Here is a 144,179-nt window from a genome sequence, read left to right on the forward strand (position 1 = left end):
TTTGTTAGATTTTTGTATGATTTTTGCATTACGATTTTTATTTGGTAGATTTTTGTTCATTCTACAGAATTCTGTAACATTTACTTTTCGGCACATGATTTTGGCTAGTTTCGGTATGTCAGGATAATTTATTAAATTTTTCAGACTTTTGTAAATTATTTAGAAAGAGGAGTCTAAACGTTTCGTTTATATAAGATGTTAGATTTATACTGAAAGCACTGTTTCAAAAAACTTATGTCAAACATTTTGTTAATTATGGAACGCCATTACTGCATTGTATTGTTATGTATAAATCTATATGGCAAGTCTAGCACCATGTATGTAATATATTATTGTAATTTGTAATTGTGTGCCAGTCTATAGCATATCTAATGTCCGTTGTAGTGTACGGCATTAGATATTATATCGATACCAACTATGATATAACGTTTGATTTATATTGAATTTTGTTATTTGTAGTTGTAAATAATAGCTGCAGTTTATCATGTCCGTATCTATAATGTTTCATCATATACTTTTCATATCTTTTTCATACTTTAACTTTAGTCTTTTAAGTAAGTAATTTTTGTAATAATGGAAGTAATTAGTGACGTATTTTAATCATTTGACGTCTGAACTTAGTAGCACATATGTTTTGTATAAGTAGCACGTATTATTTATGGGAGCCTACGGAGGTATGGTGTACCCAAAGGAGCAGTTATATGCCCTGACTTATTTGTTTTGCTATGGTGCTTACCATATGTTATATATTTTAGCTTCTTCCGCCAGACGATTTTACCTGGTGATGTCATAACCCGGAAGTACAATGCCCGAGGTTCACTTGTCTTCACTCGCCTGGATGTGATATTCCCAGCGCAGAGCTTTCGTCCCATGGTTGTGCCGTAAACCGCAAAGACGCTGATTTTTGTTATCCTCTGAAGTCAGCTCAGGGATGCAATCACCTACCACCATAGGGAGCCAATACGGAATCAACGTATTCACGGTTTAAAGGGACTTTATTTCAAGATACGTTTTGATATTGTTTGTGCTACTTAAAGTTCGCAATTAAATTAAAGAACTGTGTCACGTCACTTTAAAATGGAACTGTAAGAACTTTGTATCTGGTGATACTGAACTTTGATTTCTTTTTCTTTCTTTCTTATAATCAGTTTTTTTTTGTTTTTTTTTTCATATCATCTATGCATTGTTAATAATCATCTTATGTAAATAAATTTGTAAATATTGTAAAGGGTGTTGATTTGTTCTGATGGTTACTGTCGCCGGTACGGCCTTTCCTGTCACACATGCACACAGTTAAAACATAATATACATGAAATGTAACAGCTGTCTGAAAATTCATTAACAAAAGCAAATGCTGACAACGCAGATGTCGGATTGTCATGTTGCACTAAACTTTATGCAACTTGTACTAGGGCAGTAAATTATAAACAGTTTGTTGTCCTTTTTGTTATTGTAAGTCAGTGACTGCATTAGTTTCAGCAATTTGTTTCCTGTGTAGAGTTTACTGTACATATTTCATAGTAATTCATTTATGCTAATACGGGCAGTTTATCTATAAGGGTAACAGTCTTCTCTATATAGCAAACAGCACTGGACCTATTTGCTCACAATTTTCTCATATAACCAATTTTCTTGCATAAGGAATCAGATCATTAGAAAACAGGAAAGAACACCACCACCCTCTTTTCTGAAAATCATTCTTGTATTCAGATTAGAAATAGTATTATCACTTCATTATGGATGGTGGTTTCGAATCAGAAATAAGAAAACTGTCAAGAAGGAGAAAATAAATTACCCATGTAAGTTTCATACTTGCTTTAACTAAACCAGCACAACCCTTACTGTTTCAATGGGCAGAGTCTTTGGTGTTTGCCAAGTTTAAAAGTTCCTCCTGAAAGCATATTGCCTTCATTTCCATCACCATGCTTAAAGGACTTCGGACACTATCATATGCTTCTAGCCTACATTTTAAATGCAAATTTCTCATTAAGTATTTAAACAATACCCAAATCGTTTCGAGTCAATGATAAACCAATGTATTAGTTAACTTAGTACAGCAGAAAGTGATTTGTATCTGTTCCTATCAAGATGTTTTTCTTATTTTTTCTGGGCCAGGGTATGTTTTCTTGAAAAAATAAAATGTTTAATTTCCGTAAAAATATAATGTCATCACTTTACGGAAGTTTTAAATATATGAATTCCAGTCGAAGAAAATGACAAAATCTGTTTATTTAAGGAAAAAATAACATTTTAAGATGAAAATCCTATAAATAAATAAAAATGAGAACGATATTTTTGCAAACAACCTGTACTTGATTTATCTATACACTGTTCGTAATGTAAAGTTATTGATGCATTACATGTGTGAATAGGTATACATGTATAAGTGACCGGTCAGTTTTATTACAGTGGTTCAGGTAGTTATTTAAGTACATGTACATGTCTCTATAGCTCTGTTATAAGTGATGGCAGATATTTGTGTGCTGTATAACATTAATACTAAGAAAAGGCCGTAATCTTATCAAGGCCGTAGGGTGGGTTCTTGCTTGGGATAAGTACCAGTGGCACAGATAATATTTTAGCCGCGCCATGAGAAAACCAACATAGTGCAATTGCGACCAGCATGGATCCAGACCAGCCTGCGCATCTGTGCAGTCTGGTCAGGATCCATGCTGTTCGCTAACGGTTTGTCTAATTCCAATTGGCTTTGAAAGTGAACAGCATGGATCCTGACCAGACTGCGCAGATGCTCAGGCTGGTCTGGATCAATGCTGGTCGCAAAGCCACTATGTTGGTTTTCTCATGGCACGGCTCATTTCGCTTAAACATGTAATAAAAATGTATCCGAAATGACAGTTTTTTCTGAGGCTTGCCTAAGAAAGCTGGATCGGAAAAGGTTAAATCGGAATAAGTCTGACAACAACCCATCTATAGATAATGTTGTCTATTCAGGGCTGAAGTTGTGGGCAAAACATATTCGAAATGTGTCATTTGTAGGGCTAAAGTAGAAGCAGGTCGCTGCATAAAAATTCCACCCGAAACTCGGCTAGACCGTTTAGTTCGTTTTCACGTCTAGCCGTATTTGTATATGCCATCTGCAGGGAAAGCGACTTGACACATCACGTTCGTGGCATCACACTGAATGTGAAACCGTCACTGATATGACCTGCCAAGAAGCTACTGTTCTAGACCTATGCATCACAGGCATATCAATGCCAAGCGTTATTTCTGTTGGATAGACTATAGTCAGGATCAGATTTACTGCTGTGCACATACTGCCTCTTTTTGGTTCTGTTTAGGCCTAGTCCGCCGCAAAGAACAATCTTCAATTCAGTTTTCACAGAAGGAAGAACATGAAGTAATGAATGCGTGTGACATTTAGTATGTGTCTAAAAGAAATAAATATAAACGCACAGAAAAAGATGAAAAAAATAAAGAAATGAAAAATATATAAAAAATACATAAAATAATAAAAACAAAATGGAAAACAAATTACATCCTCATCGCTAGTGGCGTGCGCGTCGCGAGTAGGGCATGCAGAAGATTACCTGGCGTGTAGCTAGTATTTTACAGCACACATTTGCCAATCTACTGCAACAAACAACCAGGATAAGCCAATGAAAATTTAACCCAACGAATAATAATGAATTCACAGTATTTGCGTCTCTCACTACTATACATGTATAACATGCATATATGTGCCCTTTTAAACATTTGTATAGTATTTGAGTTACAAACAGATGTAAAAATATGTGACTATCAAATTAATAAAAATGAATATAAAAAGTATTGGCTACTTTACATTTGGGAACACCCTGTAGTTATATTTTTTGTTTAAAAGTACTGCTTCACCACTTGCATCAACACAATATTCACAGAAATTGTCTATAATTAATATCTACATATGCTGGCCAAATATGGTTTTGATGCACGGGGGGGGGGGGGGGGGGGAACAATGTTGTATAAAGCAAAATACCTTTTATATGTATATAACAGGGTACGTAATTCCATTTAGAGCAAAAATTACCATTTTATGAAACAGATATTGAAAAAATTGTCTTTAAGAAATAATCTCAAATATGTATTTTGATGGTATATGTAATTAAATATTTATTTCTTAGTGGTTTATTTTTCACTCTTGGAGTAGGCAAATTCATATAGAAAGTGTCCGAAGTCCTTTAGCATCATCATTGCTGCTGGATATTTCATTAAAATCTTCATAAAATGTTTCCTCTTCTTCACTGAAACTTGGGCGTTTTAAAACTCGAAAAATAAAGGCCTTCATAAAAATACAAGCATTGTAATTTGTAAAAAAGTATATGAACAAATCCACTTACTCATCTGGGCCAGAAATGTCCGACACTGTTGGATCTACTTTAAATATGGAGGCACATGGACAAGACAGGACTGGGATGCAATTCTGTCTTTGTTGCTGCTGCTGTTTTGATTTGGGTGTGTAACATACCAATGCCTTCATGTTTATTGTCTGTCTGTAAATTGTTCCTACAAAAACACAAACATCAGTTTTTCCATTGAAAATAAAGTTAGTGGGGTAATTAATATGTAAATATGCAAAAATGAAAGAAATTTGTTAGTGGCATTTATGCTTACATAATACTGACCTCACCTTGTATTCATATCAACATGCAGGACCATTTTTCATTTTTTTTTTTTTTCAAAATTTCAGAAATGCTTAAACAGTGGGTCAAGAAAATGTCCTATAAAATTAAAACGAGTTCTGTGACCTGTGTTTTTTATTCACTTGTTTGTCTTGGAAACTAATGTTCTTCAAGCCCACAGAGTTTGAAACAAAATTCTTAACGTTAGAAAATATTCGTTCCTACATCCTTAAGTGCGACAATAACACAAATAATTGCGATTAATATAACGACAGAACGAGACAAATAACATTTGATATCACGGATTAAGACCAATTCTCTGTAATAACCAAAAAATTAAAGAAGGGTCGGAAACTCATAGTCTAAGAAGTACTTCATATTTGCAACCATTTTAGTATTCAAGCAATGTATGAAGAATTTAGGTTAAAAAGAGATGTATCGGCCCTGGTTAACATGGAAACGGGAACATTATACACTTCGCGAAAAATGTCAATATCTGAGAGTCAAATTTTCTAATATTCTATGGATTCTATGTCTGAAAAAGACCACTGATTTTCATATTTGTCTGAAATACATACCTTAAAACATGTATTATCTTTCAACATTTTCACAGTTTTAGAAGCAACAATTTTATATAAGAAAAATAACTTCAAGATTTTAAATTATCTTATAAAAGAATATTTTACATGTATATTTTTAACGTCTAATGGAGAAATAGTGCACGCATCTGAATAAAAAAAAAACTTGTATGGATTCAGCAGAGCAATGATACCCTTTTCAACTTAAGGAGGAATTTTAGCGGGTCATTCATATTTGAGCTTTTTAGACAATTTTGAAAATTGACAAAAATGAATTTTCAGCAATCTTATGTATGCATAAATTACAGAATAACTTGTAATAATATCACCTTGCCAGATACAGACCTACAGCAAAACATAAGTTATTCTATCCAAAACTTTGTCTAGAATGTAAAGAAAATGGTCCGATACCATGGCAAGGTACAACAAAATTATAATTCAAACATTTTTTAAACCTTTTCTGTATCAATTTCGTATTCTATGAAACAAGAAACGTTCACCTAAAAGCTGTCAATACATCTAAAGCAAATGCCCAGAATTAAGAAAAATACAAGACAAATATTGATGAAACTATAAGTATTGTCACAAGGTCAGTTCTAAACAGCCTTGTAAGCACTTTTCTTTGGTTTTAGTAAAGTAATTATGAGTTTAAAAGCAGTTGGAAATACTTATGACAACTGTTACTGGCTCGAAAGGTATTGTATGGTTACTAACCACGACTGTCCTTTTTTTTTCAAGTTGCCATAGTTACAACTTTCTTTTTGAATTAGAAAGAACATTTTATTTTCATTTGTGAAAAGGCAAACTTATATCTAAAAGATAAAAATAATCTTAACCGTATTAATTTAATTTGAATAGTCCGTCAATTTAAAAACGCATGATTAAAAATGGTAATGTTAATTTGATTTTGAGTTATTATGAATACATCTATATGATATTTGTTAAAAACTGTTATGTTACCAAATGTGACATATGTAATGGCTGCGTCAGTAAAAGACTGTTACCAGACGAATCTGTCTTATAACGGCAAGTTGTAACTGTGACATTTCTATCTGATATTATGTATTTTCCAAACAATATTACATTAATTTAAGTGAAATGAGCTCTTTTACCTTTAAATGCAAAGTAGACAACGTTTGATGTTAGTACGTGTTTCGGAGCTACAAATGAAATAATAAAGATACTCTTCATAAATGATAAACTTGACCCATCCGGTCTCTTGCATTATTTTTTTAACATTCTAGCTACGAGTGGTTTCTAATATTTTACCTTTAGAAATTTTTCATCTTAATGACTATCTTTCTATACTTCTGTTGTAATCACAAACTTTATTACATGTTTATCTTTTTTCTGTAAATTGTTGAAATATAATTGTGAAATATGTCTAGTTTTCTTTTTACTCATTGAAAATATTAAATATATGTTTCACTATAGAGGAACAATAAAGTGGGTACATTTACACAAAACATAACATTTCCTTGCTTTACAAGTAAATTAAAATTACGTTCATCATGAATACCATATCTTAAATGATTATGCCACCCGTGAAATTGTTTTCATCCTTACATTGAAACAAAAGAATATCATCTACGTCTGCAATATTTTTGCACTTATCTTACGGTAGCCCTGTATTACTTTTTTCAACATGAAGTGTTACTGTAAACACAATAACATATGCTTTAAAAGTAATCACAAGTTTCTCTTTATTGGATAACATATTTGAAACCGATCTTGATATGGTCAAAAACAATAGTCGTAAGCAGCATTTCCCTCCGACAGTGTTCCATACTTATAGGAAACACATGTTTCGATTTGTTTCGTTTCATATATTAATTTGATTATAAATATTATCGTTCATATGTATGCTTACATCACAGCATGTTTAGATAGTTTAAATATATTGATTAAAGCTATATATATAAATAAACACTTGCACTGTTTCATTACTCTTTTACTGAATTTTGTACGATATCTTTTTTACTATTCAGTTAAAGTTATCAAGTCAAATCAGCATTTGAGTTTGTTACAAATAATCACTACGACACTACAAAAGTATAGATTCCATTACTAATCGGCACTTTCCGGTTATCAAAAGACGATAAATCCTAATTAGGTTGATTTTTAAGACGTCGGTCACAACTCGGACATATTGTCTTCTCCGTGAACTCAATCGAATTGGCCATATTTATCATTATTTTAAGGTTAACGATAAAGGCTTGATGGCTTCGGCAAACTTATTGAAACGAAATTTCGAATGTGATTTTTATTTTGATTAAACATATTAACTATTCTCTCTTTCCTTTGATATGACTCGTTTATATGATCAATAAGTCAGATAAATTATTTGAAACCGTCTCTTAACGAGGTTAACAAAAGTTTATCAGATACACGTGTATGGTACTAGATGCTACATATTTTCTTCGTTTCTGAAGATTTAATTTTGTTGATATACTTATGAAAATATTGCAGTAAAAATTAGGAACGTTAAAACCAAGTCCTTTGATTGACATCATTCAAATACCACTCATAAGCAATTTCGAAAAGAATATTTAAATATAAACATTTTAATTTTTATTTTACGAATTCCTGTTTTTTTTTTTTTTTTTTTTTTTTTTTTTTTTTTGTTTTGTTTTTTCCCAAAAGTTAAGAAATATGTATAAAACATATCAGGAATCGTAGAACATTATGTTTATCCATTTTCCGGTCTATAGTTGCCCGTTTCCCATAATTGTTTTCGTATTATAGTGTAGTGACTTTGCATTCATATGACCAAAGAAAAAGAAAATGTGTCACATTGATGACACAACTCATTCCTGCTACAATTCAAAGTAATTGAAATCAAAATGTTACCGCTACTGAAACCACATAATGTATCGGCAACCAAGTATTCTTAACACCGTTAATTAATTTTGTTAAATTTCTTTTTTGTATCCATTTTTTATATTTTATTTTTTTGATGAAAACAACCATAGCATTTTATATATTCACATACACTTGTCTACGTCATCAGCTCACAAAGACGTCGGAAGATGTCATGCGGTGTTAATTAAACATGTATGAAGAGCACAGCTATATCTGGTTCTCAGTTAAGATATTAAGTGATTCTTTGAATGAGCGTAGTTGCGGATGAAGATAACCGACCTATAATATCCAGTAACGAGGTTCTTCCAAACTGCATCTTCAACCATTACCAGTGAAAATAGCAAACAAACAGAAGCTGAAACACGGTACGCAAGCAAATATTTTCTGAATTCCATTTTACATAAAAAAGCTTAGATAAATACAAATGTGATGATAAATAAACAAGTCGTTTTGCTGCTGGAAATAGGGCTAAATTTGTGTTAGGCATAATAGCTATTGTTACTCCATAGTTTTTGACATTATACGAATATTGCTTTTTTGGTGAGGTGTATATGTTGATTGTGAAATGTTCAGGCCTTCTGTTGCACTGGTTCAACATTTCATAATTATTATTCACAAATTGTCAGTGACAGTTCAGTCTTTCTCAACGATTTGGACCAGATAAGCTGTATTTTCTCTTTCTGAAAGCTGTGAAAGTGTTTCATTCCCTTACGTGATATCTGCGAGAAATAACTGTCTTTTCCAAAATAATATTTACAGTACAACGAGCCTTCACATTCTACATCAGATCTTTAGGGCACTGATAAAGAAATATTTATTACAGTGTCAAGAGTATTTTAACTTTTGTTTGTGACTTTAACTGCTCAGCACACGCTCTTTTTGTGAAAAAAATGCTAGCTTTATCAATATAGGTAGAAACATACTTTCTTGTATTAAATTCATTTCCATTCGAGAAAGTCTTGTAAGCATTTACTGAATGAACTCTATAGAATATTGCTTTAAAATACACACAAAATTCTACTGATTATCTCGAATTAAGCTAGAGCTGTATATCTTTGTGATGACATTATAATTTTAAATTCATTTTGACTATTTAGGAGCTCTGTTTTATTCATTCATTTGTTATATATAGCTGTAAATGTTTCTATGATGCCCTAAAGTTATACAAACGTGCAGTAATTTAAGTTGTCTTTCATTCTAAATAGACCTTTTTGCATTATTATATACACGATTACCTCCTCACCTTTAATACACTTAGATAAAAAAATTAATCATGGATATTATCTTCTACAGTGAAACTGTCCAAAATAAGAGACGACTACACTATGACTGCCGAAAATAAAAGCTATTAAAATGTGTCTTGTTCCACAAGAATAAATGTCATAAATGGGGCTTTACAAAACATGTAGATGAAAAGCTAAAGGATAGCGTAGATATTTCATCGCAGTGATTTTAGTTATACGAATGAAATGTTTATAAACTTACCAACTATGGCGGGAAGAAGGTTTTTGTTCAACAGCTTTTTATACATTTTCATGAGTTTTAATCTTTACGAAGAGTTTGAAACATGCCGGTGAAAAAAAAAAAAAAAAAAAAAAAAAAAAAAAAAAAAAAAAAAAATCGGAGAAATATGCTACTTTAGAAAGTATATTTTGATACAATATTATGAGTTACTCTTGATTAGAAAAGTATCTCCATATGCCAACTCAATTTTTTGTTTCTTTTCGAAGTGTTTTTCATCAATTATCATCAAAAATACGACTACGATGGGTGTTAAAGTATGAAAGCAATTAGGTCAATTTTCAGAAGTGCTTAACAAACATTGCCAAAATAATTATATATATCCTAATCCTTCAAAGTAGTCACAACCATGTGATATACAATGTCTCAGTCTTATAAACCGATCTTTAAAGGCGTTTAATATAATCTTTTCGAGGTATTCCTTTCAGACACTGTAAAATAGCCGAACCGAGATTTTTGCGCGTTTGATATTTTCTTCCAGCAAAGTTTCTTTTTTTTTTTTCTTGAAGAGGATGCAAAATTAAGAAAATCCTGTTTTTCATGTTCTTTTCAATATATGTCCCGGTTACCATGGAAACGAGAATGCAAATCCTAAACCCGTCTAATTTAAGAAAAAGCAAGTGCGAATGCATATTTTGTTATCTGGAAAGTACTAGAAAGTGTCATTTATTTACGTACTTGCAAATTTTAAAGGCAAGTGAACAAGGTTTCATACCAAACCAATATTTCTAAATATTTATTTGATTCTTGTATGATATAGACTTTCATCTGAAGAAATATATTTATGGAGCAAAACATATGTTGATATTATGATCTACATCTTGAAAAGTGCACACGTCTCAGCAGAAAAGTATATTTGTTTGTATGAAGGGAAGATGAGATTTCAAAAAGAAACATAAATTGTAGGCGGTCATTCAGACACATTCTCGCAGATTTTGGACAAAGTTGATGCTTTTGGGTACTTTTCCTATTTTTGTTACCTCCCCTTGATGCTCTTCATTTAGGAAGCCACAATGAGCTTAACTAAGTTTACTTCCTATATTATGCTGAAATCAGATTTCTACTCGAATTTTACAAATGTTTAATATATTAATACAATGACAGTCAGAGATTTTATGCTATATTGGCATGTGATGTTTGGATGTGTCCCTTCAAATTAAGTTCACGTTTGATATCTGCTGAATACCGACATTGTTTGGAAAAAATTCTCTGGCAGAAAAGAGTCTAAACTGTGGATAGAAATGTATCTGTTTATCTCCATAAGTGAAGTTTATATCAACAGATTGAAGGATCAATATTAAAGGATAACACTACAATGAAAACAGGTGACTGTCAGAATAGTTTATGTATTAATCTGACATATAAAAATTTCAAGCTATGCACGATATTTGCTCACTTTCTTCAACAGGTTCAAAGACAGTTCAGAGGTTATTTTCTTAAACATTGGACAGACATTTCTTATCATTTTACCAAGATAACACTTTCGGGCGTTTTTTCATCATTTTGGGATACCATGCACCAACACCTGTGGAGTTGGGAAAATGCATTCAGAAATTGTGTAATGTGGAAATTTTCAAAATTACCAAAAGCTATATTGAGCTATTTTTTTTATGTAAAATAATAATGGATGGATAACATTTCAGTAATTGATCAATACTATAAATATTGTTTTAATAACATTAATATACATACAAATTTGCAAAACCATTTTGAAACATTAAACACCTATATAAGGTAACACATGTAGGAAATTAAAATTCAGAATTTGGAAAGACTATTAGGTCATATAAAAGTAGTTCAGAAGTGATAGATACATGATTACTATACAAAATGTATGTTGTAAATTCAGATATTCAGATTTAAAATATTCATGCATGCAACTGAAATATACCAGACCACTTTTATGTGACTTTAGTAGAGAGAAAAATATATTATATCAACAGTAATCACCAGCTATTTGAACAATTACCTGTTAAAATAAGAATGAATTTCAAATTTCTAAAGTCACTTATTTTCATTGGGGATAACTATTCAAGACAAGCAAAGTTAACCATAATTGCCTCGTTTATATTCATAAATACAATTTATGAAAGAATGCAATAACGAGGCACAATAAAAGACATATGGTCAAGTAGATAAAGATCACCGTAACCTGCTGTGAGTGAAAGCTTGACAATAAAATAGTTGACTTGTCATATAACAAAGGATGAACGCCAATTGGTCTACTTTTATCTAAGATGACAATCAGCAAAATAATCATAAATGGATGCTGGTGGGGTGAAATTGAGGGTGTGTTAATGATGCGGACAAAATAAGATGAATGAGTAATAGATGTTTAGATATGTTCACTTTGCAAACAATCTCTGCAAACATATGTCGGAGTATACATATCTGACATTACTAGTGTTGTAAATATTGTAAAAATTTCAAAAGTAAAGGAATATTTCATAAATGTATACCTTATAAACGGTTAAATAAATAATGTCTATATACATATAGATATCAATGCATGTCTATGCCATCGCATTCTGATTGAAAAGTTATTTGAAACCAAAGAGTAAGAGTAAAGAACATACGAGGTACGCTGTTTTAATCTTTTAAATATAATCGATTTATTTGTAGTGTCGGTGTTACAATAAACCATAAGAGTAAGAAAATCAATGTTTAAAATTAACGAAATTAATCAAGATTTCTTGTTAAAAACCTGCTAATACATTTGTGCTTGAGACAAAATTAACATTCATAACTACATACATACGTCAGCCCGCAAGCTAAGCTCAGTAGGTAAAGTGTGTGTCTACGGATCGCACGCTCCTGAGTTCGGTCCTCGTGCTGGGCGTATGTTCTCCATGACATTTTTTAAACATCATTGTGTCTGAAATCATTAATCCTCTACCACTTATTCACGTTGGGAAGTTGGCGGTTACTTGCGTAGGACAATTTTGTTCTGGTACATTATCCAGGAACACTGGTTAGGTTAACTGCTTGCTGTAACATGACTGAGATACTGTTCAAAAACGGCGTGAAACCCACAAACAAACAATCAAACATGCATACGACAGTCTTCGATCAAATTATTAACGTAATATAAAGCCACTTAATCAAGTGAGATACACTTGCATTGTAATCAAAGATAAGTTCAATCATTACTGCAATCGACCTACTGACTTTTTAATATATTTTTGATTATACGCTTGAACATATTATTTGATTTTAGTGACACAGATATTTTTATACTCAGTAAACTAGTAAAAGCATGAAGCAAATGCATCGACATAATGTACAATGCCTGAATTTGGTGATTTTAGAAAATGATATTTTCACAAAGAAGAAAAGACGTAGAGCTAGACAGCGCCCGTATGCTATAAAGCTATGGAAAAAGGTTATGTTTTTAAGATTAGATTGAATTGCAGTGTTTCATTTTACTCTACCTTGAACAGGCGTACATGAAACTATAGGTGTAATGTTCCAATCATGATATGCGGAGTGTCAAATGGGTACGGAAACTAAGCAGACGCGATGTTTTTGGTATAGAACATGTTAGAATAAATTCATTTAAATTCATGTTTATTTTTTTTTTTAATAAATATCTTTTGATGACTGATCAATCGATTTTATTAGCAGTATTTACTTTAGACATCGTGGAGTAAAAGGTCGTTGAAAACATTTGCTTGCTTAAAGATTATTTTACTCACTGGAACAGCGATGTTAAGCAAGAGAGCGATTATCATACATGGGGAAAAAGGTCGATAATGTTGAAGCAAGGAAACAAGGAGAGTTATAACAGAAGTGCCGGAGTACAAAATGCATATGACAGAGTCAAACATCATGACAGGAACATTTCTTATTCCGTTCGAAAACAATGAAGTATTTTAGCGTGATTTTTGCATAAAGTAAGCTTTCCTCCGGCAAATAGCCACACTACATATTAGAAAATTACATTATCGTATAGCTTCCAAAGGCCCTGTTTTATTAAATAAAAGCAACCTTCTTGAATCAAATCAAAACCCCTCAACTGAATTTATCGCCGTATCAACGGTAACATTTGCTCAACGCCATTGGGACATTTGACGAATTTTCAAAGTCCGTGCTTTCCTGCGAGTGGGCCTTTGAGCGAAGAATTTTATGAGCCGTGGGGATGCACGTTTTTATTTTTTGTTTGTTCTTTTTTCCTGCATTACCTTAACCTTTATTAACCTTTAGCCTGCTTATATACAAACGTTACAAAGAATGGTTAAGTGACGTTATTAAAAGCAGGCACTTACTTCTATTGCAATATAACATAACATGGTAAAAGTCAGATTATTGAGTTTCACCTGTTCAAGAAATGTCAACACTGTTGGTAAATATGAATGAATAGTAAGGAAAACATATCTATCAAAGTGCCTCAGTTAGAACTAAGTAGAAACTACTTGATGAACTGATATCTATTTCGTTACATAGTACAACTAAACGAGCTTCCTATGCGCAATGCGTATGAATATGCATATATAAGTCAATATGTTTAATGAAAGTTATAGCGTATGCGAGCATATATACTATAAGAAATATAATAATATTTTGGTAATAAATATAACTTTTATCAACCAAATAATTATTTCAAATCAATATTTAATCTATTATATAAACATCACGAGCTGAAACAAACTTGAAAGTTTAAAAAGCAAGGAATGTTTTAAAATATATCCTATGGCTAACTTTAACTTTAGATATTTCCTTCAAGTATATAAAACTTCATCAAATGTATTGAATTTGACTAAATATATTACTTAGTTGACATATAAGGTTACAATCCTAAACAAATGTAGTGCAGCAACAGTTGATTGTTTACAAAAATACCAAGCAAGTACTGTGGTAGTACAAAGTTGGGCTTTGTCCATTTATACATGAACAATGTAAGCGGCTGACTTCTCATACAACAGAACGAAAACATAGAAATAGTGGGTATGCTTGCTTTTTTCATAAGTTATTTGGAGAAAATACATGAATCTAGACAGATGACTACAAAAGACAACTAAATTCAAGATGAAATATTTCAGTAAATAATTTCAATTTGCTTATTTCTCAAAAACCTTTTATATTTACTGATCGTCACATGTATTAACATGATACATATAAAGTATCATTGAACATACAGAAATATTGTTAAATTTTAACAGTAATAAACTGTATATCGCATATTCATCACTTTACCGTCTTCTTAATTGTAACCGGGCACATCTGTTTTTCATTTGGCTTTCCATTAGATAAAAACCAGCTATTTGAGTCGCACGATGGGAAAGCCAACATAGTCCATTTGCGACCAGCATTGATTAAGACCAGTCTGGTCTAGTGAGGATACACGCTGTTCGTTAACGTTTCCTGTAATTTTAATAGGTTTTGAAAGTGAAGATTTTGAAAAATGAGCCAGGAACTGTACAAAAAATTGCATTTTTGATATCATGTTTAAATATAAGCAAAAGCTGATCTTCACCCAATGTACAATTAATCCAATCCTCAAATGCAGAAAATGGCGTCGAAAAGAAACAGGTTTAAGTTTAGCCCCTTATAGCTGGGAGATATAAAACGCATATAAATATGAGCATGTGTACATTGATATTGAATATGTATGCAGTGAGATGTTGAAATGTTTATGGCAGTTTGGAGTTTCCTGAAGCGCACTTCGTCAAATTGTTAAGCAAAATATATCATTGAATAATTAATCTTTTGGTTTACCATCGATAAGAGCAGAGCTATATATGTATTTGTAGTCTTAAAGCTAAGGAAATGTCAACTTGCACATTCGCAAGCGATACACGTGAAAATACTAAGGAAGCTCAGAGTGGACATGTGATATAATAAAAAAGAAAATCACGATACAACTAGGAGAAGATGTTTACACCCGACCACGAGATATAACAAGGAAAAAGGAACTATCTCATGGCCACGAAGTATAAAACGAACAAAAAGAACTTGTTTCCATTTAAATAAAGAAAAACAGAATGATGCCCTGTGGCCATGAGATAAAAAAGAAAAGAAAATGAAGAAAGAACTCGTGGCAACAAGATAAAAAAAAATAGTTTATTCCTGGTCAAGCGAAGGCAACGTTTTGTGTTTCTATTCAAAATAAATCGAAAAAATTCAAATTATTAATAGAACTGTGAGCTTTTGTGTAACGGATTACTACTAAGTTATCTACAAATCGATGTCTCCTATGAGATTATTAAAAATGTTTGGATATAACACGGATAACAATGAAAATGTGGGTAACAATAACTTGGTAACAAACCAAACTGGCGGTTATCAACACGCCAGTATTACACTTAAACGTGATCTTATATCAGTGGTTATCTTGCGAGACTCTAGCGTGTTGTGAAGCCTAAACGGGACTCAAGTGAGTAGATCAAGAATTAGGAATTGTATAATGAGCTAGGATCATTGATTAATGCTAAGCATATCACATGAATACTGCACGTGAATTGTATGAGGAATATTTACCTTGATGATTTAGACGACAAGGCCACATTTATTACCTGTGTGGTCACTTAAATGGGTAAAACATTATCAATTTTAAAGGCCAATCCCATGCGATTTGACTCCTAACAGCTCACCAGGATAAGAATTTAAGATACACCGTTATCGGTCGACGTATGTTTTCAATCCATATGATATAGTTGCGAACTATGCCTGTATTGTACAAGGAGAAATATTCTTTCAAGTTTTCAGTTTGTTTGTTTGTTTTGGGTTTAAGGCCGTTTTCAAGCTTTCGTGTCTGATAATATGTCTTTTATATGGGATTACGCAGTGGGCTGGCTTCCTCACATAGATAAACCAGTTTCATAGGTTTGATAAAAGTCATTCCTACCATTTGGCCATGACTTCGTGTTATTTTTATGCAGCATAGTGGCCTCATCTGTACGATAGAATGATACAGTATCTATTTCTCTGTAACTTAGATTTTTGATAAAATTATTTTGATAAAGTGTCATCAAAGCTATGGGCAAAATTTGTGACATCCAGGGTTTTACGGTGCAGGCTGATCTTGGCCAGCACTGGTCGCAAAGGCAGAATAACTTGCCGCCAGCAGGCTAAAGGTTGAATAACATAATAGTATATTGGTGCAAGTTTATCTATTAATCAATAAGTTCTTAATGCTATGTTTGCCCTAGAATGTTTTTATGACACAGCATTTACTTTTATTTTATTCACATTAGTTACAACCTATGTATAAGGGTAGAGTATAAGGGTGTCCTTATACTTCCTTGCTACTGAGCTAGCTTTAAAAGCGGCGTGGTAGAGTATCAACTTAGGTGTACATGAGAAGTGTTAGTAAAAAAAGTTATATATGTACATATTATCACGGGTTACATTGTTAAAACCTTTAATCCGACAAAGAAATTTTGGGTTGATCTTTTTTTCTGGCAATCGAAACAATGAAAAGCAAACATAAAAAAACAACAACATTTTTTTTTCACACAGCGGGGACCGGCCAACACGTGAAGTTCCGTATAACGTACACCGGCTTTTAGACGTGATATAGAAAAATGTCGCGCGGAATGAACACAGCAATACTAAATGCAAATTTCGGTAGGTATAAGCTAATTTTATCTTAGTATTTCAGATTCAGGTAATTCCATTTCATATCATTCAACAGATGACAAGTTCCTGGATGCTGTTTTCATATTTATAAACGTATTGACTATTATGAGTGCAGGCGTCTTCGGATGAGAACAAGTAATTCGGACTGGTGTCAGTGGTCTAACGCAGTCAGCTTTTGGGCTATTCCAGATAATATCTGAACCCCCCCCCCCCCCCATGGAAGGCACTTTTTTTTGTCCAAGGTGGGTATTTCCTGGCAGTTGTCCAGGGGGGTCTGTCCAGGGGGGTGTTCTGGAAACGGTTTGTCCAAGGGGGTCTTTTTGGGCAAAAATGCCTCCCATAGTCCTGTCCAGGGGGGTCTGTCCAAGGGGTGTTCTCGAAAGAGTTTGTCCAAGGGGGTCTTTTTGGGCAAAAATGCCTTCCATAGGCTTGTCCAGGGGGGTCTGTCCAAGGGGGGTTCTCGAAAAAGTTTGTCCAAGGGGGTCTTTTTGGGCAAAAATGCCTTCCATATGCTTGTCCAGGGGGGTCTGTCAAAGGGGGTTCTCGAAAGAGTTTGTCCAAGGGGGTCTTTTTGGGCAAAAATGCCTTCCATAGGCTTGTCCAGCGGGGTTTGTCCAAGGGGGGTTCTCGAATGAGTTTGTTCAATGGGGTCTTTTTGGGCAAAAATGGCTTCCGTAGGCTTGTCCGGGGGGGGGGGGGGATGGGGGTGCGGATCTGTCCAAGGGGGGTTCTGGAAACAGTTTGTCAGAGTTTACATGTCAAGTTCGTCCAAGGATCTGTCCAAGGGGGGTTCTGGAAACAGTTTGTCAGAGAGGGTATTTTCAGGCAAAAAAGCCTTCCAACGTCTTGTCCAGGGGTTTCTCTAAAGAGTTTGTCCAATTTAGATTGTCTCAAAGGTCAAGGTCACATTTAGAGGTAAAAGGTTAACATATCTTTTTTCCTGTTGTGTCCATCTCTCTGCTATCCACTAAGGGATTTTTATATTATTCTCGATATCACTCATCTCGCGTCATCTCTAATTTCGCAGTATTTGAGTTGCACTGCCTACGTGGTGTGTCAGAGAGGGTATTTTCAGGCAAAAAAGCCTTCCAACGTCTTGTCCAGGGGTTTCTCTAAAGAGTTTGTCCAATTTAGATTGTCTCAAAGGTCAAGGTCACATTTAGAGGTAAAAGGTTAACATATCTTTTTTCCTGTTGTGTCCATCTCTCTGCTATCCACTAAGGGATTTTTATATTATTCTCGATATCACTCATCTCGCGTCATCTCTAATTTCGCAGTATTTGAGTTGCACTGCCTACGTGGTGTTTACATGTCAAGTTCGTGACCTATTTTACACATGCTAGCAAAAAAATATTCTTTTCAGATGCTAGCAAAAAAATATTCTTTTCAGCAGTTACATTGCTAAATATTTTTATGCATCCGAAGGGAGGTATATTAGTTTTCAACTGTCTGTTCGTTAGTTCGTTTGTTCGTCACAATGGTAACTTTTTGCATGAAGGCACTTTACTCGCGAACCACTGCACCCAGGACCTTCAAACTTCACATGCTGATAGTACTTATTGAGTACACGACCCATACTCACTTTGGGGTCACCAGGTCATAGGTCAAGTTCACCAAATCAAAGGTCAAGGTGCTTCAGGGGCATTTGTCACCATTAGTGACAGCTCTTGTTTTACATATCTATCGCAAAAGCCCCCAAAAAAATCCATGAATTAAGCATTCATTTGCAATGTTTACAAGTTTGTCTGCCAGCTGATCAGCATTTGTCCTCATTATTTATGCAAATTAGGTCCCACCTATAGGTTAGAGAACACCAAATTTTATGTAACATCCCCCAGCTACACAGAAATGAATGAAATATCGGTATAAGGCGAAACATCATAACGTCTAAACTCAACAGATATTGGGGGGGGGGGGGGGATTGGGGCCCCGGGACCATCTCCTAAAAATACACTCATGATACAGAGCAGCGAATTGAAACATGTTAGATTAGTATCAGATAGAAAATATTCAGTAATAGTACAATTGTTAGGCTCCGATACATAATGACCACGCCCACGACTTTGTGGTGTAAATTACTTGCAAAATATCTTGTGTGTCCACTACCCAGAGGAAAATATTTTCAATAGAGCCAATGTAAACTGATAATATAGAACATTTAAATTGGCGCTTAACGACTTTTGAGTGTCCTGTTAGTTTGACTTAAGTCGCTTTTCAATGTTTTGTATATATTTAGTGTTTTTAACCTATGATGGTTTGGATTGCCACCATTGTTGAGCTATATTGCAAAATATCTTGTGTGTCCACTGCCCAGAGGAGAATATTTTCAATAGAGCCAATGTAAACTGATAATATAGAACATTTAAATTGGCGCTTAACGACTTTTGAGTGTCCTGTTAGTTTGACTTAAGTAGCTTTTCAATGTTTTGTATATATTTAGTGTTTTTAACCTATGATAGTTTGGATTGCCACCATTGTTGAGCTATACCGCGAAATTAGTGATGCTGACCTCACATGATGACAATGGCTGACTGTTGTTGTTTGAAGTACACATGGATGTTTCTTGAAAGATATTGGATTCATTTTCACACAGTAATTGATGCATATGACATGAAATATTGTGTTATAGACTAGAAATACTCTGTTGTGTTATTTCTTGTTTAATGTCGTTATGTCAAATGTCAAGTGCCGCGACAATACAGATGGATGGTATAATTGGCACAAATGTTCCCAGTGACGAGGCGACATGTCGTGCGCAAATCCTAGAGCCCTGGCTCAAAGGTCAAGGTCACAATTTGAGGTCAAAGGTCAACATGTCTTTTTTCCAGTCTGGTTCATAACTCTGCCATCCATTAAGGGATTTTTATATTGCTTGGCAGAAATGTTCCACATGATGAGACGATGTGTCACGCACAAAACCCAGACCCCTAGCTCAAAGGTCAAGGTCACAATTGGAAGTCAAATGTCAATAGGTTTTTTTTCTGTCTGGTTCAGAACTCTGTCATCCATCAAAGGATTACAGTATCACTCGGCATAAGTGTTCCCAATGATGAGAGAATATGTCATGCACAACACCCAGAACCCTAGCTTAAAGGTCAAGGTCACACTTGAAGGTAAAAGGTTATTAAGATTGTTTTCCTGTCTGGTCTGTAACTGTGTCATGCAAAACAGGATTTAAATCTCAGTTTGCACAAATATTCCGTTGGCTTTTTTCCTGTCCAGTCTGTAAGTCAACAATTCTTAAAGGGATTTTAATATTACTTGGCACAAATGTTCACCACCATGAGAGGTAGTGTCATGCACAAGAACCAGGGCCAGGTCAAGGTCACATTTGGAAGTCGAAGGTCAGATACAAGAATGACTTTGTCCATAGCATTTCTTCTCTATGCATGGAGGGATTTTGATGTAACTTGGCACAATTTTTCACCACCATGAGACGGATGTCATGTGCAAGAACCAGGTCCCTAGGTCTAAAGTCAAGTTCACACTTACAGGTCAAAAGTCAAATTTAAGAATGACTTTGTCCAGCATTTCTTCTTCTTGCAGAGAGGGATTTTGATGTAACTTGGCTCAAATGTTCACAACCATTAGGCACCCTTGTTAGCTCCCCAAAGCACAAAGTACTCAAAGTAAGCTATTGTGACCAGTCATTGTTGTTGTATGTTGTCCGTTGTGAGACGTGCGTCAGCCGTCAACATTGCCTTGTTAACACTCTAGAGGCCACGCATGTGACTCAATCTTTATGAAACTTAGTCAGAATGTTTGTCTTGATGATCTCTAGATCAAGTTCCAAACTTGGTCATGGTTTGAATGTGGGTAATCTGAGTTAAAAAACTAGGTCTCTAGGTCAAATCAAAGAAAAACCTTGTGTATGCAATAGGGACTGCATTTTACATTGGATTTTCATGAAATTTAATCACAATGTTTGTCTGGATAAAATCTAGATCAAGTTCAAATATGGGTCATCTGTGATCAAAAACTAGGTCACCTGCTCAAATCAAAGAATAACATTGTGTATGCAATAAGGGCTGCATTTTTCACTGGATCTTCATGAAATTTGATGAATCTAGGTTGAGTTCAAATAGGAGTCATCTGAGGTCAAGAACTAGGTCACACTGTAAATTCAAAGAAAATCTTCGTGAATGCAATAGGATTACATTTTAGGCAGGATGTTCAGGAACTTTAATGAAAATGTTTGCAATGATAAAAGTTAGGTCTGGACAGTTAAGATATGGGTCATGTTTGGTTAAAAATTAGCTCACCCGATCAAATCAAAGAATAACCTTGTGTATGCAGTAGGGGCTGCATTTTTCAGTGGATCTTCATGAAATTTGATCACAATGTTTGTCTTGATGAAAGCTAGGTCGAGTTTAAATATGGGTCATGTTGGGTCAAAAACTAGGTCACCTAGTCAAATCAAAGAAATACCTTGCCAATGCAAAAGAGGTCGCATTTTACAGGATATTCATTAAATTTGATCAAGCTGTTCTCAGGTGGGTGACCCAGGAATATTTGGTCCTCTTGTTTTTAGAATTACGTCCCTTTGTTATTACTATAAGTAGATTATATTGTAACTTTTCTATTACTGGCCATAGGGAAAAACCGAGACCACTTTTCTGTGACCAGTACAACATGCATGTTACACCCAATGTTTAGGTATTTGACCCAGACCTATCTATATTATAAAGATTTTTTGTTTGTTTAAGGATTAGTTTCCCTTTGTCGTTACTATATGTAACATATATGGTAACTTTTTTATAATCTGCCAAAATAATTCCATATGAAAACAACTGAAGGGTTTTATATATGCGAGATTTGTTATAACATATTGTATATACATGTATAGTCAATGTTGGGTGGTTAAAACCACCCCCGGTTTTAACCAGCGGTTTTAACCAGTTAACCAGTTAAAACCGCCCCGGTCAATACTCCCTGAAGTGGTCAATACCGGTCAATACTGGTCGATTGGTCAATACTGGTTAATTAGTCAATACTGACTGTTAAGATATTTTGCAGAGTTTATGAACAATTTAAATAATGACTGTTAACAGCATTTGGGGCTTGATGAAGGTATTTGCATGCATTATATTTAGTTCAAGCAACCAAATTAATACTCCCAAATTAGTCAGAAGTGGTCAATTTGTCAGCACTGGTTGATACTGGTCATTAAACTGCTAATTTAACTGAACTTCATTAAATTTTGTAGAAAGTATTTCATTAACTGTAGCAGTTAAGTGTTTGATTCACAAGTGATAAATCTAATTATTTTTACTGGTATTTAATTTGATGAAAAATTGCTGCCTACAACTGGACCCTTTCATTGAAGTGGTTTGTGTTTTGATAGCAAGTGTCACATTGCCTAACTGACACCATGTCTTACAATATACAACAGATTATATGTTGCAGGCCTATCTAGTCACTAATTAGCTGTCATGATCAATAATCCCACTGTATTAATGAGGTGCTTGAACATGGTAACTTTATCTAAAAAATATTAGTTATGCAATCAAAGTATTCAAATGACCAGTACTGACCACTGTATGTGTTGATCAGGGATACTGTGTAGGGCCAAAATTTGAATTGACCAGTACTGTCCATTTCAATTAGTGTAATTTATAGTAATAATTTTTTTAATTAATTCAAAATGAAGGCTATACTTTAAGGCGATAAAAGCATTTAATACACTAGTATTGACCACTGACCAGTCTAAGTATATTGTCCAGAACTGAGCCTGACCAGGACACATTGCCAAGGACCAAAACTGAATCGACCAGTATTGACCACTAATCCACTATACTTTTTAACAAACAAAATTTTATATTATTCAGATTGCTTTATAATTTTTACATTACTGTTACAGCTTGTTCAAATCTGTGAATGTGCATTATGTAAAAGTGTTGAATAAACCAGTATTGACCACCCAAGAGTGACCAAAGTATTGAATCGACCAGTATTGACCGGTATTGACCGGTTTTAACCAGTATTGACCGCCGGCCCGGTCAATACTCATATTGACCGGCTTTTTGCCAACATTGTGTATAGTACAATATTGTTTATACATCATTGACAGATATCAGTTTATAAAGTTGTGCTGCAGTAGAGGAATTTAGGTGCCTTCCAGTAGGGGACTTTGTATTGCATGGCAATACTTCATTCACTTGTTTCACCTGTATGACACTTTGAGATTTTGAGTAGCTAGTGACATTTAAGGGGTCCAATTTATTGTATAATGAATTAAGTTTGAGTTTAATTACCCAGCTGATTAGATAATTATGCATGCATTTGTTATTGTTGTTTGTAGCAAATTTAAAACAATGAAACGAAATATTGCTTGTGATGTGGCCGATGCAGTTAACTGGTATCTAAATAATTGAAATGAATTTTAATAACTATATATGAGCCGTGCCATGAGAAAACCAACATAGTGGGTTTGCGACCAGCATGGATCCAGACCAGACTGTCAGGATCAATGCTATTCGCTTTTAAAGCCTATTGAAGTTGGAGAAACTGTTAGCTAACAGCATGGATCCTGACGAGACTGGCGCAGGCTGGTCTGGATCCATGCTGGTCGCAAACCCACTATGTTGGTTTTCTCATGGCACGGCTCAATTATGTGTTTGTTACTGACTGCCTGTAACTATTGTTATATCTGAACAAAAGTGGTATGTTGCCTTTCACATACTATTGGCTGTAAGTTTGGAGCCACTGGGGCAAACTTTCTTTGATTGGCAAATTTATTGGTGCAAAGTGAAATTGTCCCAGAGGAAACCCTGTAATATGACAAGACAGGCGCAATAGATTTCTGTTACAGTAATTGAATGTACTTATTTATAAATAATCTTTGTTATTTGTAGGATCTTGAAGGAGATGCATAGTAACATATGATAAAGTCAACATAATGGATAATTACTTGAACTGGAACAGATATTACAGTGCTTATGGGGGTCCTGCACCAAGACTGGGTGCTGGATTAAGACCAGAAAGCGGACCTTCACCTGGAATGGGATTTGGACCTGGTTTGGGTTTTGGACAGCAGTTTGGTCCAGGAATGACTCCAGGTGTTACACCAGGTCAAGGCTTTGGACAGAATTTAGGACCAGTATTTGGACTGGGATTTGCTCCAGGAGTTGGGCAGTCTCCAAGATTTGGACAAGAACAAAGTTTTACACAGAACTTCGGGCAAGCTCCAGGATTTGGGTCAAACTTTGGACAAGGATCAGTGCAGCACCTAAGACCAGAAATGCTACAGGGACCTGCACTCTTATCAGCAGTAACAACATTGCCTGTAACTGCTAGCACTCCTGGGACTTTTGAGGGTAATACCAGTGGTATTCCCAATAAAAAACAGACTGCTTCACAGAACAACCCTTCCCTACCACAAAATACGGGTGCTGGTGGGCAGATTTCTAAGAGCGGTCAGCTTAGCTTCAACTCTGCCTCAGTGAATGTTTCAAAGTGTAGTAAGGATAAGACTTGCAGAGTGGATAAACAGTACAAGAAGGACTTGTCAGAATCTTGTACAACTAAATTGAAAACCATTGAAAAGAAATCAGAAACCAAGAAAAACATTTTGTGTGAAAGGGAAAGGATGTCATTGCAGAAAAGAACAGAAAGTACTAAAGCAGATGTAGGTGAAACATTTCAGAGTGATACGCCTGACAAAATATCTAACAAACTTGAGAACCCGCATTATATTGACAATAAACAAGAAATGGAGAATGAATTGAATATGTATCAAACTAAAGAGTGTTTAACAAAAAGTACCAGTGATGTTAGGGAAGATATAAATGGTAAAATTGTCACAGGGGATAAAGATGAAATGTCAGTAAGTGGGTCAGGAGTTGTAATGGATGAAAACAATAGTGCAAATAAAGTAGAAGAGGACAGTAATGGGCAGGATGAAAGTAGTAGTAGTAGAACTCCATCACATTTTCAGTTGGCACTGACAAAGGCTTTAGATGCATTAGCTCATGGGAAGTTTGGGTCAAGTGCGGCGGAACACACAAACTTGAACACTCTGCCTCCAAATGTGGTCAGATCTTTGTCATTTGCAGAAACATCAAATTCACAACCAACAATATGTTTGGCATCAGATCCACAGACTATGAACACACAGTTATTACAAAAGGAACTTTCAGGTGATGTCTCAGAAAAACAAGCATTGGTGTTGAAGAAAAACGATGATGTTGCTAAAGATGATTCAGAGGATAGTGGTAAATTATATGAGCCGCGCCATGAGAAAACCAACATAGTGGCTTTGCGGCCAGCATGGATCCAGACCAGCCTGCGCATCTGCGCAGTCTGATCAGGATCCCTGATTGCAATAGGCTTTGAAAGCAAACAGCATAGACCAAGAAAAGACTGCGAGGATGTGCAGTCTGGTCTGGATCCATGCTGGTCGCAAAGCCACTATGTTGGTTTTCTCATGGCGTGGTTCATATATCTGTTCATTCTTAATATATAAGGCTGTTGTTGTTAGATGTATTCAGATTAACCTGGTAACTATTAGAACTTTAGACTTGGGTATAATTAAGAATTGAAGATACGTCTGATATATACACTTGCAAAGCAGGTGAAAAAAACTGAAATTTATGTGAATTATATTTTTTGTTCACACACACAGGTTACGAGTTAAAAATATCATATATATATCTGCAGGTAAGAGACTATAAAAATACTTACATATTTTTCTTGCAAGCTGATACTTTGCATAAGCTGATTTTTAGCTCGACTATTCGAAGAATAAGTAGAGCTATCCTACTCACCACGGCGTCGGCGTCACACCCTGGTTAAGTTTTTCGTACCAGTCCACATTTTGACAAAGTCTTTTGAGATAAAGCTTTGAAACTTTCAACACTTGTTTACCATCACCATGTCCAGTTATAGGCAAGAGTACATAACTCTGTCAAGCATTTTGACTGAATTATGGCCCCTTCTGACTTAGAAATCTTGGTTAAGTTTTTCGTACCAGTTCATATTTTGACTAAGTCTTTTGAGATAAAGCTTTGAAACTTTCAACACTTGTTTACCATCACCATGTCCAGTTGTAGGCAAGAGTACATAACTCCATCAAGCATTTTGGTTGAATTATTGCCCCTTTTTGACTTAGAATTCTTGGTTAAGTTTTTCGTACCAGTCTACATTTTGACAAAGTCTTTTGAGATAAAGCTTTGAAACTTTCAACACTTGTTTACCATCACCAGGTCCAGTTGTAGGCAAGAGTACATAACTCCATCAAGAATTTTGGCTGAATTATGGCCCCTTCTGACTTAGAAATCTTGGTTAAGTTTTTCGTACCAGTTTATATTTTGTGTAAAGTGTTCGACAAATGGCTTTGAAACTTTTATATCTTGTTCAGTATTATAGTCTCTATCAATAGGCAAGAGTACATAACTCTGTCATCTTTTTTGGCTGAATTATGGCCCTTTTTGAACTTGGAAATTGGTTCTGTTTTGGTATATGTCCATGTTTTGTCAAGACTATAAAATTATTTTGACATATGGCTTTTAAACTTTAAACATTTGTTTATCATTATGATTTCCATCTGTAGGCAAGAGTACATAACTCTGACAACTATTTTGGCTGAATTATGGCCCTTTCTTCGACATCGAAATTTTTGTCAAAACTATTTGAACTGTGGCTTTGAAACTTTTAACACTAGTATATCAACATGATTTCCATCTGTAGGCAAGTGTACATAACTGTCAACTATTTTGACTGAATTATGACCCTTTTTGGACTTGGAAATTAGTTAAATTTTTCATACAAGTCCATATTTTGCCTAACATATAACTTAATAACATATTTGCCATCATGGTCACACATTGCCATTTAGTGCAAGACTAATCGAAATCCACAAATACAGGAACACTTTTTGCTGAATCCATTTTTTTCTTTTGTCTGAAAATCTATGGAAATATTTTGACCCCTTTCTTCAATCAATTCTTCGAATAGTCGAGCGCGCTGTCATCCGACAGCTCTTGTTAGAAGTGATTTTTAGCTTGACTTTTCGAAGAAAAATTAGAGCTATTGCACTTGCTCCAGCATTGACGCCGGCGTTGCTGTTGGTTAAAAGTTATTGATAAAGTCAAATATCTCTGTTACTATCAAAGCTATTTACTTGAAACTTAAAATGCTTATTTACTATCAAAGTCTGCACCAGGAGAAACAATCCCCATAACTCTGATTTGAATTTTGACAGAATTATGCCCCTTTTTAACTTAGAATTTTTTATTAAAGGTTTTGATAAAGTCAAATATCTGTTACCATTATGATCATAGCTTTTGAGTTGAGACTTGAAATAATTGGATACAGTTTTTGAAAAGTCAAATATCTCTGTTAGTATTAAAGCTTTTGACTTGAAACTTAAAACAGTTATTTACTATCAAAGTCTACACCAGAAGAAACAATCACCATAACTCTGGTTTGAATTTTGACAGAGTTATGCCCCTTTTTACATGAGAATTTTTTTGTTAAAATTTTATAAAGTTTTTACTGGCAAAACTCTAATTCAGAGTCAAACACTGACAAAAATCGAATGCACTGTCTTACGGACAGCTCTTGTTAGTATTTTAAAGTACTTGTTACCTAAATTCTGTCAAAACCTACAGGTATGATTCCATATTTCAGATGAAGACCCAGGGTATGTTCAGTCCCAACTGTATATTGGTAACCTGGCTGTCAACACTTCGCAGGTAAATTCAAGTTCTATAAAATATGTTAATATTGTGCATACTCATTGAATTTTTCAGCTAAAAGTGTACAGTGACTTAGCAGATAAGATAGCTGACTTTGAGTCATTGCCATGCTATGGCACTCATACTTGGGCTATAATAGAACCCGTTTGAGAAAAACTTCCAACTGGGTTTTGGAAGTTGGGCAGTTTTGCTCAAGTGCCTGTTCATGAAACAATATTGTGTCTGTGGGACAAAAAAGTAGATTGATATAACATTATTTTTGATAAGGATGCTTCATGTTTCGTGTCCAGAGTATAATCTAATATTGACGTTAAACTTAACCATATATGTAGCTGGTAATGAGCTGATGTTCAGAGCACATGAACCAGGTTAGTTGGCTAAAAGGCAAGATCACAAATGGAGCAATACGTCAAATTTGTCTGTGGTATTTTGTGTTGGGAGCATAACTTAATAACCATTCAAGATGTTGAATTTAGTCTTGGCATATTGGTAGTTGGCATTTAAACAGTGTGCAAGCTCATGAACTGGGTCTGTTGGGGAAAGATCAAGGCAACAGCTAGGTCAAAACTGCGTTTTCTATTTTGTGTCCAGAGCATAACATAATAAGAACTCAAGGTATTGACATCAAATTCGGCATATTGGTAGGTGGCGATGAGACCATGTGCAGATATGTCAAAGGTCAAGGTTACAAATTTAGTTCAGATGTCAAATCTGCCCCCCCCCCCACCCACCCCGCAAACACATACAAAAATAAAAATATTATTGATTGTTTTTATCTGTCGTGTTCCAGAAAGAAATACTGAACCTGCTAAAGGAGTATAAAGTACAGCAAGTTTGGATGGCTTATCATAAGAACAAGTGTGGTGATATGTAAGTTATGTATCATGTTTATATTAATTTTTCTATATGCTTGTCTAAGATTCAAGGAGACATATGGAATCACTACTGTTGTTCACTGCTTAGCTTCAGCAGTTCTCACCCAGTTATCACCAAACTATGTCAGAATGTTTGCGGGCATAATATCTCAGCCAAGTTTCGGAACCAGCCTGACCTCAGTTGCTGAGATTCTAGACTTATGCCCCTAAAATTATTCAAATTGCTTAAACTTAATTTTAAACCAAATTTATACAGAAGCTGTTTTCTATAATATCTAGACAAGGTTTGTTAACCAACCATTTCAGAAGGATGTCTCAAAAGTTTTTACCCTTAAGTTAGTCAGAATTGCAAAACTGTTGCATATCAGAATTGATTTGTTTTAACAGACCTGTGTAAATTGTGACTGTAACCCTTATTTTAAAAAACAAGAAGCTGTGTTCAATAAACACTTGATGCCCCCGGTGGCATCCTTGTTGATACAAAGCAAAGTCCAAAACGAGGTCAAGTTCAAGGTCAAGGTCAAACTGAAGTCAGGTGATGTCTGAAGATGAGGAATGGTCACAGGTTACATCTGCATTAGTATCAAGTCATTCTAAATAGGGGTATTGATGCTAGATGAAACGGTCCCATTTAGTTAACCTCGTACAAATGGACGGACAGGACGATCACTATATGCCTCCCTCATCAGTAGATGCCGGGGGCATAAAAACAGTTAACTTTATTTTGAATGGCACATACCTTTAAAAACCTTTCACAATGGTGTGATTGATATTGAAAGTACTGATATTTCATTTGTCATGCAGCTACTACTACAGCTGACATTTGAATGTTACAGATTTTTAACCACAAACTACTCACATTTTTGGTTTCATAAACGATACTGGATGATAAAATGTTTCTTTGTGTTATAGTTGTGCTTTTGTGAAGGTATCCTCACTAAAGGAGACGAGACGTATTGTGAAAGAGATGGAAGAGGCATTTCTTAGAGGAAAAATTCTTACTTTACGATTTGCAGCAGCCACTGACTTTGATGACTATGACATCAGAAAACCAAGTGGTAATTTTCCTTTATACTCTGGATATTCTTGAATTTCTTCAAATTTTAGTTAAATGGTTACTCTGTGATTAGTTTCAGTAGAAAATTGGTTTGGTTAAAAAATGTTTTAGAATTAGTTAAATTGTAAAGTCTTAACCTTTAGCCTGCTGGAGGCAAATGATTCTGCCTTTGCGACTAGCGCAAACCAAGATCAGCCTGCACAGGCTGATCATGGTCTGCACTGTTTGCTATTCAGTTAGTAAATTTTCATAGAATACCCCTTCAAATCATTAATGGTACTGTTCAAACTGAATAATGGACCAGTTCATTTTAGAAATTTAGCAGGGTAAGGGTTAAAGCTGCATGCCTTCAGATTTATGTCAAATTTTTCGAAATTTTGAAAATGCCATCTGTAGTTAGTAAATGCAATAGAAAGACATAATAAAGTGATTCAATGCATTTTAGGAACTTGTTATCTCCAATAACACCTTTTTAGTAAATAAATACATGAAAAAAATCTCAAAAGTGTAAGTCACACTATTAGAATTCAATAGAAAATGAAATAAATTTAGCAGTATTTTGCATCATACACATTAAAATATCTATTTAAACAGTACTGCTTTACCATTTTCGACAACTAATTTTAATTGCTGTCTGTTTACAAAATTATTGAAGTTTTTATGTTGATCTGGAGGCATGTCCATTTAAGGCATTTAAGCTCAGTTATTGTACAAGTTTGTAAATACAGACAGAATTTTGAAAAATACTGTTTAGCAAATCTTTCAACTAGGTAAAAAAAAAAAAATTTCTCCTTTCTACACACAAATAAAAGATGGACAAATAACTAATATTATGGTGTATATGTTAGAAGATATGAAAATAATTTGATAATCTGAGTCTCCTAGGTTACTTTTCAAAATTTGTGTGATGTCATGTAAACTTTTGACATCATTTTTAACTGTTGTAAATCATACTTTACTGGTTAATTTATAGAACTGTGGAGAAAAAAGAAATACAGGCATCTGACTGTAGGTTTTTTGAGTATTAGAAAACTGAAATGTGTATTTACAGCCAAGTCATTGAAGAACAAAGAACTTCCACAAAGTCTATCGGGCATGCAGGCATCAAGTGCACATCTTATTGTGCCTGTTCATTCATCGTCCACAGTTCAGACGCGAGCAACAGTCAACACAGTAACAACAAGTTCCACACAGATTGTACCACCTACACAGGAGACGATGGAGTACCCAACCTCTGAAGGGCTTTTACCAGAAGAAATGCATGGTACATTCCAGACGGGGACCTCAACTGCACCGCAGTTACCACCCAATCTACAGTCCCTTGTTTCATCTTTATTTAAGAAAACTTCAAATAATTCAGCAGACGTTACATGTAAAGTGACGTCTGCTCAACCATGCCATCAGGCTGCTTCCAACCTGTCATCAACAGCCCCTTCTCATCAGTCGCCTCCAAAGCAGTTTTCAGATCTGCCTTTAGCAGGAAAGAAAGAAACAGATCTAGCTATGCCTCTTCACCAGACATCAACTCCTCAGCAGTCTGGGACAGTTAGTACAAATCAGTGCTCCCCAGATATGCAGTCTTGGGCAGCACTTACACTGGAATTATCGTCAAAATTACGGTGTGCCACAGCTTTTGCGAGGGGTAAACTAAATGAACAGGTCACAAATAAGTTTCCAAATTCATGTAATGAGGAACAGCATATGCCGGAGAAGGATCTGGTTGTAGAGTCCCAGTCAACATCAATGCACCAGGAGTCGAAATTTTTACAGTATACCCAAGCATTATGTCCAAATGCTCCTTTATTAGGTAAAGTTTTATAATAAGATACTTTCTTTAGTTTATAAATTATTATTAAGTTACTGTCGTTAAATTTTAAAGACAGACAATTTAAAGTTGAACATCTTGAGTCGGTGATTTCATCTCTTGAAACAAACTTTGTAAGCTAGTTGGAATTGTTTCAGGTTTAAAATTGTGTTTAGAGATAGTAATTTACATTTTGCACTAGTCGTGGTCTTCTTAATTTATTTGAACTTAGCATGAGGCATATTATACAACAGTATTGAAACTAGTTGGGTTTTATGTGTGTTTCAGAATAGGTGTTATTTTTTTGCAGGAGTGAAATATGTTACTGAGTATTTAGGTCCATCAAAGAGTGTCCAGTATATCTGTGGACTATGTGGAAGGTTGTTTCAAGGTTCCGACATAGCTAGCCACATTGTTAGCTTTGACCATAGGATGAACTTCTTTGTAAGTACAGAGATTTTTACTAAGCACTTGTCGAGTCATACAGGGTTCCAAATCGTAAAATGTCTGTCTGAATCTTATTATAATATCTAATCATGGCATGAGCGCTGGTCAAAGAAAGCTTTGAAGCTTTCTTAAGTTCTCTATCTAGAATGTTCTTTACTGTATTAACATAAGCCATTGGATAAGCTCCCTCAGTTATTGTAGATCTGGTCCCAGAGTTTTGTAAGTTTAAATGAGCCGTGCCATGAGAAAACCAACATAGTGGGTGTGCGACCAGCATGGATCCTGACCAGACAGCGCGGATGCTGTTTGCTTTTAAAGCCTACTGCAATTAGAGAAACCATTAGCGAACAGCATGGATCCTGACCAGACTGCGCGGATGCGCAGGCTGGTCTGGATCCATGCTGGTCGCAAACCCACTATGTTGATTTTCTCATGGCACGGCTCAGATTATTAAGGTCTTTACTCCCATACCATAATTATTTTAGTCTCAAATATGATAACCTGAAACAACTGGTTAAACAGACCAGTATATTTCAAATCAGCTTAGCATATCTACTTTACGGGGCAACATGTTTTAGATTAGCAGTGCTCGAGATTTATAAGATTATTTATTATATTTATTATTTATAGATATTGAAGGCTGGGTAGTATTTGCAATGGTTTTACTAATTCTTTTAGGCAGGTCGCTACCAAATCAAATGTAAGCCGCCGCTGGTCTAGTCGTAAGTAGTCCAAATATAAATAGTGCAGATCTTTCTCCCTTTCCTTGTGCCCTTTCTCAACAGCATTGTGTTTTCTTTTACTCTACCGAGTTTCAGTATGTATAGGTAGCATTCTATTGAAATCGGCATGTTCCTATTGCATGCAGTGTAAGAATTTAATGTCTCGAAAAGAGAAATTGAAAGAAGCGAAAAGGAGTAAATTCAGCGGGTTGTATTAACCAAACTACTTTCCTTAAATAAAGGTTAACAACCCCTTTTCTTTTTGCTTCCTTAAGTAGCAGTATAGTTCTTTATGGAAAATTATGCCCCTTTTGAACTGAGAAGTATTGGTTAAAGTTTTTCAAAGAGTATAATACCGTGTTTTTAACCATTGCAGATGCTACTTTAAAACTTTACATTATTAAGTAATAACAAAAAGTTACAACATCAAGTTTAATAACTCATACTTTAATTTTAACAAAATTAAAACCATTCTTGGGCTAAAGAAAAATTAGGTTGAAGTTTCGCATACAATTTTCTCTTTCTCAAGTCAATGCATTTATTCAACAGAAACTATACAATTTATTGAGGTGGATAAAACTTGGTGAAAGGTGCATGTCACATAACTTTGAATTGTATTTTTGCAGAGTTATGACTCTTTTTGGACTTGGAAAATTGCTATCTCCATAACTAACGCAGATACTTTGTTGAAACTTCATACAGGTGTTGGATGAAATTGAACAAGATCACAGCATCAAGTCCCATAACTCTTACATGAATTTGGTCAATATGCCTATTCTCAGATAGAAAATCCATTTTACTGACAAGCCTTCGAATACCTGAGCATGCTGTCCTGAGACCACTCATTATGTCTCCCCCAGGAGACATATTGTTTTTGCCCTGTCCGTCCGTCCGTCCGTACGTCACACTTCATTTCCGAGCAATAACTGGAGAACCATTTGACCTAGAACCTTCAAACTTTATAGGGTTGTAGGGCTGCTGGAGTAGACGACCCCTATTGTTTTTGGGGTCACTCCGTCAAAGGTCAAGGTCACAGGGGCCCGAACATTGAAAACCATTTCCGATCAATAACTAGAGAACCACTTGACCCAGAATGTTGAAACTTCATAGGGTGATTGGTCATAAAGAGTTGATGACCCCTATTGATTTTAGGGTCACTCCATCAAAGGTCAAGGTCACAGGGGCCTGAACATGGAAAACCATTTCCGATCAATAACTGGAGAACCACTTGACCCAGAATGTTGAAACTTCATAGGACGATTGTACATGCAAAGTAGATGACCCCTATCGATTTTGGGGTCACTCCGTCAAAGGTCAAGGTCACAGGGGCCTGAACATTCAAAACCATTTCCGATCAATAACTAGAGAACCACTTGACCCAGAATGTTGAAACTTCATAGGATGATTGTACATGCAAAGTAGATGACCCCTATCGATTTTGGGGTCACTCCATTAAAGGTCAAGGTCACAGGGGCCCGAACATTGAAAACCATTTCCGATCATTAACTAGAGAACCACTTGACCCAGAATGTTGAAACTTCATAGGGTGATTGGTCATAAAGAGTAGATGACCCCTATTGATTTTGGGGTCACTCCATCAAAGGTCAAGGTCACAGGGGCCTGAACATGGAAAACCATTTCCGATCAATAACTAGAGAACCACTTGACCCAGAATGTTGAAACTTCATAGGATGATTGGTCATGCAGAGTAGATGACCCCTAACGATTTTGGGGTCACTCTGTGAAAGGTCAAGGTCACAGGGGCCTGAACATTGAAAACCATTTCCGGTCAGTAACTTGAGAACCACTTGACCCAGAATGTTGAAACTTCATAGGATGATTGGTCATGCAGAGTAGATGACCCCTAATGATTTTAGGGTCACTCTGTTAAAGGTCAAGGCCACAGGGGCCTGAACATGGAAAACCATTTCCAATCAATAACTTGAGAACCTCTCAACCCAGAATGTTGAAACTTCATAGGATGATTGAACATGCAGAGTACATGACCCCTATTGATTTTGGGGTCAGTCTATTAAAGGTCAAGGTCACAGTGGCTTGTTCATGTAAAATCAGTGTTGAAATTTAGCGGGATGATTGGACATGCCAAGTACATGATCCCTATTGCAGCCAACCATCAGTGTCTCTTTGACTTTCGCTCCTGACCCCTGTTGACTTCTTGCCTATAGGACTTTGCATTGGGGGAGACATGCACTTTTTTACAAAAGCATTTTCTAGTTGTTACTTGATGTAATATTTTTTTTAAAATGGACATATTTATTTGAAATAGCCATTTTAGCCACTGACCTCAAGATTCTAGACCAACATGATTTAATGATTTTACTGTATTTAGCAATTTGCTGTCTTAGTCACACCATTTTGTCTTATTAAAGTTTTTCATGTTTAAATATCTTCAGAACAAAAATTTTCAAACTCATTTATCAGGAAAATTTTGTTTTGTGTCTTTGAAAAGATTGATCAATACAAACAGCAGTCAAAGAAAATAAATGGAAGTGGGAAAAGTAAGAATACGTCATCCAGTGAGCAGCCAGTCAGGTGTGGAACCAAGAAACATTTGTCATCCAGTGATCTGCCAGTCTGGTGTGGGACTTGGTCACAGTGGAAGCCGGCTATGGCACTTGTACCGTTTTTGGGTGTTCCGGAGGTCCTCAAGGTGGCTAAACCTGTACAACTAGAGGGAGGAAAGGGTTGTGTGCTGTACTACAGATACCTCATCAGAGAAGACAAACAACATGATTGTTGTGCCGGTAATACACCAACACCTGTAATAACAATCACCTGTAAACAGAGACCACCTGCTCTCTATAAAGATCAAAAGTTGCATTTCTGCTTTAAACATTTTCAGTGTATTATAAAGTGTGAATAAAAGCTACCTGCACATATAGAACACTTTTTGACTTACCCAAGCCTGGTCTTTATATACAGGTTTGACCGTAGGCATGTTAATTACAGTTAAATCTGTCTTCAAAGACCACCTTTGTTAAGTCTAATGATAGTCTGTGTTAACAGGTGGTCTGTCTAACAAAGCAGAGGCCGTGTTCATAGTTAATTAGAAATTGACCTTATGTAGATATTATGATCTCTAGAGATTTTCATTGTGTAGAGATTTTGTAGAGGTGTCATTATGTAGAGGTCATCTTTAGTATAAGTTTGACTGCAATCTGAATTAAATGTTGCTTTTGCATTAAGAAATAAATGGTAAGGGTAGATTTCCTGGAAGCACAGAGCACCCCAAACTCATCCTAGAGCCATGCATTGCAAAGAAGGCCTGCAAAATAAAAAGAAAGTGTAATGAAAAATAAAGTAAATGGGTGGAAAACATATTTGATGTATCCTGATTCTGGCATGTTAGTACTGTAACCATTACCAGCTAGTAATGTTAAAAGTCCTAGTAACATGTGATTGGATTGATCATTTGTTCTGTAAATGCTGTTTGTGTTGTCTTCTGTCGAGAAATGGTCACTTTTTATCTTAAAAAAAGTTTTGATGTTGAATTGTGTCAAAATGAAAATGAAACACTGTTAAAAAGGAGATATCCAGTCCCAGTATACCAGATTTTACTATTACCATTAGAATTTTATTTCCAAGTCATCCTGTTAATGTAACAGATTATGATATTATTTTGTAGGTTTGAGACATGTGACAGAGATACAGAAGGCAGGACGGGGACTGTATGGATATTTCTGTGACCTATGCAAGTTTACATGCCAGGCACCATCTGTCATACATCAGCATGTATGTGGGTACCAGCATGTCATCAATTACCTGGTATGATTGTCATTTTCTTTGTATAATTTTGAGACTATACAGTAAACCAGTTAGAGCAGACTGACCAATTATTTGTGAAACATAAGAAAGTAAAAGGAAAAGAAGGCTATAGACATTGTCACAAGGGGAATACTTCTGTATGTGAAGCTACAAATGGTAAAAGAATGTTGAATACACTAATCAGCCAGATGTTACAGGTAAGAAAATTTCTCCTCTCTGTTGCCTGCAGCTGCCAGTAGGCTTATATAAGTTTTTTTAGCACCACAAAGAATTTCTATGCACATGTCTGTTGCGTTAGTCGGTATGTCTGCCTTTCGGTTGAGTGAATGGTTTTTGCTTAATAACTTGAGAACCACTTAACCCGGAACATTCAAACCTGATAGCATGATTAGGCTTGTGAAGTATATGACCCCTGTTGTTTTTAGCTCACCTGTCACATAGTGACAAGGTGAGCTTTTGTGATCACCCTTCGTCCGTCGTCCGTCGTCAGTCCGTGCGTCCGTCAACAATTTCTTGTCTGCACGATAGTGGTTACATTTATGATTTTATTTTAACCAAACTTGCACACAACTTGTATCACCATAAGAGCTTGGTTCCTTTCTTGAACTGGCCAAATCCCAATATAGGTTCCAGAGTTATGGCCCCTGAAAGGGCCAAAATCAGCTATTTTGACCTTGTCTGCACAATAGCAGCTTTATTTATAATTTAATTTTTACCAAACTGGCACACAACTTGTATCACCATAAGATCTTGGTTCCTTACTTGAACTGGTCAGATTCCATGATGGGTTCCAGAGTTAATGCCCCTGAAAGGGCCAGAATTAGCTATTTTGACCTTGTCTGCACAATAGCAGCTTCATTTATGATTTTATTTTAACTAAACTTGCACACAACTTGTATCACCATATGATCTTGGTTCCTTTCTTGAACTGGCCAGATTCCATTATGGGTTCCAGAGTGATGGCCCCTGAAAGGGCCAGAATTAGCTATTTTGACCTTGTCTGCACAATAGCAGCTTCATTTATGATTTGAATTTAATCAAACTTGCACAAAACTTGTGTCACCATAAGATCTCGGTTCCTTTCTTGAACAGGCCAGATCACTTAATGGATTCCAGAGTTATGGCCCCTGAAAGGGCCAAAATTAGCTATTTGACCTTGTCTGCACAATAGCAGCTTCATTTATGATTTGATTTTAACCAAACTTGCACAAAACTTGTATCACTACAAGATCTTGGTTCCTTTCTTGAACTGGCCAGATTCCTTCATGGGTTCCAGAGTTATGGCCCCTTAAAGGTCCAAAATTGGCTATTTTGGCTTTTGCAGCCATATAGAGACTTCATTTATGGTTTTATTTGATACAAACTTCCAAAATATCTTCAACAACAACAAATCTTGGATTCCATGACAAATCAGATCCATTCGTAGGTTCCAGAATTATTTTATATCTGATTACCTCCCCTGATTGTAATCAAAATGGATTTATATCAGTAAGTACTTACAGGACGTATTGAAATTTCATTATTGTCATTAGTTGGACTGAGCCAATGAGGGTAGATAACTATGGACTGATTTTATGTCAAATTACCTCTCTTTATTTATCCCCCCGCCAAAGGCGAAGGGGATATTAGAAATGCTCTCCATGCGTGCGTGCGTGCGTGCGTGCGTGCGTCCGCAACGATCTTTGTCCGGAGCATAACTCCAAAAGTACTGGAGGGATTTTCTTCAAACTTCGTACACTGATAGAACACATTGGGAGGAAGTGCAGTGTGCAAGAACAATAACTCTACCTTGCCTATTTTTTGAGTTATTCCCCTTTATCTTATTTTCTTAAAAAATTTTGTCCGGAGCATAACTCTAAAAGTACTGGAGGGATTTTCTTCAGACTTCATACACTGATAGAACACATTGGGAGGAAGTGCAGTGTGCAAGAACAATAACTCTACCTTGCCTATTTTTTGAGTTATTCCCCTTTATCTTATTTTCTTAAAAAATTTTGTCCGGAGCATAACTCCAAAAGTACTGGAGGGATTTTCTTCAAACTTCATACACTGATAGAACACATTGGGTGGAAGTGCAGTGTGCAAGAACAATAACTCTACCTTGCCTATTTTTTGAGTTATTCCCCTTTATCATATTTTCTTTAAAAAAATTGTCCGGAGCATTTCCTCTTCATGCATAGAGGGATTTTGATATAACTTGGCACAAATGTTCACCACCACGAGACAGAATGTCATGCGCAAGATCCAGGTCCCTAGGTCTAAGGTCAAGGTCACACTGAGAGGCCAAAGGTCAGATACAAGAATGACATTGTCTGAAGCATTTCTTCTTCATGCATGGAGGGATTTTGATGTAACTTGGCACAATTATACACCATCATGAGACGAAGTGTCATGTGCAGTTCCCTTCTTTAGAATTACCTCCCTTTGTTGTTACTTTAAATAGCTTTTATTGTAACTTTTTCATTACTAGTCGTAGGGAAAAATCGAGACAACTTTTCTGTAGTACAACATGCATGCTACATCCAATTTTGAAGTGTATTTTGACCAATCTCTACCTGGTAAAGATTTTTTTGTGGACTTGCAATTTTTTTTTTTTTTTTTTTTTTTAAGATTAACTCCCCTTAGTTGTTACTATAAATAACTTATATTGTAACTTTTTTATAATTGACCATAGGGAAAAAACAAGACCACTTTTCTGTGGTACAACATGGATGTTACTTTCCAAATTTACGTGTATTTTAAGATATCTACCTGGTAAGGAGTTTTTTGTGGACTTAGAAAAACAAAAGACTTACAATGATTACTAAACAACCACAAAATTAAAATTCCATTTGCAAATACAGCTGCTAGACTAAAGAAATTTGCTGTGACGGGCATATATTGTGACATTCTGGCACTCGTGTTCCCTGTTAGCTTTCCATTCCTTCTTTTTACAGTAGCCATATAGAAAACATCATAGCTATACTGTTCATGAAAATTAATAAAATTTAGCAGTAAACCACCTCACCACTGACTTATTCTTTCTTTCACATCTTTAAAACCCCTGATGCGGACCACAACTAAATGGTTCTTCAAAGCTTTCCCCAAAATTAATACTTTCAGACACTAACTTGCCAGGAACTTTAGCCTTCAATTATAATATGCCCGGCGGGGGGATTGGCCATGTCTAACATGGCTCTTGTTTCAAATTAAAATGGGTATATCTCCATAACTAATGAAGATACTGATCTGAAATTTCATTTATGTCAACAGATTTATTTGGCAGATGCTTCTTTTGTTAACTTACAATCATTTTTTTTTTTTTTAATTAATTCCCTTTTACGTTACTATAAATAGCTTGTTTTAGTAACTTTTTTTATTATTGGCCATAGGGAAAAACCGAGACCACTTTTCTGTGATACAACATGGATGGTACCTCCAATTTTTAGGTGTATTTTGACATATTTGTACCTTGTAAGAATTTTTTTTTTCTTTTTGGTTTAATTTCTTCCCTTAGTTGTTCCTGTCCTTTGGACTTAGATATTTTTTCTGAGGACCTTCTTGTCCTCAAGTGCAATGATAACAGGTGAGCGATATAGGGCCATCATGGCCCTCTTGTTTGGGGTTCAATAGATCAAAGGTCTAGGTCACAGGGGCTTTAACCTTGTAAACGGTTTCCACTAGGTTACTTGAGAACCACTGGTCCCAGTATCTTCCATTAATATATCTTGATTTGGCATATGAAGTAGATGACCCCTTTTGTTTTTGGGGTCAATCAGTAAAAGGTCAAGGCCATAGGGACCTAAACATTAAAAAATATTTCTGCATGGTACCTTCAGATGCATTTGACCCAAAATCTTCAAACTTGATAGGATGATTGGGCTTAAAGTGTGAATGATTAATATTAAATTACTGTGAAATCTCGTCTTCATGGGGAACTAATTTTCATGGATTTTGTCAGTGAGTTTATCCACGAAATGAAATCCCAAGAAACGAGTGAAATTCCCATTAATTAATTAATTCGCAAATTGATATCCCCTTTATGATAGTCTTTTTTGCCCAAATCACGAGATTTCAGTTCAAGAGGTGTATTTTGCAGGAACAAGATCATCCGTACATCTATGGTAAAGTTCTGCTAGAATCTGAGGAACAAGTGAAGAAAAAGATGACAGATTTCCATGTGAGGGAACTGAGGCAGACGGAGGGGCTGGAGGCCATTAATGTAGTCATGGTCAGGTTGAAGGACAAACAACAAGGTAAAAGTATAGCACTTTGGTTGTAGAATTCTTTAATGTGAGGAAGCCATCCAGCTTGCTTACTGATGGTCTGTGGTTTTACCCAGGTGCCCATCCTTGCCTGAAACAATGAACAAAGAGGCACTTGGGGTCTTCCTCTACCAACAAAATCTGGAAAGTCATCATATTACCAATCAGTGTGTCAGTGTGATGTTTAACAAACGAACAAAAAATTCCTTGAATCAAATGGGTATTAAAGAAGTTATGTAAAAAACAGTTAGACAGAGTCATGTTAAAAACAGTAACTGCAGTGTTGGAATTCAACATTGTTGCTTCTAGACAACTGTTAGTTCTTGCATAAGGTTACATTACGTTGATCAGAGGTAACAGCTCTATAGTTATGGTATAGCTCAGTTCTTTTCAAATTAAAGTATATTAGCCTTTTATTAACAAGGAGTGAAAACATTGGGAATCTTCTTCTTGCACATCTGTTTTGCATATTCAGTTGTTTCTTCAATACATTTGTTTTTGTTTGTCTGACAGGAGATAACATCAAATCAGAAACAGTTGCTAGAGAAAAGAAACAGTCCAAGTTACCTCAAAATCTGGATAAACATCGTGCTTCCTTACCCAGTTCAGAGTCATCAGAGAAACCCAAAGGATACCAAAAACATGCTGAGGCTACAAGAGGCGACCAGAAACCTGCTCAAAAATATGAAAAGTCTTCCCAGGTACTCAAAAAGCCATCACAGATGCAGCAGAAAGCACAGGTACACCAACCATCTTCGAAGGAATTCGGTAAAGCATCAGAAACCATCCAGAAACCTCATAAAAGCCAAACGTCTTCTAAAGCACTCCGAAAACCATCACAAATGCAACAAAAGCCATCGCAGGAACATCAGAAATCATCACAGATACATCAGAAATCATCACAGATACATCAGAATCAGAAAACATCACAGATGCAACAAAAACCATCACAGGTACACCAGGAACAATCACAGGTACAACAAAAACCATCACAGGGACAAGAGAAACCATCACAGGTACACCAGAAACCATCACAGGTACAACAGAAATCATCACAGGTATGCCAGAAACAATCACAGGTACAACAAAAACCATCACAGGTACAACAAAAACCATCACAGGCACAACAGAAATCATCACAGATATGCCAAAAACTGTCACAGGTACGCCAGAAACCTGAGGTTGGAAAAAAACCAGAGCAGCAACAAAAAGATGTTTTGATACACAAAAATGGACCAGTTTCTGCATCCCATGTGCGGTGGAAACCAGAATTGGACAACATCAATATTTACAAGTTGTTGAAGATAGAATGTGGTGAAAAACCTGTCATTGGTAAGCACATGTTGCTATGTTCAAAATACACAATAAAATTTTAACATTTAACAATATTTCAGTTGCTTGACTATTTGAAGAATAGGTGGACGTATTGCACTCTCCTATTTGTCGGTGTCCGAATCAGTGTCACAGTTTTATTAATTACTGTTAAATCATTAATATTCATGGGGGACTAATTTTCGTGGTTGAGTCAATCCACGAAATTTAATCCTAACGAACAAGTAAAATTCCCATTCATTTCATGTTCAAAAGTTGAAATCCACCAATTCATATCCCTACAAAATTGCTGTTTTGACCAAAACCACAAAATTTCATGCCCATGAAATTTAATGATTTTACAGTATTTGTGTGTAAGCTTTTATCTCAGTAAATCACCTTTTGGAAATGGATTGAAAGTTCACTTACTTATTTATTGTGATGAACTGACTTACAGTGCACGGGTTCCATATTTTGCTTCTTTACAAAATTATGCCCCTTTTCAATGTAGCAATTTCTGGTTAAGTTTTTCTATATAAGATCGTATTTCAGTACCTACTAATGGGAATGGATTTAAACTTTATACACTTGTTCACTTTGATGATCTGACATGCAGTGCACAGGTTCTAAAACTGTTTTGGATGTTTAAAAATCTGACTGGTATTCATTCAATTAACTTTAATGACAAGGCTGTTGAATAGTCGAGCATTGCTGTTCTCCTTCGACTTGTTTCAAACATGTTATGTAATAAAAAGTTCGTAACTTTATATACAATAAGATACTGATCATAAGGAGATATAAAGCAAAATGTTTGACCAGTGTTTCGAGTGATCCAACACTAGAAAATATAAAGAAAACTGCCAGGGAATGCAAGAATTAAGTAAGACTGGATGCTCTAGTAATCAGTGCATGTGTGAGTGCTGTTTCACTGTAGTTTAATGATGTTGCAGCAATACTGGATTATTTATAATTTCTCTTGCAGGTTTGCAGTATATACATGAAACAATAGACAAGTCCTCGGAGGATCCTATATCATATCAATGTAAACTTTGCTGTTTGACCTTCACCATAGCAACCATATGTAAACATCTGACAAGTTTTGTGCACAGATTCAAGTATTTGGTACGAATGTTTAGCTCACTTTTCCAAATATTTGTTTTTAGTGGAATATCCTTGTCAGAAACCACTGGCCCAACTGGAAACTAATTTTACTGATATTTGCCTTTGGATAACCTTCTACCAAAACGGTTAAGGGTTTTTTGCCGGTATTTAGGGTTCAATGTTATGCTTGCATGCTGGCAAAATGCGAGTACATTTTGAAAAATACCATAGACTTTTTCCCCAAGAGTGCAAAAACTGGAAATGACGAACAGTTTCCATTTCTTTAACTTTCTGTTTTAGTCTGCTGTAAATATTCATTCATTGTGATGTTTTACACTATGCATCGACTGATGATGCTTTTACATGGTGCTAGCTTGCCCCCTTAGCCCAATAGGGAGAGCGCTGATCTATTAATTGCGAGGTGGTGAGTTTGAGCCCCGGTCAGTGACTTGATAAAGGACATTGTGTCTGACATCATTCGTCCTCCAACTCTGATTTATGAATCATTCGTCCTCCGCCTCTTGATTCATGAGGGAAAGTTGGCAGTTACTTGGCTAGAACAGGTTTGTACTGGTACAGAATCAAGTAACATTGGTTAGGTTAACTGCCCGCCTTTACATAACTAAAACAATTTACACAGTGTGAGTACTACATAGACTACATTGCAGAAATTTAATTGCATGGTGATATTTTATCTTCAATTATAGATACACAGTCCTATTTCTCTTGGCTTGGTGATATGTTGGCAAAAAAGTTTGCAACGTATTTATGTATATAATTATCCATCAAAACAGTTGAAAAAAAATTTCAAGTAAAGTTGTTATTAATCCCCCGCCACAAATGGTGGGGGGTTATAGGAATGGTCACTGTCTGTCCTTCCGTCCGTAGCACTTTCGTGTTCGCTCCATATCTCCTTAACCCCTTGAAGGATTTTCATGAAACTTGGGTCAAATGATCACCTCATCCTCCTTAACCCCTTGAAGGATTTTCATGAAACTTGGGTCAAATGATCACCTTATCAAGACGAAGGGCAGAACCCATGAGTCAGCCTTGTCGACTCAAGGTCAAGGTCACTACTGAAGGTCAAATGTTTGAGCCTTCCATTTTGTGTCCGCTCTATATCTCCTTAACCCCTAGAAAGAATTTTATAAAACTTTGGTCAAATGATCACCTCATCAAGACTATATGCAGAACCCATGAGTCAGCCATGCTGGCTCAAGGTCAAGGTCACAACTTAGGGTGAAAGGTTTGAGCCTTCCATTTTGTGTCCACTGTATATCTCCTAAACCCCTTGAAGGAGTTTCATCAAACTCGGGTCAAATGGTCACCTCATGAAGGCGATGTGCAGAACTTATGAGTCAGCCATGCCGGCTCAAGGTCAAGGACACAACTGAAGGTCAAAGGTTTGAGCCTTCCATTTTGTGTCCGCTCTATATCTCCTTAACCCCTTGAAGGAATTTGATAATACTTGGGTAAAATGATCAGCTCATCAAGACGATGTGCAGAACCCATGAGTCAGCCATGTCAGCTCAAGGTCAAGGTCACAACTTAGGGTGAAAAGTTTGAGCTTTCCATTTTGTGTCCACTGTATATCTCCTAAACCCCTTGAAGGAGTTTCATCAAACTAGGGTCAAATGGTCACCTCATGAAGGCGATATGCAGAACTTATGAGTCAGCCATGCCGGCTCAAGGTCAAGGTCACAACTGAAGGTCAAAGGTTTGAGCCTTCCATTTTGTGTCTACTCTGTATCTCCTAATTCCCTTGAAGGATTCATATGAAACTTGGGTAAAATGATCACCTCATCAAGGCCATGTGCAGAACTCATGAGTGAGCCATGCCAGCTCTAGGTCAAGGTCACAACTCAAGGTCAAAATTTTTAGCCTTCCATTTTGTGTCCGCTCTATATCTCCTTAACCCCTTGAAGGAATTTAATAAAACTTGGGTCAAATGATCATCTCATCAAAACGATGTGCAGAACTTATGAGTCAGCCATACCGGCTCAAGGTCAAGGTCACAACTGAAGGTCAAATGTTTGAGCCTTTCATTTTGTGTCCACTCTGTATTCTCCTAAACCCCTTGAAGGATTTTCATCAAACTTGGGTCAAATGATCACCTCATCAAGAACTCATGAGTCAGCTATGTCAACTCAAGGTCAAGGTCACAACTCAAGGTCAAAGGTTTGAGCTCTGTATCTCCTAAACCCCTTGAAGGATTTTCATGAAACTTGGGTCAAATGATCACCTCATCAAGTCATTGTGCAGAATTCATGAGTCCGCCATGTCAGTTCAAGGTCAAGGTCACAACTAAAGGTCAAATGTTTACCCTTTCACTATCCAGAACAGTGGCGGGGGATTTAGCTGTCTTGTTAGATGAAATTTCTTTTACTCTGAAATTTGCAAGTGCAAAAAAAGTTGAATTCTTCCCCTTATATTGCTATATGGAATACGTTAACAATTTTCTCCACTAAATCTGCAAGATGAGTGAGTGAGTACACATGTATAGGTATTTAATGTATCGGATCCAATTATTTGTATATTTTAGGAGAAAAATTATACAGAATTATGTGAGCAGATAAAGCGTGCTCCGCAGTTGTTAGAGAATTACTGTTGCTGGATAGATGCAACATATGGTCGAGAAGATTGCGTGCTGCGGAAAGTTCTTATAAAAGACGGGAAAGACGGTAGACCAGTCTACATAGAAATGAAATCTGTGACAGGTAACTTACCTTGTTACCATTTCTGAATTTACTATAGCCTAGGTAAGTTCAATATGAAATGACAATCATGTTCTTGTAATATCTTCTTAATAGAGTAATCCCTTAAACCGGCAGATTGCTGGTTATCATTGAACTTACCTGTATACCCCAGCCACCACAATTCGTTCTTTTCTGTTTTGTTGTTCAAGAAGAAGATATTGGTCACTAAAGTCAAGGTCACTGTTACTTAAAATAGAAAACGTTTGAAAAGCCAGTTTTGACTTCCTTGTTAACATTACTTTCCCAAGCCTGAGTTTTTACTCAGATATGCTGACAAAATATGTTATTCAAGGTGTATTTATTCATACTTGACAGAAATGATCAATGAAGAGAAGTATGTTTCAAAACCAGAATAATTTTCTTTCTGTTTAAAGACTTAGAGTACACATCACCGTGGAAAGATGTGTATAGTCTGGAAAAATTGAAACAGATGTCACAGACAGTACAGTCCAAGCCACAAAAACCCACAGCAGCTGAAGAGAGAATCAAAGAACAGGTTAAAGACATTATGAAAGATATAGAAGACAAGACGGCAGATATCAACAAAATTAGTCATGGCTGTAGAGAGGGTCAGAACAAAATGATGACAGATGCTGGTAATTGTGTTTCTCTTCAGTTTGTGTTTTTGTTTTCATTTTGGTACAGTCATGAACAATTTTCTTCGTCAAAAATATTTCTATGTTTTTTGTGTAAACTCATTTAGTTAAGTATGATTCTGATGTATCACTATCTAGTAATTTCCTGGAAGAGTTGGTACTGGCAACTGTGATGCCTCACTTATTGCTGGACATGCATCAAAGCACTTATTTCAGCAAGAAAACCACAGTGCAGATGTCAGAGTGTAACAGTATTGTATTAGATGGTAGGAGTGTGACAGTATTGTCTTTGATGACAAATGTAACAGAAGTCTTGCTATTGATGTCACACTAACAGTATCATGTTTGATGTCAAGAGTGTAACAATATTGCCTTTGATGACACAATGTAATAGAACTCTTGCCTTAGATGTCACACTTACAGTATTGCCTTTGATGCCACAGTGTAATAAAGTCTTCTTCGATGTCACACTGTAACAGTGTCATATTTGATGTCAAGAGTGTAAGAATTTTGCCTGTGATGTCACAGTGAAAAAGTATCACCTTTGATATCAGGATTGACCATGAAAAGTAGGCGAACAATTTTACCTTGAATGTTACAGTTTAAAAATTTCAAAGTGGCCTTAAATAAAAGCATGTATTATCTCTTCAGTTTGGTTAATTTCATTATTATAAATCTTGAACAATATTATATGACATAAGGGCTTTGTAGTCTGCATTGATAAGCTAAAAAATAATATTAGTTCTTCTGTTACAGAGTCTACAGGTGTAGCTGCTAGTGTTGCAGAGAGGGCAGGTGAAACTTACATCTGGAAAAAAGAATATGGTATGTCTTGACATGGATTCTGAGATTGTGATTCAAGTTTTGTACTTTACTTTTATCATTTTGTGTATATACTATAACATGTGAAGTTAATAAAACTAGTTAAATCAAATATGAAAATGAAATACGTTTTCATGGCCTGACCTCTTTTTGGTCTTAAAGAACAAAATACAGGACTCTAAAAAGTCAGTGATTTGTTAGTATTTAAGGCCAGAATATTCTCAAATGTGACTTTGTTGTCCAATTCATTCATAATTTATGTTGTTTCAGAGAAACTTCGTGAGAGGATCAGTAACCAGGAAATTGTCAAATGTCAGAGAAGGTCCAAGTTCTTATCAACCTATGGAGACAAGGCTGGAAAAATACCACTTACAGGTAAGCAGTATAGGCAGTGCTTATTGAGAAATCATCGATATTCGTTACAGGGGACTAAATATCATGGATTTTGTGCTTGTGTCAGTCAGTCCATTGAGTTACCACCTCGGTAGCCTAGTGGTAGAGCGTCCGCTTTGAGTGCGGGAGGTCGTGGTATTCCAGTGAGGCAGCACTATAAAGTTGGGCATTGTGCTCACTGCTACAAGTAGACACCGTCGTTTATATGACTGAAAAATTGTTGAAAAAGACGTTAAACCCGAACACACACACACATACACAGAGTCCATTGAATTACATCACAGCAAACAAGCACAGATCCCATTCTTTTATCTTGGTAAATGGAAATCCACAAGGTCAAATTTGAGCAAAATAGACGTTTGGCAAAATTACAAAATTTATACCCAGGAGATTAGTTCATTTTATAGTAATCTTGTCGAGGACAATTATGGGCCTGTTTGCATCAGTGCTTATGGTCTGCAATTTATTCTGTCTACAATCTATCTGTAAGGATAAAAGGCACTGTTAGAGATCTGTTAGTCTCAATCTAAATAATACACTTCAGACATTGAAACTTCTCCTGTCTAGCATGAAGAAACTATCAGCATTACCTGAAAAACTGGGTTTACTTGTTGTTGTTTTTTACTAATGAAGCTTTCATTATTTAAAGTGCACATGATTTGCCTTTAACTGGCATATGCTGTCCTTGGTGCAACATTTTGTCAAATTTTCAACTTAGGACCAGAAAATGTTAGACCTGGAGTGGTTAAAAGTCACAAATGCACCATCATTTAACCCTTACTGCTGTATGGTTCAGAATCACGACTTGTAGAATTCTTTCATGTGAGGAGATATTTGGTTGGGTTGCATACAGTTTGTGGTTATACTATTGAAAGACCCTGCCATGCCTGCATTAGTGCCAGGGGTGGCACCATGGCTCTTCCTCTGCCATCAAAAACTTGAAGAATATTGCCTTACACTCTGATGCAGTGTTGGTGTGACTAAAAACCCCAGTGGCAAAAAATAGAAAAGAATGTTAGACATAGATATTATGAAATTTCTTTATTTTCCTGCAGGTTTAAAGGAGATTACAGAGTTCCAGCTTCCAGATGTGAATGCCCAACCCTGGTATCTGTGTTTCCTGTGTGAGAAAAGACTTTGCTCCATGAAGATATTTGATCATGTGACCTCCCATGACCACAGACTGCAGTATATGGTAATTTTCTGTGCTGTGCTGTTATCTCAAACATATGCACTCAAAAACATATATCTTTTATTTGACCACATGAAAGAAAACATATACACTTAAAAATATCAAAGTTGTATTAAAATCTATTGTATATAATTTTGACATCAAAATATGACTTTCCCATGGGACGTGATCAGTTTAGCAAAAATTAAGTGAAAAATGTTATTCAGAAATAACAAAATATTTTGTGTGATGTTATAGAAATCCAATTACCAATACTTGTATGACCTTGTGACATCTAACAACCCTGCAGCAATGTCTGTTGACGGATTTGCTAAGGAAATAGCAAGCACTGAGGGGGATGTGAGAGAGATGGAGGTGATGTTAGAATTGAATTCTGAGGTACAGAACAGAACCATGGAGGTCAGAGGTGAGTGATTGATTTAGGTACAGATTTTAATGTACAGAACAGTTATCATGGAGGTTAAAGGGGAGTGATGGATTTAAATTTGAATTCTGAGGTATGGAACAGTACCTAGAGGTCAAAGGTGAGTGATGGAGTTAAATGTTACTTCTGAGGTACAGAACAGTATCGTGGAGGTCAAAGGTGAGTGATGGAGTTAAATGTTACTTCTGAGGTACAGAACAGTATCGTGGAGGTCAAAGGTGAGTGATGGAGTTAAATGTTACTTCTGAGGTACAGAACAGTATCGTGGAGGTCAAAGGTGAGTGATGGAATCAGCTATGAATTCTAAGGTACAGAATAGTACCGTGGAGGTCAAAGGTTGAGTGAGGATTTAAATGTGAATTCTGAGGTGCTTGACAAATTCTTTAACCTTCACCCTGCTAAATTTCTAAAATGGACAGGTCTGTCATTCAGTTTGGGCAGTACCATTTATTATTTGAAGGGGGTGTTCACTGAAAATTTACTGACAGGATAGCGAACAGTGCAGGCAATGACCATCCTGCAGGGTTAACATAATTATCTTCAGGCAGTTACATTTTGCCAAGGTTTTGATGCGCTATAAAATTCTAAGAATGATTAAGTGTTGTTGTTTTTTTTCCTTACAGATAAAACATCCAGCAGCAATCAGGAGGTTGTAAGAAATAAATGTGATAGAAAAAGACTTGGAAGTAGTGATGTGTCTACAAAAACTGTAAGACCCGTGCTTAAAGATTCTGACATGCAGAATTCTGAAAATAATCGTTTTAAAGAAAATCTTAGCCTAGAAAAAGGAAACAATGAAAAGGATTGTAATGTAAAACGTATGAGAGCAGTCAGCAGCCCTGGAGGTAGTTGCAATCGTGACAAGCAAAGAAAAACTCACAGGTCTGGGCCTGTGAAAAATAGTGGGAGTAATGACCCTCTAGAAAAGAGTTGTGATCCAACTGAGAGTGCATGTCAGAGGAATGATAAGTATGTAAAGAGACAAAGTGATGACAAGTTTTCTGCCGGAAAGGAAGGAGTTCCTAGATCTGCGGAAAATGTTCAGTTGAAAAGAACTTTAGAAAGTGATAGTGGAAGTCAAGAAAATGTTGAAAAACAGAGAACTGATAGTCCAAGAAAGAAAAGAATGAGGAGCCAGGCTGTGTCTGCAGTTGACTCGAATCTTCAGAAATCTAGTGATAAAATGACTGACATAAATCAATATAAAAAAGTAAGAGATTCAGTGAAAGAGGAGAAAAAGCACAACACTTTACAACAGTTAATAGATGAATGGCCTCATACATCCATGATAGGTGAGTGATAGAAACAGTGTTGGAAAAGTGCTAGTCTTCAGAGCTGGAGATAAATGTTTTTTTAGAACTTTAACAAAATTGTGTTAATTTTTATGCCCCCAGGTCTACTGATGCGGAAAGCATATAGTGATTGTCCTGTCCATTCGTGCGTCCATACGAGGTTAACCAATTGGGACTGTTTCGTCTGGTATCAATACCTCTTACTAGAATGACTTGATACTAATGCAGATGTAACCTGTGACCATTCCTCATCTTCAGACATCACCTGACCTCAGTTTGACCTTGACCTCATTTTGGACTTGGGTTGCTTTATATGGGCCATCTCTTGGTTAACCAAATGGGGCCGTTTCGTCTAGCATCAATACCGCTTACAAGAATGAATTGATACTAATACAGATGTAGCCTGTGACCATTCCTCATCTTCAAACATCACCTGACCTCAGTTTGACCATGACCTCGTTTTGGACTTAGGTTGCTTTGTATCGACAAGGATGTCACCGGGGGCATCAAGCGTTTATTGAACGCAGCTCCTTGTTTAATTAGACACACAGTCTAACTTCATTCAGTAGAACTTTGGGTTTGCCCAAATTTTTCTCTTTGCCTAATTTGTCATCTGGCTTTTCCAAAATATCTATATAATACATATTGTTCCAGCCTGTACCAGACACAGACTGATGAAATTTTTAAACCACAGATGTGACCATGGTGAATATATTATAGTGTTTAAAACAGGCATTTTCACATAAACATCTGTATTTCCTGTTAATCAATTCAGGCATACGTGCAATGTAATTGAAATTATTAAACAGTTGTGTCATTTATAAGACCCGCTTAGCTCAATAGGGAGAGCATCGGTCTACGGATTGCGGGGTCATGAGTTAGATCCTCGGGCGGGGCGTATGTTCTCTGTGACGATTTGATAAAAGACATTGTGCTTGAAATCATTCGTCCTCCACCTCTGATTCTTGTGGGGAAGTTGGCAGTTACTTGCGGAGAACAGGTTTGTACTGGTACAGAATCCAGGAACACTGGTTAGGGTTAACTGCCTGTCATTACATGACTGAAATACTGTTGAAAAATGGCATTAAACCCAAAACAAACAAACAAACAAATCATTTATAAGAACATACATGAGCTGTGTGATAGAAGTTACTTATATAATTATGTGAAATTAAAAAACTGATAATTATTCTTTCAGGTCTTGACTACATCTGTGAAATAAAGCATTCAGTGCGGGAAGACTTCCCCCCTCTGTACAGGTGTGATATTTGTGGTAATACAGACAGTAAACACCTGGCAGCTAGAGAAATGTTGTTCCATGTTTGCAGCAGAAATCATCGTGAAAGTTTCTTTGTAAGTATAAACAAGCTGACGCGTCAAGCCTAGTTTGTTTAGCACCCTTTTTTCGAGGATACTTCAGTTATGCGGGCAGTTAACCTAACCAGTATTTCTGGTTTCAGTACCAGTTCTTACTTGTTCTCTGCAAGTAACTGCCAACATTGCCACTTGTTAAAATGAATTTCATTGAGTTCAAACTTTGTTCAAAAAATGCTTCATGAAATGGGGTCCAGAAATTTATGGCTTAATTATTTACTTTGTCAGGACAATCTCCACTTTTTATACAAAAGAAATACCCAATAAAGGTCCATCTGTGAGAACTTCTGTGCGTATGTCCGAAGTTCGCGACACGCCTAGCTCGAAAAGTATTTGATTTAAATTGATGAAACCTTGCATGAGTCTTTATCATGATATGAACTTGTGCGCCCCCTATTTTCAAAGTTATGGCCCCTGAAATAGTCAAAAATGCAAATTTTCACCTTGTGACACGCCTAGCTCAAAAAGTATTTGATATAGATTCATGAAACCTTGCATGAGTCTTAATTATGATATGAACTTGTGCACCTATTTTTCATTTAGGTCCGCCCCCTGTTTTCAGAGTTATGGCCCTTGAAATAGTCTAAAATGCACATTTTCATCTTGTGACACATCTAGCTCAAAAAGTATTTAATATAAATGGTTGAAAACTTGCATAAGTCTTTATCATGATATAAACTTGCTCAGCTCTTATATTTTGGCTGGCTCCACCCCCTATTTTTAAAGTTATGGCTCCTGAAATAGTAAAAAAAATGCACATTTTCACCTGATTATGTGCCTAAGCTCAAAAAGTATTTGATGTAAATTTATGAAACCTTGCTTGAGTCTTTATCATGATGTGACCTTGCACACTTAGCATTCTTCTTGAGAATCTTGTGCTTATTATAGAGTTATGGCCCTTGAAATAGCCAAAATAGTGGGTTTTTTGTTTGTGATGCTCATAGCTCAAAAAGTATATGGCCTAAAATAATGAATCCTTTACATAAAATGTTTGTTGAGGCTATACCCCATTAAGACTGCAAATATGTGAATTATTGCCCCTTGTTTGTGACAAATGTACCAGTGGAGGGCACACCCTGTGTCCTACAGACACATTCTAGTTCCTTGAAGTTTCCAGTTGTTTTACTTGTTGAATGCATCCTGTGCTAATTATATTAGGTGGTCATGTATTTTAAAAAGATCTTTGATATACTTCAAAGACAGGACTTAATTGGTTTATATCATTTATATCAATTATAGGTCTTACTTAAAATGATCTTAAATAACAGAGCAATGCATTCATTGGCTGGTTCATCTGCTCTATGCATTAAGTAAATTCCAGGCTGTTCCTCTGTAACCAAAAATGTCCTGTTTAAATTGGACTGTGATATTATTTGATATTGAGAAATCGATAACCAGTCTAATAAATAAGGCAGTTTAATTACCATATTTTTGTTATGACAGAAAAATATCAGAAAAGATCTGTTTATGGAGATACAGTCAAACACAACAGACCAGATATCTTACAATTCTCTACTGGATCAGTATGCCAAGCTGTATCAAGATAGGACCTCGGAATGTTTTCATACAGAATCAGTGGATGACGATTTACTCTGGCAACGCTTCCAAACTCAAGATAAGAAAGGTAAGATAACTTTAAGAGGGTTATTCTTTTATCTAGGGGAAAAGGGACAAGTACTCTCAGATATGGGAATGGTGTAATATTTTCTAGGGAAAGGGCTATTGCTTGAAATCCGGCTAAACTGTTATGTATCTCCATCTGTCCTGTTTTCATTGAATCTGAATGAAATTTCTAGCATAGTAGAACAGATGAAATAAAAATAAGCTAATGTTAACATTTTTAGTGAATTCGAGTGCAACCTCCAGCACGGTAAAACAGATGAAAAACAGTTAATCTACTGCATGTCTCTATCTGTATGTTTTAGGTTAACCTGAGTGCAATTTCTAGCAATGTATTACAAATGAAATCCAGTTAATCTACTATGTGTCTCTGTCTGTTGCATTTTCAGTGAATCCGAGTGCAATATTCAGCACAGTAGAACAGATAAAATCTAGATAAACAACTGTATCTGTGTCATATGTTTTCATTGAGTTTGAGTGCAGTCTCCAGCACAGTAGTCTAGATGAAATCTGGATACTGTGAAATCATTCAATTTTGTGGGCATGAAATTTTGTTGTTTTGGTCAAAACGGTAATTTCGTGGGGATATGAATTCGTGGATTTCAACTTTTGAACACAAAATGAATGGAAATGTTACTTGTTCATTGGGATTAAATTTCGTCAATTGACTGAACCACGAAATCCACAAAAATTAATCCCTCATGAATATTAATGCTTTCACAGTAAGCTTCTGAATATCTGACTGTTATGTTTTCACTGAATCTGCATTCAGTCTCCAGCACAGTAGTACAGATGAAAGCCAGATTCATAAGCTACTATATATCTCTGTATATTTTCAGTGGATCCCAATGCAATCACCTGCACAGTAGTACAGATGAAATTTAGATAATTTAAGCTATTCTGTATCTCTGTTTGTTGTGTTTTCAGTGAATCCGAGTACAATCTCCAGCACAGTAGTACAGATGAAAGCTGGTTCCCCTGCTGTAAAGATAAGCTACTATGTTTCACCATCTGAAATTCACCTCCAGCTTACTGACACAGATAAAACTGCAGTAAATGAGTATGTACCTTTTTCTAACAAGACTAGCCAGCCTTTTTAGCTCAATAAGGAGAGCTCAGATCACAGGGTTGTGAGTTCTATCTCTGGATGAGGCATATGTTCTCCATGACAATTTGATCAAATACATTGTGTCTGAAGTCATTAGTCCTCCAACTCTGATTAATGTGAAAAAGTTGGCAGTAACTTGCAGAGAACAGGTTAGTACTTGTACAGAATCGAGGAACACTGGTTAGGTTAACTGATCGCCGTCACATAACTGTGATAGAACGGCGCTAAGCCCAAAATAAAACTTTTAAAACTTGTTTTTCTAGCAAGCAAAAAGAGCTGAAAGTGTGACATTATGCAATAAAATCAGTGTTTGTAAGTCATAGAAAAATGAAGCGTGGAAAACAGAAAACAGGCAGGCTATGTTACAATGGAAATAATATGTCTCAGACAGTGATTTCATCAACTTATCTAAGTGTAAAACTTGATACAATTAAAGATTTGAGAGATAACTTTTGAAAGATATGTTTATATTTTGTGTGGGAATCATGAAGGACTTTGAGAAAAACATTTAATTTAAAATAATGCTTTGTAAATTACATGTATGTGTTAGTTGGTAAAGTTTATTTTGAAATTGTGTTTTCTTGAAAAGATGTTTATTTTTATCACATTAGAAAAAAATATGTGTGGATAACAGAAAGGAATTGTCCATCATTTATAAGAGGGGCAGGTTTGTATCTTGAGGGAGCACCTGTGTTGTAAAATTGCATATGTTCCTTTCTTTCAGGTTAATGAAGGACATGCAGGTTGTCTATAACAACAGTGTACATGATAGTCATGTTAAGTGGGAGGAAGGCATGTTTTGTGCAGCTTTCTTGATGTCAGAAAAACTCTGGTATAGGGGTAAAATCACGGAGATTGCTACACCTGGACAAGGTTTTGAGGTAAATTAATATACTGTGAAATAATTGCATTTTTTTTTTTGGACAAGAAATTTCATGAGTTTGGCTAAAGAGGCTATTTTAAGGGGATATGAACATTTTATTTCAACTTCCGAAGATATAGTTAATGGAATTTTATTTGTTAGCTTTGATTTAGTTTTGTGGATTAATGAATCCACTTAACCCACAAAAATTAGTGATCCCCAAATATTTATTTCACAATACCGGTTATATTAAAAGATTTGAGTGTTTTCAAATTTGGGGACTCTGTGACTGATTGGTTAAGGTTGCTGACTTGGAATCTCCTGCCCCTCTCTGAAACTTGGCTGGGTGTAGAATTCTTTCATGTGACAATGCCATTGAGCTGACTTATAGAAGGTCAGTGATCAGTTCAGTTTCCTGTCTGTAATGAAAACATGCTCAGATGAGCAACTTGGGTCTTCCTCCAACACGAAAAGCTGGAAAGTCACCATATGCCCTATAATTGTGCTGGTGTGACTTTAAACTCAACAAATACTGAAAAACGATGAAACCTCCGAGGTCTCTTTAGCTAACTCCAGGATTTGCATTAGACTTGATTGTGTCTCAAAGTTTAGAAAATATTCTCACTGGTGGATTTGACTAATGATGATACACTTCAAAGAATTTTTTCAACTTCTTTTGTTGATAAGGGAGTTTATCATTCAGTTGCAAAAACTCTAGTGAGTAGAATCCAAGATTAAAAGACTTTAGTTTGGAGACCATTCTTTAACTCCAGTGTCTGAGGACAAAGTTAAAACTGACCAATGGCAAGGTTGATTTCTTAGACTGGTCTCAAATCTCAAGTTTTATAGCTTTAGATCCTGAAGAATTGACTGATCACAAGATTTATGTGAAATGCAACTAAGTAAAGTGAGAATAAGTAAATGAGCCGTGCCATGAGAAAACCAACATAGTGGCTTTGCGACCAGCATGGATCCAGACCAGCCTGCGCATCCGCGCAGTCTGGTCAGGATCCATGCTGTACGCTAACGGTTTCTCTAATTCCAATAGGCTTTGAAAGCGAACAGCATGGAGCCTGACCAGACTGCGCGGATGCGCAGGCTGGTCTGGATCCATGCTGGTCGCAAACCCACTATGTTGGTTTTCTCATGGCGCGGCTCAAATGTATAAATGGACAAGTCACAAATAAAGGTACGGTAGCTGTCTTTTTATATGTAACAACTGTTATCTTTTCAGGTTCTTCTCATTGACTATGGAAGTAAACACAGAGTTTCAGACCACAATCTACGATGTGTTCTCAAACAGTTCAGGGGGCTACCATGTTTGTCTTTCTGCAGTAAACTGTGTGACCTGAAGCCTGCGAACAGTCTTGTTGAGTGGCCTTCATCAACAAACACACTTGTTAAAAATGTTGTACAGAGAAGGAAGTTATTTCTAGAGAAAAAGGTTAAACATATGAACATTTTTTAACGTAAATGAGACCATTTTTTCTCACCCCCTCCCCATTTGTTTTTAGGGCACTTAGATTTATCTTTGTCTTAATTTTTAGCTCGACTATACGAAAGTATAAGGAGAGCTGTCCTACTCGCCCCAGCGTCGGCGTCGGCGTCTTTCCGCGTCCCCACCTTGGTTAAAGTTTTGGTGCACTTTCTCTTTTTTCAAAATATCTCTGTAATTACTTGATGGATTTGATTCAACTTGAAATACTTATTCCTCATCATCATCCACATCATCTGACATAAGGGCCATAACTCTGGCACCAATATTTCATGAATTATCCCCCCTTTTCACTTAGATTTTCAGGTTAAAGTTTTGATGCACTTTCACTCTATCTCTGTTATTACTGAATGGATTTGATTCAAACTTAAAATAGTTATTCAACATCATCACCCACATCTTATGACACAAGGTGCATAACTCTGGCACCATTTTTTCATGAATTATTCCCCCTTTTTACTTAGAATTTCAGGTTAAAGTTTTGGTGCACTTTCACTCTACCTCTGTTATTATGTTGTATGGTATATTGTTTTGCAGATGTCGGTCGGTAGGTCGGTCGGTCGGTCTGTCGGTCGGTCGGTCGGAATGTAGACCAATCCGTTTCCGGATGATAACTCAAGAACGCTTGGGCCTAGGATCATGAAAGTTGATAGGAAGGTTGGTCATCACCAGCAGATGACCCCTATTGATTTTGAGGTCTGTATGTCAAAGGTCAAGGTCACAGTGACCCTGAATAGTAAAACTGTTTCCGGATGATAACTCAAGAACACTTGGGTCTAGGATCATGAAAGTTGATAGGGAGGTTGGTAATGACCAGCAGATGAACCCTATTGATTTTGAGGTCAGTATGTTAAAGGTCAAGGTCACAGTGACCCTGAACAGTAAAACGGTTTCTGGATGATAACTCAAGAACGTTTAGGCCTAGGGTCACGAAAGTTGATAGGGAGGTTGGTCATTACCAGCAGATGACCCCTATTGATTTTGAGGTCAGTATGTCAAAGGTCAAGGTCACAGTGACCAGGAACAGTAAAATGGTTTCCTGGCAATAACTCTAGAACGCTTGAGCCTAGTGTCAGGAAAATTGATAGTTAGGTTGGCCATGACCAGCAGATGACCCCTATTGATTTTGAGGTCATTAGGTCAAAGGTCAAGGTCACATTGGCCAGGAACAGTTAAAACGGTTTCTGATCTTCTTGTCCAAAACCATAGGGCCTAGGGCTTTGATATTTGGTATGTAGCAAAATCTAGTGGTCCTCTACCAAGATTGTTCAGATTATTTCCCTGGGGTCAAATATGGCCCCATCCCGGGGGTCACATGGTTTATATAGACTTATATAAGAAAAAACTTTGAAAAACCTCTTGTCCAAAACCACAGGGCCTAGGGCTTTGATATTTTGTATATGACATCATCTGGTGGTCCTCTACTAAGATTGTTCAAATTATTCCCCTAGAGTCAAATATGGCTCCGCCCTGGTGGTCACATGGTTTACATAGACTTATATAGGGAAAAACTTAGAACCTTCATGTCCATAACTTACATCATTCAAATTTGGACCACATGTGTAGTTTTGAGTGGCAATATGACATGAGTTGACCTTGATCTTGACCTAGTGGCCTACTTTCACATTTCTGTAGCTACAGCCTTAAAATTTGGACCACATGCATAGGTTTGTGTACCGAAAAAAACTTTGACCTTGTTATTGACCTAGTGACCTACTTTCACATTTTTGAAGGTACAGCCTTCAAATTTGAACCACAAGCATAGTTTTGTGTACTGAAATGAACTTTCACCTTTACATTGACCTAGTGACCTACTTTCACTTTTTTGAAGGTACAGGCTTCAGATTTGGACCACTTGCATAGTTTTTTGTTCCGAAATAAAATTTGACCTTGATTTTGACCTAGTGACCTACTTCCATATTTCTCAAGCTACAGCCTTCAAATTTGAACCACATGCATAGTTTTGTGTACCGAAATGAACTTTGATCTTGACATTGACATAGTGACCTACTTTCACATTTCTCAAGCTACAGGCTTCAAATTTGGACCGCATGCATATTTTTGTGTTCTGAATTGAAATTTGACATTGAATTTTACCTATTACCTACTTTCACATTTCTCAAGCTATAGCCTTCAGATTTGAAGCACATGCATAGTTCTGTCTACCGGAATGAACTTGGACCTTGAAGTTGATCTAGTGACCTGCTTTCACATTTCTAAAGCCACAACTTTCAAATTTGGACCACATACACATTGTTTTGTACCGAAATGAAATTTGACATTGATTTTGACCTTGAGCTAGTCTTGAAATTTGGAACATTCAAAAATGGCTCAGTGGATGGCGCCAAGATCACTCTGTAATCTCTTGTTAGGTTAATAGGTTAAAGGTCAAGGTCAGATTAAACCAGAATGGTAGAACTTTTGTTGACAGTGAGCATATAATTTCTGTTCCTTGTGCAATTACTGAATGCATCAAGGGGGGCATTTCGTGTTCGACGAGCTCTTGTTACTGAATGGATTTGATTCAAACTTAAAATAGTTGTTCAGCATCATCACCCACATCATATGACACAAGATGCATAACTCTGGCACCATTTTTTCATGAATTATTCCCCCTTTTTACTTAGAATTTCAGGTTAAAGTTTTGGTGCACTTTCACTCTACCTCTGTTATTACTGAATGGATTTGATTCAAACTTAAAATAGTTGTTCAGCATCATCACCCACATCATATGACACAAGATGCATAACTCTGGCACAATTTTTCATGAATTATTCCCCTTTTTACTTAGAATTTCAGGTTAAAGTTTTATGCACTTTCACTCTATCTCTGTTATTACTGAATGGATCTGATTCAGACTTAAACAATTGTTCAACATCATTACCCTTATCATATGGTGCAAGGTGCATAACTCTGGGACCAATTTTTCATGAATTTTTTCCCCTTTTTACTTAGAATTTTAGGTTAAAGTTTTGATGCACTTTCACTCTGTCTCTGTTATTACTGAATGGATTTGATTCAAACTTAAAATAGTTGTTCAACATCATCACCCACACCATATGACGCAAGGTGCATAACTCTGGCACCAATTTTTTATTAATTATTCCCCCTTTTTACTTATAATTTTAGGTTAAAGTTTTGATGCACTTTCACTCTGTCTCTGTTATTACTGAATGGATTTGATTCAAACTTAAAATAGTTGTTCAACATCATCACCCACACTATATGACACAAGCTGCACAACTCTGGCACCAATATTTAATGAATTATGCCCCTTTTTGCTTAGGATATACTTATATAGTGTTTTGATACATTTTATCTTTACCTCTCTTATTACTTTAAGTTGATATTTTTGACATAGACTCAGGCTATTGTGCAATATCTTCATCCACAATTGGAGTCATTAAACACTCCAGTGACAGCTCTAGTTTCCTCAGATGTGCCCAGTTTCACTATCCAGCATCGAAATAGTCGAGCACGCTGTCTCCTGTGACAGCTCTTGTTATCTTGCTTATGAGATATATGTATTTGACCTCAGTTTTGTTTGTCATGCGAAAAATGTTAATGAATTCTTCCATGTGTTGCATCCATTCATGTCTTTAATACAGAAGGTCAGTGGTTCTACCAGTTCTTTCAGAAGTGTCACCAAGGGTCTTCTATCTTGCCCTTTAAAGCAGGAAAGCATCAGTTGACCTAAGTTTTGTAACTTGAAATTCAACAGAAATGATAAACTGATTTGTTTTATTAAGGTAGTGGACCTGTAATGTTATTCATTAATTTCAGTGTGATTACATTCTCATATTGGGTTCTGGCATTATCTAAGCACATGACCTTCTGTTCATGCCAGAGAATTCAGAAATCGCATACGTAGAATGCAAAAATCACATAACACAAAAATGCAGAAATCGCATATGCAGAATGCAGAAATCATATACGGAGATTGCGTAAGTTGCATATGGAGAATATGTAACAGAATAGATATTTCTGAATGTCATATTGGGTTCACTACCTAAGGAAACTTCAGCCTCCTTGGTCTATTTGAGAGTTCTGTGAGATTTTAAAGTGTACACACTGACAGGTTAGTGGAGCTGAAATTTAGAATTTTGACTTGTGCAGGAGTTCAGTTTGAAATGACATAATTGTAATTATACCAGAAGGTATTACATGAAAGTTCTTGCTGAACTATTTGAAAAAGTGAATTTATTTCTTAATTCAGGGTAGAGTTAAAGATGGCAAGCTACCTGTTGATTTACTGATCGAGAGTGAAGACAAGCTGTCGGGAACGAAAAAATACAGATCACTATCACTGATACTACAGCGGGAAGGAGTGGCTGTCAAGGAAGGTTAGTGATTGACTGTCAGCTGTGCTGGTATACTATCTGCAGGGAGACTGCAGAGGTTGCGAGTTCAATTCCTGTGTGAGGTCTAAGCTTAGGATTGTTTATTAAACAGTCTCAGTAGGCTAGTGGTCAGGTGCCCACTTGGAGTGTAGGAGGTGGTGGGTTCACTCCCTGTCCACGTGATACCAAAAACATGAAAAATAATACTATTGGCGTCCTTGATTTGTGCATAGCATTAAAAGGATAGAACTAGGACTTGTCAGGCTGGTCAGCCCATTTCAGTATAATGTGACTGGATGGGGTATCATGTCATGTGTCTTTGGTGTGATATTCTAGTGATGCAGCACTACAGATATGGGCATTTTGCTCACTAGTACAAGTAGACACTCTCGTATATAGACTGAAAAATTGTTGAAAAAGATGCCATGCAAACAATTGTTTGTTTGGTGCTTGATCACTTTGACACATTTCAAGTCATATGGTGGCTTGCCATCTATTAAAGGTGGTTTGAAATTCACATAGTTGAGTCACAAAGTGATTTGAAATTTGCATCCTTAAACACACAGCTGTGAGGTAATCTCAAATACATATATTTATTATTAATAAGTTATTCATCCACTGCCTCTGTCATGTGGAGAAGTTAGTGGTTACATTTTGGGAAACAAAGGTCCTTTTATTTCAGAAAAAATCCAAGAATACTCTAGTGTAACTAACTGACAGCCACCTAATAACTCAGATACAAGATATAAGAAACTTTATTTCAAGTCAGTTTGAAGTATATCATTAATTCTAACACAACCTGATTTATTCTCCTATTAAACAAAGAAGACTGAAACTGTTACTATGAACACACACGCAGAGTTTGTACATCACATTTTTTTGCACCATCGGGTCAACTGTCATAATGGTGTGCTGCAAAAGAAAACCACACAGAAGCAGCAAATATTTGGAGAATATCTTCAAAGATGTAAACAATAATCCTTGAAAATGTGTTAGAATCAAAAATAATGTATCTCAAACAGTCATTTGCTTTTGAATGAAATTATTGTTCCTCATTCAGATGCATTTTATTATACTACTTGGGGCTATGCCCTCATGATCTTAATTCTTTTGCATCTGAACTCCAAACAATGTATTTATTCAACAATAATCACTAGATGAGATATATTATTTCTTGAACATTAGCAATGAACTATTTACAGCTACAATTTCAAGGAGACTGGTAGATCAGATGCTGCCACTCGACTTGAAAAGAGCTGTTGAAATTTGCCAGATGTAACCATGACAGTACCTCCATATGCCTTATATTGTTTTGGAGCTGTAGAATGAGAAAATGCACCAAGATAAAGAAATTAAGGCAAATGCAATGAAAACGTGCATATCTATCTAATTGTATGAGATAATAATTTTCATGCTGCAGTTTGCTTATGTACTGTATTTGTAATTGCAGGACTGGACAATTTATCAGCTGACTCAAATTTGTAAGTAACCTGTGTCTCAGTGTTGTATAATGTCTTTAGCCTTTGTCTGGATCTGTTGTAAAACAACCCTACTGGCCTTTTTGTCAATATGTGAAAAGTGAAGGAAATGCGAACCTTGAAACTGTGGATTGTTTCCATATAATACCTTGAGAAGTGTCTGCGTAAAAGCCATAGAAATTCAAACTGAGAAGTATCTGAAGATGACATTTGTTAATTACAAGGTCAGAAGTTGACAGGTCAAGTTTGTTCAAATGGTTGCAGTTTGTGAAAAATAAAAAAAAATGAGTAAAACAACCTCTTCTTTTGCATCATTATAGTAGAGGTTCTACAAGCTTGATCAGAATGATACTTGCATGAAGCCCAGAGGAAAGATTACAACTGTTAATGCTTAGATAACATTTACATAGAAATATGTTTGATATGTTCAACTTAGGGTCATGCAAATTCCTTTCACAGTCGATAAGATGGGCATCCTAAGATCACATGGATTTCTTGTCCAGTTTAACAGTATTTCTGTTATACAGTGATAGTCAGTTAACTTGGCTTGGCCAAGTTTTAGTCATTTTTCAACAGTTTTTCAGTTATAGCTTAGATGTCTGCTAATTTAACGAATGTCCCGTATTCTGTACCAATACCAATGTTCTCTTCGAGTAACTAAACAACTCCTACTCATCACTTGCATGTGGAAAAATGTCTCCAGACCCATGGTCTTCTATCAAAACAGAATAGAGGTTATAAGCCATACCAGGGACCTCTCATTTCATAGCTTTGTACTCTACCTACCCAGCTTATCAAGCGGCTTATCATAGGCTTTATGTAGCATTTTCATGGTTAGCAGCATCATTTGTGGTGTAAAGAATTCACAAAAAATGAGTGTTTTGTGTTTTGGGATTTTATGTACTTGGATAGATCAAAGGCACTGAATTCAGATGGTACAAAAAAATAGATATTGGAGAATTATGTCTCTCCCCACCCTCTAGGGGAGACATATTGTTTTTGCCCTGTCCGTCCGTCCGTACGTCACACTTCATTTCCGTGCTGGAGAACCATTTGACCTAGAACCTTCAAACTTCATAGGTTGGTAGGGCTTATGGAGGAGACGACCCCTATTGTTTTTGGGGTCACTCCATCAAAGGTCAAGGTCACAGGGGCCTGAACATGGAAAACCATTTCCGATCAATAACTTGAGAACGACTTGACCCATAATGTTGAAACTTCATAGGATGATTGGTCATGCAAAGTAGATGACCCCTATTGATTTTGGGGTCACTCCGCCAAAGGTCAGGGTCACAGGGGCCTGAACATGGAAAATCATTTCCGATCAATAACTCGAGAACGACTTGACCCAGAATGTTGAAACTTATAGGATGATTGGTCATGCAGAGTAGATTGATTTTTGATTTTGGGGTCACTCTGTTGAAGGTCAAGGTCACAGGGGCCTGAACATTGAAAACCATTTCCGGTCAGTAACTTGAGAACCACTTGACCCAGAATGTTGAAACTTAATAGGATGATTGGTCATGCAGAATAGATGACCCCTATCGATTTTGGGGTCACTCTGTTAAAGGTCAAGGTCACAGGGGCCTGAACATCGAAAACCGTTTCCAATTAGTAACTCGAGAACCTCTCGACCCAGAATGTTGAAACTTCATATGATGATTGTTCCTGCAGAGTAGATGACCCCTATTTGTTTTTGGGGTCACTCCTTTAAAGGTCAAGGTCACAGGGGCCTGAACATTGATAACCATTTCCGATCAATAACTTGAGAACCTCTCAACCCAGGATGTTGAAACTTCATAGGATGATTGAACATGCAGAGTAGATGACCCTATCGATTTTGGGGTCACTCTGTTAAAGGTCAAGGTCACAGGAGCCTGAACATGGAAAACAATTTCCGATCAATAACTTGAGAACTACTTGACCCAAAATGTTGAAACTTCATAGGATGATTGAACATGCAGAGTAGATGACCCCTATTGATTTTTGGGTCAGTCTATTAAAGGTCAAGGTCACAGGGGCCTGGTCATGTAAAATCGTTTCCGGAAAATAACTTGAGAACCACTTGACCTAGAATGTTGAAACTTAATAGGATGATTTGACATGCAGAGTAGATGACCCCTATTTATTTTTGGGTCACTTGATCAAAGGTCAAGGTCACAGGAGCCTAAACAGTGACTTGAGAACCACTAGGCCAAGAGTGTTGAAACTTAGCGGGATGACTGGACATGCCAAGTAGATGATCCCTATTGCAGCCGACCATCAGTGTCTCTTTGACTTTCGCTCCTGACCCCTATTGACTTCTTGCCTATAGGACTTTGCATTGGGGGAGACATGCGCTTTTTTACAAAAGCATTTTCTTAAGAAGGCTTTGAAATTTAGTGACTTGACAGATTATATGTTATGGAAACATGAGAATTAGTTGTTTTTACTAAGTTTTCCATTCAAAATTGAAATGTGCTTGTAACAGGGCACCAGAGCTAAACTGCTTAATTATAAATCTTCATATTTAACTGTTATTACATATTCCTCCATGGTGTAATGATTAGGACAGCAGAATTTTTTTTATTGCTAACGTGGCCCAGGTTTGATTCATGACACAGACGATTTTTGTTTTCTTGATTTGGCATTTTTGAAATTGTGTATAAGCAAAAAATCATGTTCTCATGTTCATAATATGAACAAACTTCTGTTTTAAAGAAAGATTGTTTGCAAATGTTAGTGGAAGTAAAACGATGATAAATATTACCAAATTTATGCAGGTTTGATGAGCTCAAAACAGTAAAAGCTAAAGTAAATTAAAATTACAGAACTTAATTTACGTATTGTCTGAGTTATGTTTCAAGACACTTTTTATTAAAGTTGTTAAAACATTTACAGTTCCAGCGGAATGCCAGTCAAAACAGAAGTGAAGTCTGGACCTGTTTGTGAGAATGAGAGCACCAGTGTTAGAGAAACAGAAGAAAGGTAAACAATCTCTCTTGTTAATTTTGAAAGACTGTAGTCTAAATATTAACCTGAATGAGTTTACCATAGACTGTGCATCATTGTTCGTAATTCTTTCACCATAGACTGTGCATCATTATCTCAGTGATCTTACAATAGACAAGGCATCATTGTTTCTAATGCTCACCATATTGTCAAAAATGCTTTCACAGTAGACTGTGCATCATTATCCATAATAATCCCACTGTAGACCATGTTATTGTCCATAATAATAAAGATAAATTTGTTTTGAAAAAAAAAAATGATATCATGATAGTTTGAAATTTCCAACACAAAAGAGAGAATCAGTGCTGTTTTTATTCCTCTTTATATAAAGGTTGTTGCACTTATTTATGTTAGAGAATTTTAGCAAATAGAAGTTGACAGAACTGTTTTGGAAACTTTATTTTATTTCAGATTAAAAATTAAAAGTTTTTTTACTGAAACAATTTGTTCTAATTTGCTGCAAAATATTTTTCAGAGAAAATTTTACCACATTATACAGTCACGACTCTACCACTGGTGACTTCTTAAATCAGGGCAATTTATCTGGAAATATAGATCCACCTAACGCTGAGTCAAGATTCCCAGTGACTCTAGGTGTACAGTCACAAGTATGTTTTGAATATAATCATGGTTTTACAGATTATAATTCCCCGTTAGAACCCATAGAATCATCTGCAATGGACAGTTGTTTTGGTCTAAAAGATAATTCGTCATACCGATCAGATATATTTTCTACTGAACATCTGCAAGAACCGTTTGAAGTTCATCCGGAACAGTGTATGTCGGAAGATCTTGTACCACATATCAATTCAGACTTGGACTATCCAGCATTCATGCATGATCCTTTCCAACCAAATGAAAGAGTTGAAGCATCAAGGTTCTTCGGTAACGACCAGTCACATTATTACGATGGTACAAGAGTAATGCAGGCCTCTACTGACTATGAGGATTCTATGGAAATAGATTATCCACAAAAATCACAACAAATGGTAAGGGATCCACCATATCTTAAGTGTTCATTTTCTGCAGTGCATCCAGTCCAAGCTGTTCAGCAAGATCTAGTAGTTGGGCAAGAATTCTGTGGTACAACTGAGTTGTCCTTTTCTTCACTAAAATCACTTGATTCGTTTGATTTTGGGGCGGCACATGTAGGTTCTGGGTTACATTTACCAAAAACAAGGCAGGATAAAAGGAAAAGAATGAGACGTAGAGGCAAACATGATAAGAAACATTTTAGACCTTCAGAGGAACATCTTGGACCTTCTAAGGAACATTTTAGATCTTTAAATAGATATTTTGGACCTTCAATTTCAAATAATAAAAAACTGAAAAGAAGAAGGAATAGAAACAAACAAAATCAATCAAACAAAGTGGCAGGCGGATTGCTACATGATGGAACCAGCACAAATGATAAACCTGTTGAAAAAGATGAGTCGGGTAAATCCACAAAAGAAATTGGTAGTAAGGAAAAGGCGAGTGGAATTTTGACTTCTGTTTGGGAAAGATTGAACGCTTCTGATGAGGAGGACATAAACCTGAGTGAAAGTGAACTACAAGAACTGGAAGCTACTCTAAATAGTAGTAATCAGTTTGGCAGTGATGCATCTGACCAGGAATAATTTAGATACATGTAGGTTGTGCTTTTCCGGATGTTAATTACGGCCTGGTTGTTACAGTGGAATTTGGTTCAGTGGTACAGCTCTTGCAGAAGATACAATTAAAATTTAATCATGTTGTTCATTCAGACTGGTGAAAGAGCAAATTAATTTATCGTAATTTTTATTAGCTCGACTATACGAAGTATATGGAGAGCTATCCTACTCACCACGGCGTCTGCGTCTTTGCGCCTTCCCACCCTGGTTAAATTTTTTTTTACACTTTCTTTTTTTTCTCCTTATCTCTGTAATTAACTTGATGGATTAAACTTAAAATAGTTAATCCTCATCACCACCCACATCATATGGCACAAGGGCCACAACTCTTACACCAATATTTCGTGAGTTATCCCCCCTTTTACTTAGAATTTCAGTTTAAAGTTTTGATGCATTTTCTATCTCAGTTATTCCTAAATGGATTTGATTCAGACTGAGAGTAGTTGTTCCACATCATCTCCCACATCACATGACACAAGGCCCATAACTCTGGTACCAATATTTAATGAATTAACCCCCCTTTTACTTAGAATTTCAGGTTACAGTTTTGATGCACTTCAAGTATATCTCAGTTATTACTGAATTGATTTGATTCAAACTTAAAATAGTTGTTCAACATCATTACTCGCATCATATGACACAAGGGCCATAACTCTTGCACCAATATTTCATAAATTATCTCCCCTTTTTACTTAGAATTTCAGGTTAAAAGTTTTGATACACTTTCACTCTATCTCAGTTATTACTAAATGGATTTGATTTAAACTTAAAATAGTTGTTCCACCTTATCTTCCACATCATTTGACACAAGGTGCATAACTCTGGCACCAATTTTTCATTAATTATGCCCCCTTTTACTTGGAATTTAAGGCTAATTTTGATGCATTTTCACATCTCAGTTATTAAAAATGGGTTTGATTCAAACTTAAAATAGTTGTTCCACATCATCACCTACATTATATGACACAAGATGCATAACTCTTGCACTAATATTTTATGAATTATGCCCCCTTTTTGCTTAAAAATATACTATATAGTGTTTTGATACACTTTATCTTTACCTCTCTTATTACTTAATATTTTTGGCACAGACTCAAGCTATTGTGCAATATCTTCATCCACCATTGGAGTCATTAAACACTCCAGTGACAGCTCCAGTTTCCTCAGATGGGCCCAGTTTCACTATCCAGCATCAGAATAGTCGAGCGTGCTGTCTCCTGTGACAGCTCTTGTTAGACTTCCATTACATTGTTTTTGAAATACTTTCCACCATACCTATAGACTTCTTGCAGATGTTCAAAATAAAATCTGAGAAGAGATATTTTGAAAGCAAAGTTTCGTTCATTTTTTACTATATAGGAGGATACAAGTTAGATGTTGGTATTGGACTAAAATTTGATTTTATTGCCAACATGCTTTTCAACAAAAGTATTTTCATTGTATCAGTGTATATGTCAAAGCAAATTTTTATTTTCACTATTTGGATTTGTTGTTTTGTTATAAATACATGTAAAAGAATTCAATTTTTGCAGATCATTTTTTCCTCCTCCTTCATATAATACAGGGTATAAATATTTGATAAAAGTATAAAATAAAGTTGGTATGTCTATGATCTGCAAAATATAAAGCAATTCATGTTAAGCACAAAATGAAAATCTGATGGTTTTTCTCTCTATAGTAACTTGTAACCAACTTTCAGTTGTCACAAGTTTCAGAAAATCAGTATATTTATGACTTCATTCAAAGAAAAGAGGATGATATTGGTTTTGTTCATTGTTAGCCAGTTTGTCATAATGCTGTATGGTTTTCAATAAATGAATACTTGGGCCGTTAGTTTTCAAACTTTATAAGATGATTACCTGTGATAAATATTGTGTTTGAGGTCAAGGTCACAAGGACCCTCAGTCTGAACATGGTTTCTGTTCAATAACTAAAGAATGCTTTTGCGTACAATAATCAAACTATTGGAAAATTTTGTGTGGTCAGTAGATGAACCCTATAGTCTTTGGGATCAATAGGTCAAAGCTCAAGGTCAACAGTGATCTTCAGACTGAAAATTATTTTTGATTGATTAGTGGAGATCATTTTAGCCAACATTTATCAAACTTTGTAAGAGAATAGCCTGTGGTCATAAGATGGTCCCTAGTAGTTGCTGGGTCAGTAGGCCAAAGGCCAGTGTCACCGAGGCTGTAAACCTGAAATTGGGTTTCAGACCGCCTGTATAGCTCAGTAGGGAGAGCATGGATCACGGGGTCGTGAGTTTGATCCCAGGGCAGGGTTTATGTTGACTAATAATTTTATAAATGACATTGTGTCTAAAATCATTTGTCCTTCATCTCTGATTCATGTGGGGAAGTTGATAGTTAATTGCAGAGGACAGGTTAGTACTGGTACAGAATCCAGGAACACTGGTTAGGTTAACTGCCCTCCATTACATATCTGAAATACTGTTGAAAAATGCAGGTGTTGGACCCAATACAAACGAAAGGAACACACCCTCTCAATAATGCAGAATGTTTTGGCTTAGGAGTATCAAACTATAAGATAATTGTATATGGTTAGTATTTAGGGGTCCACTGGTCAAAGTGATGTTCAGATTTAAAACTAATTCCGATTAACAACTGGAGAATATTTTGACACACAGTTGTCAAACTTCACATGATAATTGCCTGTGGTCGATAGATGCTGTATTGTTTTAGGGATTGGAGGTCAAGGCCACAGCATGCAAAAATTACATACCTTATTCCCTCCTGCAGGCCATCCTTGATGACATATGTGCATTACAAACAGCTGGTTATGTATCTTTTTCATAGGCCGATAATCTTAATATGTATTGTAAATCTTGGTGAAAATGTGTAAAGAGCATGTTGGATTTTCTGAAAAGGAAACTTGTAAATGTAATTTAATATGCAGTCTTGATACCTTTGTCTATCTGTGTCTATCAGTAACTGTTAAAGCAACCACTAAGAGTTGTAAGTCTTTGATATCCAGTTTAGCAATGGGGATTTGTAAAATGGGACATTCATTCAAATTAGATGTTTTAGAATACGATATCTATATATGTGTTTGGTTTTCAAAGTTTATAAACTCGAATAGGTTAAAATACTCTAAAAGGAAGTAAATTACTGTCCCAAGTAAAAATTTACCTGTCTGTAAACGTTTTCCTTCCAGTTTTATGCTTGCTTCAGGAGAATCCATTATTATGCCCATCAGCAAGGAAACTGGGATTTATTGTCCGGCTTGTGCGGACCACCCATCTGTAGACGTTTTGATTCTCAGAACATACTGTTCTCCAATTCTCAAACTTCATACTGTAAGTGTCTGTCTTTTATCATCTAGGCCTAGTTGAAAACTGGCTCAAAGGCATACAGACACTAAATAGCCTGAGCACCTATGAAAAAATGGTAGTCGCATAATGGCGGATTCAAATAGTTCGCAGTTTTTTTTGCTGTAAGAAGGATTTTTCCTTGAAATCATTGCTATATATGTAATAGTTATAGTATGTGTGAGAGTGTGTTACCAGGATATATCAGAGCTAGGGGTACATCGAGGGTATTTTTCTCTGCACATATCGTCGAGGCCGGTAGGCCGAGACAGATATGTGAAGAGAAAAATAACGAGATGTACCCCTAGCTCTGATATATCCTGGTAACACACGGGCACTACATATTATAACTGTTTTATCGCATAGTTTATCATTAAAATTTATATATTATTTTCATTTAAATTTGTTTATTATTATTTTTACTATTTTGATTCCCTTTCTGCGCCTCGCTGACTGAAACACTAAAACTTCTGTTTTAGAAAATGTGTTCCCCAGATAAAAGTACCCAACAAATTTCTGCATTGGTTTTAAATCTTTGCATTTCATTGGCCAGACATATTGTAAAACTTGTTGTTTTGTTTGTAAAAAAAATCAAAGAAAAAGAAACATTTGAGAAATCTCAGAATTTCATATATTTCATGTATTTCTGAATTTGGCAATAACTATCAAGTTTTTGAAATATTCTAGTTTATTTATTCTTTTACTTTATAAATGTAGGTGTTTGTGACAATTCTTTCTCTGTGAACTGTAAATTGGAGCTAAAATCATCTTTTCTTTGAAAGGAAAAAATTATACTCCCTTGATAGGACCTCAATAGAGAAAAAGTGTTCCGATATATATCGGAACAGTTTTACTGTGCTGATATATATCGGAACACTTTTTTTCTTATGAAACTCCATAGAGATTTCCGTGTTGATATATATCGCAACAGTTTTGTAAGATATCAGCACAGTTTTGTAGTAATAATGTGTGTTACTATGTATAACATGCTGCAAAGATCAAAGGAAAATTGCCGCACTATGCGATAATGGTTGAAATCATATTGCATGCCTATACTTGACATACTGGTAGCATTTGCATGTTGAAAAAAGACTCCAAACTGATTTAACATGTGAAATTTATTCATATACCCCTGCGTTAAATTGTGATTGTCATTTCAGTGTAAAAATTACAGTGTGTCCGTTTGACCAGAAATATTTTTCTTGCATCAAACATGACCCCTACTTTTCTTTGGATATTTTTACAGTATAAATGTTGCTCTACAAGAAAATGTAAGTTAAAGAAATTTAAAATTGGTCTAGGTGTGTATTGCAGCATTGTGAAAACTTGTCATTTTATATAGAATATATAGTGGTGGCTATTTAGTGTGTTATAAGGTTATAACACACTAAATAGTTGTTGTTCTTTATTCTATATAAAACTGACCTATTTCCAATGACCGCAGCACACATCAGGACCCATTTTAAATTTCTGTAACTTACATTTTCTTGAAGAATATTGTCAGGGCTAACTAAAAATCAAAAGAAAAGTGGGGGTCATGTTTGATGCAAGAAAAATAATTTCAGTCAAACACACAAGCTGCAAAATCAGCTAAAAAATGAGACCCCAAATTATACTGGTGGTGTATGATCTAAGTTTCCATGAAAAATTTTGTCATGATGTTATTTCATTATGAAAATGCTACCTACATGTCAAGCATAGATCTGTCATGTGCTTTTAGCAAAAAAAATGCAAAGAAAATAAGGAAAATAGCTCTACAGAGCAAAAAAACTAAGGACTATTTGTGTCCGCCATTATGCGATACCATTTTTTTTCGCGCCATTTTTCTATTTAGTGTCTGTATGCCTATAACCTCAAATGGGTTAGAAAAACAATGTTACTTTGTCAAATAATCGAAAAATCTTGTCAAAACTCGGAAAATATCACATTTCCAACCTGATCTTTTTGAAAATTTGTCAAGAATGTTATTAGATTACTAGAATTAAATCTATTGCAGTTTCAAAACGCGGTCACCTTGGTCATTAGATCGGTCTAATCACATTTGTACTTGATTTTCATAAAACATCAGGTGTGCGAATTAGGGTCAGTCTCGTTCTCTTGTCAACTAGCTTAGTACAGATATATGCCATAATTTGATCAAGGAGGATTGTCGCCCGGAGTCGTGTCTAAATGTGGTTGGGAGTACAAATGTATTTGGAAAAAAAACTTAGTAGATTTGTCAACGACCATACGAATATACGACCTACGTAAACCTACTTCACAAAATCTCCAGCGACATATTTGGAGATACAAGGACGCCGATTTCGGCCTGTTGAGACGGAAAATTGCAGAAGCTGATTGGAACGGTCTGAAAAACGATGATGTAAACGTGTATGCTTCCAATGTCACGTCCGCTATTGTTGACATATCTCACCAGTGTATCCCGAATAAGAAAATTTCTATCAACCCCCGAGAACCTCCCTGGATGAATATGGACATCAAACGTAAAATCAGACAGAGGAAACGCGCTTACAGAAAGGCTAAATTTTCAAACTCAAACGCCCATTGGACAAAATTTCGAGAACTCCGCAATGGTGTTGTAGGTCTCATACGTCTTCACAAAAACTTATACTACGAATCTCTTGCCTCAAAACTAAAGACTAGTAATCTTTCATCTCGTGATTGGTGGAGAATTCTTAAATCTTTTATATCTCCTTCTATGCCCTCATCAATACCACCTCTTTATGACCCAGTCTCAGGCCAGTTAGTTTTTGACGACCAGGAAAAGGCCAACGTTCTGAACCAATTCTTTGCCCAACAATCCCAAATCGATGACTCAAACAGCCAGCTGCCAGTTATACCAACTGAAGAGCCTAAACAGATTCTGGACTCAATTATAATACACCCCTCGGAAGTTATCGATGCTATCAAGTGCTTAGATGTAGCCAAAGCGTCTGGTCCTGACGGAATTAGTAACCGAGTTCTTGTCGAAGCTTGTGATCAGCTTTCCACCCCCCTTTGCGATCTCTTCAATGCCTCTTTGAGCTCTTCGACAATGCCCTCAGTGTGGAAACTGTCGAATGTGTGTGCCATATTTAAAAAAGGTGACCCATCTTTACCATCCAACTATCGCCCCATTTCACTTCTTGATACTATTGAGAAAGTCTTCGAAAAAATCATATTCAAACATCTGTTTAATTTCTTCCATGACACTAATTTCTTTACTTGTTGCCAATCTGGTTTCATGCCAGGTGACTCTACTGTGAATCAATTGGCCTATCTCTACAATACATTTTGCAGTGCTCTCGATAAAGGACTAGAAGTCAGGGTTATATTTTTTGATATTAGCAAGGCTTTTGATAAGGTTTGGCATCGCGGTCTTCTCTACAAGCTTGAGCGCGCGGGTATCCGTGGAAATCTACTGCGTTGGTTCTCCAACTATCTTTCTAACAGGTGTCAACGGGTCGTTATTCCTAGAGCGTCCTCAAGCATCGCTAAAATACAAGCCGGTGTCCCTCAAGGGTCCACTATTGGTCCCTTAGGTTTCCTTGTATATATCAATGACATTGTCACTGATATCGAATCTAATATAAACCTTTTCGCAGACGACACCAGTCTGTTTATGATCGTAGAATCCCCTCTTGCGACCGCTACTCAGCTACAATCTGACGTAAACAGGATTACGGAATGGGCCGACACATGGCTTGTCAATTTTAATCCAGCAAAATCAGAATCTCTTGTCATCTCTCGTAAAAGGATGAAACCATTTCATCCCTCCATCAGCATGACCAATTCTACAATCCCCTCCGTCGACAGTCACAAACATCTCGGGGTAGTGATTTCCAATGATTGCAAATGGCATCAACAGATTGATTTGATCAAAGCTAAGGCCTGGACCAGAATCAACATCATGAAACGATTGAGATACCTTTTAGATAGAAAATCACTCGAAGTCATTTACCTTTCGTTCATTCGCCCAATAATGGAATATGCAGATGTAGTTTGGGACAACTGTAGCCAATACGAAAAAGATGATCTGGAGAAAATTCAAAACGAGGCTGCCCGTATTGTTACTGGTTGCACCAAACTATGCTCAATTCGTAACTTACAGCAAGAAACTGGATGGAAGCCCCTGTGGGAAAGGCGACACAAACATAAACTTGTTCTTTTCTTTAAGATGGTAAATGGACTTGTTCCTGACTACCTGTCGTCCCTTGTTCCGGATACGGTAGGTCAGGCTACACAAATGAGGCTGAGAAATGATGCCGATCTTCTCAATATCCGTGGTAGAACTGTCCAATACATTAATTCCTTTCTCCCCTCTGCAATTGACAGCTGGAATGCTCTACCCAACGAGGCCAAAGAGATCAGACATTTAGACTCCTTCAAGTCCTACCTAAACACTAATAAACCCAAACCCAACTCACTGTTATATTATGGTGCCCGGCGAGCACAGGTTCTTCATACTCGTCTTAGAACTGACTGTAGCGGTCTCAACCAAGATTTATTCTCAAAAAACATTATTCATTCGCCTCTCTGCGCATGTGGTGCCATTGAAACTACATACCATTACCTATGCCTTTGTCCCAACTTCTCCGATATCAGAATAGAACTCTTTGACAGCATAAGACCTCTAGCGGACATCACGCTCAAGAATCTTCTCTACGGCGATGATAACTTAAGCTTGCAACAAAACAAGTTGATATTTGACGCTGTACATCGCTTCATTATAGCATCAAGGCGATTTGACAACAGTTGGTATGCCAAGTATGTTCGGCCTGATAAGTCACTCGAACCCTAACCATTCCCCGACTCTTCAATCTTCTCTACTTTCTTTTCAGAATTACCTCTCTTTTATACTTCGCATATGCGCCAATTTTCAATATTTATTACTATTTTCTGCTAGTTAGTTATCTGAGGTAGTTATTTCATACTTCAGTACGCAGTTGCATAGGTAAAACAACTAGTGTTACTTAACAAGACATAGTTACTTTTTTGAATTACTACTGCTCTAAAATGAAGCTATGAAAAAACTAATTTAAGATTATTACTTAAAATTCGTTACGTACTCTTCTCACTACTTTCCAAATTTTCTTGTTCACCATTTTCAAAAATTTCAATGTTTAATAAAACAGCTTAGTTCAATGTAATGTATTTAAGATCGTATATTTAATGCCTGCCATTATTGTATGTAATTTATCTGTAAGGAGAGGAACTATTTTAGTTAATTCTATCGTTCCAGTCCTTTTCCTATTGTGTGTAGTCATGTCAGTTGTCATTCTTAAATGTACATTACGAAATAAATATGTTTAAACTAATATACGACCTGCCAAGTTTCATGAAGATCGGTTTAGAAACAAGACTTGTGAAACTTATATAGGGTATTTACATTATAGAGTGTTACTTCGCAGACTGCGTATGTATGTTCCATTTCTGTTCAAAATATCAGTTAGGAATGAGATATTGTGACTGAGACTTGGTGCGTATGTAGCTGTTTTTTTAGACTGAGGTCAAGGCCAGTATTGCTGTTAATGAAATAGAAAAATGGTTTCAGATTGTAACAAAACTTAATATTTTAATAACTTTAATAGATCAAAGTTCAGTTGCGTTTTGTGTCGGTCAACGTTAATAAAAATAAAGTAAACATATTTTCCTCCAGTAACCAGTTAAGAATGAGATGTATGGACGAAACGGTACGAATGTTTCTTATAAAGAGCAGGTTGCAGTTTTGGTATTCATTGTCAAGGTCATTGTTATTGTAAAGAGAAAAGTGGTGAGGGGCAACGGTAATTTGAAGTTGGCGACATTATCGATCTACCACAGAGGCTTTGCTGCCATTTTAAGAGAATAATGTTGTTGCGAATTATTGTAGTAATATAGTCGGCATTTTGTCCCGCCTGCTTAATATTTCATGTTATGGTGCCATCGTATAATTTGGATCATCTGTCGTCTGCAGCCAGTGAGTGTCGTCTGCTGACTGTTGATTACCAACTGCACCGATCTTTAACTAAAGTTGTCCTTTTCCACCAGTCGCGAATAAATTGTAGATATCTGTAACCAATAGGCATATTTATACCTCCGAAAATTTTAGGGACTATATTGGAGTCGTCTTGCGGCAGGTAGGACGGACAAAGGTGGGGGACCTTTAACCTCCAAACCCTCCACCTTTGCGTAACATATTTTTTCCTCGGACGGACACAGCTAGGTGGAGCCTCTCGAATCCGACTGCCAAAGGTTTGTGTTGCGAACTACTTCCACATTATCAAAGGTATAGGCTCGGCCTATGTGGTAAAAAGATAATTTGTACGCATGTGCTAGAATTTAAAGACCTTATTGAATTATTTTATAAGAAATCCTCGTCAAATGTTTCATAAACGCTAGAAGAATTTTTAAAATTGGACCACAGTTGAAAAACATGGCAGTTTGAAGTTTAAGAAAATAGCTTGCCACCGTGAGACAGCTGCTTTAGTGTGGTTATGACGTAATAACACACTGATGTTAACAAATACGTTGAAATAGATTCGAGATGTAAAGGATGATAATGTGTGGTGACATTTCCAGCTTTTGGTGTTTGAGAAAGACCCCAGATGCCCCTCCGTGCATTATTTCAGGTACGGGTCGGCACTAAGGTAGAACTACGACCTTCCATAAGCCGACTGCATGGATGGTTTCTTGACATGAATAATTCTACGATCCAAGCTATATTTTGAATTCACATCTGAGAAAGGCTTCTAAGCAACCATATTTACCACTCGATCACGGTGCCCCTTGGAGCACTATTTAAGGCCACTAACTTATGTCAACAAGTCAAATGAGTGATTTTAGACTTTTTATGGATCCTGAGCTGAATAAAAACAGAATGGTTGTGAAAAGACAACTTTTTAAACGACAAGTTTCATCCTCAGGTCTCTCCTGAATATTTTTTTTGCGTTGCATTTTTTCATAGTACAAAATGTATATAATTAATTTGCATTGTCTCAATATTTCTTCCCAATTCAATGTTTCGATACAAGTTTACTGTATTTTCGTTCCACGCTGAACCTTGGAATAACTCGCTGAATCGTCCAGAAACAACTTTCAATATTTAAAATCAACGATCGAGCCCCTGGATATATGATTGAACTATCAATGAACTCTGTTGTGAATTTAATACGGAAGTGAAATTTGAAATGTAGTAGTATATACATGAAGTGTTGTTTTTAAAGTGATTATCTGTTGGTTTACAATAATAACCTGGTATGATTTAGTAATTACGCTACGATATCTTTTATGTTTTGTTTGAATGCAACCTTCTCGTTCCATATGATCGGACATGTTTTATTTCTTTGGTATATAGAGGCGTATTCATTCATTCACGTGTCTTTTCGCACTGAAATCATTGCACGAGTTGAATTAAAATGCCAGGCTTATTTTAAAAATGTTAAAATGCTCTACAGAGCTTCACATTTTATTCAACTTGTTCAGCAAATTCAGTATGGGAAGACACGGATATAAGGAGTTTATTTATCAGTCAGCTGACACATGAAATAACTCTTTTTTTTATTATTATTATTATACCTATATTAATTCTGTAAAAAGTCTGCTTATATTTCACAATTAAATATGAACAGGCAGAATCAAATTCCGTATTGTATGCTGCCGGACTACTTTCATAAATATGCATCACCTGATACGGTTCTGTAAATAGCGCAATTAGTTCCATTTCAATATCGGTAAACACTGAAGATTTCGTTCAATAACAAAACAACAAACAAAAATGTAGAGGTATAAGATAAAATGGTCATTATAACAGTAGCTAGATCTGGGATTTTGTATTCGGCTCTCGTGGACTTTGCAAGGTCGGATCGCACTCGGCGCTTGCGCGCCTCGTGAGATCCGATCTGACAAAAATCCGCTCGAGCCGAATACAGCATCCCAGATCGAGCTACTGTTATAATAACCTTATTATGTCATTGACTATACAGTATACTTTTCGCATTGTGCTTATTTGAAACATTATAATTGTGTCTCGACACATTGTATATTTTTGGTCGCAGCACAAGACACACTTCATCTAACCATTCCTTAATCTCATGTTTAGAATGCGCCGCATGTATTAAAGAAAACAGAATAAATAGTATTTACTTTAAAAACATTAGAAATACATCTTACATTACCATGTTTTCATTCTATTTTTAGAAGAAATGTTGTCTCATTTCCGGTTTGCTGGTGTCGTTTTTGTTGGCATCTTATTTCAAGTATCTGCTCAAAATGCGCTGACAAATGAAGAAATTCAAATATTGAGAGATAATGGTTACGCAATAACCATAGACAAGGAAGACGATACTGTTACATACGAACACCATGGTGTCCCCATTCATTCATCTGAAAAAGATTGGGGAAACCCGAATGACGCTGAAAAGGTAAACCACTCGTATACGATGCCACTTAAACCGACTGTTGCTGCTGTGAAAGGCTGTGCCGGAGGACTTGGGGTTATTGGACTAGCTGTGAGCGGGGGAGCGTATTATAATCCGTATACAGGATTCGGATGGAACGCTGTCGAAGGGGAATGCGCCGAAGAGCTTGACAGTTGCCGGGGACATCCGAGCCCTGACGGAACATATCACTATCACGGAGTTCCGGAATGCCTCTATACAGGTGATCTGAGGGACAAGTTTTTAGGTGTGGCCCTTGATGGCTATCCAATCTATGGTCCTATGGACAGTACAGGTAAAAACTGGACATCTGTAGACTTGGACATATGTCATGGACATACATACAACGGGCGGTATATGTACAGAGCAACGTACGACTTTCCTTATATAATCAGTTGCTTTCATGGAAAAGACGTCAAGTCTCGGAGACATACTAGGCCCCCACCGCCAGGTACCGGACAAAGACCTCCGCCTCCTCGAACGGAACGGTTACATCCAGTCAACCATGATACCGTTCATCACCCGATACCTCTTTCCCCAGGAATAGAAAATGATAAATGTTGGAATGCTAAGTTTCAAGATTGGGATACAAGGATATGTCATGTGGTTTGCAAGAACGCTGGTCAAGATCTGGAAAACTGCCAGACAAATGCGACGGGAGCAGGAACGACGGATTTTAACACTGCCTCGATTTTCAATATCTTGACACTGACTTCCGTTTTCTACATTATTCTCTAAGTCAGCTTTACAGCAAATTATAAGCAGACTAATCATCCCATAGAAACTAAACTAAGTTGTTTAAGTAACTTGTGTTTTTGTAAAAGATAGGGATTCTTTACATTTCGAAGCAAAACGCATCCGAAGGCTTGTGCATAAAAATGATAACGTCTTCAACAGAAGATATCACAAACCAACTAGAAAAGTTCAACGTATTGTCCGTTTTAGCTAGTCGACACTCCAATACGAATATAGCATTTGACATTTTACCATTTGGCGGGAGCGACATATACTAGTAACACGACACTGATTTGTCCTGTTGTTCTGCCCCCGCCACAGTACAAAGACAGAATGACATGACGACAGTTTTAGAGCGCCGTTATCGGCGTGTGATTGTGTGGCGATTCTGACTTAGTGTTGGGAAACACAGAACGAATAAATAATGAAAAAATCAGCAAAATGTCTTGGCGCGACCGACACAACTAAAATCGAAACAAAAGCATTATACTTTTACTGATGATGAGGGGATCTCAGTTCTGCCTACATACTTGAACGATAACCGGTCGTTAGCATCGTAGTGCTTTCAAGAAAAAAAAACAGTATAAATTCATCCGCAAGTAAATAAAATTTCCTTACAGTGAACCATTTTATCTGCTGTATTTTTATGCCTGGGACACAGTAATGCAGGATTAGATATTGATAGTGTACGATGCATGCTTTGTAATTTGAAAAATTTCATCAATTTAGTTTTATCAAAAATAACATGACGCTATCGTTTTTCGGAATATCGGGTGAGCGTTTCTTATCCACAACTCGTAGGTGCGGTAGATTCTCTTTGTAAGCATTTAAGAAATGACACGAGTCAAGATCATAACAACTTTGTAAATGAAAAAGAACTTACGACGGAGTATGATGAACAGGAGATTAAATTGTCATGGTAATGCAGAATATGTGTAGAACAGAGAGACCAAAAATATCATTTTCTATCCAGCAGATGAGCCATTTCATTTCTTATATATAATGACATATGCAATAACAGGCAGGCAAAGGGTTACGCCTGTTGCATTTTGCATCTTTATCGTGTACTAAAGTCACCATAGGTTTGATAGTTGTTTGTTTTTTTCGGTGAAATATCGAAGCCTCTTGCAAAGTGCACACCTGGTCCAACGAGTGTAGCTACAGCCGAAACTGCAAGATGCGGAGTTAGTTTTGTTATCTAAAATGAATCGACAGTGCCAGCATTATGCTGGATTTTATATTAACAGTGATTCTGTCAAAGCTGAGGAATGCATTTGCGTTCAACCAGTTAGACTTCCTGTAGTGAAATTCTGCGGGGTGAATAGATAATAATATGATTAAATAAAATGAAAAGCTCAATGTTCAGTTTTCTTTATTTAACGAACCAATAAATTATAATAGCACATTTTTTGGGTGATTAACAATTACATATGTACATTGTAAGCCAATACAAAGCAAAAAATATTTCATTTTATATCATTACATAAGATCGCTGCAGTCTGATTCCATTCCTTCATCACTTTCGTCATTCACAAATGTTTGCATAAAACTGCTCATCAGATCATCATCACTTAGTCTAGCGTTTATGTCGCCTTTGCTAAACATAGCTTTAATTTGGTTTAGTTTTAGTGTTGTATTCTCTTCATTTGCCTCTAGTACATTTCTTTCAAGTTCGAATAAACTCTCACAATCGCTGTCGTCTTCAAAAGCACTTTCATCATCAGTTGAAGATATATCGTCATCTTCGTATATAATACAGTCATTTAGATTTAGGACACTGTTCTCACACGCACTTTCTTCATCATTTAGTGACATATCATCATACATTGCACACTGGTTTAATTCGTCTTTATCATTACAAGGTCTACTTTCAAAATGATCAGAGATGAATCCATTGTTTAGACAGGAGCTGTCGTCAACATCACAAAAGTCAACACTTTCTTCGCCAACACCGAGACTTCTTTCTGTCCCCACAAAAGATACATTCTCGCTACCGTCGCCTAGCGTTCTAATAGGAAGACTTACGTCCGGTAATAAGTCAATGACAGTGATGTTCTTCATATAGTGTCTGTCTTTCTTATCAACTGCTGAGTCAAGGTTGTGGAGATAGGTCTGTGATTTCTTCTTAGCTTTCAATTCCTGCTTGTATATCAGAGATCTCAGGTGCTGCAGTGTCTTCTTGGCACGTGAGATAGACGCTTTCTTGGAATTCACCTTGTCTAATTTTCTTATCTCAATTGCGAAATTCTGTTTGCTGATACCCCAAGAGCGAATCTGCTTTAGGATTTTCGTGTTCCCTGGTAGTAACTTGAACACACCAAAAGCAGATTCGAAAACGGCGTAGCTTTGGTTGTCTTCAAGAGAGGACACACTTCTTCTTGCAATAGTAATGACGTCATCGCACGTTGTATATTTTGAGACAGCAAACGGATATACGTTTCCTTGGATTGTCACCATTATACGTCTTTCTGTTTCCATCTGAAATAGAAATTGCAAGAATTAAATTTAACTGAACAAACATACTTTTCTGCAAGCATGGCTATCTTTTTGTGAAATACTAAAACTGATGATAACAAAAGCAAAAAGTTTACTTTTAGAACTTTTTTTTCAGAACTTTTTTCTGTTCTTTTTTTTTTTTTTTTTTTAGTTTTCTGGTGCTTGGACTTTGGTTCGAGCTTAGACAGTTCGAAATACCCGTATGAAACTGATCATCTACGAGAGGAAATATCTGGTTCTTTTGATGTTTGAACATCTAACATTCAAATATTCAAGATTGATACCTACATGTAGTGTCATATACGTTGGTGACGCTTCAGCTTCAGTATATGTCAATTGTGACAATTAAATTTTAGTTGTAATAAAGTGTATGAAATTAATTAAGATTTAATTCATATAAACGTACCTTTATAATTCAATGCACACTTTCAAAATAATAAAGGAGAATCGTATTATGTTAGCAGAATCTGATAAATGTATTCGAATATATAGAACAATGTAAGTGTATCAAGCAAAGGTTGAAGATTTATTTTATACTTCTTTTCACGGAAGATGGTCACATGACATGGTCACGTGGTTAAGTATAATTTACACCACGTGGCGACTATATCCGCATGGCACGACAGTCGCCGACTACTAAATTGTAATTATACCAATACGACACGTGTATTATAATTCTACATACTATTTAGCAATTAGTAAATCTTTTCCCTAATTAATTACGACACATGTCCACTGAATAGAAGTACATGTTATTCATCAGAGAGGCCATTAAATTATTAAATATAATTACAAATAATGACAATCTGTCTTTATCCAATAAAAAGTATTTCAGGAGCTGAACGAATTGAATTAAAATTGAACAAAATATGTTTGCAGTAATATTTAAATGTTTTATTTTTCCGTTTTTTCCCCTTTATTTATTTTCATTGTGTAGGCCTACATACTAGCAAAGAGCTATAAAAATAAATCACGGAGACTAAAGCCAGTTGCCATTCTGTGTATTTTATACTTCTTTGATACTAGTAACAATATAGAAAAAAAAGCTATCATGCAGTAACATTCGTAAATTTTTCAATAAATTGATAACTGTTTACGCAAATTACAGTTAAAGTTCCAGATGGCTTTTAATTTTATGTTAAAATCAGATAACACAATTATCCAAATAGAGAATGGTTAGAAAAAACATTCATTTCAATATTACACGTGAACTTATACAGTCTTTGTCATAAAGGGAGGTAATCAGAACAATTGATTTCAATAATAACTTCTAATATGTTATCCAATATTCAACCTATGACAAATATTGTAGAAAAAATAATTACTGAAAATAGGAATTAACAAGAAAATAATGAATATTATGGTCATAACAAAAAATGTGGCAACCACATTTTATACAAACGCATTATGGAATTTTAACATGTTAAATATTTTACTGGAATACATTTATTTAAATGTGATAGACTTCATTCTCATCGGAACTGCATCATATTCATCTTGACATAAGTTCGAAATCAGTGTCCCTTTTTTCAAATTCCTTACTTATATCCGAAAAAAAGATATAAGTAAAGATGAACTGAGCGTAAGATACCTTAACATTAAGAAATCAAAGCCTTGAAATGTCTGATGGTTGCGGGTTTTTGGTAGATTTATTTTCTGTTTAAATGCCAGTCTATGAATATACATGAATGAGAAACAAATACAAATTTAATGTGCCTCATATCTACGATGAACTGCCTGACCCAGCTTGTGGTGTAACCATGGGCTGGAATGTCTTATCATTACCCGCTGCCAGGAGGCGGTGGGTTTATTGGTATGCTAAAATCTTTTCGCGTGTGGGACATAGAGCAAGTCACGTGACAGGTTTTCGATCCTGTACAGATTTCTTTTTTGTTCGTAGATGTGTGATACACCAATACTTTATTTAAATGATAAAATATTCTATTTATATATAAATATATATCTATATTAATTTTTTTTAAAAATAAGAAAAAAAAACTTGTGTCACGTGACACGTTTCGACCATCTTCGTAACACACCGTAAGTTACAACCATCTCGGATGACCGTGACCTAATTCACACGATCCTTTTGTTTATATTTTTATTTCTACAATTTTCGCCTTTCATGGGGTACATTTGACTTAGATACAAGAATTTTATAATTTGGTGGTGATGTAGGATTACCATTAGTGGAATCAGTATGCTTTTTCTTAATATTAAATTGTAAAAACAAGTTCTGTTTGACGTCATCAATATCCACGTATATAACATGTAAACAAATAATCAGCTGTTCAGTGAGCTGATAACCTTTGATAGAGATGAGTAAATTGAAATGTGTTTACATTACTTCTGATTCTGGTTGGGAAAGTGTGGTTAGTTTGCATAAACTATAGATATTAGATTTTTTTTAGGATGACTGATCTGAAACCATTTCTAGCGGCGGAAAAACTTTTGATTTGTTGATAGATCTTATATAATCTAAATGGTCAGTGTGAGTGGATACAGGTTGAATAGGAACTGCTTATTCATTGATAATTCATCCGCATTGTTCATGAATGGGACTATTTTGTGTAGCACATGAACATCCTTTGGATGTGATTCGGAATAAACTAAAGATGCTATGATTGTCAGAAATACACTTTAACTTTGGTAGCGGGATAAACCCGCAACCAAAAACCTGTTGAAAATCATCAAAGCCACGGTAACTGCAAGAAAATATGTATTTGTAGCTTATATAAAACTGAAACAAGCTAAGTAATTAGAAAGTACCACACCACGGAAGGACATATTTAACCGAATTACTGCTATATAACCTTAAAGTACGATGGTACGGCATTTAACAAGGGCCATTTCTACGGGTAGATACCGGTTATCTTGACTTTACGCGGCGAATTTTTACGAGTTCAATCAATATTTTATACGAATCTGATATAGACGTAAAAAATAGTCAAAATTAGCAGGTAAAAATATCTGTTATACGGTATTTGATAATTTACAACAAATGGCTTACCATTTTATTTTTATTTTCAAACGTTTACTAGAGTGAATACCGTCACCTTAGCGCAAAAAGTGAATAAGTCCTTCTTTAAGTCAATGGAATTTTCCACTTTATTGCACTGAGGTGACGATATGTATATGTTTAGTCATGTCCCAATATAATAGAAGGGCAAAACATTTTGTTATTAAACATTTCCTATACGATACCATATGCATAACTTCGGACGCCTCTGGTTATAGCCAATGATGTAGAAAATAAACCACTTGCAAATAAATGTATTGAGATGAGGAATTCTTGAAATTTCGCCACAAGTTTCTTGCGTTACTTATCTGTGTCGCAGTGTTCAGTTCTGTTAATCAAAGACATGTAAGGTCAGAGTATGCAAAATGGTCCCACTGGTATTGGTCAATAAGCCAGGCCGTTAAATAAAAGTCGCGTGCCCGATCAAAAATTGCAAAACAACTGTACATGAGTATTTATACAATCACCCATCGCTATGTATCAAATTCAGGGGAAAAAATAATAACTGCCGCACCAGCGATTGAAATGTTAGGCTGGTGTACTCTTGATTTACTGTTTACTTATTTCATAAGCGTTTACTTGATTTGCAAGTTAGAATTGCACAGTGAGTGTTCAGACCCAGAGCGATCTTTAGACTAGTCACTAGACTGATAATATTTGTATTTCTACATTTTTCCCTTTTTGTCTAATTCCATTTCATAGAGGCAAAAGCCTTTATTTTAGAGATATCAGACCATGATATTGAACATAGGATATAGACTGGCTCAGTTCACTACATTCAATCATAAAAATGTAATGGGTTTTATGTTGCCCTTTGTGCATAATAAACCTGTTTATTTTTCATGGACCCCTGTTCCAGTAAAGAGGTCGCGACGAGAACAGTATTTTAGTATTTAGTCGTGCGCTAGTTGTTTCCCTTTGTATTTTGAACGCTATTTGTAATGAAAAAAGCGTGAACTTCGTTTTTGGATTTGCCACGTTTGTATGGCCATTTCAATCCTCGTCAGCAATGGAACAACATAGACTTTCACTGAATTTATCCCACCCGCCCACGCCCATATTTGTGAATATTGTTTATAACTTTATTGTGAATCAGAAGTCTTTGCTGCTGTTGTTTATCTATTTTTCAGGTTCCTGCATAGTAGACCTGTTTAACATAGAATACGCCATAAGGGAACATGACAATAGCAGAAAGTGGTATTCCCACAAACAACACACAGCTATGCAGTGACTGGTCAATAATTTGGTCATGTAATAAAATTTACGATCATTCTTTGAGAGGATGTATCAATAAAGTGTACGATAATTCTTTGAGAGAATGTATCAATAAAGTTTTCGATCATTCTTTGAGAGGATGTATCAAAATAATGACATGGATTATGTGAGATTATTGCTACGAGAACTATTTTAGAAATGAAATGGAATACACATACGTTCAGGCACATTAGTGCTAGTGCTGTTAGTAAATGTTGTTCGTAAATGTTATGTTGAGCGTCAGAAACTCAAACTGATATATATATGTATATATATATACATGTTAAAGTGGCATTATGCGCATCTAATACTGCACCGCTAGTTTGTTTTGGGTGAGTGTTCTATAAAAGCAATTTTCGGTTGCTATGCAATTAGATGTGTTAAATTAACGATAATGCCGCACTAGTATTTGAAGTTGATGCTTTAAAAATAAAGAAATCGGACGGATAAAATAATAGATATTTTTTCAATCTTCTGCGCAATGATCTCCCTTACCTGAAAATAGAAATTTCTGAAGTAGAAGCGAAGCAACTCCTGTTTGCAGTTTGACGTTTTTTTAAAAGACTGCCCCAGTCAAAATAAGAAAAGTCATATTTGGAAACTTACTATTTTGTACTGGTAACAGGAAGAGTTTGGTATGTTGGGTTAAAAGCTATAATTTTCTCCACCCTTTTTACATAGGCCTACACATCTATTTAAGCCTGATTTTTACTTGAAAAATGCATATAATTCCACTTTAACGTTATTATTTGTCGCGGCTTTATAACGTTTGCATTGAATATTGATTCTAATTTGAAATGCACGATGGGAGTAAAAGAGTACCAAGGCCATATGCATTAATTTTAAAGTAATAGTATTACTCGGAAGTAATATTTTAATTCAGAATGGTATCAAGTAAATTGAATAAGTGTTCTGTGTAGTGAAGGAAATAGCCTATTAGCCTTGGTTAAGGGTGCGCCACTTTGAAAAGCTGTCGACCACCGACCATGGTTTATATTTGTTCGACGAAAATTCATGAGCCTAACCAGCGTTGGCAATTTAGCCCATGAAAATTCTTTTCTTAAAAGTTTGGCATTTTTTAAAACTGGTAAACATTTTTTGTACCCTCATAAGATTTGTAAGTTATCATGACATCCTCATCAAAAATCAATCAAGCCTGAATGGCCTGATCGGCTAATATTGATGTACTGACCGTAATAGTCCTACCATTGTCATTGTTTTAGTTTTTTTTTTTAAAATTTCATACACAGCTCGATAGTTACCCAAAATATTATTATTATCCGGATACGATTACAACTTTTCTCTCCAGTTTGAACAATATATTTTAACAAATTGTGATAACAAGACATTTAGCAAGCATTGCAGTATCTTAATTGAAGTTTACGGTTAAATTACCTCTTATTTAAATCTTTCATACAACAGTGTTTCGTTTCGCCAAACCTAGCGATCTACGTTCGATTTCAAAACTACAAGAAAATACAATTTAATGTTTCGCCGATTTGTTTATTTCTCGAAATAAGAATTAAAACAATTTAAACCGTAGTACTAAACAACCATTAACAGCTTCTTCTTCGATAATTTATCATTGTACTGACTGCAAAATAAACCCACGCCAAAGGTTATAGAAATCATCGATGCGTGTTTACGTTCAATGTTGGAGAATTAAAGGCTGATCGTCTATGTTACCATCAACCCCTCCCGTACGATTCATATTTTGTTTTTCAAAAGCATTGTGGGCGTTCTTGGTAATTTATATACGTTTTTTTATACCTTAGAAATTATACACATGCGTATTTGCATTATTTCTAATACGTATTTACGCTAATACGCAGCTATCTGGAGCCCTGCTGGAACTATTTTTTCGTCTTTCGCTGGATTTACCCAATCTTTGTAACCTGTGAATTCTTAAATGCCCTTATGCTAATGGTTACATTCGAGAATTGCACATTCCAGTCATACTATGACGTTTACATACATCATATATTGTCATAGCCAGGGGAATTGACCCAACTTACTTCATTCATGCAGTGAACTGTTTGAAATTGAGAAATCTATGGAACTACAATCCCTATCACGTGTTATTTGGTCCGCATTTAGAGCAGCGTTGGATAGCAAGGACCGTCAAAGGCGTTCAGGCCTTTAGCCGTCCTCCAAATGAATTACGACGTAACTTTTTGAGATTGAAAAAGCTAACACTCTCTAAAAAAAATCAATTTTGGATAGTGTAAGTAAGCGTGGCCATTAATACACAAACATAACCTTTAAACAGTTTTATATTTAACATAATATCAACAGTCTTTTTAAGATTAAAACATACATTTTTTACTAGATATTAACTCAAGTGAAAGTGACCTTATCAACTAGCATTTCTACCCATCTTTCCTCTTACTCTAAATCTCCAATCCGATAATTAGAGTTCAGCATATATATTTAATTAAGCCAATCTAGCCGGCTATGTGTTCTGGGTGTGTACTGGGTTGGTCAAGTGTGTCGCCTTGCTTTTCCATTAACATATTTACTTTGTTCCGGGAAGCAAATGGTAGTCGACACTATATACCTGTTTTAACCCTGGCCTACATTCTTTGTACAGTTTTGAATAATTCCAACTTAAAATATTAGATTCAAGTATTACAGTTTATCATTTCTCCGTAACATATTAAACAAGATTTTATAATATACATATCCGAACCTGTCAAACATTTTAACATTACAAGAGATTCTAATTGAAACTATTCAACCAACACATTAAAAGATCACAGATATTATTGTGCATTTTCACTTTAATATTAATATTTAGATAACACTTTAAATCGTATAAACTCCTTAAAGAGGCCACAAAATAAAAACGTATTCTTTTTTTTGTCTCCATTATGGTAATTATACATGATTGCATAAACAAAAGTGGGGAAATCTAGTATCTAACTACAGGCCCGTGTGCAGATTTTTGCTGGGGGGGGGGGGGAGGGGGGGGGGGGGGTGGGTGGGGGGGGCCCAACCTGGGGTGGGGTTCGGGAACGTATCCCCTCGGGAGGCGAAAGTTTTTAATATGGCACATGAAAGAGCATTTTCCCTGCTACCCTGAATCACCTATAAGGATGCGGATGTATTATATATTTAAGAAAAGTCTATTTTTTAATCTTTCCTGAAGGCCTTTTCAATGTAATGTATGATGTACAGTCCAGTCTGGGACTTTAATTTTTATGCCCCGAAGGGACTTTCGAAGGCAGATAGTTTTTTGAACCCGTCTGTCGCCTGTCCGCAGTACTTGTCGTCGGTTCCGTATCTTTGTCATCCATGATGTATTTTCCACATAACTTGGCCTGAAGTGTACCACATAAGACGACGTGTCGCGTGCCAAGACCCAGGTCCGTAACTCAAAGGTCAAGGTCACCCTTAGACGTTAAGGTCATTTTCATGATAGTGCATTGATTTCGTGTCCCGGTCATATCTTTGGCTCATCCATTGATGGATTCATTACCTATGCATAAAGGTGTGTCACAGTAAGACGACGTGTTCGCGCGCAAGACCCAGTCTGTAGCTCAAAGGGTCAGGTCACACTTATACGTAAAGGTCATATTCGATGATAGTGCTTCATGGGGGTCCGGTCCGGATCTTTGTCTTCAGGCATGGATTTTAAAATTATGGCATGAAATGTGTACCACATTAAACGACGTGTCGCGCGCAAGAACCCATGTCCTGTAGCTCAAAAGTCAAGTCACACTTAGACGTTAAAGGTCATATTTCATGATATGCAATGAGGGCGTGTCCGGGCCTATCTTGTATCATCATGGATTTTAAAATAACACGCTGAATTGTGCACAGTAAGAACGACGTGTCGCGCGCAAGACCCCGGTTCCTAGTCAAGGTCTAAACTCTAACATGGCCCATAACTATTCATTCAAAGTGCCATCGGGGGCATGTGTCATCCTATGGAGACAGCTCTTGTTCTGTATGATACCCAGTTGAAAAAAAATGTTGAAGTTTTAAGATGATTATTAGGGTACCCTAATTTTGCAAACTGGCCAAATGTTTTTAGAGTTTCCAACAAAACAAACAAAGTATTTTACATACTATTTGAATCATAGATTTCAAATGACAATGAACTCTTAATGTACAAACTATAACATCACAGCACATATTAAATATATTTTATGTATAAAAAACCCCTCATAAGTAAGCTAGTTTTTAATCTTTTGTCAAATACTGAGAACTACTTTTAACACTATGAGAGTTTTTAAGTAAGGTGTTGGAGCCAAAGAGTAAATTGATACAGTAGTTTCAAATTCATAATTGTTGTCAAATAAAGATAGGATAAGATCTACAATTTACAAATTTGGGGAATGCTTATTAACAAACAAATACAACCATCATAATGTTTCAATTTTCCAGATTCATTTTAAAGATTACTTAACAAAACACTTCAAGAGTAACCACCACACGTATCGTTTTCTCTACTCTCCAGTCAATCCCGATCATCGATCCAAAGAAGCAGGTAATGATAAACTTTTCCCTGTGACATGCCTGGGGCTAATTCCACTATCCGGAACACGGTTTTAGGCTCTTGAGCCTTGTATTGCTGCGTACAATCACGCCAGTTGCCTGGTGGATAATTTTGTTAATTGAGGGGCCCATAGTAATAAAAATCCTAACTAGCCAGCCAGCTAACTAACAAATTTGCTGAGAGATATTTAAGGCAAAGACAATGTGTTTAATGTCTAAACATTGTTTTGGATAAATGTAGGATTAAGAACAGTATTTGGTGTATTTGACTAAGTTTAGATCAATCTTTGTTTCTATTGTCCGTAAGTATTGACCTGGCACTCATTAATCTTCGCCAATATTTCCGGGCGTTTTTCCATTAATTTACCAAATATTAGTACCTGAAAGTATCTGCATACTAAAGTAACATTTAAAGTTAACGATTCACGGCAGCGTAGAGGTAAGTGTGTTGACATCCACCACGTTAACAGCAGGTTTTCGAATCAATTACTGAATAGATCTTTTTTTTTCAATTTAAATGTAGATCTATGTATGTTCTCTTTTAATTATTTTATGTATCATATTTCATAAATTTTAATTGTTTTCTCTTGTAGTATCTATTTTCTGGAACGCTGGTAACAGGTAATTTGTCTTTTTATCTATTATAAAATGCATAATTTCTTAAATAAATGTTTAACAGAATATGCGAAAACTGAAATCGTCATTGAATGTTGCTTACCATTAAGGACAGGCTAAAAGGTTTTCGCATATATGTTTATATATATAAATTATATCGAAATGAAACACCACAACTTGTATAAATATTTTAAGAAATTTTATTGCTGTGAAGAAAGGTGACAAAAAAGATCACAAAAGTTGACGCTCATGGAACTGTTGCCTGTAAAAATCACTGATGCGACTGTATTCTGGAATTAGAAAAGAAATCATAATGTATACAACTTGTGCACCTAAGTGATACTGCAGACGTCCAGATTTCCCTACACATCGCCACGTAGAGTCTGCTAAAAGTTTTTTAATGTGAATAACCCATCTTCTAATATAACCTCAGTTGGTTTTAACCCAGGTGCCGCTGGCTAAAAAACCCCCAGACTTGGGGTCTCTGTACCATGAACAACCGAAAGCGCTTTTGAATACCGGTATGTTATGTCGGTAGTGCATTTGCGCAGTCTGGTCAGGATCAATGCTGATCGCTTTCAAAGCCTTTTGCAATTCGAGAAACCGAAAACGAACAGCATGGATCCTGACCAGACTGCGCGGATGCATTCACTTATTCATATATGATCACTACACACAGATTTCAATTCTCTAGGGTAATACATACTGAGTTATTTCATTTATAGTCATTTTGCAGGCAATGAAAGTTATCAAATGTTTCATACATACAATTTTCAGCAAAATCTCAGATATTCTTTTTAATGTACTTTTCTTTACGTTTAGCAGAAACCGAATAGCGTGGCTTTAATTAGTTATTTCGTTAGAATTTTAATTTTTTAAAACAAGAGTGTAAACAAGGAACATATCCAGCTGTGACAACTTCATACTCCAAAGTGTATCTCTCTTACATACGTATTTACGACGACTCCAGATCCGCCTAAATGAAATGATATGTAACATGAAATTTGTTTATAATGCGAGATGCCTGGATGTGCATTTCACTTATTTGATATTTGTTCACTTCAGTGAATGACAAAAACAAATTGTATTATTCAAAATACTGGAACAACGATTTTACATCATTTGGTGCATGAAATGTATCTTTAACTGTTTAAGCAATACAAATGTGTCTTGAGACTAAGTGTTCATACTTCGAATCATATTTGTAAACGCAATAATGATACGTCAATCTTTACCTGGCATTTGTGTTTCATAGATGTTACTTGCCGGGCCATCTCCTGCAGCACCACCACTTTTTCCAGCCACATCGACTGCGTGCGTACTCATACGTGTAACACCGTTTGCGGCACCGACACAATCCTCCACCGAAATTGAATGCTGAAAATAACATATATGACGTGTTTTCTTTTTTTTCTAATCAGATTAAATAATCAGAGTCTATGCTGCTTGCTGCATTTGAGGAGTTGAGAACATAACAAATTAACTTAAATCGACAATTTCTAATTTCAGTAAAATAAGAAATAGCTGATGAATTGGGACAAATAATAATGAATAGAAAAATAAAGAACAAAATCATCGACTTGAAGACAATAGGTGTTTAAACAACAAAACATGAAAAAAAATGAATAAGACAAACAATAATGACAATAATAAAAATTCACATTTACTATCACATCTCATTAATGACAATTATTAATAATTTTTTAAAAAGGCTTGAATCTATATAACATAATAATGATAATATTGGTATATATTTAACGGTAAATGCTAAATGTTAATACAAACTTCGTTTTACGGTATTTTCACATAAATATAGAGGATTATCTGGAAAAAAACAGGCAAATAAAAATTTTAACCCTTTCCCTGCTAAATTTCATTAATAAAAGTGTCCATCTTTCAATTTGGACAGTACCACCAACAATGTGAGTACGTAAAACATTTCAGAACCTTTAATAATGCCATACAAACTGAAAATAGAATGTATTCAACTTTTATTTCAAGATATCTTATACCAATTTCTATCTTTACTCTTTCAAAAAGTTTCAAAGTGTCATTAAAATTTTGAGACAAGCTTATGTAATATAAACATAAATGCCGAACGAGACTTAGTAACTGTTAAACAAATAATAGGAGGGTTTATCATTTAAGGTAGAACTCTTGGCAACTTTCAGTAAGCGTCTTAAATTTTGGCCGTGTCAAGTTGACCATATTTCAAACAAAATGCCGTTATTTATACCACTAGAGCCTCAACAGTTTTTTGTACACGAGACGCAAAGTTGACCACCAACGCCCTTTTGAAACTGACTTTGCCGCGTATCCTTGCAACTGTTACTTTGTACTGGGGGCAACGGCACCATCCCACAAATTTTCTTAAATATACATTAATTCGTCGATAATAAGTATTTCCTTATGGTGATTAAAATCATTGGTTTTTACAAAACGACAATATTTGAAAACTGGAAAGAAGATCGCATGTTTGACTTCAAATTGGACGTTCAGTTTCGCAGCATTTTCGGGCTTTAAATCACATATTACAAAATCCCTGAATTAACTTTTTGAATTTTCATAAACTGTGTTTACAATGTATAACCGAATCCAATGGACAAATAAAATTGGGGAGCCACCGACTTAGTGTGTTGGCTCTAGTGTTAAAATAAACGCATCTTGTTTGCAATATGGTCAACTTTACACATGAAAAATTTCACGACGCTACTCGAAAGTTCGCAAAGTGTCGCGTTCTACCTTAACAATTAAGATTCACTTATGTACTTTGTGCTTATTATTTTAATTTGCAAGGTTTATTTGGAGATTTATTGAATCATTTAAATCATGTTTTGATCATATGAATGAAAAGCATTTTTATATATTTGAAACAAATCCACTGAGTGGCATATTTTCTGGAGTGAGTATTTCAGCTTCAAATAAAACATGTACAAAAATATTAACTTATAATTATACTGTTGTAAGCATTAATTGTATATCAAACTTAAATCGTCTTACGAAAAGATAAAAGGAATATTTACCCTCGGCATTTTCCACCATCAATGCCCCGGCCAGACAAACAAGCAGAATTAATGCCACGGTACGCGCATGCATTTTGTTTGTTTACAATCATAAAACTACAATAACGTCAACGTTAAAATGACTTGCTACATATATATATATACCGCCGTTACAGTTGGTAAGTATTTCTAGCAAATTGATTTTGACAAATCGTGTGTCAATTCGTTTTTAGCGGTAAGCAAACAGTTTTGGTAAATACATTTTTTTCATAATGAAATTTTCGTCAACCATGCGTTACATAGCAATTATTCATTAAAAAATATGTATTAATGTCAGACAAAATGTGTAAATATTGTACCATTACTAGACATTTATATTTCAAAACTTATTTCATTCTCGTAAGACCCCTCCTATGCAATAATTATTTCCACTGTGTAACATTTACGCTGCCGCTGTGTTTACCAAAGCGCAGAAACACAGATTGTGGCGGACTGCTGACGGCTTGTAAGTTGGTAATTGGCTATATACCCGTGCGGATGTTTGCTTTTGAAGTATGACAATCTCATGTAAACAAAACTATAAAGTCTACAAATTGAGCGAAATTAATTGTGCATGTTGAATAGAAAAGCTTGTTGATCGCATGGAGTAGGTGAACTATATCTCACCTTTTCCTTGATTACCCTTTACAATAGGCTGTTGCGTAAGGGGCGAATACCCTACTACCTCTCCTGGAGAACCGTATCATAAACACCGATCTTCAAAAAAGGAGATATAACGTACGGCACAAAATTATCGCGCGTACACCTTAATTAACGTTCTTGCCAAGATACCCTCATTACTTTTAAACAGTTAACAAAATGGTCCAATAAGTATGAAAACTGGTAAAGGCAATTGGGTTTCAAAAGGTAAATCCAATATAGACTGTATTTTGATTCGGCATGCAGTGATAAGCAAGGGTTCTAGGCTCGGGACAAACTATACTGGTACTTATCGATTACGATGCAGTACTTTGATAAAATAGCTAGATCATTCTTTTTCAAAAAACTATTGAAAGAAACGTCAGCGGAAAAGTAGTACAAGCCTGAAATCAATGTACAACGGTTGTAGGGTCTTGTTACGTTCAATTCCCAGACGTCCGCTTTTTAGCCTCAAATCTCGGTTTAAAAAACCAAGGTACTCAAGTTCCCCGCTCCTGTTTATGTTTTTCGTAAACGACAATTTGCTCCGCATATAACTCAAATTCTAATATTTTTTACTGTACATGAACTTTCAATATTTCTTTTTACTTTAAGCGGACGATCAAGTGCTTTTCGCAAATCACACCAGAGACCCTCCAATCGATGCTTGACGATCTGTAACATTGTCAGAGATGGGGGTTAAAAATAAATGTATCAAAACTCCGGCAATGATATCGGAAAGGCCGACACACACCTATCATAATTTTATATTTTTACACCCCTGGAGACCGTAGCATCCGTTGAATACCTTGGTACCACATTATTTAAAAATGGTAAGTGGTACCGCAGTCAAAATGTATTCACAACATGCTTCGCGGGCTTTATATAGCCTGTTTTCTCAAGTCCTAAATACAGCGAATTACCAATTAACCAGATCTTTTATTTGTTTGACAGTCTTTTAGGTTCAATCCTCCACTTCGGCTCTGAATCTGGGGAATGCCACGAAGCACAGATATTAATATTTCATACTAATTTTGCGTCGAGTATTATTGAAAAACGCTCTAGTCAAATCATCTGTCTCATAATGGGGAGCTTGGACGTATACCACATCTGTTATAGAAAATCCAACATTATAAAATATTGGATTAAATTCTAACATCACCATAATTCATTAGTTCACAACTATATTTCCTTTAAGTCAGACTTTACAATGGTATGACTACAGAGTAAAAACTGGCTAGTCAGGTAAACCAATACTAGATACCATGGATTAAATTACTTTGACTCATCAATTTTCATAGATATTTCCATTTCAAGTTATTAACCATCCCGCCGTATTTTTTATGTGATTTACAAGCGTTTTGGTACACTGCTATTAAATAACTCGGCCCGCCTGCAATCATACTGTACTTTAAACACACCTTTGGAAACTGAACATATTTCAATTGTTATCGGAAATAAATACCAAAAGTGCACTGTCGAAATTTATAACATCCTCTCACAACTTATTTATTGAAACAGGTCCCCGCTATGAATCACCCGAACGCAAATCACGTATTGTAATCTTGTAGTATGAAACATTAGAAAATGATCTCATGTCTGGCTAGTGTGTCCCACTACCCCGCGAACTAGAAACAAATACCTTAACCTATAACTGCCGATGGCCAACTTTGAACAAGTCGCATTTCGATTATGAATTGTAAATCTAAAAGTCATAAATCAATTAGCTAAATTCATCTTCATTTGCAAATAAAATCCATGCATACTTATCATTAATTTTTTGTCGTTTAAAACGAATAGAGTTAGAATTGACGATATGAATCTAAACGAATGTCCTTTTCTATCTCTTTGATATTTTCAAATCTGCTTATTTTTAAAAAATGTATTTTGCTATCAGCATTGTAATATGTTTATGCATAAATGACTATTGTATGTCTTGTATTTTATTGTATTGTAATATGCCGCTGGGGAAAATATTTCATGATGGACTTGATTTCTTTACTTATGGGTGAAACGTCTCATAAGCGTAAATACGGACTAGCTTCTACTGTTATAAAACATACCGTAACGATTTGTTGTGACTTAACTGTTGTTGTACTTGTAGTTTCAACCGCCACCTTGTTTAGAGCAACAATTTAAAAACCACGTTTTTTTCATCCCAAGTAAATAAGTAAGTAGACCATTGACCGACCCCATCTGGTACAGTAATCAGACGCTACTCTAACTCTATTACATAGACGCCTACTTCACCCGATTTACATTCGGAAATTTTTCAACGCGTTTCGGGCTTATCGTAATGTTTAACAGGGGATTTTTGAACCGGCCAAAGATGTTGGAATGTTTGTCTCATTGTTTATCTTTTTTAATAAAAATGTTACTGCTTTCATGTCTAAACCACTTTTTTCCACCCTTGCCGACAAAACAGTAATGAGTTTTGTAACACCACTGTTTCAGACATGTGCTCTGTTGAAATTTAACCAAACACAGTTACCTCATACACAGAAGCATTATATCTAAACGTATGTCACTATACCTTCCAGTCCGGGAACATTATGGAAACGCTTTCTTTCCTGCACAATGACAATTTCGCATTTCTGTCGTTTGTACAATTTCTGGCCACGATAAAAACCGTTGACTTGTTATTTATTAGCATAAATAATAGACTGTGATGATGAAACCACGTTAAACTCATTAACGCGTAGGTCCAGGTTTACAAATATTAAAATGAACAAACAACTCGTGTAAAAAGCGGTGTTGTAGTGTAGCTTTATTCGACGCCGCCCGGGGGGGGGGGGGGGGGGGGGGGGGGGGGGGGGGGAGGGGGGGGGGGGTGGGGGGGGGGGGGGGGGGGGGGGGGTGGCTGAAGGCGTGTCGAGTATATGGGATACACTTTGATTTCGGACGCCTGTAAAATGGACGGAATATTTTCGGACGGATAACTGAAACAGTGAGAAGTGATATTTGTAAAAGGATCAACGATATTGCCAATAATTTTAGTGAATAACAAAAAAAAAAATGTGCAAAAAGAAACATAAAACTGTTATTTACTGCACTTATGAGGGATTTAAAACAATCGATCTGTCGTTCTCCCTCCTTCGTTTGTAGAGCAGACCTATTTTTTTAATTTTATAATTTTTCGTACAAAAATGGTGTCTGATTTATTGATTAGGGAAGGTTCTCTTAAGTCAGTTTCTTGTCTATTCTATCTTAGCATACTCTTCCTATCTCTCTATAAAAAACCACCGATATATACCATACTGCGAACTCGTGAATTCGCCGGACAAGGGATCGTTTTCGTGTATTTTAAGCAATACTCTTGCAGTAAACTTCGCAGAGAATATTAAAACAAATCACGGAAATTACCCTTGTACCTGCACAAAAATTCCTTGAAAAAAACGTATTTACAAAATTAAATCCAAGAATCAATAAGCAAGATTATGTTGAAATGAACGACGGAGTGTCGCTGTTAACGTATTTTTACTTAACTTTGTCTTATTTTCTTTGTTGATAGTAACAGTGAGGTAATGTCAGATGCGCACACTTGCAATTCCTATTTCTAGTTGTATTTTTTTTCCTTTCTTTTTTGGCTTATGTGTCATATAGATCGACTTATTATATTTACAGATTACACTCAACTAAGGTGTGCAATAGGCTAAAAGCATTTTGGGGCTGAATTTGTCATGACAAGTTAATACTTTTCTTTAGATATGGTTAGATGAAAATATCAAAAGCCATGGACCTACTATCAATCATCAGTGACGTTACAATAGAATTCCTTGTAGAATTTATAATGTTCATTGATCGTATATGACTAGTCAGTTGTCTGTTTTATTATATCTTGTTACTTGCTTTCTTTTTTTCTTTTTCTTCTTAATTAATAGATAGGGTTTTTGTATTGTTCCATTCCTGACAAAAAAAAAATAAAACTAAATACAATAAAAAACATTTCATTGAAATATTTTCTACACTTTTGGCAATGTTTATGATGCTTGCTAATTTCTTGTATATTAATTTGGAATCTAGACACTGACATACTCCTAGTACCTTCCCAGTTCAACGACGGACTTCAAGTTTAATCGTTCGTACGGAAAAAAACGAATTCTTATCTTCAAAGTATATAGAGAAAATTCATGCTTGTGTAATAGGGCAATAAATAGAGATTATTTATGTTATATCATCATTCTTTCTTTGACAAAATTTTTTGGTTGTTTTTGGCAATCGAAACATAAAGTGCTGTGTAATCTGCATTCTGAAATCTATAATGTAGGGCCTAAGGTCCCATAAACCTTCATCGTAATAGAAAAACACTCATTTACTTACATGATAATAAAATAATGTGTCTTCTGCGACCCCACTTTCACAGGATGCTGACCTTATTTTAGTTAACTAATTACGTAAAGTTTGTATGTAAAGGGACCACACTCGCATTGTTAATTCATTGGGCAGGTAAGGATGGATTGCATGTCAAAACTTTTCTATCTGTGTTTTATTCTTCATTTTTAAACAGTTTAACAATATTGTTTTAGGTGCTAATGGTGTTACTTTTAGTCAGGTCTACTAATGAAGTAATTATTTAGGTGATTTCTCATATTGCAATAAATGTACTCCGCACAACACTTGGCGGCGTAGTTGATGCTTGCATCCATGAATTTCCTTGTAACGATTTGATCAATGCTATCATTTTACTGACGTATAGGGCCGCCAGTAGAATAACAGATCTGGTGCAGCCGTTCTGCGCATGCCCGGAAATGAATATCAATTTGAATGCACGGCAAAATTACGCATTGCTTTTTTTTTTTTTTTGCTTTCAGAATGTAGTATGACTAAAGGTTAGAATCAGTAAAAGGATCGTAGGAGGGGAGCTTCATATCCGGATAGATCTAAAACTGTGAAGCATGCACGTTAATTTTTAAGTTTTTGCAATAATGTCAGAGCTTCGAAAGAAACGATAAATAAGTTTTGTTTCTGTTGATTTAATCTTTCTTCGTTCATAATACACAGTTTTTGACAGATTTTCCATTGGTTATCCAATCCAAAGCTTAAAAGCATTGCAAAGGAATTAATAGGTAATCGCGAAGCAACAAAAAATCGGGATCGATTCCTCTACGATATCATGCAATATACATGACATACCGATTGAGATATATACTATAGAATAAAATATGTGTACTTCCGGCACATGCACAGATCGTCTGACTTCGGATTTTTTGGAATAATACGTACGCATTTCCTAGTGCCTAATAGGCGTCCACATAACTTATCGTTAAAAGCCTAAACATTTATGAAGGCAACACAAATTTTGTTTATAAGGAACAACATTCCGGTTATAAGATACGTTTTATTCTAACATGACTCGGTTTGATTTCCAGTTAAACAAGAAGGAAATCAAGCTCTGTATATTATCGATAAACAAACGGTTGACGCGCGGACCGGTAGAGAGCATATGATGTACAGTATGAGTCAATGCCGCATGACGTCCGATACTACTCGCTCGCGTAAATGAAGTCCCATAATATCTTTAAATTATCAATGAGCATGTCAGAAATGAAAACCAATCAAGGCCTCGTATTATTTATTGTCTAATTTACCACGGTTCATCGTTCAATTCTTCAGATTAACCACTCGGCTAACGCCCTCGTGGTTCAATCCCTACGCATCTACACTCCTGACCGTGGTAAATCAAACGATAAAACCACTCGAAGGCCTTGATATTTGTTAGTATACTAACGTATATACGCTATAACGCTTAGAAAGCAAAATATACTCTTCAATTCATTCTCGTTCGCACATTTATTGGAATTGCAAGAACATTTACGCTTCAAGCATCAGCTTAGGCGGAATTTTGTAATAGATTGTCCATATGTTATCATGCAGTAACAGAACATGTGCATAATCCTAATCGGTTTCATCTTTGACCCCTGAAATATTAAGGACCATCTAAACATATGTAAGAATCCTATAACGCCTGACAAATGTAAGCCTACGAAAGTGGAAGCTGTTCTTTTATATGTTTCACTTTTGTTTTGTTGAGACTTATGATTGTCATGAATTTACACTAATCTAACATTGCAAAATTGTAAATAGGACCCAAATTCTTAAAAATCATGAAAAGATACTATTTTAAACTTTTATACTGTCATTTATCTAAACCAAGATGGTGATGTTCCTTGAGCAACATCATATGGTGTCTATATATCACGACTTATTCGCTTTGCAGGAGCTTGCTCAAAGCTACAGGATTTTAATGATAGAAATCTTTATATGAGCCGTGCCATGAGAACACCAACATAGTGGGTTTTGCGACCAGCATTGAGCCAGACCAGCCTGCGCATCCACAGTCTTGGTCAGATCCATGCTGTTCGCTTTTAAATGCCTATTGAATGGAGAAACTTAGGAAAAGGTGTGAAATACTTCATCGATGTACCACATTGTTTTGTTACTTGGTGTGTCTGTAATATAGTTTTTAAAAAGTTTTGGTGGGCTTTTAGCGTTGCATGCTGGGCTGTGTCATAATACTTCTAAACTCACTATTTATGAAAGTCTTGTATTAATTTACATATCTGTGTGGGAGGGGGGCAAAGTATAAGGGAAAACTAACAGAAGATAAGTCTATTTGCAAATCAATAAGCATGCGGTATTTTAAAAAGAACCTTGTTCCGATTTTTTACAGTTTAACTTTGCAGTGATGCTAGCGATTTAACTGAAAACATATAGTTCAAATACATTTTAAGCCACGTATTAGAGAGGAAACATTTGCTAACCTTCGTAATATAATGTTGCAACATTATGACCACATCGGTGTAACGAGAAAATGACTGCTGGGAATATTAATAACATGTATGTTGGTTTTCTTAGAATTTACCATTTGCTGTGGAAAAAAGAAAATTTTTTCCGAATCGGCAGTGCTTCACCAATTATCAAATACCTGGGCAAGATTTGTCCTTAATATGGCGGAGGACGATATACCAATTCCGTCGGCTTGGATATGTGAAAATCGGTAGCATTGATTTATCACCATATGATATTGTGTGGAATTGCCACGATGATTCTGTACCTGTTTTAAGTAGTCGTGCAGCACTTAAAATTCGACTAATATGAGGGACAAGTGATTGCCAATGCAAAAAAAAATACTCAATTCCCGCTGTTTTCGTTTCCGGCCTCCTGTGTATTTAGCTCCATTCATTTCTTTTTTTTTCCCCGGTTCAGTTTTTGGTGCTTATGCGAAACAGCCATTACTAAAAATTTCCTATACGCACAACTTCCAGTCAGAATACAAGTGTGAATGAAGGCGGGATGACGGACGCTTACTGCACATTCAGCGGAACGAGACACAAAAACAAATATAAATGGTTGTCTGCTAAATCGGCGGGAGAGCCACCAAACGATCATATTTCTTAGATCGGTGATGTCAAAATTATCGTTCCGTGTATCGCGTCGTTAAGTAGCGACTTGTAGTAAAAGAAGAAAATTTGCTTTGGGCGTAAACCCAGGAATAGCTTGGTATTGCTTCATATAGAAGAGCTGAATGCATAATAATTTATCAAAGTTTTTTGTCTCATGAATACAGTTAAAAGGGACCAATAGTATCGAGGAGGCAAACGTACAAAACGCAACGAAATGCAAACAAGAAGCAACTCCTGTCGATAAACTGTGCGTATTTTATCGGGTCCAAAATCTAAAAATGGACAGAATTTGATTGTTCACACAACACAGTTTGCAAGCTATAAAATCGTGAATAACTCAAGCTAGTGCCAGCACATATTCTCTCTAGTGGGAGCAGGAGAGTCTATCTTCGCAATGGGGATCGCATTGTGCTGAATCAGACTTTAATGGCTTGTAGTTGTTTTAAAGATTCATTTTTGGCGTATCTTTGCCGATTTTTTGTCACCATTTTATATCAGAAGGAAATGGTTGCTCAATAAACATCATAAATGTCTGTTGTAATAGGGTGCATAACACTTAAAAATAACACTAGTCCTATTTGCATTAGATAAAGTATCATATGTGGAAGTTTCGCTATTTTAAATCTTGATTAGATATTTAGAAACCTATTACGGCGGATTTTTGGCATTTTGGCGCCTTACGTTGCGACGTTCGTGACGTCATCACTGAATATTTATTTTTCCAAGACGACTGAAAAACAAAAAAGGAATTTAGCGCTATAGTTGACCAAGTTTCATAAAATCGAGGAATGTCATATTTGTGATAAGGTATCGACCACCTACTTTGTAATGTTAAGCTTAATATCGTGAAAATTTTATTTACACTGCCTCATCTTACTAGTTGCAAAAAACAGGGTAACTATGAGGTAGGCAATGCGACTCACGGGTTCACCCCTATCCCCCAGTGTCCTGTCTGTAGTTTACCCAAGCGTTCAAAGACGGGTAGCCTCTATTGCCATCTTTATTTTTCGCCAGTTTCCGGCGTTCTTATAATTATGTTGCTTAGATTTTTCTTGTGTGATGAATGTTTCTTCCTTTCCACCCTATTTGTATGCCCCTTCCCCTTAATTCTGTACCTCCCCAACTCCTTAACCCCTCCACTTTTTTACAATGTCGTATATATATATAATATGCTTGTACAATCGGCCGCATTAAAAATGCAAGAAAAAATATGAGGCAGCAAGTTTAGAGGATACGCACGAACATGAGCATGAAGCGGAGTTATGGTTGCAATAATTACGGGACAGGGGGAGGTTTTCAGAAATACCAAAACGTTATACAGTGCCAATAAATACACCGGTGTCTACCTCCAATGCAGCCAGGTGAGTTTCCGCATTTTGGTTTGAAACTTAGAGTTACATTTAATTAAGTCTGTTCATTCATCGCTCCGTACTATTTGGTTGGACTGCATCATTTTGCATTTCACTACAAATAATTATTTTTAAATATATATATTTTTTAATAGCCTGCGTTACGCAATTAGTCTTTTCGCCAGATATAGAGTTTTATAAATACCTAATCATTCTGGTATAAATCGCTTGTATTTCACAATTTCAATCTGAACAGACAGACAAAAATTTCCTATTGTACCTTTATAAATTCCGTATGTCCTCCGTAGTGTATGCTGCCGGACTATTTTTTAATATGCAGTCCTGATTCGTTATATAAATACGCAACCACAACATCACTAAGTTCAATTTATATCGATAGCATTGAGATTTGTTCAAACAAACAAGAATCAAAATGGTAAAGGTATATTATAAAAGGTCGTATAACAGTACTTTATCGGACTTTGTATCCGGCTCTCGTGGATTTTGCAGGTCGATCACACTCGGCTTGCGCGCCTCTGAGATCCCATCTGCAATCCACCTAGCCGAATACTGCATCCCAGATCCAGCTCTGTTATAATAACCCTATTATATATACTACCTATGGCCAAAGCGCTTGTCAAGCCTAACTATCCATCCCCGTTAATCAAAGAAATGTCTTTTGGTGATAGCACACAACAAAATGAACTTTCTTACTCATAGATCTGAGAACCGTTAAACGCCCATATAGATTAAAAATTTATAGGTGAAAGTTTGAAGTTGTATTTTATATTTTTCAGAATGTCAAATAGCCTGAATGTCTATTTCGCGCTAGAGGCGTTCCCCCAAGATACCACTGTCAGGACTTCGTCCATTGACTGATTTGGGGTGACAGCGCACCTTACACCCCAATCATGTCAGTGAAGCCACTCTACCATTACTGCTCTGCTTTATATAAGAAGGATTACATCAAATAACGGAGGTTTGCCGTAATTGATTTGGCAGTAACAAATTAGCTCTTAACAAGACCAATTCAATAGCACGACTTACTTCCCACAACTTGACATTGATCAGATTTGTGTACGATAGAATAATAGATATATTATTACTTTTAATATATCCCAGAGATAACAATCAATCATCGGACGCTATGGGCTACATTTATCATGATTGCACGAATATATTATTCCTAAAGATAAATCAACTGAGCGACATCATAAAAACTATTGCCGCACCATGGTTAAATGTAACTAATTATTCCCAGATTAGAACTAGTCCCCTAAGCTGAAATGGAGGTAAATCCCTCTTTAAACTCGTATACAAGTGAGAACTTCAATGTATTTAAATTCTGGCACTTTGAATTATTTACATAGTAAAATAGCACTTTTAATTAACAATATGAAGTGCGTTGGGTCGGAGTTCATAATACGTTTAATTGTGTGTTCTAACAGCATTTACACGTATCTCGTAATGTGTTACCCTTTTAGCTACCATAAGTTTTAATTGGAGGTACACGCGTAATCTGTTTCCAGAGACCAAGGAAATTCTTGATGCGAGCCTCAAGACGCCTGCCAAGTATTGTATCTGAGTTACATTATTGCAATATAGAAATCATCTAATTATTAGTTTGGTTTTCTGACTGGTTACAATTATCGACATTAGCACATAATACCATAATGTTATAAACTGTTAAAGCCTGACAAATAAGCATGTTAAAAGCATTACCCATCAATACAATCCCTCTACCTGCAATGACACAGACATTGGCGAGTAGGGGTCCCTTACATCAAACTTAGATTAAATTTTTACCACTAAGGTCAGCACTTTGAAAAGTTCTTATAATGCAGGAGCATGTTATGAATTTCACAGAAATGCAGTTTGTTGGAATGAGGAACTGAATGAAAGATAATTATTTTCAAAGTGTATGGTTAACATAAACCATTTCTTCATGATCTTTCTATATACTTTTGGAATATCATAGAAGTTTTGTATTTTTTATTTTGACGAACTGTCACTTGAAGTCATCGTTGAACCGTAAGGTTACTAGGATATGTCAGTGTCTAGATTCATCTCAATTACAAAATTTAGTCAAGCATAAGTACCCGCTGCTACAGTGTAGAAAACGTTGTTTTTATGAAAATCTTCATTTATTAAGTTAGATTAAATTGACAGATACAAAACAAACTATCTATAAAGGTAAAAAAAAAAAGAAAGAAAAAAGAAACAAGTCAGTATAATACAACTTACGGTACCCTAACACATTTTTTATAATAATATACAACTGCAAAAGGAATCGTTAAAATGTGCGCATTCTGAAATTACATCACGGTTACCTATCAACAGAAGAAATAAGACAAAAGATTCAAAAAGTAACCGCGGCACTTCCTACGTTCATTTCACATATCGATATATGCTTATTGATTCCCTGTATGTAGTTTGTTTAATATGTTTTTTCAAGCAAGTGTAGGCAGGCAAAGATATCTTTCGTATTTTTTATTTTTTAATTTCTCTTCAGAAGTTGACTTATTGTAAAATACCATGACCCTTCCCTGTCTCAACAGACCTCACGCGTTGCAGTCATGGTATATCTGTGTTCTATTTTAGAAAATTGAATGGTAAGTAGGTCTGCTAGAATAGAATAGAAAACTTGACGTACAGAGTAAACCTCCCTTATCAATAATGGATCAACATTTTGACGAAATAATAATAAAACAGAGTCTGCTCTACAAATAAGAGAAAAAAACAGATAACATTGTTTTATATCACATAATAATTGCATTACTACGGTGCCCCTAAAGGACTGTTTACACACATTTTTTTCAATTAGGTAATGTGAGACTTTGTTTTATTTCGTTTAAACGTAAATAGTATCTTTCGTTTAACGAATAACTTATTTACGTTTACACGAACTGATTATTTCGTTTAAACGAAATCATTCGTTAAACGAAATAACTATTTCGTTTAACGAAATCATTTCGTTTAAAACGAAATAACTTATTGCGTTTAAACGAAATAAAAAGTCTCACATTACCTAATTGGAAAAAATGTGTAACTGTCACTTTAGGGCCCGTACAATTACATATTTCTTATGTTTTTTTGCCATTTCTTTTGTTATTCACTAAACTATTTGTGCAATATGTGGTCCTTTTACCACGATTCACTGTTTCTTTATCAGTCCGAACTATTCTTAACCTCTTACAGGGTCCGAAAAAATAAAAGTGTTTTATCCCATATACTCGACACCGCCTTCTGGCGGCGTCGAATAAAATGAGCCACGCCATGAGAAAACCAACATAGTGCGTTTGCGACCAGCTTGGATCCAGACTAGTCTGTGCATCTGCACAGTCCATGCTGTTCGCTAACGGTTACATGCTGGTCGCAAACGCACTACGTTGGTTTTCTCATGGCACACAGTTGCTGCGACTGGATGAGTACTAAAACGTGTACTTAGAGTTGAAGTAAAACTGATGATAACAGTACATTTTCGTACCTTATACAGCTGAAAAAATTAATTATTAGTTACTAAAATAATTCATTGTTATTGTTTTGTCAATTTGAGTATTCATTATTCAATAACTTTGCATATTCTTTCCGGTGACATTATATTTCCTTATTGCAACTAGAGACAAGTAAGTCGTTTTGGTGTTAACCTCAAATTGATGGTAGACTTTTATTTATTACTTTGTTTACATAAACTCCATTACATTGATAAACCGATATTGAAACGTACGGCATTGGACACTTTGAAACAAATATATTATTTTTTGTTGTGACAGCGGAAGTTAGAAAGTTGTCAATTCATTTTAGATAAAAACTTTATGTGATGGCAGGATGTGTTTCAACAGTAATCGAAATAGTTTTATCAAATTGCTAGTTTTAAGTGCAAAGGCAGAAAAATACGTTTATAATACGAAAAACAAGTTTCTGGAAAGAGTTTGTGATCGAATTGGCCAGTGTATCGGCAAAAACCTGTTCAATCTGTTAGATATAATATCGATAAGCAAAACAAAAACAAAAGAAAAAAAGAACACTATAAAACTGTAATGTAATTTGTTTTTTCTTACTGTATTCATATTCATATCAAAAACATTAAATCATGACTTAGGTACAAAAGTACAAAGTTAAACATACTAATAAACATAGAAATAAAGTTAAACCGGAAGGAACATATATATAAACAATAATGTAAACCAAGATTTAATATATACTGCGTATTTTGACTTTTTTCATGTAAGTAGTGACTCAATTATGCATCTGCATATTTCAGTCATAGATATTTCAAACACAGTTTTTTTTTCTCATTTATATGAATTGTTTTAAACCTCAACATTACGAATGTTTAGACCACATTTAATAATTTTAAAAGTTTAGAACTTACATGACTCAATAGCTGAATAGGTTTAAATTTTCGACTAAAATGTTGATGGTGGATACACAAAGGTTCTGTCCCCGAGAAGGGTATCAATGCATCATATCGCCATTCATATACATGGTAAATCTTACTTCTTCAGTAAAGAAATATGTACCGTTGTACCGGGTCCTTTTGGACTTTCGTGATAATTTTACGTACTCAATTACATTAATTTTGCGCAAAGTATTTAAAGTGTCTGATACAAATCAAAGAATTTTGGTGACTACCATCCAGAAGGTATAAAGATGTTTGCTTCCAGTCCGAACGCGTTTTTGAAATTTTAAAAAATAAAGTCACAAGGGTTAAAGCTCATTCTACTATACGATCCTGCTTGTACTATCCAACAATTGTTGTATACAAGGTACATCATTGTTATTCATATTAATGCACTATTGTTTAGTCTTTTTATCTTGTTTCCCTTTTTTATTTCATTATTTTTTTTAATGTTTGCTTTTGTGCATAATACAACTTGTGTTATTTTTCTTTACTTGTTTTTAATTGAGCTATCGGATGCGCGACATAAGTTTTTTTTTTAAATCTCTTGTAATTCATTTATGAGTTGCGATGTGCTATAGTTTTATGTACATTTTAATTCTAACACGACCAACAAATAACCTTCCGGTATATACACATAGAAGAACATCAGTCAACGGTTATTTTGCGATAACCCATGCGTGTGTAGTGATGTCATCCGATCCAGGTTCGTAGCACGGTCGTAAAAATTAATTACCATTTTTTTCTAGCACTATTGATACAAATGTGTCGTGACAAGTTCCCAGTGTGATTTATCTTAGAATAACTCGAGTTTTTCGTTCTTATGAGCAAAATATATGGGACCTATATTGGCCCCTTATTGTTTTCCATAAGGGGCCAATATGGGATTTGCAAACGAGAATGGCATGGATTCCACATCGAGAAGACATTGCATATGGATCCCATATGGATTCGATCTAAGTAAATACTTACAATATGGGTCCTATATGGGACCCGCATGGTACATTCGCCCAGATTCGCTCCATTTAGGCTTGCGTGATGGGAATATATCACTCAGGTCTATGGCCTTTGTGATATATTCTTACGCCTAAGAAATCAAAACACGGGTTGTTCTACGATAAACCACGATCAGATCTTATTGTTTCTTAAATATAACATGTTTTAACATGAAAACATGTTTTCATTCCATGTATATTGTACATTGATGACACTATAATAACATATTTAAAAGAAGACAGCGTATTGATTTCTTTTGATTTATCAAAATGTGGGGTTTTTATGTGGGTACTGTACAGTAAAAATATAGAAAGTTTTTTGTTCCATAAAATTTAGGTTTTGCTTTTAAGGTATTGGACCCAAATTAGAGTACCTCCTTTTTGAAGAGTATTTATTTCCTACTATAAACCTAATTTGACTGCAATTTTCTGGGAGGCGTAGGTTCAAGCCCTAGGGGGCCCAAATTGTTTTTTTTCTCCATTTTTCCTTTTTTTCTAGTAAGGTTGTTTTAACTTCTTTCAAGACTTACTATGATGTACACAGATGAAAATTTTCATTTTATAAGCGATTTCTTGCTTTTCAAGTGAATTTACTCTATCAGGAGGGTAGAGTGAGCTTCTTCTAAAACTACTGAGTTCCTGCGGTAAAAGTTCTCTATGTTGCCTTCATTCGTTATACATATTGTGGACGAATGCATGAAGGGTTTACTTTTGCCCAAGGTTATTTTTGAATGAATGTATTTACGTTTTTTTGTGTTTTATAATTGTTAACAATAATTTGAAGTTTCTTTTATCAAAATTAATCTGTAATGAATGCTTCCGTCAAACCTTTTAGTTTTAGTGGCCATCACATTGAAATTTGTCTTAATTGACGAGAAATACCAACACTATACAATTTACCTAACAACTAACAATCCACTTTCTTAACTCTAGTTTCATGTAACATAACATAAGAGTATACTATACAATGTGCACTTTAAATAAATTTTCACATGACATGGTGTGTCCTTTCGATAATGATTACCCGCATAATTGTTTTGTAAGTGGAGCAAGGGGGAAAGGTTAATGCCCTACTGTATCATAAATAAATTTTTTAATGGACATAGGTATACTGCATGGGGTGGATCGGTAATATCATTTACAAACGAGATGGCAACAGACCTGATTGCGTCACCGTCTGTGTAACTATTTACAATCACCCTAGCACGTGAATTCGCAAAGGGAAAATGATAGAATAGGAAAGTTACCTATGCGCAATATGCTTGCCTAAAAATAAAATCGCTGAAACATGTCCAGTATAGGAGAACATTATGTGGGGAATGGGAATTAATCTAAGGTAAATTTGATTCATAGATCTGCTGTATATTTTTTAAAAAAATAACTAATATACAGTCAGTGCTTGTAGTAAGATCGGAAAAGAAAATTTTATCACAACTTTAGTATACATAAATTCGTTAAAAACTAAAATAATAGAGACGTAATGCGTTACTTATTTTTTTAACAACTGATATTATTTGATGAGTTTCTTCAGCTGAACTTGCATTGGTACAATTTAATATTCTCTAAATTTGTCAGATTCGCCTATTTGTAATATATCTATTAATTTACGTCTGCGATCATCATCAAAAAATGGGCATTTTAGTAGATGTGCTGTCCGTCCTCCTCATCAGTCGAGCGACAGATGAAACATTTGCGCTCTCGAATCTTGATCAACCATCACCAGTTTTCAACGGGAAATGGTGGATACCTGTCCTGATTTACCATACTTAGGGTTCCTTCCGGTTAAGCTTAATCAAATAAATCTTCAAGTTGGACTGTTTTCTTTAAATATAATAATTTTGCCTTTATTGTATAGAAGTGAATAATGCCAGTTTTTAAATTTGTTCTAAAAGATTTTTCTTTACTAAATATTGAATTGATTAATTTTTGTAAATGTCTGCTGTCGCCAATTCTCATATCTTCCTACTTCCTTAAAATTTCTTTTAATCTTATTTACCATTTTATTCAAAATTAGTTTATTTCTCGATATATTGATAACTTTTAGATGACATTTTTTTTATTTCCCGTAACAAGTATTCCAATAACCAATCATCCTACTCTTCATAGTTATACCGATATGGTCTCTTCCGGTTTCAGCGTACATCATATACACGAGTACTTTTTCTTAAGTATCTTCCTGCTTAAAATTCAAGATGGATTTTTTCTAAGCATTTCTGAATTTTTCATCCCGATTTCCGATGAGTAAGTCATAATTGGCATATGGGAATGACAAAAAGTTTAAGTATCCCCCCCCCAGTCAAATGGTAAGTTAAGATTATAATTCCTCCGATAAAGTAATGAATGCCCTTTTTAGCCTGTACTGCCAAATGTTTCTAGTGGTTAACAAAAACGTCCAGATTAAAAAGAATGTCCCAGATATTGTAAGTTTAAACTATTTTCTAGCGGTGTTCACAATCCCGAAAGTAAAATTTCTATCGTTCTGAGCCAATATCAGAATCTGTTTTGCTGTGTTTACGTTAGTTTCTATAAACCCCATACGTATAAAGTCATTTAAACATTTTTGCAGCTTATCTGGATCATCTGTATTACAACGGTGCCTCAGCATATAAGAAGAAGTAATTTTAACATAGGTTTTCCTATTTGGTTCAACTGCTCTCCAGTTTAGATTCCCATTGTTCTTCTTTTCTTCTACATCGTTCAAAAATGAGAGAACACAACTGAGATACTTTCTCCGTGACAACTCCGCAATTACAGCTAAAAAGTCAAACATGACACAGTGGTATAAACCCAAGACCTTAATATTGAGTACTAAAAAAATTACCGTCCTCTTTTTTTCTAAAAGTTTTTTTTTCCACATCCCGACTCTCCAGACAGGTCAAAGTCCCAGAGACTCTATGAACAAGCATAATATTTTCTTATTTGATTTCTAAGAATTTTCTATCATCGCGTTCAGGGTAAAATGTATCTGTCGATAATGCTTTCTGAAACTGGCTTGATTTTCGTGTATTACTTTATTATCTCCACAAAAGTTTATTTACCTATTGTTAAGGATAGAAGTAAAGTTTACTACGCAGCTAGTAGAGTTCTAGGCCTATAATTCGCCAGTGATGAAGAATTCCTTGATTGTAAATATCGTAGATAGACGCTCTAGACCTTGCGTAGGATTACACATTTCAAATACACGATTAATAATGCACTAACACTGGCAAATAGTTTATCGGCAGAAGATTTAATATATTCGTTGATTATACCATCTATTCCTGCCAGCTTTACCATTTTCAGGCTTTAATGCACTTTTAATTTCATCACTATTATATCGCGTTTAGAAGGACTACATTTGTTAATCTATATTACGATCGCGTCTAGTTCAGCAGCATCATCGTGATTACGTTTCACTGCTTGGTTTTAAAATAGTCTGCAAAGCATCTAAAGATGGGTTTCTACTGATTTATTAATTAGAATTTATTTAATACCTCCAATAATCTTTGGAGCCTACTTGTAATTTTCTTATTTTTAATTCTTATGTCTATTATTATATATTAAGTATTTATTCATTATTTCTTATAATTTTTTACCTGCTTATTAAGTATTATCTATTTTCCTCATAAGATGTTTTACTATACTTTTTTACGAAGTTTATTGCAAGTGTATTTTCTCGCCTTTTGCACTCTGAACCATACCAAGGTTTCCATTGTTTAAACAGACTTACACTTTGGTCTTGTTTTGATTTAAACGACTTTTGCACTGTTCAAGTAATCTTATTAACTGCTCTGTACTGCTATCTAATTTTCCTGAATGCTTACTTATCAGACTTATTTCGATCTGCCCCATAATTCATTTATCACTAGTAAATCTGATTTATTACATACAATTATCTGCTAGCCTACTGTCCCATTGTGGGTACATCTAGTCTATTTTTCACATTTTTTACCCTTAACTTCATGCTTATATTTACTACCACCTGCAGGTACTGATGGCCGTCAGAATGTTAAAGTATCCTAGGTCAACCTCTAAATTCGTTGTAATAACTTGTATCCCTTACGAAGCGGAACATATCTATAACTGATCTATTTTGAATGTATTTTACCAACATTGCTGTCAGCGCCACATCTAAAATTACTATAACGTGAAGGTTATTTGCCTTTGCAATATCTATCAATTAACCCATGGTATTTATTTTCTATCCCTTGAACTTCTGTAAATTGGAATGTTATGGAAAAGCATTTGCGCTCTTTGGTCAATAAACTGGCTGCATCATTATCAATTCCAAAGGTCATCAAATAGTTATCAATTACTGTAAAGATCGTTGCATTTCTGTAGTCTGTGGCTTAAATCCCAATTACATAAAATATTCAAATCGGTTACACATATAGAAATTTCATTTTCAAATGCCTAAATTCATCATATATAGACACTAGACTGTATTGGTGGCAGCATAACTGTACCAAATATTAAATCGTCCTTAAGACCTGTATATTTATGTGTAATCTTAACCAAATAAGTAGTCGACTGGGAGTTTATGACCTCTATATTTGGACAATTTTCATTTCTTATAAATGTCTCCAGTCCACCAGATTACGTATTGCCTTTTGTTTCTGGAATTTACAAAAGAATAGCATCTATTAACTATTCAAAAATATCAAGCTTTGTTTCTGTTTACTAAAAGCAAATCATATTGTATAACCGTTTCAGAGAATTCTGGGCTTCAATCGCCTTTCAGGCCACAAACTTCAAACAACCGATTTTAATGTTTTTCACATCATTGTTAACACAAACTGTTCAGGATCTCCCATGGGAGCCCTAAGTATGTTTTTTTGACGTAAGGTCACGCGCACTATGACTTATATCCGCACTTACACATTTGGGTGTGCTTTACTTGCACTGTCGATGGGGACAAAGTTATTTCTTTCTTGCTTTGAGGCATACTCGCGCAAGACTGGATGTCGGGCTCTGTTTCCGACGATGAATCATAGACGCTCCTCATCTCCGATCACTCTGGTTCCGGAATTGTCGGCTGATTTGTCGATTCCGCTAATACCCTATAACGATTGCGGTTGCCGCTGTTCCGCGGTCCTTCGCTGAGCGGATGTACTCTGTTGTTATCCCGACTTTTTCTCGGCCTATAGTCAGATTCTTGCGTCCGGACGCCCTAGACCTTAAGAAATATTTATAGCAAAACCAGTGCTATCACTATTTATACACGATGGGCGGTTATACGTCGGGCCGTAATAATTTCACGAGGGCGCAGCGTTTCTTCGAGCAAGCATGGCGCCAATAGTAGAAAAGATGTCATTAATTCAACATTGGAACAAACTATCATATTTTGTTTTGCTCTGATACTAGGAGTAGCTGAGTAGTTGAAATGAATTCCATTGAAGCGCCTTACACCAAAGTTCTGGGGCCCAGAAATTGAAGGCTTAATTATTTGGTTCATCAGGATTGTTATACTTGTTGAATGCATCCCATGCTAATTATATTAGACTGTCATGTATTTAAAAAAATCTTTGGTATATTTCGAAGACTGAACTTAATTTTTTTATATCATTTCTTGGAAATCACTAATTGTTAGTAGTCTACATACATATTTGTGTACATGGATGCCTGCAAGTTATATGTCTCACTAACAGTGATTTAGATAACAGAGTAATGCATCGATTGGCTGGTTCATCTGCTCCATGCATTGTCCATTTAAAATTCCAAGTTGATTTCCTGTGTCCAAAATTGACCTGTTTAAATTAGAATGCGATATTATTTGATATTGAGAAACTGATAACCAGTCTGATAAATAAGGTAGTTTAATTACCACATTTTTGTCTTGATAGAAAAATATCAGAAAGGATCTGTTTATGGAGATACAGTCAAACACAACAGACCAGATATCTTCATTCTCCTCTGGATCAGTAATTCCTCTGTATCAATATAGGACCTCGGAATGGTTTTCATACAGAATCTGTGGATGAACGATTGACTCTGGCAACGCTTCAAACTCAAGATAAGAAAGTAAGATAACTTGAAGAGGTCAGTTCTTTATCGGGGAAAGCGGACAAGTACTCTCAATTGGGGAATGGTTTAATATTTTCTAGGGAAAGGGCTGTTACTTGAAATATGGTTAAGCTGTTATGTATCTCCATCTGTCCTGTTTTCATTGAATAAGAATGCGATTTCTAGCATAATAAACAGATGAATAAAGATAAGCTAATGTTACCATTTTGCATGAATTCAGTGCACATCCAGCACTTAAAACATTGAAAAAAACATTATCTACTGCATGTCTCTATCGTATGTTTTAGTTAACCTGGTGCAATTTCTGCCCATGATGACAAATGAAATCCAGGTAATCTCCTATTTCGCGGTCTCTGTTGCATTTCAGTGAATCCGATTTCAATATTCAGCACGGTAGAACAATAAACCTAGATACACGTATCTGTGTCCAGTTGTGTTCATTTGAGTTTTGAGTGCATCTCCAGCACAGTAAGTCTAATGAAATCTGATACTGTGAAATCATTCAATGTTGAGGGGCATGAAATTTTGGTTGTGTATTGGTAAACGTTAATTTCTTGGGAGTATGATTCGTGATTTCAACTTTTGAACACAAAATGAATAAATGTTACTTGTTCATTGGGATTAAATTTCCCGATGACTGAACCACGAATCCACAAAAATTAATCCCTCATGAGTATTATGCTTTCACAGTAAGCTTCTGAATATCGCCTGTTATTTTTCACTGAATCTGCATTCATCTTTCCCTCACAGTAGTAACAGATGGAATCCAATTCCATAGATCGACTGTGTCCTTTATATTTTCAGTGGATCCCAATGCATCACCAGCACAGTAGTACAATGAAATGTAGATAATTTAAGCTATATCTGTATCTCTTTTGTTTGTGTTTCATGAATTCCGAGTAAAATCTCATCACAGAGTACAGATGAAAGCGGTTCCCCTGCTTAAAGATAAGCTACTATTTTTCACCATCTGATTCACCTCCAGCTTACTGACAACAGATAACAACGGCAGTAAATGGTATGTACCTTTTTCTAACAAGACTAGCCCCTTTTTAGCTCAATTGAGAGCTCAGATCACGGGTGTGAGTTCGATCTCTGGATGATGCATATGTTCTCCATTACATTTGATCAAATAAATTGTGTCTGAAGTCATTAGTCCCCAACTCTGATTATGTGAAAAATTGGCAGTAAACTTGCAGAGACAGGTTAGTACTGTACAGAATCGAGGACCACTGGTTAGATTAACTGATCTCCGTCACTAACTGTGATAGAACGCGCTAACCAAATAAAACTTTTAAAACTTGTTTTTCTAGAAAAGTCCCACAAGATCTGAAAGGGTGACCTTATGCAATAAAATCGTGTTTGTAAGTCATAGAAAAATGAAGCGTTGAAACAGAAAACAGGCAGGCTATTTACAAGGGAAATAATATGTCTCAGACAGTGATTTCCATCCAACTATCTAGTTAAACTTGATACAAAAAGATTTGACGAGATACTTTGAAAGATATGTTTATTTTGTGTGGGAATCATGAAGGACTTTGAGAAACACATTAATTTAAAATAATGCTTTGTAATTAACATGTATGTGTTAGTTGGTAAAGTTTTATTTTGAAATTGTTTTTCTTAACGATGTTTATGTTTATCACCTTAGAAACAAAAATATGTGTGAGATCACAGAACGGAATTGTCCCTCATTTAAAGATGAGGGGCGGTTTTGTATCTGAGGAGCACCTTGTTGTAAATGCATTGTTCCTTTCTTCAGGTTAATTAAGGCATGCAGTTGTCTATAACAACGTTACATATAGTCATGTTAAGTGGGAGGAAGCATTTTTTTGTGCCGCTTTCTTGATGTCAGAAACTCTGGTATAGGTAAATCAACGGAATTGCTCACACCTTGACAAGGTTTTTTGAGGTCAATAATATACTGTAATAATTGCATTTTTTTTTTGGACAAGAAATTTCATGAGTTGGCTAAAGAGCTATTTTAAGGATTGAACATTTTATTATCTTCAACTTCCTAAATATAGTTCTGATTTTATTTGTTACTTTGATGTAGTTTTGTGGATTAATGAATCCACTTAACCCCCGCAATTTCCCCCAATATTAATTTTCACATTCTAAAGCGTGTCCTCTGTTAAACACGATAACGCTAGAATAAACCACATTAGCGTGGCAGTGTCGTCAAGATTTTGTTGCGAAAGAAGCGCTTCTATATCAATATGACCTGTTTTAGATATTAATGCATTTATGAAATTTGAATCAGTTTATAGCAAGAACTTTTTTTAACTCTATTTATACCCTTGGCGGTAATATGTCGTACATAATTTCACATGGGTCTGCGCCGCTTGTGAAATTATTACAATTCACTTGGGCTGTGCCCTTGTGAATGATTACACCGGACAATAACCATCCATCGGCCTGAAAATACGTTTTTAAAGCACTCTTTTTTCTAATTATTTCTAATATATTAACCCTTATCCTGCTGGTGGCGATTGTTTTGTCCTTTGCGACCATGCGACCAAGATCAGCCTCACATCCTGTAGGCTGATCATGTCTGCACTGTTCGCTATTCAGTTAGTAATTTCCAGTGAACACCCCGTCGAAGAATAAATGTATTCCCAAACGGATGAATGAGAAGGCACAAGTCCCATTTAAAATTTTCATGCTAAGGGTAAAAGATTTGATTTCCCTTGCTGCAGTGGTTACGAAACTTGGCTGGGTGTAGAATTCTTCCATGTGACATTGCCATTGAGCTGACTTATAGAAGGACAGTGATCAGTTCAGTTGCCTGCCTGTAATGAAAACATACTCAGATGAGCAACTTGGGTCTTCCTACAACACGAAAAGCTGGAAATTCACCATTTGCCCTATAATTGTGCTAGTGTGACGTTAAACCCAACAAATGCTAAAAAACAAGCAAGATGTAACTTCAGAGGTCTCTTCGGCTAACTCCTGTATTGGCTTTAGACTCTTGATTTTGTCACAGTTTAGGAAATTTTCTCACTGGTGGATTTGACTAATGACGATACACTTCAAAGAATTTCTATGCCCCCGGTATCTACTGATGCTGCCCCCGGCATCTACTGATATGGGAGGCATATAGTGATTGTCCTGTCCATTCGTTCATCCGTTTGTCTGTCTGTCCGCACAAGGTGTACCAAAATGGACGTTTTCGTCTAGCATCAATCCCCTTACAAGAATGATTGAATACTAATGCCGATGTACTGTGACCATTCCTCACTTCATACATCACCTGACTCTGTTGACCCTTGACCTCAGTTTGACTTCGTGTTCCTTTATATGGCCAACTCTTGGTTTAACCAATTGCCTTCGTCTAGCATCAATACCCTTACAATAATGAATTGATACTAAGTCAGATGTAACCTTGAACCATTCCTCATATGCAACATCCCCTTACCTAGTTTTGACCTTGACCATGAACTTGACCTTGCTTTGTATCGACAAGGATGCCACCGAGGGAATCAAGCGTTTATTGAACGCAGCTTCTTGTTTCAACTTCTTCTGTTGATTAAGGAGTTTATTATTCAGTTGCAAAAACTCTAGTGAGTAGAATCCAAGATTATAAGACTTTCGTTTGGAGACCAGTCTGTAACTCCAGCGTCTGATTGTGTTTCCTGATGACACATTTAAAACGGACCAATTCAAGGTTGATTTTTCTTAGACGGGTCTCAAATCTCACTTTTATAGCTTTAGATCGCGAAGACTTGACTGATCACAAGATTTATATGAAAGGGGGGGGGGATGGCAACTAAGAAAGGGAGAATAAGTAACTGAGCCTGGCCCATGATAAACCAACATAGTGGCTTGGCTGACCACATGGATCCAGACCACTTGCGCTCCGGGCAGTCTGGGTAGGATCCATAGCTGTTGCTAAGCATTTTCTCTAATTCCAATAGGCTGTGAAGCGAACAGCATGAGCCTTCCACCTGCGCGGATGCTCACGCTGGTCTGGATCCATGCTGTCGCAAACCCCTATGTTTGTTTCTCCTGGCATCGCTTAAATGTATAAATGACAGTCCAAAATAAAAGTCAGGTAAACGCTTTTAATAATTAACAACTGTTATCTGTTCAGGTTCTTCTCATTACTACGGAGTAAACCAGATTTTCTGACCACAATCTAATGTGTTCTCAACACAGGGCTACCAGGTTAGCTTTCTGCAGTAAACGGGGACCGGAAGCCTGCGAACAGCTTGTTGAGTGGCCTGCATCAACAAACCACTTGTTAAAAATGGTGTACAGAGAAGGAAGTTATTTCTAGAGAACAGGTTAACATATAACTTTTTTAAGCTCGACTATTCAAGACTAGTGAGCTATGGCACTCCCCCTGCGTCGGCCCGTCGGCGTCCTACCCGATTTTGGTTAAGGTTCGTATGTAGCTGGTATCTCAGTAACCATTGTTGAAATGGATTGAAACTTCACACATGCTTATCACTGTGACAAACTGACTAACATTGCACAGGTTCCATAACTCTATTTTGCTTTTTTACAAAATTATGCCCCCTTTTTCGACTTAGAAATTTTTGGTTAAGGTTTTGTATGTAAGCTGGTAACTGCAGTAACCACTTGTGGGAATGGATTGAAACTTCACACACTATTCCCTGTGATTAACTGATCTCCATGCACAGGTGCCCTAACTCTAATTATTTTTGCTTTTTTACAAATTATGCCCCTTTTTCGCGTAGAAACTTTTGTTAAGGTTTTGTATGTCAGCGGTATCTCGTACTTACTATGGGAATGTATTGAAACTCCACATACTTGTCACTATCATGATCTTACATGCCTAAGCAGTCCCATAACTCTACTTCTTTTTTTTCAACTATGCCCCTTTTCGACTTAGCAGTTTTTGGTTAAATTTTTGTATGTAATCTGATATCTCAGTATCCACTAATTGGAATGGATTGAAACTTCACACACTTGTTCACTGTCATGATCTAACATGCACTGTGAAGGTCCCATAACTCTACTTGGCATTTTTACAAATTATGCCCCTTTGACTTAGCAGTTTTTTGTTAAGTTTTTGTGTGTAAGCTGGTATCTCAGTATCCACAAATTGGAAAGGATTGAAACTTCACACACTTGTTCACTGTCATGATATGACATGCAGTACAGAGGTTCAATACCTCTACTTTGCATTTTACAAAATTATGCCCCTTTTTCAACTTTTTTATTCATTCAATTGACAAGGCTGTTGAATAGTCGAGCGTTGCTGTCCTCCAACAGCTCTTGTTAACATAAATGAGTCTATTTTTATTCTACCCCCTCCCCAGTTGTTTTAGGGCACTTAGAGTTATCTTTGTCTGAATTTTTATCTTGCTTATGAGATAAAGTATTTGACCTCAAGTTTTGTTTGTCTTGCAAAAAATGTTAATGGATTCTTCCATGTGTTGCATCCATCCCTGTCTTTAATACAGAAGGTCAGTGGTTCTACCAATCTTTTCAGAAGTGTCACAAAGGGTCTGTCTTGCCCTTTAAAGCAGAAAAGCATCAATTGACCTAAGCTTTGTAACTTGAAATTTGACAGAAATGAAAAACTGAGTTGTTTTATTAAGGTAGTGGACCTGTAATGATATTCATTAATTTCAGTGTGATTACATTCTCGTATTAGGTTTTGGCATTGTCCAAAGACATGACCTTCTGGTCATACTGGGAGAATTCAGAAATTGCATACGTAGAATGCTGAAATCTCATATGTGGAATGCTGAAATCGCATACTAAGATTGCATAAATCACATACTAGGGAGAATCTGTAACTGAAAGGAATTTTTTTAATATCATAATGGGTTCAGTACCTTAAAGAACTTCCATCAGCTTGTACTATTTGAGAGTTCTGTGAGATTTTTAAAAGTGTGTCATTTACCTTTAAACAAGTTAAAGTGGCTGAAATTTAGATTTCTGACTTGCGCAGGAGGTCAGTTTACATCAAAAGGTGTTGAATGAAAGTAAGTAAATGAAATTTTGATTTGGTAATGACTTTAGTGCTTAGCTATTTGAAAAAGTGAATTATTTCATAATTCAGGGGAGGGTTAAAGATGGCAAGCTACCTATTGATTTACTGATTGAGAGTGAAGACAAGATGTCAGGAACGAAAAAGTACAGATCACTGTCTCTGATACTGCAGCGGGAAGGAGTGGCAGTCAAGGAAGGTTAGTGATTGACTATCAGCTATGTTGGTATACTGCCTGCAAAGGGACTGCAGAGGTTGTGAGTTCAGTACCTGTGTTAGGTCGAGGCTTATGATTGTTTATTAAACCTCCACATAGCCAAGTGGTTGAGTGCCTACTTTGAGTGCAGGAGGTAGTGGGTTCGCCTCCTGGCCACATGGTACCAAAGACGTGAAAAATGGTACTAATAGCTTAAAAATTCCAAGAATAATTAACTGACTACCACTAAATAACTTGGATGCAAGATAAAAGAAATTTTATTTAAAGTCAGTTTGACGTATATCGTTAATTCTAACATGACCCAATTTATTTCCCTGTTAAACAAAACTGAAACTGTAATTATGCAACTTATACACAGTTTGCATGTCACAATTATTAAGTCATAGGGTCGAACATCGTCACTGCGGGCTGTGAAAGAAAACCACAAAGAACAGGCAATTATTTAGTGAATATCTTCAAAGATGTAGACTGCAATTGGTAACTTGTTGAAAGGGAAATAATATATCTAGAAGAGTGATTTGCTCTTGAATAAAATTATTTTTCCTCATTCAGATGGCATATTATTATATTACTCGGGCTGTTCCTTTGTGATCTAATTCTTTCGTTTCTGAACTTCAGACAATGATTTTATTGTCGAGCCCGCTTGCAGTGAGCTCGATATAGTCTCCTCTTTCGGTGTATATGCATGCGTGCGTCCGTCCGATTTTGTCCGGACCATAACTTTGACATGCATGGACCAATCTTGTTTATATTTGGCATGGATCAATGAGAAGGCATGTCATGCGCAAACCCCATGTTCCTATCTCAAAGGTCAAAGTCACAGTTGGAGGTCAAATGTCAAATGGAAGTTTGCCCGGAGCATTTCGTCTTCATGCATGGTGGAATTTTGATTTAACTTGGCATGAATGTTCACTATTATGAGATGGAGTGTCATGCGCAAGAACCAAGTCCCAAGATCAAGGTCACATTTGACAGCTGGTGGGGTCGACATTCTGCCCGTGGGCATGTTTGTTTAATAACAAATCACAAAATGAGATATATTATTTCTTGAACGTTAGCCATCAGCAGCTGCAATTTCATGGGGACTGGTAGTTCAGGTGCTCTTCCTCAGCTTAGAAATTGTTGAAAATATACCTGTAGGTTCTAACATATCGAACAAACTAGTGAAATTTGCTAGATGAAGATACGATGGTCTCTCAATATGCCTTACATACTCCTTACTTTTAACTGTCTCTGTAGTGTATTCGAAGAGTGCCCGCCTCAAGTGCAGGAGGTTATGGGTGTGATCCCTGGCCGCGTCTTACCAAAGGCATAAAAAAAGGTCTACAGTTGACATTGTACTTGCGACCACCTCTATTAAGCGATTTTCGTATTAAACGACTGGTCAAAATCCCTCCCGAATGTTTTCAGTACATGAATTCATTCCATTAAATGACTTCTTTATTAAACGACTAGCAACCACATTAATGTAGTCCCGACGGGTAATATATTTGACAAAAGGATCTATTAAGCGACTGGGTACCAAAATTCTACCGGGCATTTCTTCATCTGTGTAATTAGCAAGTACGTTTTGCACGCGACTGAATGCAATTAACCTTTGTATCAGTCGAACTGACAAACAATCTAGCCATAATTTTCACGGTTTGTGGACTTGGAAAAGTGTTCACGATGTTAAAACAGATTTTGGAACCATACCATACATGTATATTCATAATAAATACAGTTACATTAACAGTTAAAAATAATTTTTCTTTTCATCTCACTGAAATTCATTAAGAGACCATCCCATTAAGAGACCACTTCTTAGCAGTCCCTTGGGTGGTCTCTTAATACAGTGTCGACTGTAGTAGCTTCTTTGCTTGGCACTCAGCATTAAGAGGATAGTGCTAGGGCTGGTCAGCCAGGTGTCAGTATAATGTTAATGGATGGTGTAATATGCTGTGTATCTAAGGCTTGATATTTCGTTGAGGCAGCACTATAAAGTTAGGCATTGTGCTCAATGGTACAAGTAGATACCTTCATTTGTATGACTGAAAAATTGTTGAAAAAAGATGTTAGACTTGAACACACAAACTTGTTACTTTAGAGCTGAAGAATGAGAAAAAGGCACTGATATATAGAAATTAAAGCAAATGCAATGAAAACATGCATGTCTATGTAATTGTTTGTGATAATATTTTTCATGCTGCAGTTGGCTTATATATTGTATTTGTAATTGCAGGACTGGACAATTTATCAGCTGACTTAAATTTGTAAGTAATTTAAAACCTACATGTTGTCACAGTGTTGTTTAGTATATTTATGTCTCCAACTATACTGTGGTGTGGGAGACATAATGATTTACTCCTGTCTGGGTGTAACGATACGTTAGTCTCACGATACAATACATATATATCGTGATACAGATGCAACGGTATGGTACATATCGCGATACAAATGGAGTACCATAAAGAAGCATTCCTGTGACAAAATGAAAAAGAAATCAATATTCTTACTCCTGAAAAGTACATGAAGTTTTTATGCCCCCGAAGGGAGGCATATAGTTTTTGAACCGTCTGTCCGCAATTTTCGTGTCCGGTCCATATCTTTGTCATCCATGGATGGATTTTCAAATAACTTGGCATGAATGTGTACCACAGTAAGACGACATGTCGCGTGCAAGACCCAGGTCTGTAGCTCAAAGATCAAGGTCACACTTAGACGTTAAAGGTCATTTTTCATGATAGTGCATTGATGGGCGTGTCCGGTCCATATCTTTGTCATCCATGGATGGATTTTCAAGTAACTACGCATAAATGTGTGGCACAGAAAAGACGACGTGTCGCGCGCAAGACCCCAGGTCTGTAGCTCAAAGGTCAAGGTCACACTTAGACGTTAAAGGTCATATTTCATGATAGTGCATTGAGGGGCGTGCCCGGGTCCATATTTTTTGTCATTCATGCATGGATTTTAAAATTATTGGGCATGAATTGTACCCAGTAAGACGACGTGTCGCGCGCAAGACCCAGGTCCGTAGCTCAAAAGTCAAGGTCACACTTAGACGTTAAAGGTCATATTTCATGATAGTGCAATGATGGGCATGTCCGGTCCATATCTTTGTCATTCATGCATGGATTTTAAAATAACTACGCATGAATGTGTGGCACAGTAAGACGACATGTGACACGCCCAAGACCCAGGTCTGTAGGTCAAAGGTCCTAAACTCTAACAACGGCCATAACTATTCATTCAAAGTGCCATCGGGGGCATGTGTCATCCTATGGAGACAGCTCTTGTTCTTTAATGTTAAAGAAGCCGTTATAAATGATACATTTGTTAGCTCACCTGAGCAATGTTCAGGTGAGTTTTTGTGAGCGCTCGATGTCCGGCGTCTGTCTGTCGTCTGTCTGTCGTCTGTCAACATTTAGCTTGTGTATGCGATAGAGGCCGATTTTTCAACTGATCTTCATGAAATTTGGTCACAATGATTACCTTGATGAAATCTAGGCCGAGTTCGAAAATGGGTCATCTGGGGTCAAAAACTAGGTCATTAGGTCAAATCAAAGAAAAACCTTGTGTATGCGATAGAGGCTGTATTTTTCAATTAATCTTCATGAATTTTAGTCAGAATGATAACCTTGATGAAATCTAGGCCAAGTTTGAAAATGGGTCATCTGGGGTCAAAAACTAGGTCACTAGGTCAAATCAAAGAAAAACCTTGTGTATGCGTTTAGAGGGCTGTATTTTTCAATTAATCTTCAAGAATTTTGGTCACAATGATTACCTTGATGAAATCTAGGCCAAGTTCGAAAATGGGTCATCTGGGGTCAAAAACTAGGTCACTAGGTCAAATCAAAGAAAAACCTTGTGTATGCGATAGAGGGCTGTATTTTTAAATTTAAAATCTTCATGAATTTGGTCACAATGATTACCTTGATGAAATCTAGGCCATTTTTCAAATTGGGTCATCTGTGTCAAAAAGTAGGTCACTAGGTAAAAATAAAAGAAAAACCTTGTGTATGCGATAGAGCTGTATTTTTCTTTTAAAATCTTCATGAATTTTGTCAGAATGATAACCTTGATGAAATCTGGGCCTAGTTTGAAAATAGGTCATCTGGGGTCAAAGACTAGGTCACTAGATCAGATCAGAGAAAAACCTTGTGTATGTGATAGAGGCTGTATTTTTATGCACCCGAAGGCAGGCATATAGTTTTTGAACTGTCTGTCTGTCTATCGGTCTGGCGGTCTGTCGGTCCGTCCGCAATTTTCGTGTCCGGTCCATATCTTTGTCATCGATAGATGGATTTTCAAATAACTTGGCATGAATGTGTACCACAGTAAGACGACTTGCAGTGCGCAAGACCCAGGTCCGTAGCTCAAAGGTCAAGGTCACACTTAGACATTAAAGGATAGTGCATTGATGGGCGTGTCCGGTCCATATCTTTGTCATCGATGGATGGATTTTCAAATAACTTGGCATGAATGTGTACCACAGTAAGACAACGTGCAGTGCGCAAGACCCAGGTCCGTAGCTCAAAGGTCAAGGTCACACTTAGACGTTAAAGGATAGTGCATTGATGGGCGTGTCCGGTCCATACCTTTGTCATCGATGGATGGATTTTCAAATAACTTGGCATGAATATGTACCACAGTAAGACGACGTGTCACACGCAAGACCCAGGTCCGTAGCCAAAGGTCAAGGTCACACTTAGACGTTAAAGATCATTTTCATGATAGTCCCATTGAGGGCATGTCCGGTCCATATCTTTGTCATTCATGCATGGATTTTAAAATAACTATGCATGAATGTGTGACACAGTAAGACGATGTGTCGCACGCAAGACCCAGCTCCGTAGGTCAAAGGTCCTAAACTCTTAACATCGGCCATAACTATTCATTCAAAGTGCCATCGGGGGCATGTGTCATCCTACGGAGACAGCTCTTGTTCAATTAATCTTCATGAATTTTGGTCAGAATGATAACCTTGATGAAATTTAGGTCAAGTTCGAATATGGGTCATCTGGGGTCAAAAACTAGGTCACTAGGTCAAATCAAAGGAAAAGCTTGTATATGCGATAGAGGCTGCATTTTTCAATTGATCTTCCTGAAATTAAGTCAAAATGATAGCCTTAATGAAATCTAGGTTGAATTTGAAAATGGGTCATCTTGGGTCAAAAAGTAGGTCACTAGGTCAAATCAAAGAAAAACATTGTGTATGCGATAGAGGCTGTATTTTTCAGTTGATCTTCATGAAATTTGGTCAGAATGATAGCCTTGGTGAAATCTAGGTCAAGTTCGAATATGGGTCATCTGGGGTCAAAAACTAGGTCACTAGGTCAAATCAAAGAAAATACTTACTTATACTTAAGATTTTTGCTCCAGTTTTAATGACAATTGGTCAGAATATTTTTTTCCATGAAATCACTAGGTCAAACATGTTTACTCTGTTTAATATGTTGTGTTATGGTGTGTTTCTCAGGTGAGCGACTTAGGGCCATCTTGGCCCTCTTGTTTAGTTACTGTCTTTAACACTGATTGCATGGAAGTCTTCATTCAATGTGTCTACTTTTCACTGTATCATTTCTGTATCATGAAACAGGCCTTTGATATGATACACATATCGCCAGACTAATGTATCGTGATGCTGTGAATTTCGATATATATCGTTACACTCTTACTAAAAACCACAGAAATTCAAGTTGGGAACTGTCTGTAGATGACCCTTATTAATTGCAAGGTCAGTAGTTGAAAGGTCAAGTTTGTTCAAATGGTTGCAGTCTGCTAAAAATTAGAAAAAAAAGTTTAAACAACTTCTTCTCTTGAATCGATATAATGGTAGATCTCCAAGTTTGATCAGAATAATCAGAATACTTGTTTGAATGTTATTGGAAAGGCTACAGCTATTGAAACGTAATATCATTAACATAGATATTCAACTTAGTGTCAGTCCAGTGGGCATCCTAAGATCACATGGACCTCTTGTCCAGTTCAACAGCATTTCTGTTATTCAGTAGATTTCAGTTAACTTGACCAAGTTTAACACCATTTTTCAGCAGTTTTTCAGTTATACCATTGATGGTGGCTAATTTAACGAATGTTCCTTATTCTGTACCTGTACCAGTGTTCTCTTCAGTTAAGTAAAAACTCCTACTCATAACTTGCATGTTGAGGTCATGACACTGTCGCTTCTGTCAAATTATAATAGAGATCATAAACCATAACACTGGATCAAACTCGCAACCTCTCATTTCTTAGCTTTATACTCGACCTACCGAGCTTACCAAGCTGCAATTAGTGTAGAATTGTAGATCACGTAATTTTAGCAAAGGCTTACATTTAATGTCATGTTCAGTTATCAGCTCTGTATTTGTCATCAGAAGACTTGAAACATGTGCACAAAAATCGTAAAAATAAAATTATAGAACGTAATTTATGTATTATCCGAGTTATATTCTAAGATACCTTTTATTAAAGTTTTTATAACATTTACAGTGCCAACAGAATGCCAGTCAAAACCGAAGTGAAGTCTGAACCTGTTTGTGAGAATGAGAGCACCAGTGTTAGAGAAACAGAAGAAAGGTAAACAATCTCTTTTGTTAATTTTGAAAGACTGTAGTCTAAATATTAACGTGAATGAGTTTACCATAGACTGTGCATCATTGTTCGTAATGCTTTCACCATAGACTGTGCATCATTATTTGTAATGCTTGTACCATAGACTGCACATCATTATCTCAGTGATCTCACAATAGACAAGGCATCACTGTTTTTTATGCTCACTATAGTGTCAAAAACGCTTTCACCATAGAATGTGCATCATTATCCATAATTATTCCACTGTAGTCTGCACGTTGTTGTCCATAATAATCAAGATATATTTGTTTTGAAAAAAAAAATGATATCATGATAGTTTGAAACTTTCAACACAAAAGAGAGAATCAGTGCTGTTTTTATTCCTCTTTATATAAAGGTTGTTGCACTTATTTATGTTAGAGAATTTTAGCAAATAGAAGTTGACAGAACTGTTTTGGAAACTTCATTTTATTCAGATTAAAAATTAAAAGTTTTTTTACTGAAACAATTTGTTCTAATTCGCTGCAAAATATTTTTCCCGAGAAAATTTTACCACATTATACAGTCACGACCTGCCACTGGTGACTTCTTTAAAACCAGGGCAATTTATCTGGAAAATAAGATCCACCTAACGCTGAGTTTAAGATTCCCAGTGACTCTAGGTGTACAGTCACAAGTTAATGTTTTGAATAAAATCAAAGGTTTTTCAGATTATAATTCCCCGTTAGAACCCATAGAATCATCTGCAATGGGCAGTTGTTTTGGTCTAAAAGATAAAATTTTTCATACCGATCAGATATGTTTTCTACTGAACATCTGCAAGAAAACCGTTTGAAGTTCATTCGGAACAGTGTATGTCGGGAAAAAATTGTACCACATATCAATTCAGACTTGGACTATCCAGCATTCATGCATGATCCTTTCCAACCAAAAAGAAAGATTGAAGCATCAAGGTTCTTCGGGAACGACCAGTCCATTATTACGATGGTACAAGAGTAATGCAGGGGCCTCTACTACCTATGAGGATTCTATGGAAATAGATTATCCCCAAAAATCCCCAACAAATGGAAGGGATCCACCATATCTTAAGTGTTCATTTTCTGCAGTGCATCCAGTCCAAGCTGTTCAGCAAGATCTAGTAGTTGGGCAAGAATTCTGTGGTACAACTTAGTTGTCCTTTTCTTCACTAAAATCACTTGATTCGTTTGATTTTGGGGCGGCACATGTGGTTCTGGGTTACATTTACCAAAAACAAGGCAGGTAAAAGGAAAAGCAATGAACTAGAGGCAAACATGATAAGAACATTTTATAACCTTCAGAGGAACATCTTGGACCTTCTAAGGAACATTTTTGATCTTTAAATAGATATTTGGACCTTCAATTTCAAATAATAAAAAACTGAAAAAAGAAGGAATAGAAACAAACAAAATCAATCAAACCAAGTGGCAGGCGGATTGCTACATGATGGAACCAGCACAAATGATAAACCTGTTGAAAAAGATGAGTCGGGTAAAACCACAAAAGAAATTGGTAGTAAGAAAAGGCGAGTGGAATTTTGACTTCTGTTTGGAAAGATTGAACGCTTCTGATGAGGAGGACATAAACCTGAGTGAAAGTGAACTACAAAAAACTGGAAGCTACTCTAAAAGTAGTAATCAGTTTGGCAGTGATGCATCTGACCAGGAATAATTTAGATACATGTAGGTTGTGGGTTTTCCGGATGTTAATTACGGCCTGGTTGTTAACAGTGGGAATTTGGTTCAGTGGTACGCTCTTGCAGAAGATACAATTAAAATTTTATCATGTTTTTTCATTCAGACTGGTGAAAGAGCAAATTAATTTTTCGTAATTTTTATTAGCTCGACTATACGAAGTATATTGGGGAGCTATCCTACTCACCACGGTGTCCCGCGTCTTTGCGTCTTTCCCCCCCTGGTTAAATTTTTTTTACACTTTCCTTTTTTTTTTCCTTATCTCTGTAATTAACTTGATGGATTAAACTTAAAATAGTTAATCCTCATCACCACCCACATCATATGCACCCAAGGGCCAAAAACTTTACACCAATATTTCGTGAGTTATCCCCCTTTTACTTAGAATTTCAGTTTAAAGTTTTGATGCTTTTTTTATCTCAGTTATTCCTAAATGGATTTGATTCAGACTGAGAGTAAATTGTTCCACATCATCTCCCCCCATCACATGACAAAAAGGCCCATAACTCTGGTACCAATATTTAATGAATTAACCCCCCTTTTACTTAGAATTTCAGGTTACAGTTTTGATGCACTTTTAAAATATATCTCAGTTATTACTGAATTGATTTGATTCAAACTTAAAATAGTTGTTCAACAATCATTACTCGCATCATAAAGACACAAGGGTCATAACTCTTGCACCAATATTTCAAAAATTATCTCCCCTTTTTTTTTTTACTTAGAATTTCAGGTTAAAAGTTTTGATACACTTTCACTCTATCTCAGTTAAATTTCTAAAGGAATTTGATTTAAACTTAAAATAGTTTTTCCACCTTATCTTCCACATCATTTGACACAAGGGGCAAAACTCTGGCACCAATTTTTCATTAATTATGCCCCCTTTTACTTGGAATTTAAGGCTAATTTTGATGCATTTCACATCTCCCGTTATTAAAAAATGGTTTGATTCAACTTAAAATAGTTGTTCCACATCATCACCCCACATTATATGACACAAATGATAACTCTGCACTAATAAATTTTATGAATTATGCCCCCTTTTTGCTTAAAAATATACTATATAGTGTTTTGATACACTTTATCTTTAAACCCCTCTTATTACTTTTAAAATTTTTTGGCACAGACTCAAGCTATTGGCAATATCTTCATCCCCCATTGGAGTCATTAAACACTCCAGTGAAAAGCTCCAGTTTCCCAGAGGGCCCAGTTTTACTATCCAGCATCAGAATAGTCGAGCGTGCTGTCTCCTGTGACAGCTCTTGTTAGACTTCCATTAAAATTTTTTTTGAAATACTTCCACCATACCCATAGACTTCTTGCAGATGTTCAAAATAAAATCGAGAAGAGATATTTTGAAAGCGAAGTTTCGTTCTTTCTATACTATATAGGAGGATACAAGTTCAGATGTTGGTATTGGACTAAGATTTGATTTTATTGCCAAAATGCTTTTCAACAAAAGTATTTTCATTGTATCAATGTATATGTCAAAGCAAAATTTTATTTTCACTATTTGGATTTGTTGTTTTGTTATAAATACATGTAAAAGAATTCAATTTTTGCAGATCATTTTCTTCCCTCCTTCATATAATAAAGAGAATAAATATTTGATAAAAGTATAAAATAAAGTTGGTATGTTTATGATCTGCAAAATATAAACCAATTCATGTTAAGCTCAAAATAAATATCTGATGTTTTTTCTCTCTATAGTAATTATAACCAACTTTCAGTTTTTACAAGTTTAAGAAAGTCAGTATACATATGTATTTTTGACTTCATTCAAAGAAAAGAGGATGATATTGGTTTTGTTCATTGTCAGCCAGTTTGTCACTATACTATATGATTTTCAATAATTGAATGGGGAATGCTTTGGCCTACATTTGTCAAACTTTATAAAATGGTTACCTGTGATGAATATTGTATTTAGGACCAAAGGTCAAGGTCACAAGGACCTTCAGGCTGAACATGGTTTCTGTTCAATAACTAAAGAATGTTTTTGCGTACAATAATCAAACTATAGGATAATTTTGTGTGGTCTGTAGATGAACTATATACATGTAGTCTTTGGGATCAATAGGTCAAAGCTCAAGGTCACAGTGATCTTCAGACTGAAAATTATTTCTGATTGATTATTGGAGATAATTTTAGCCAGTATTTATTAAACCTTGTAAGATAATAGCCTGTGGTCATAAGATGGTCCCTATTAGTTGCTGGGTCAGTAGGTGAAAGGTCAATGTCATCGAGACTGTAAACCTGAAATTGGGTTTCAGCCCCCCTGTATAGCTCGGGAAGGAAAGTACGGATCGCGGGGTCGTGTGTTTGATCCCAGGGCAAGGTTTATGTTCACTGTGATGATTTGATGAATGACATTGTGTCTAGAATTATTCGTTCTCCATCTCTGATTCACGTGGAGAAGTTGGTAGTTAATTGCAGAGGACAGGTTAGTACTGGTACAGAATCCAGGAACACTGGTTAGGTTAACTGCCCTCCATTACATATCTGAAATACTGTTGAAAAATGCAGGTGTTGGACCCAATACAAACGAAAGGAACACACCCTCTCAATAATGCAGAATGCTTTTGCCTAGGAGTATCAAGCTTTATAAGACAATTGTATATGGTTAGTAGATGACTCTTGCTGTTAGGGGTCAGTTGGTCAGTTATCTTCAGATTGAAAACAAATTCTGATTAACAACTGGAAAAATGTTGACATACAATTGTCAAACTTCACACCATGATTGCCTGTTGTCAATAGATGTATTGTTTTAGGGGTTGGAGTTCAAGGTCACAGCATGCAAAAATTACATACCTTATTTCCTCCTGCAGGCCATCCTTGATGACATATGTGCATTAGAAACAGCAGGTTATGTATCGTTTTCATAGGCTTATAATCTTAATTTATATTGTAAATCTTGTTGAAAATGTGTAGAGAGCATGTTGGATTATCTGAAAAGGAAACTTTCTTCATTTTGATTGTAAATGTAATTTCATATGCAGTCTTGATACCTTTGTCTATCTATCTGTGTCTATCACTAACTATTAAGGCAACCACTAAGAGTTGTAAGTCTTTGATATCCAGTTTAAGGCATCGCCACAGTCACAACTAAGTATCAGTTCATATTTTCAGGCCGAGTATTTTTCTCTTGAAAATTGCACTAAAGCCTTAACAGCTGGTCAAATTATCATCAACATAAGAAGCATATGATGATTTATAGTACATATGCCGGTTGTAAAATATTTTAGTCTCGTTTAGACCGAAAATTTACCCCAAAATATTGAAATTTTATATGCAGTAGAACTCCAATATGAAAAATATTACAAAGACAAAATTTAATTAATTTAATAGTACAATATGTATACTGCAAACTCCTATGGATTTTTGTCGAAATTGTTCCTGGTTATTGCATTAGACACAAAAAGACAACCCCATGTAAATTTAATTTAAAATGTTGTTTGTACATGCATTACTGACCACAGGTAGCCAGGTAAATCTATACATAATCCTATAATATCACCTGTTTATATACATTTTAAATTATGTGTGAACAGATAACACAAATTGGATAAATTGATGGTGTTGGGATTTTTGTGTATAATTCAGTAATCAGGTAAAATTTCAAAATAATTTCTGAAGACTTTATTCTTCACGGTCTGCTTTACATTTGGCTGTAATTATCTTGAAATGTATTGAATATATATTGAGTTTGACTGCAGATAAAATTGCAAAATTTTGTCATAAAAAATATCGAATAAAGGCATAATACAGGTAGTGAAATGCACATCCTTCTACTTGCATATGTTCACATAGATATTTAAGGTTTAGCAGTATATCAAAAAACAACAGATTTTTTAGTAAATGAACAGCATCTTGACAAACAACTTATCTGTCCAATACATGTTTTACTGTTCTTTCTCACAGAGTTGGATACTTAAAATATTCTTAATGAGTTGTCCCCCTTTAAATAAGAATACCATTTGTAAAGAAATAAATGTAAACAATTGTCAAACCGATTTTTACCTGGTTGTGTAAAATTTAAACACTCGCACAATGTTGCAAATGCATCAAAACGAAGACATGTAACAGCTTTTATAAAATGGTGAGTTTTTAAAACCGCTGAACTGTCCAGAAGTGTGACCCCTTCATGCAGTCCCTTTCCGGAATTCAATACACATATAAGTAAATTGACAATGGTTTTGTAGAGTAAATGTTTTATACGCTGTTAAATTTTCATGTAAAACAATGCTTTCTTTCTATGATTTGATGACATTCGAACTTTTTTCTTCGAAGTATGGACCTATATCTTAAAACATAATTATGACAAATTTATTGACTTTATAGTTACCACTTAGTCATCTTTTATTTTTATGAAAATTTGCATGTAAAATTTTGAGTCAAGTGGCTGCCACTGTAGGCGATGCCTTAACAATGGGGATTTGTAAAATAGGACATTCATTCAAATTAGATATTTTAGAAAATGATATCTGTATATTTGTTTGGTTTTCAAAGTATAAAAGAGACTCTAAAAGGAAGTAAATTATTGTCCCAAGTAAAAAAATTATTTGTCTGTAAACGTCATCCTTCCAGTTTTATGCTTTCTTCATGAGATTTCATTATTATGCCCATCAGCAAGGAAGAGGGGATGTATTTTTCCGCTTGTGTGGAACACCCATCTGTTGACGGTTTCATTTTCAGAACATACTGGTCTTCATTTCTCAAACTTCATACTATAAGTGTCTGTCTTTTATCATCTAGGCCAAGTTGAAAACTGACTCACCTAGGTGCGAAAAACGATGACACTATGTCAAATTGTCAAGACTCGGAAAATGTCACATTTCCAACCTGGTCTTTTTGAAACTTTGTCAGGAATATTTGTATATTATGAAATCTGTTGCAGTTTCAAAACGCGGTCACCTTGGTCATTAGGTCGGTCTAATCATAGAAAACAATGACCAGCACTCTAAAATCACATTTGTACTTGATTTTCATAAAACTTTTATTGTTGCATAAGAAGAAGAGGAAGATAAAACTTTTCTTGTCGGTAATCAGGAGTGCGAATTAGAGCCAGTCTCGTTCTCTTGTCAACTAGCTCAATACAGATGTATGCCATAATTTGATCAAGGAGGATTGTCGCCCAGAATCGTATCTAAATGTGGTTTGGAGTACAAATGTATTTGAGACAAAAAAAAAACTTAGTTGAAATGTCAACGACCATAGGAATACACGACCTGGCAAGTTTCATGAAGATCGGTTGTGAACCTTAGAACTTTTATATAGTATTTACAATATAGAGTGTTACTTCGCAAACTACCTAACTATGTATGTTCCATTTCTGTTCAAAAACATCAGTTAGGAATGAGATACTGTGACTGAGACTTGGTACGTATGTAGCTGTTTTTTAGACCGAGGTCAAGGTCAGTATGACTGTTAATGAAATAGAAAAATGATGAAGTAATGTATTTTATTAACTTTAATAGGTCAAAGTTCAGTTGCGTTTTGTCATTCAACGTTAATAAAAATACAGTAAACTGTAAACATATTTTCCTCCAAAAACCAGTTGGGAGTGAGATGTATAGACGAAACATTGTATGAAAGGTAGTTTCTATAAAGAGCAGGTTACAGTGTCAAGGTAATTGTTACTGCAAAGAGAAAAGTGGTGAGGGGCAATGGTGATTTGAAGTTGGCGGCATTAACCAAGCTGCCACGGGGGCTTTGCTACCATTTTGAGGGAATAATGGTGCGAATTATTGTAATATAGTCTGCATTTGTCCCGCCTATCTTTATGTTATGGTGCCACCGTATAATCATCTGTCGTCTGCAGCCAGTGAGTGTCGTCTGCAGACTGTTGATTACCAACTGCACCGACCATTAATAGAAGTAAAGTTGTCCGTTTCCAACAGTCTCGAATAAATAGAGAATCTGTAAACAATAGGCATATTTATACCTATATTTAAATTTTAGGGACTATATTGGAGTCGTCTTGCGAAAGGTAGGACGGACAAAGGTGGGGGCCTTTGACCTCCAAACCCTCCCCCCTTTCTGGTTTCTGTAGCGGACGTCTTCCTCGGTAATTTATATATACACATGATCATGTGCGTACAAATATTTTCTTGAACGGACTCTGGTGGAGCCTCTCGAAGCCTAGTGCAAAAGGTTTGTGTTACGAACTACTTCCACATTATCAAAGGTGTAGGCTCGGCCTATATGGTAAATAGTAGCTAGTAAATAGATGATTATACCACCACAAAAACGAAGTTTGGGGTGGTGGTGAGGTATATAGGAGTGAGCTTGGCGGTCGGTCTGTTGGTTTTTGTGGTTTCCGGATGATAACTCATGAAAGCCTTGACTGATTTTAATAATTTTTGGTACGCAGGTGTAACATCAAAAAATACAGGTCAAGTTCGAATTTGGGGTCAATAGGTCAAAGGTCAAGGTCACAGTGACCCTGAACAGTTAAACTGTTTCCATATGAAAACTTGAGAACGCTTGCGTCTATGATCATATATTTTGGTACACAGGTGTAACATCATGAAATACAGGTCAAGTTCGACTTTGGGGTCTGTAGGTCAAAGGTCAAGGTCACTGACTCGGAACAGTAAAATGGTTTCCGGATGATAACTTGAGAACACTTGGGCCTAGGATCATAATTTTTGGTACACAGATGTAACATCATGAAATACAGATCAAGTTCGACTTTGAGGTCTGTAGGTCAAAGGTCAGGTCACAGTGACTCGGAACAGTTAAACGGTTTCAAGATGATAACTTGAGAACGCTTGGGTGTAGGATCTTAAATTTTTGTACACAGGTGTAACGATTAAATACAGGTCATGTTCGACTTTGAGGTTAGTAGGTCAAAGATCAAAGTCACAATAACAGGAAACAGTTAAACGGTTTCCGGATGATAACTTGAGAATGTTTAGGCCTAGGATCATGAAAATTGATAGCGAGGTTGGTTATGACCAGCAGATGGCCCTAATGATTTTGAGGTCAGCAGGTCACAGGTCAAGGTCACAGTGACCCGGAACACTTAAACGGTTTTCGGACAACAACTTCACAACGCTTGGGACTAGGATCACGAAATTTAATAGGGAGGTTGGTCATGACCAGCAGATGACCCATAATTATTTTTGGTTCCAAAGGTCAAAGGTCATTTAAATATTTTCCGAACAATAACTTGAGAATGCTTGGGCCGAAGATCATGGGCGTGGGTTTAAAGAACTTTTTGAATATTTTATAAGAAATACTCAAATGTTTCATTTTTATACGCCCGTCTCTGGGCGTATTATGTGAACACCCGAGTCGGGCGGGCGGGCGGCGGTCAAAAGCATGTCCACTAAGTCAAACGGTTTTTATCCGATCTTCACCAAACTTGGTGACAATGTTTGTGGGCAGGACATCTCGGCTAAGCTAGATAACCAGCAAAATCGCCTTAGGCACTCTTGAGTTGTGGCCCTTGAATAACTCAAAATCTGCGAATTTAGCATTGTCCCCCCTTTCATCCGATCTTCGCCAAACTTGGTGACAATGTTTGTGGGCATAATATCTCAGCCAAGTTGGATAACCAGCTGCATCGCTTGGATAATGGCCCTTGAATTACTCGAAAAACTGCGAATTTAGCCTTGTCCGCTCTCTATCTCAGTCTTCATCCGATCTTCACCAAACTTGGTGACAATCTTTGTGGGTATAATAACCTCGGCCAAGTTCGAAAACCAGCCAAATCGCCCCAGGCACTCTTGGATTATGGCCCTTTAATTACTCAAAACAACTGCAAATTTAGTCTTGTCCGCTCTCTTAAGTCGAACAGTTTTCATCCGATCTTCACCAAACTTGCTGACAATGTATGTGGGCATAATATCTCGGCCAAATTTGATAACCAGCCAAATCGCCCCAGGCACTTTTTGATTATGGCCTCGAATTCGGCCAAGTTCGATGACGGGCATATTTTGTGACAGTCTGCCACTCTTGTTGAAATTGGACTACAGTTGAAAAACATGAAAGCTTGAACTTGCTACGGAGGCGGCCGTTTTAGTGTGGTTATGACTTAATTACACACTGATGTTAGCAAATATCCGGTGAAATAGATACAGAATATTTAAGTCATATGGCGACTATTCCCCATCTTCTGGTGATTAAGGAAGACCACAGATGCCCCTCCGTGCATTATTTCAGGTACGGGTCGGCACTAAGGTAGAACTACCGACCTTCCATAAGCCGACTGGATGGTTTCTTCACATAAATAACTCTACGATCCAAGCTACATTTTGAATTCACATCTGAGAAAGGCTTCTAAGCAGTCAAGGTACCCGCTGTCAACAAGTCGAAGTCAAAAATCGGATTCACGTATAATTAAGGACGAGTAAAGTTTCACAGGAATCTTTTGTAACAAGAGTGATTTTAGACTTTTTATGGATCCTGAGCTGAAAATATTGTTTTAAAACTTGGAGCAGTTATTTTCCATTAAAAACTTTCTCTGCACAGCAAGTACTTGTGACCGTAACTCTACATTGCTTTTTGAAAGAATTACGGCCCCTTTTGGACTTAGAAAATCAGATTTCTTGATTAGGGTCTGTGTTTTCTCCTAAATTATCAAAGCTATAGCTTCTGAACTTAATTGTAACACTTGTTCACAACAAGAAACATAACTCCATCCTGCTTTTTGCAAGAATTGGTTTAAACTTTATTTCCAGCAAGTTTGACATACATGGTATACAACAATAAATACATGAAATTAATGGATCGGAAAACAAGTTATTTAAAACTTATATAAATTCCTCTCCATATATGAAATAACTACAAATCATCAAATACCATATTGTCAGGAATCATGGCTAGTGATAACTAATTTTATATGACAAATAAGAATTATATAACATGGTTGTAATGCTATCTGTTTCTACTGAATTTTGTAAAATAAAAAGGAGTGTTGCTTGAATCAAGTATATACTCACGGTACCGGGGTGCAAATCGACAGAGCAGGGCCGAATTAGGTAGTAAACCTTTTTGTTGCGAGAATGTAACGCTGAACATCAACGATTAGAGATTTATTCTGCTCGAAAGAAAGCCTATCGTTGCCATTGAGAAGATTGTTTACTGACAATGGACATGGAGTATTTAAGAAAAAACCTTTCACGAATTGTTTGATATTTACGACAACGAAGCAGGTAGTGATCGACAGTCTCAGTGTTTCCACAGGTGCAAAGAGCGGATTCAGTTAAAGATCTTCTTTGGATGTCATAATTCAGAGAACTGCACCCAAGACGCAATCGAGTATGTAGAATTTGTCCCTTTCTAGAGCCACAGTTAAACAGAGGAGAAGATTTAGATAAGTTTTTGTTTAGTGCTGATTTGAAAGCTGTTAGGGTAGCTGCTTCTTTTGTCGTTTGTGGTAATGCATTCCAGTCACGGATTGTTTTGGGCAGAAATGAAGAATTGTAAGACTGTGTCCTGGCGTTTACACTTCTTATGTTTCTTAGATTGTAGCCTTCATCGTTAATTTGATCACGACCTGGAATGAGATCAGACATGTAAGATGGAGATAGACCATAAAGCATTTTGTAGAATAAGATGAGACGATGTTTTTTGCAAGAATTATGGCCCCTTTTCGACTTAGAAAATATAATAAAAACACACGGGTAGGACAATATTTCTATTATAAAAAGAGACAAATAAAAATCAGACGAGCGTCTGCACCCGCAAGGCGATGGTCTTGTTTCTTAGGCTATAATTAATTTGCATTGTCTCAATATTTCTCCCCAGTTCAATGTTTCGATATAAGTTTATTATTAATGATTTGCGTTCCACGCTGAATCTTGCAATAACTCGCTGAATCGTCAAGATAATAGGATTATGATAACAGTAGCTCGATCTGGGTTGCTGTATTCGGCTCATGTGGGTTTTTGCCAGTTCGGATCCCACGAGGCGCGCAAGCAAGAGTCTAGTTACTGTTATAAGGACCCTTTTATTATATACCGCCACTTTTTACTTGTTTTGTTATTGAACGAAATCTTTATCGATGTTAAAATGGAACTTAGTTAAGTTTTTTATATGCGTCATTTATAGAACTGTGTCCGGTTATGCATATTAATGAAAGTACTACGGCAACATGCAATACAAAAGGTACAATACATATTTTTTCTGCCTGTTCATATTTACTTGTGAAATACAAGCAGAATTTCCGACAGAATTTACATATGTATATGATAAAAATCGAAACAATTTTCATCCCTGTTGAAATTATATTTAAAAACAACGAGCCCCCGGGTATATGATTGAACTATTAATGAACTCTGTTGTGAATTTAATACGGAAGTAAAATTTGAAATGTAGTAGCATATACATGAAGTGTTGTTTAAGAGACTTATCATAGTATACAATCTGTTGGTTTACAATAATAAACAACCTCGTTTTATATGATCTGACATCTTTTACTTCTTTGGTATGTAGAGTATTATTCATTCATTCACTGTCTTTTCTAGGTTGATATTTTTTGCTTTGTCATAACATACTCGCTATTTCATATGTATAAGCAAGTTGCTTTTACTGGACCGTTTAGTTCCTGATAGCCGATTGCAGAACAGAAGCACATGAAAAATCGACAGACTGGAACCCAGGCTATGTCTTTTCATACTGAAATCATTAATCGAGTTGACTTCAGACGCCAGGCTTATTAAATGTTAAAATGCTCTACAGTCAGAGTTTCGCATTTTATTCAACTCATTCAGCAAATTCACTATGGAAAGACACGAATATAAGAAATTTTATTTTCAGTTAGCTGACACGTGAAATAATTCTTTATGCCATTGACTATATACTTTTCGCATTTTGCTAATTAAAAACATTAGAATTGTATGTTGACACATTGTATATTTTTGGTTGCAGTACAAATACTTATTTTCAACTTTGTATGGTGTAGACACGCTTCATCTAACAATTCCTTACTATTATGTTTAGAATGCGTCGCATGTATTAAAGAAAACGGATTTACTTTGAAAACAAGAAAAAAATATTAGAAAATACATCTTACATTATATACGTACCATGTTTTTATTCTATTTTTAGAAGAAATGTCTCATTTCCGGTTTGCTGGTGTCGTTTTTGTTGGCATCTTATTTCAAGCGTCTGCTCAAAATGCGCTGACAAATGAAGAAATTCAAATATTGAGAGATAATGGTTACACAATAACTGTTGATGAGGAAGACGATACTGTGACATACCAACACCATGGTATGCCCATTCACTCATCTGAAAAAGGTTGGGGAAACCCGAATGACGCTAAAAAGGTAAACCACTCGTATACGATGCCACTTAAACCGGCTGTTGCTGCTGTGAAAGGCTGTGCAGGAGGACTATGAATTATTGGACTAGCTGTGAGCGGGGGAGCGTATTACAATCCGTATACTGGATTCGGATGGAACGCTGTTGAAGGGGAATGCGCTGAAGAGCTTGACAGTTGCCGGGGTCATCCGAGCCCTGACGGAACATATCACTATCACGGCGTTCCGGAATGCCTTTACAAAGGTGATCTGATGGACAAGTTTTTAGGTGTGGCCCTTGATGGCTATCCAATCTATGGTCCTATGGACAGTACAGGTAAAAACTGGACATCTGCAGACTTGGACATGTGTCACGGACATACATACAACGGGCGGTATATGTACAGAGCAACGTACGACTTTCCTTATATAATCAGTTGCTTTCATGGAAAAGACGTAAAGTCTCGGAGACATGCTAGGCCCCCACCGCCAGGTACCGGACAAAGACATCCGCCTCTTCCAACAGAACAGTTGCATCCAGTCAACCATAATACATTACTTCACCCGATACCTCTTCCCCCAGGATTAGAAAATGATAAATGTTGGAATGCTAAGTTTCAAGATTGGAATACAAGGATATGTCACGTGATTTGCAAGAACGCCGGTAAAGATCTGGAAAACTGCCAGACAAATGCGACCGGTGCAGGAACGACGACTTTTAACACTGCCTCGATTTTCAATATCTTGACACTGGCTTCCGTTTTCTACATTATTCTCTAAGTCTGCTTAAAAGCGAAATGTAAAGACTAATCATCCCATATATATATATAGAAACTAAATTAAGATGGTTTTCTAACTTGGTTTTGTAAGGGATAGGGATTCTTTACATTTTGAAGCAATACGCACTAAAATGATAAAAATGTCTTTAACAGAAGATATCACAAACCAACTAGAAAAGATCAACATTTTGTCGTTTTTAGCTAATAAAGATGGTATTAATCTACTGTTAAGTGAAAGTACCGTTTACATTGTACCATTTTGGCGGGAGCGACATATAAGACGACACTGATTTGTCCTGTTGTTGTTTTGCCCCCGCCACAGTACAAAGACAGAATGATATGACGCCGTTATCGGCGTGTGAATGTGTGTGGCGATTCTTACGTAGTGGTTGAAAACAGAACGAATAAAATAATAATGAAAAAAAAACAGCAAAATGTCTTGGCGCGACCGACAAAACGACGCAATTACAATTATATTTTTACTGATGATGAGGGGATCTCAGATCTGCCTACATACTTGAACGATAACTGGTCGTTAGCATCGTAGTGCTTTCAAGAAAAAAAAAAACACAGTATAAATTCATCCGCAAGTAAATAAAATTTCCTTACAATGAACCATTTATCTGCTGTATTTTTATGCCTGAGACACAGTAATGCAGGATTAGATATTGATAGTGTACGATGCATGCTTTGTAATTTGAGAAATTGCATCAATTTAGTTTTATAAAAAATAACATGACGCTATCGTTTTTTAGAACATCGGATGAGCGTTTTTTATCCACAACTCGTAGGTGCGGTAGATTCTCTTTGTAAGCATTAAGAAATGACACGAGTCAATATCGTAACAACTTTGTAAATGAAAAAGAACTTATGACTGAGTAAGATGAACAAGAGATTAAATTGTCATGGTAATGCAGAATATATGTAGAACAGATAGACCAAAAATTTCATTTTCTATCCAGCAGATGAGCCATTTCATTTCTTATATATAATGACATATGCAATAACAGGCAGGCAAAGGGTTATGCATGTTGCATTTTGCATCTTTATCGTGTACTAAAGTCACCATAGGTTTGATAGTTGTTTTTTTTTTTCGGTGAAATATCGAAGCCTCTTGCAAAGTGCACACCTGATCCAACGAGTGTAGCTACAGCCGAAACTGCAAGATGCGGAATTTACGAATGTACTAAAATTACGTTCCAAACTTATGAAACAGAAAACTGCGTAATTTGCCGGACATATTTCCTATATTTCAATAATTCACTGAAAACCAGGTGATTTTGTTATCTAAAATGCTTCGACAGTGCAAGCATGATGCTGGATTTTATATTAACAGTGATTCTGTCAAAGCTGAGGAATGCGTTTGCGTTCTACCAGTTAGACTTCCTGTAGAAATTCTGCGGGGTGAATAGATAATAATATGATTAAATAAAATGAAAAGCTCAATGTTCAGTTTTCTTTATTTAACGAACCAATAAATTATAATAGCACATTTTTTGGTGATTAACAATTACATATGTACATTGTAAGCCAATACAAAGCAAAAACATTTCATTTTCTATCATTACATAAGATCGCTGCAGTCTGATTCCATTCCTTCATCACTTTCGTCATTCACAAATGTTAGCATAAAACTGTTCATCAGATCATCATCACTTAGTCTAGCGTTTATGTCGCCTTTGCTAAACATAGCTTTAATTTGGTTTAGTTTTAGTGTTGTATTCTCTTCATTTGCCTCTAGTACATTTCTTTCAAGCTCGAATAAACTCTCACAGTCGCTGTCATCTTCAAAAGCACTTTCATCATCAATTGAAGATATATCGTCATCTTCGTATATAATACAGTCATTTAGATTTAGGACACTGTTCTCACACGCACTTTCTTCTTCATTTAGTGACATATCATCATTTTCATACATTGCACACTGGTTTAATTC

At 36.0% G+C, this 144,179-nt stretch overlaps 2 protein-coding genes and 1 long non-coding RNA gene across 3 annotated transcripts; 2 read left to right on the forward strand and 1 right to left on the reverse strand.

Annotated features, from left to right (window-relative positions):
- Positions 1 to 17,033: 17,033 nt before the first annotated feature.
- LOC128558435 (uncharacterized) lies at positions 17,034 to 32,140 on the forward strand. The gene is made up of 7 exons (XM_053547589.1): positions 17,034 to 17,146; positions 24,013 to 25,371; positions 27,788 to 27,852; positions 28,646 to 28,725; positions 29,643 to 29,788; positions 30,839 to 31,594; positions 31,902 to 32,140. The coding sequence occupies exons 2-7, from the start codon at positions 24,057 to 24,059 to the stop codon at positions 32,123 to 32,125; spliced, it is 2,586 nt and encodes an 861-aa protein (XP_053403564.1). The 5' UTR covers positions 17,034 to 17,146; positions 24,013 to 24,056; the 3' UTR covers positions 32,126 to 32,140.
- A 3,096-nt stretch (positions 32,141 to 35,236) lies between these two features.
- On the forward strand, positions 35,237 to 69,120 carry LOC123556048 (uncharacterized). Its single transcript, XM_053547590.1, has 21 exons — positions 35,237 to 35,525; positions 36,407 to 36,546; positions 40,625 to 40,781; positions 41,304 to 42,122; positions 43,084 to 43,223; positions 45,745 to 45,919; positions 46,333 to 46,554; positions 47,311 to 47,379; positions 47,647 to 47,751; positions 48,825 to 48,964; positions 49,199 to 49,367; positions 50,009 to 50,677; positions 51,876 to 52,030; positions 53,495 to 53,675; positions 54,599 to 54,731; positions 55,504 to 55,660; positions 56,876 to 57,085; positions 61,353 to 61,479; positions 62,927 to 62,957; positions 65,835 to 65,921; positions 66,421 to 69,120. Exons 1-21 carry the CDS (start codon positions 35,390 to 35,392, stop codon positions 67,562 to 67,564), a joined length of 5,166 nt encoding a protein of 1,721 aa, XP_053403565.1. The 5' UTR covers positions 35,237 to 35,389; the 3' UTR covers positions 67,565 to 69,120.
- A 23,001-nt stretch (positions 69,121 to 92,121) lies between these two features.
- Positions 92,122 to 95,118, reverse strand: LOC123554893 (uncharacterized). Its single transcript, XR_006687151.1, has 3 exons — positions 94,961 to 95,118; positions 93,173 to 93,314; positions 92,122 to 92,227 (listed from the first exon to the last, which is right to left on the reverse strand). It is a non-coding gene; the product is annotated as an uncharacterized LOC123554893 (long non-coding RNA).
- Positions 95,119 to 144,179: the final 49,061 nt, after the last annotated feature.

The sequence above is a fragment of the Mercenaria mercenaria genome, chromosome 7 (assembly GCF_021730395.1).
Source record: "Mercenaria mercenaria strain notata chromosome 7, MADL_Memer_1, whole genome shotgun sequence".
NCBI lineage: Eukaryota > Metazoa > Mollusca > Bivalvia > Venerida > Veneridae > Mercenaria > Mercenaria mercenaria.

What these genes read in the sequence shown, in the direction of transcription:
- LOC128558435 (XM_053547589.1), top strand. Translation starts at nt 24,057, where the DNA reads ATGGATAATTACTTGAACTGGAACAGATATTACAGTGCTTATGGGGGT. An exon ending in TGACATCAGAAAACCAAGTG is followed by an intron (nt 29,789 to 30,838) that starts GTAATTTTCCTT and finishes GTGTATTTACAG; the next exon opens with CCAAGTCATTGAAGAACAAA. An exon ending in TCCAAATGCTCCTTTATTAG is followed by an intron (nt 31,595 to 31,901) that starts GTAAAGTTTTAT and finishes ATTTTTTTGCAG; the next exon opens with GAGTGAAATATGTTACTGAG.
- LOC123556048 (XM_053547590.1), top strand. Translation starts at nt 35,390, where the DNA reads ATGGCACTTGTACCGTTTTTGGGTGTTCCGGAGGTCCTCAAGGTGGCT. An exon ending in CACCTGGACAAGGTTTTGAG is followed by an intron (nt 55,661 to 56,875) that starts GTAAATTAATAT and finishes TTATCTTTTCAG; the next exon opens with GTTCTTCTCATTGACTATGG. An exon ending in GTTAGAGAAACAGAAGAAAG is followed by an intron (nt 65,922 to 66,420) that starts GTAAACAATCTC and finishes AATATTTTTCAG; the next exon opens with AGAAAATTTTACCACATTAT.